This window comes from Delphinapterus leucas, chromosome 1 (genome assembly GCF_059928025.1).
Source record: "Delphinapterus leucas isolate spDelLeu-1000000601 "Yukka" chromosome 1, BTC_Dleu_Yukka2, whole genome shotgun sequence".
Taxonomy (NCBI): domain Eukaryota; kingdom Metazoa; phylum Chordata; class Mammalia; order Artiodactyla; family Monodontidae; genus Delphinapterus; species Delphinapterus leucas.
Genome location: NC_143129.1, coordinates 122397991 through 122542169, shown reverse-complemented (window position 1 = coordinate 122542169; position 144179 = coordinate 122397991). Strand labels below are relative to the sequence as shown.

Below are 144179 nucleotides of genomic sequence, written 5' to 3'. Positions count from 1 at the left end.
GAATGATAGTAAAGATGACCCCAAATCTTGGAAATAGAATGGAGAAAATACAAGAAACGTTTAACAAGCACCTAGAAGAACTAAAGCTCAAACAAACAATGATGAACAACACAATAAATGAAATTAAAAATTCTCCAGAAGGAATCAAGAGCAGAATAACTGAGGCAGAAGAACAGATAAGTGACCTGGAAGATAAAATAGTGGAAATAACTACTGCAGAGCAGAATAAAGAAAAAAAGATTGAAAAGAATTGAGGACAGTCTCAGAGACCTCTGGGACAACATTAAACGCACCATCATTCGAATTATAGGGGTCCGAGAAGAAGAAGAGAAAAAGAAAGGGACTGAGAAAATATTTATAGAGATTATAGTTGAAAACTTCCCTAATATGGGAAAGGAAATAATCAATCAAATCCAGGAAGCATAGAGAGTCCCATACAAGATAAATCCAAGGAGAAACATGCCAAGACACATATTAATCAAAGTACCAAAAATTAAATATAAAGAAAAAATATTAAAAGCAGCAAGGGAAAAACAACAAATAATATACAAGGTAATCCCCATCAGGTTAACAGCTGATCTTTCAGCAGAAACTCTGCAAGCTAGAAGGGAGAGGCAGGACATATTTCAAGTGATGAAAGGAAAAAACCTACATCCAAGATTACTCTACCCAGCAAGGATCTCATTCAGATTCGACAGAGAAATTAAAACCTTTACAGAGAAGCAAAAGCTAAGAGAATTCAGCACCACCACCATACCAGCTTTACAACAAATGCTAAAGGAACTTCTCTAGGCAAGAAACACAAGAGAAGGAAAAGACCTACAATAACAAACAATTAAGAAAATGGTAATAGGAACATACATATTGATAACTACCTTAAATGCAAATGGATTAAATGCTCCAACCAAAAGACATAGACTGGCTGAATGGATACAAAAACAAGACCCATATATATGCTGTCTACAAGAGACCCATTTCAAACCTAGGGACACATACAGACTGAAAGTGAGGGGATGGAAAAAGATATTCCATGCAAATGGAAATCAAAAGAAAGCTGGAGTAGCAATTCTCATATCAGAAAAAATAAACTTTAAAATAAAGACTATTACAAGAGATAGTAAAGGACATTACATAATGATCAAGGGACCAATCCAAGAAGAAGATATAACAATTGTAAATATTTATTCACGCAACATAGGAGCACCTCAATACATAAGGCAAAGGCTAACAGCCATAAAACGGGAAATCGACAGTAACACAATCATAGTAGGGGACTTTAACACCCCACTTTCACCAATGGACAGATTATCCAAAATGAAAATAAACAAGGAAACACAAGCTTTAAATGATACATTAAACAAGATGGACTTAATTGATAATTATAGGACATTCCATCCAAAAACAACAGAAAACACTTCCTTCTCAAGTGCTCATGGAACATTCTCCAGGATAGGTCATATCTTGGGTCACAAATCAAGCCTTGATAAATTTAAGAAATTGAAATCATATCAAGTATCTATTCCAACCACAACACTATGAGACTAGGTATCAGTTACAGGAAAAAATCTGTAAAAAATACAGACACATGGAGGCTAAACAATACACTAATTAATAACCAAGAGATCACTGTAGAAATCAAAGAGGAAATAAAAAAATACCTAGAAACAAATGAAAACATAATGACCCAAAACCTATGGGATGCAGCAAAAGCAGTTCTAAGAGAGAAGTTTATAGCAATACAATCCTACCCTATGAAACAAGAAACATCTCAAATAAATAACCCAACCTTACGCCTAAAGCAATTAGAGAAAGAAGAAAAAACCCCAAAAGTAAGCAGAAGGAAAGGTATCATGAAGATCAGATCAGAAATAAATGAGAAACAAATGAAGAAAATGATGCAAAGATCAACAAAACTAAAAGCTGGTTCTTTGAGGAGATAAACAAAATTGATAAACCATTAGCCAGACTCATCAAGATAAAAAGGGAGAAGACTCAAATCAATAGAATTAGAAATGTAAAAAGAGAAATAACAACTGACACTGCAGAAATACAAAGGATCATGAGAGATTACTACAAGCAACTATATGCGAGTAAAATGGACAACCTGGAAGAAATGGACAAATTCTTAGAAAAGCACAACCTTCCAAGACTGAACCAGGAAGAAATAGAAAATATAAACAGACCAATCAAAAGCACTGAAATTGAAACTGTGATTAAAACTCTTCCAACAAACAAAAGCCCAGGACCAGATGGCTTCACAGGCAAATTCTACCAAACATTTAGAGAAGAGATAACACGTATCTTTCTCAAACTCTTCCAAAATATAGCAGAGGGAGGAACACTCCCAAACTCATTCTATGAGGCCGCTATTACACTGCTACCAAAACCAGGCAAATATGTCACAAAGAAAGAAAACTACAAGCCAATATCACTGATGAACATAGATGCAAAACTCAACAAAATACTAGCAAACAGAATCCAACAGCACATTAAAAGGATCATACACCATGCATGATCAAGTGAGGTTTATCCCAGGAATGCAAGGATTCTTCAATATACGCAAATCAATCAATGTGATACACTATACTAACAAACTGAAGAATAAAAACCATCTCAATAGATGCAGGAAAAGCTTTCAACAAAATTCAACACCCATTTAGGATAAAAACGATCCAGAAAGTAGGCATAGAGAGAACTTACCTTAACATAATAAAGGCCATGTATGACACACCCACAGCCAACATCATTCTCAGTGGTGAAAAGCTGAAACCATTTCCTCTAAGATCAGAAACAAGACAAGGTTATCCACTCTCACCACTATTATTCAACATAGTTTTGGAAGTGGTAGCCACAGCAATCAGAGAAGAAAAAGAAATAAAGGGAATCCAAATCAGAAAAGAAGAAATAAAACTGTCACTGTTTGCAGATGGCATGATACTCTACATAGAGAATCCTAAACATGCTACCAGAAAACTACTGGAGCTGATCAATGAATTTGGCAAAGTAGCAGGATACAAAGTTAACCACAGAAATCTTTTGCATTCCTATACACTAATGATGAAAAATCTGAAAGAGAAATTAAGGAAACACTCCCATTTACCACTGGAACAGAAAGAATAAAATACCTAAGAATAAACCTACCTAAGTAGACAAAAGACCTGTATGCAGAAAACTATATGACACTGATGAAAGAAATTAAAGATGATACAAACAGATGGAGAGATATACCATGTTCCTGGACTGGAAGAATCAACACTGTGAAAATGACTATACTACCCAAAGCAATCTACAGATTCAGTGCAATACCTATCAAACTACCAATGGCATTTGTCACAGAAGTAGAACAAAAAATTTCACAGTTTGTATGGACGCACAAAAGAGCCTGAATAGACAAAGCAATCTTGAGAATGAAAAACGGAGCTGGAGGAATGAGGCTCCCTGACTTCAGACTATACTACAAAGCTACAGTAATCAAGACAGTATGGTACTGGCACAAAAACAGAAATATGAATCAATGGAACAGGATAGAAAGCCCAGAGATAAACCCACGCATGTATGGTCACGTTATTTTTGATAAAGGATGCAAGAATATACAATGGAGAAAAGACAGCCTCTTCAATAAGTGGTACTGGGAAAACTGGACAGCTACATGTAAAAGAATGAAATTAGAACACTCCCTAACACCATAAACAAAAATAAACTCAAAATGGATTAAAGATCTACGTTTAAGGCCAGACGCTATAAAACTCTTAGAGGAAAACATAGGCAGAACACTCTATGACATAAATCACAGCAAGATCCTTTTTGACCCACCTCCTAGAGAAATGGAAATAAAAACAAAAATAAACAAATGGGACCTAATGAAACTTAAAAGCTTTTGCACAGCAAAGGAAAACATAAAGGTGAAAGACAACGTTCATAATGGGAGAAAATATTTGCAAATGAAGCAACTGACAAAGGATTAATTTCCAAAATATACAAGCAGCTCATGCAGTTCAATATCAAAAAAACAAACAACCCAATCCAAAAATGGGCAGAAGAACTAAATAGACATTTCTCCGAAGAAGATATATGGATAGTCAACAAACACATGAAAGGATGATCAACATCACTTATCATTAGAGAAATGCAAATCAAAACCACAATGAGGTATCACCTCACACCAGTCAGAATGACCATCATGAAAAAATCTACAAACAATAAATGCTGGAGAGGGTGTGGAGAAAAGGAAACCCTCCTGCACTGTTGGTGGGAATGTAAATTGTTACAGCCACTATGGAGAACACTATGGAAGTTCCTTAAAAAACTTAAAATAGGGGGCTTCCCTGGTGGCGCAGTGGTTGAGAGTCCGCCTGCCGATGCAGGGAACGCGGGTTTGTGCCCCGGTCTGGGAAGATCCCACATGCCGCGGAGCGGCTGGGCCCGTGAGCCATGGCCGCTGAGCCTGGGCGTCCGGAGCCTGTGCTCCGCAACGGGAGAGGCCACAACAGTGAGAGGCCCGCGTACAGCAAAAAAAAAAAAAAAGAAGAAACAGGGGACACAGAATGGCTTTAAAAAGAAAAAAAAAAAGAAAAAAAAAAAAAACCTTAAAATAGAACTAACATATGACCCAGCAATCCCACTACATGGCATAAAACCTGAGAAAACCAAAATTCAAAAAGCGTCATGTACCACAATGTTCCTTGCAGCTCTATTTGCAATAGCCAGGACATGGAAGTGACCTAAGTGTCCATTGACAGATGAATGGATAAAGAAGATGTGGCACATATATACAATGGGATATTACTCAGCCATAAAAAGAAACGAAATTGAGTTATTTGTAGTGAGGTGGATGGACCTAGAGTTTGTCATACAGAGTGAAGCATGTCAGAAAGATAGAAACAAAAGCCGTATGCTAACACATATATATGGAATCTAAAACAGAAAAAAAAAGGTCTGAAGAACCTAGGGGCAGGACAGGAATAAAGATGCAGATGTAGAGAATGGACTTGAGGACACAGGGAGGGGGAAGTGTAAGTTGGGACAAAGTGAGAGAGTGGCATGGACATATATACACTACCAAATGTAGAATAGATAGCTAGTGGGAAGCAGCCACATAGCACAGGGAGATCAGCTCGGTGTTTTGCGACCACCTAGAGGGGTGAGATAGTGAGGGTGGGTGGGAGACTCAAGAGGGAGAAGATATGGGGATATATGTATATGTATATCTGATCCACTTTGTTTTAAAGGAGAAACTAACACACCATTGTAAAGCAATTATACTCCAATAAAGATGTCCAAAAAAAAACGTTTTAAAGAACCTGAGTATATTATTGTAAAAACAATTTATTTCATATTCTTTTTTTCAACCTTTCTATACCAAATTGGCCTTTTATTATATTATTTCCCCCATTAAATCTTTTCAAATATTTTTGTTCTGCTGAACAGATTGTATTTATTAATAATTTTTAATGTATCAAACATAATACAGCTGCTGGTCACCTACTGATAAACAGGAGGTAAACAAATAGAAGCAAAAACTTGATTTTTAAAAATTATCCTCAGTTACCTGTTTGAGGATATGTGAGTCCCATTACGTGATCTGGGATATCAAAAGTAACTTAATTTATTCCTATTACTTCCACTGTAATTTCCTTGGACCCTAGAGACCTGAGATTAGGAGTCATCAGCCTTTGTCTTTGATTGTAATTTTGGTGACTGCTGTTAGATGACAATGACGTTAGATGAGGTCTATCCTCCCACAGATGAAACTGCCTTGAGTGATTGTACCATAAATTTAATTCACTAGTATGTATTTTTTTAGAAATCATTGTCCAAAAGCTCATTTGTATGGTTAACAGCTTTGGAAGGTCCTGCAATTTCTTAAAAAAAAAAAAAAAAAGGAACAAATAGTGTTAGGTTATAAAAAAAATAATGTATGGTCTTCACAATTATAACAAATCATACTAAATGATGCCTGCAATTTAAATTAGGTAATGTTACTATTTAATAGCACTTTGAAATTTAAACTATTTAATAGAAATAATATGGTTTTGAAATATTGGTATCGGAACAATGTTAGAAAATCAGTTTTTCTACCTTTCTTGATTATTCTTCACATAACCCCCAATTTTTCCCTCAAAGGTGTTACTAGAGATAATTAAAGTCAGAGAAGCTTAGAAATTTTACAATATCTGTATATATATATATATATATGAAGCTTGTTAAAGTTCATTGTCAAATATCAACCCACTTCATAGTACAATAAAAAGTTAATAAACAACAAAAATTTCATAATTTTGAGTACAACTGCACTGTAATTTAATAGAAATAAAAATTCTTAAATATTAGTCTATTTTCTAAAGCTATGTAATGCGTAGCAGTGTTTTGTTTTGTTATGTTTTTTACTCTTTGCCAGTAAGAATACATTTTGCAATTGCTTACATTTGTGCATGAATATTTTAGTTTGAACCCTAAGAAATTACAGATATTCAACTTTTTTTTTAAAGAAATACTCTTTAAAAAAAATAAATTTTATTTATTTATTTTTGGCTGCATTGGGTCTTTGTTGCTGTGTGCGGGCTTTCTCTAGTTGCAGCCAGCAGGGGCTACTCTTCGTTGGGGAGCATGGGCTCTAGGCCCACAGGCTTCAGTAGTTGTGGCTCACAGGCTCTAGAGCGCAGGCTCATCAGTTGTGGTGCACGGGCTTAATTGCTTCATGGCGTGTGGGATCTTCCTGGACCAGGCCTCAAACCTGTGTCCCTTGCATTGGCAGGCAGATTCTTAACCACTGTACCACCAGGGAAGCCCTCAACTTTTTTGACGTATAAAAATAGCAATAAGAAATTACCTGATTTTTTGCCCTATGAAAATAATCTCATATATGTATATTTATATGAAATGAAAGTTTCATAAAATATCAAAGACCCAGAGATTTTCTATTTTACTCTAATTACTTTTTTTCTGATGATATCCCACTACATTTCTTTTATGATTTACATTTGTGGAATAGCTCTACAATTTGAAAAACACTCCTAGATATTCTTTTTCTTCTTTTTTTTGGCCACACAGTGGGGCATGTAGGATCTTCCCCAACCAGGGATCGACCTGTGTCCCCAGCAGTGGGAGCTAGGGGTCTTAACCACTGGACCACCAGGGAAGTCCCAAGGTATTCTTGTAATGACATAAAAGTAGTAATTGACAAAAATTAAAACTTAACTGTTGTTTAAATTCACTTTTAAGCTATTGATTGGAAGATTTTAACTCATTATTTAATTGTTGGAACAGCAATAGATATAGCTTTTTCTTGGTCATGAGACAACTTCTAATAAAAGACCATATTTCCAGTTAATTTATAGACGGTGTTCATTCCTCTCCCTCCCCCAGAACTTAAGGTAATTATAGATAAGAAAGTAAATTTGTATTAAATATACCCACATAAAGGCTCATAACTGTGACAATAACATTAAGATTTCCTTCAAATTCTGTTTATACATTATTTTAGCAAACCAATTAGTGACATTTTTAAAAATTAAATTTATGCACCAAAAACTTTATGAAGATCCTACATAAAGAGATGGTGTTTTAGTAAGAAACAGAAATGTCTTAAATTTCTCATTAGATTTATTGTATTTGGAATATTTGGAATGGACTTGAGTGAGCTTAATTCTGATGTGTTGTTTTATCCCAACTGAGGGAAGATGATTTTTTTAAAAAATTTTATTTATTTATTATTTTTATTTATTTATTTATTTTTGGCTACATTGGGTCTTCGTTGCTGCATGCGGACTTTCTCTAGTTATGGCGAGCGGGGACTATTCTTCATTGCAGTGCCTGGGCTTCTCATTGCAGTGGCTTCTCTTGTTGCAGAGCACAGGCTCTAGGCGCACGGGCTTCAGTAGTTGTGGCTTCCAGGCTCTAGAGCACAAGCTCAGTATTTGTGGCACATGGGCTTAGTTGCTCTGCAGAATGTGGGATCTTCCCGGACAGGGATCGAACACATGTCCCCTGCACTGGCAGCTGGATTATTAACGACTGTGCCACCAGGGAAATCCCAGGAAGATAATTTTTAAAATAGCAAATTTTTACTTAAATTTTTACAATTTACTTTAAATTTTAAAGTAAATATTTAAAATTTACTTTAAAAATTTCATTCTGTTTGTTAGCATCACAATAATTTATCTCAGGATTACATGAGAAAACAAAATAGCATTAAAAGTGTCTGATTAAATTCTATTTTCACATTATTTTAAAATTTTTTGGTTGTCATTAGTGACCACAAAAATAGTGTAGGAAAAAGTATGTTTCCCAAGTTGTTATATTCAGTGGTTTTCATTTGTAAGCATTAAGTGTAATCTTGATGTTTTAAGAGACTATACATAAAACTTATGTGTAGCCTGTTGGAATTCATAGACCTTCACGTAAGTGTCCTCTTTTTTTTTTTTTTGTTAGTTTCTGCATTATAACAAAGTGAATCAGTTATACATATACAAATGTTCCCATATCTCTTCCCTCTTGCATTTCCCTCCCTCCAACCCTCCCTATCCCACCCCTCCAGGCGGTCACAAAGCACCGAGCTGATCTCCCTGTGCTATGCGGCTGCTTCCCACTAGCTATCTAACTTACGTTTGGTAGTGTATATATATGTCCATGCCTCTCTCTCACTTTGTCACATCTTACCCTTCCCCCTCCCCATATCCTCAAGTCCATTCTCTAGTAAGTCTGTGTCTTTATTCCTGTCTTACCCCTAGGTTCTTCATGACATTTTTTTTCTTAAATTCCATATATATGTGTTAGCATATGGTATTTGTCTTTCTCTTTCTGACTTGCTTCACTCTGTATGACAGACTCTAGGTCTATCCACCTCATTACAAATAGCTCATTTTCGTTTCTTTATATGGCTGAGTAACATTCCATTGTATATATGTGCCACATCTTCTTTATCCATTCATCTGATGATGGACACTTACGTTGTTTCCATCTCCGGGTTATTGTAAATAGAGCTGTAATGAACATTTTGGTACATGACTCTTTGAATTATGGTTTTCTCAGGGTATATGTCAAGTAGTGGGATTGCTGGATCATATGGTAGTTCTATTTGTAGCTTTTTAAGGAACCTCCATACTGTTCTCCACAGTGGCTGTATCAACTTACATTCCCACCAGCAGTGCAAGAGTGTTCCCTTTTCTCCACACCCTCTCCAGCATTTATTGTTTGTAGATTTTTTGATGATGGCCATTCTGACAGGTGTGAGATGATATCTCACTGTAGTTTTGATTTGCATTTCTCTAATGATTAATGATGTTGAGCATTCTTTCATGTGTTTGTTGGCATTCTGTATATCTTCTTTGGAGAAATGTCTATTTAGGTCTTCTGTCCATTTTTGGATTGGGTTGTTTGTTTTTTTGTTATTAAGCTGCAAGAGCTGCTTATAAAGTTTGGAGATTAATCCTTTGTCAGTTGCTTCATTTGCAAACATTTTCTCCCATTCTGAGGGTTGTCTTTTGGTCTTGTTTATGGTTTCCTTTGCTGTGCAAAAGCTTTTAAGTTTTATTAGGTCCTATTTGTTTATTTTTGTTTTTATTTCCATTTCTCTAGGAGGTGGGTCAAAAAGGATCTTGCTGTGATTTACGTCGTAGAGTGTTCTGCCTATGTTTTCCTCTAAGAGTTTGATAGTTTCTGGCCTTACATTTAGGTCTTTAATCCATTTTGAGCTTATTTTTGTGTATGGTGTTAGGGAGTGATCTACCTGTCCAGTTTTCCCAGCACCACTTATTGAAGAGGCTGTCCTTTCTCCACTGCACATTACTGCCTCCTTTATCAAAGATAAGGTGACCATATGTGCATGGGTTTATCTCTGAGCTTTCTATCCTGTTCCATTGATCTATCTTTCTGTTTTTGTGCCAGTACCTTACTGTCTTGATTACTGTAGCTTTGTAGTATAGTCTGAAGTCAGGGAGCCTGATTCCTCCAGCTCTGTTTTTCATTCTCAAGATTGTTTTGGTTATCCGGGGCCTTTTGTGTTTCCATACAAATTATGAGATTTTTGGTTCTAGTTCTGTGAAAAATGCCAGTGGTAGCTTGATAGGGATTGCATTGAATCTGTAGATTGCTTTGGGTAGTAGAGTCATTTTCACAATGTTGATTCTTCCCATCCAAGTACATGGTATATCTCTCCATCTATTTGTATCATCTTTAATTTCTTTCATCAGTGTCTTATAATTTTCTGCATCAGGTCTTTCGTCTCCTTAGGTAGGTTTATTCCTAGATATTTTATTCTTTTTGTTGCAATGGTAAATGGGAGTGTTTTCTTGATTTCACTTTCAGATTTTTCATCATTAGTGTATAGGAATGCCAGAGATTTCCGTGCATTAATTTTGTATCCTGCTACTTTACCAAATTCATTGATTAGCTCTAGTAGTTTTCTGGTAGCATGTTTAGGATTCTCTATGTATAGTATCATGTCATCTGCAAACAGTGACAACTTTACTTCTTATTTTCCGATTTGGATTCCTTTTATTTCCTTTTCTTCTCTGATTGCTGTGGCTAAAACTTCCAAAACTATGTTGAATAAGAGTGGTGAGAGTGGGCAACCTTGTCTTGTTTCCTGATCTTAGTGGAAATGCTTTCAGGTTTTCACCATTGGAGATGATGTTGGCTGTGGGTTTGTCATATATGGCCTTTATTATGTTGAGGAAAATTCCCTCTATGCCTACTTTCTGCAGGGTTTTTATAATAAATGGGTGTTGAATTTTGTCGCAAGCTTTCTCTGCATCTATTGAGATGATCATATAGTTTTTCTCCTTCAGTTGGTTAATATGGTGTATCACGTTGATTGATTTGCGTATATTGAAGAATCCTTGCATTCCTGGAATAAACCCCACTTGATCATGGTGTATGATTCATTTAATGTGCTGTTGGATTCTGTTTGCTAGTATTTTGTTGAGGATTTTTGCATCCATGTTCATCAGTGATATTGGCCTGTAGTTTTCTTTCTTTGTGACATCCTTGTCTGGTTTTGGTATCAGGGTGATGGTGGCCTCGTAGAATGAGTTTGGGAGTGTTCCTCCCTCTGCTATGTTTTGGAAGAGTTTGAGAAGGATAGGTGTTAGCTCTTCTCTAAATTTTGATAGAATTTGCCTGTGAAGCCATCTGGTCCTGGGCTTTTGTTTGTTGGAAGAGTTTTAATCACAGTTTCAATTTCAGTGCTTTTGGTTGGTCTGTTCATATATTCTATTTCTTCATGATTCAGTCTTGGCAGGTTGTGCATTTTTAAGAATTTGTCCATTTCTTCCAGGTTGTCCATTTTACAGGCATATAGTTGCTTGTAGTAAACTCTCATGATCCTTTGTATTTCTGCAGTGTCAGTTGTTACTTCTCCTTTTTCATTTCCAATTCTATTGATTTGAGTCTTCTCCGTTTTTTTTTTTGATGAGTCTGGTGAATGGTTTATCAATTTTGTGTATCTTCTCAAAGGAAAAGCTTTAAGTTTTATTGATCTTTTCTATCATTTCCTTCATTTCTTTTTCATTTGTTTTTGATCTGATTTTTATGATTTCTTTCCTTCTGCTAACTTTGGCGTTTTTTTTTCTTCTTTCTCTAATTGCTTTAGGTGCAAGTTTAGGTTGTTTATTTGAGATGTTTCTTGTTACTTAAGGTAGGATTGTATTGCTATAAACTTCCCTCTTAGAACTGCTTTTGCTGCATCCCATAGATTTTGGTTTGTTGTGTCTCCATTGTTATTTGTTTCTAGGTATTTTTTATTTCCTCTTTGATTTCTTCAGTGGTCACTTCGTTATTAAGTAGTGTATTGTTTAGCCTCCATGTGTTTGTATTTTTTACAGATCTTTTCCTGTAATTGATATCTAGTCTCATAGCATTGTGGTCGGAGAAGATATTTGATACAATTTCAATTTTCTTAAATTTACCAAGGCTTGATTTGTGACCCAAGATATGATCTATCCTGGAGAATGTTCCATGAGCACTTGAGAAAAATGTGTATTTTGTTGTTTTTCGATGTAATGTCCTATAAATATCAATTAAGTCCATCTTGTTTAATGTATTATTTAAAGCTTGTGTTTCCTTATTTATTTTCATTTTGGATGATCTGTCCATTGGTGAAAGTGGGGTGTTAAAGTTCCCTACTATGAATGTGTTACTGTCAATTTCCCCTTTTATGGCTGTTAGTATTTGCCTTATGTATTGAGGTGCTCCTATGTTGGGTGCATAAATATTTACAATTGTTATATCTTCTTCTTGGATCGATCCCTTGATCATTATGCAGTGTCCTTCTTTGACCCTTGTAATAGTCTTTGTTTTAAAGTCTATTTTGGCTGATATGAGAATTGCTACTCCAGCTTTCTTTTGATTTCCATTTGCATGAAGTATCTTTTTCCATCCCCTTACTTTCAGTCTGTATGTGTCTCTAGGTCTGAAGTGGGTCTCTTGTAGACAGCAAATATATGGGTCTTGTTTTTGTATCCATTCAGCCAATCTGTGTCTTTTAATTTTATTTATTTATTTATTTATTTTGCGGTATGTGGGCTTCTCACCGTTGTGGCCTCTCCCGTTGCGGAGCACAGGCTCTGGACGTGCAGGCTCAGCGGCCATGGCTCACGGGCCCAGCCGCTCCACGGCATTTGGGATCTTCTTGGACCAGGGTATGAACCCACATCCCCTGCATCAGCAGGTGGATTCTCAACCACTGAGCCACCAGGGATGCCCCAATCTGTGTCTTTTGGTGGGAGCATTTAGTCCATTTACATTTAAGGTAATTATCGATATGTATGTTCCTATTCCCATTTTCTTAATTGTTTTGGGTTCGTTATTGTAGGTCTTTTCCTTCTCTTGTGTTTCTTGCTTAGAGAAGTTCCTTTAGCCGTTGTTGTAAAGCTTTTATGGTGGTGCTGAACTCTCTCAGCTTTTGCTTGTCTGTAAAGGTTTTAATTTCTCCATCAAATCTGAATGAGATCCTTGCTGGGTAGAGTAATCTTGGTAGTAGGTTTTTCTCCTTCATCACTTTAAATATGTCCTGCCAGTCCCTTCTGGCTTGCAGAGTTTCTGCTGAAAGATCAGCTGTTAACCTTATGGGGATTACCTTGTGTATTATTTCTTGGTTTTCCCTTGCTGTTTTTAATATGTTTTCTTTGTATTTAATTTTTGACAATTTGATTAATATGTGGCTTGGCGTATTTCTCCTTGGATTTATCTTGTATGGGACTCTCTGTGCTTCCTGGACTTGATTATTTCCTTTCCCATATTGGGGAAGTTTTCAACTATAATCACTTCAAATATTTTCTCAGTCCCTTTCTTTTTCTCTTCTTCTTCTGGAACCCCTATAATTCAAATGTTGGTGTGTTTAATGTTGTCCAAGAGGTCTCTGAGACTGTCCTCAGTTCTTTTCATTCTTTTTTCTTTATTCTGCTCTGCAGTAGTTATTTCCACTATTTTGTCTTCCAGGTAACCTACCCATTCTTTTGCCTCAGTTATTCTGCTATTGATCCCATCTAGAGTATTTTTAATTTCATTTATTGTGTTTTTCATCATTGTTGGTTTCATCTTTAGTTCTTCTAGGCCCTTGTTAAATGTTTCTTGCATTTTTTCTATTCTATTTCCAGGATTTTGGATCATCTTTACTGTCATTATTCTGAATTCTTTTTCAGGTAGACTGCCTATTTCCTCTTCATTTTTTAGGTCTGGTGGGTTTTTGTCTTGCTCCTTCATCTGCTGTGCATTTTGCTGTCCTCTTTTTTGCTTACGTTACTGTGTTTGGGGTCTCCTTTTTGCAGGCTGCAGGTTCGTAGTTCCCATTGTTTTTGGTGTGTGTTCCCAGTGGCTAAGGTTGGTTCAGTGGGTTGTGTAGGCTTCCTGGTGGAGGGGACTAGTGCTTGTGTTCTGGTGGATGAGGCTGGATCTTGTCTTTCTGGTGGGCAGGTCCACGTCTGGTGGTGTGTTTTGGGGTGTGTGTGGACTTATGATTTTAGGCAGCCCCTCTGCTAATGGGTGGGGTTGTGTTCCTGTCTTGCTAGTTGTTTGGCATAGGATGTCCAGCACTGTATCTTCCTGCTCGTTGAGTGAAGCTGGGTGCTAGTGTTGGGATGGAGATCTCTGGGAGATTTTTGCTGTTTGATATTACGTGGAGCTGGGAGGTCTCTTGTGGACCAGTGTCCTGAAGTTGGCTTTCCCACCTCAGAGACACAGCACTGACTCCTGGCTGCAGCACCAAGAGCCTTTTGTCCACATGGCTCAGAATAAAAGGGAGAAAAAGTAGAAAGAAAGAATTAGTAGAAGTAGAAAGAAAGAAAGAAAGGAGGGAGGGAGGGAGGAAGGAAGGAATGAGGGAAGGAAGGAAGGAAAAAACGAAAGAAGATAAGGTAAAATAAAGTATGATAAAATATAATAAAGTTATTAAAATAAAAAAATAATTATTAAGAGGAAAAAAAAACAAAATAAAAAAAAAAAAACGGATGGATAGCACCCTAGGACAAATGGTGGAAGCAAAGGTATACAGACAAAATCTCACAGAGAAGCATACACATACACACTCACAAAAAGAGGAAAAGGGGAAAAAATCATAAATCTTGCTCTTAAAGTCCACCTCCTTAATATGGGATGATTCATTGTCTATTCAGGTATTCCACAGATGCAGGGTACATCAAGTTGATTGTGGAGCTTTAATCCGCTGCTTCTGAGGCTGCTGGGAGAGATTTCCCTTTCTCTTCTTTGTTCTCACAGCTCCCAGGGGCTCAGCTTTGGATTTGGCCCTGCCTCTGCATTTAGGTCGCCGGATGGTGCCTGTTCTTCGCTCAGACAGGACAGGGTTAAAGGAGCCGCCGATTCAGGGGCTCTGGCTCACTCAGGCCGGGGGGAGGGAGGAGCACGGAGTGCGGGGCGGGCCTGCAGCGGCAGAGGCCAGCGTGACGTTGCACCAACCCGAGGCGCACCGTGTGTTCTCCCAGGGGAGTTGTCCCTGGATCCCGGGACCCTGGCAGTGGCGGGCTGCACAGGCTCCCCGTAAGGGGGGTGTGGATAGTTACCTGTGCTCGCACACAGGCTTCTTGGTGGCGGCAGCAGCAGCCTTAGCATCTCATGCCCGTCTCTGGGGTCCGCGCTTTTAGCCGCGGCTCGCACCCGTCTCTGGAGCTCCTTTAAGCAGCGCTCTTAATCCCTTCTCCTCGGGCACCAGGAAACAAAGAGGGCAGAAAAACTCTCTTGCCTCTTCGGCAGGTCCAGACTTTTCCCTGGGCTCCGTCCCGGCTAGCTGTGTTCCCACACACAAACCCCCTGCAGGCTGTGTTCGCGCTGCCAACCCCAGTCCTCTCCCGGCACTCCGACTGAAGCCCGTACCTCGGCTCCCAGCCCTGCCCACCCCGGTGGGTGAGCCGACAAGCCTCTCGGGCTGGCGAGTGCCGGTTGGCCCTGATCCTCTGTGCGGGAATCTCTCCGCTTTGCCCTCCGCACCCCTGTTGCTGCGCTCTCCTCCGCAGCCCCGAAGCTTTCCCCCTCCACCACCCACAGTCTTCGCCCGCGAAGGGGCTTCCTAGTGTGTGGAAACCTTTCCTTCTTCACAGCTCCCTCCCACTGGTGCAGGTCCCGTCCCTATCCTTTTGTCTCTGTTTATTGTTTTTTCTTTTGCCCTACCCAGGTACGTGGGGGGGTTTCTTGCCTTTTGTGAGGTCTGAGATCTTCTGCCAGCGTTCAGTAGGTGTTCTGTAGGAGTTGTTCCACGTGTAGATGTATTTCTGGGGTGTCTGTGGGGAGGAAGGTGATCTCTGTGTGTTACTCTTCAGCCATCTTCCTGGAAGCCTCCACACTTATGTTTGTAAGTGTCCTCTTCATTACCACTATTTCAGTATAAGATATGCTTCTGGGATAACAATAAATGGGCCACATACATATATCTCTAAGGCAGCAGCCAAAAAATTGTCTATAATAACTGTTCTTATAAAAAGTTGGAAATTAGGGGCTTCCCTGGTGGCGCAGTGGTTGAGAGTCCGCCTGCTGATGCAGGGGACACGGGTTCGTGGCCCGGTCTGGGAGGATCCCACGTGCCACGGAGCAGCTAGGCCTGTAAGCTATGGCCGCTGAGCCTGCGCGTCCGGAGACTGTGCTCTGCAACGGGAGAGGCCGCAACAGTGGGAGGCCCACGTACCACAAAAAAAAAAAGGAAACTATTAGAAAATTTATTTGCATTAGGTGCTTTGTGTATATGCATAATTTACAAATTTAGGGACTTCCGTCGTTGTCCAGTGGGTAAGACTCCACGCTCCTAATGCAGGCGGCCTGGGTTCGATCTCTGATCAGGGAACTAGATCCCGTATCCATGCTACAAGCTCGAGACCACATGCCTCAACTAAGAAGTCTGCAGGCTGCAACTAAGAGACTGAGTGCCGCAACCAGGAACCTGAGTGTCGCAACTAAGACCAGGTGCAGCCAAAATAAATAAATAATAAATAAATAAATATATAATATATAATAAATAAATAAATAAATAATATATAATAAAACAAACAAACAAACAAAAAGACAAAAAAAACACATGAAAATACATTTTCAGAAAAACTAAACCTTCTTTTTCCTAGGAAAAAAAATCAAAGTACTAATTGACTAAATTTATTTGGACGATATTAGCTATATTAGGTAAATCATAATGCCTAGTGTATGAGTTAGGATTCTCCAGAGAAACAGAACCAATAGGATATATATCTGTATTAGTGTATATATATATATATATATATATATATATATATATATATATATATATATGAGGAGATTTATTGTAGGAACTGGCTCATGCAGTTATGGAGACTGAGAAGTCCCACAGTCTGCCATAGGCAAGCTTGAGAATTAGGAAAGCCAGTGGTATAATTCAGTCCAAGTCCAAAAGCCTGAGAATCAGGGGCCCCTGGAGTAGTCCAGAGTATGAAGGCCCTCGAATGAGGAGCTCCAACGTCCCAGGGTAGGAAAAGATGGATGTGTCAGCCCAAGAAGAGAGAGTGTGATTTGCCCTTTCTTCCCCTTTTAGTTCCCTTGTTGCCCTCAATGATTGGTTAAGATTGGATATGGATAATGCTTGCCCACATTGGTGAGGGCAGATCTCTTTACTCAGTCTACTGAATCAAATGCTAATGTCTTCCAGAAATTCCCTTACAGACACACCCAGGAATAATGTTTTATCAGCTATCTTGGCATCCCTTAGCCCAGTCAAGTGGACACAAAGTTAACCATCACACATAATGAACATTTAAGTTATACGTTATTATTGTAAAAAAGTATAGCCCATGGGGGATTGGTTCCAGGATCCCCATGGATACCAAAATCTGGGGATGCTCAAGTCCCTTATATAAAATGGTGTAGTGTTTGCATATAACCTAAGCATATCCTCCGCTATGCTTTAAATCATATCTAGATTATTTTTAATACCTAATACAATGTAAATGCTATGCAAATAGTTGTAAATACAATGTAAATGCTATGTAAATAGTTGCCAGAGCTTAGCAAATTCAAGTTGTGATCTTTGGAACTTTCTGGAATTTTTTTTTTAATATTTTCCATTCGTGGGTGTGGAACCTGTGGGTGCAGAAGGCTTACTGTATGCTTCTTTTTCTTAGTTCCCTCTCAGAACACAAAAGGAAATCATAGTTGTTTCATCTATTACATGCATTACTTCATTAAAGAAATAAACACCTATAATCATGTTTGGCTCAATAATAAATATTAGTTATTATTAATCATAGCATATTTTCAACTGGAAATGAACTTAGAATTCTAGTTTCAGGCCTTAGTGCCAGGGTTTATTCATTCAATAGTAATTAAACATTTAAGAGCAAACTATATGCCAGGTATAGCATTCATGAGAATTTGAGAGTTTCTAGTTCCTGGCTAAGATAGGATAACAGCAGGACCTGCAAGCTCCCTCTCTGATAATCAACCCTAGAGAAACTATAGAACTAGGTGAAAATAAGAGGAACCCTATAGAGTTTGAACTGTCTTGAACTAGGTTGTCAGGATTGACGGGTGGCAGGCTGGTGAGGCAGCAGTGAAAAGACTAGTTGGAGGAAAGCTTAAGTCTGCACTTATCTTTCTCCTGCATTACCTTGTAATAGATATTACTTGCAGCTTCACTTTTTTTTTTTAATACATTTATTTATTTATTTATTTTTGGGCTGCGTTGGGTCTTTGTTGCTGTGAGTGGGCTTTCTCTAGTTGCGGCTAGCTGGGACTACTCTTCATTGCGGTGTGTGGGCTTCGCATTGCAGTGGCTTCTCTTGTTGCGAGCACAGGCTCTAGGCGTGCGGGCTGCAGTAGTTGTGGCACTGGGGCTCAGTAGTTGTGGCTCATGGGTTTAGTTGCTCCGCAGCACGTGGGATCTTCCCAGACCTGGCTCAAACCCGTGTCCCCTGCATTGGCAGGTGGATTCTTTTTTTTTTTTTTTTAATAAATTTATTTATTATATTTCATGTTTTGTCCACGTTGAGTCTTCGTTGCTGCACACGGGCTTTCTCTAGTTGCGGCGAGCGGGGGCTACTCTTCATTGTGGTGCGCGGGCTTCTCATTGCGGTGGCTCCTCTTGTTGCGGAGCACGGGCTCTAGGTTCTCAGGCTTCAGTAGTTACAGCATGCTGGCTCAGTAGTTGTGGTTCACGGGCTCTAGAACGCAGGCTCAGTAGTTGTGGCACACAGGCTTAGTTGCTCCGTGGCATGTGGGATCTTCCTGGACCAGGGCTCGAACCCGTGTCCCCTGCATTGACAGGCAGATTCTCAACCACCGCACCACCAGGGAAGCCCCAGCAGGCGGATTCTTAACTACTGCGCCACCATGGAAGTCCCAGCTTCACTTCTGAAAATGGATGCAACAGTCCAGGTTGCAGATGCTGATAACTGTAGAGTATTACCAGTGCGATGCAAAGCCTCGTTGTTGAGGTGGTGATGAAAATGAATGTAGACTGACTGGTAGGCCTTGGATATTTATTCCTCCTCCACCTTTCCTTTAAAATACTTGTACTATTGAATTACTTCTCCCAGTGTGCTTCTCACTAAGGACTTACAGGTAATACTCTGATAAAGAAGTTGCTTAATGGATAAGCAGCAAACCAGAATGATCAATAGTGCTTAGGCAGTGCCTGGAGTTCTGTGCCCTTGGGCTCCTCACATGACTTTAAACTCACCCATTCCCTTTGTTAATTTACATATCAGCTAGAGTACCTGGGGGAATGTGGCCAAAGTAAATAGATACCAGGGCATTTTTCTTTCCATGCAAAGTGGATCATCAAGTGAACAGCCCAAAGTTCTGCATATTGGGGGGATTTCCCTTCACCATGTGTTTCAGGCCCACCCCAAGTGGATGTCCTGCAATATCTTTCCATTTCTGGCTGGTGCCAGCAATACTGTGCAGATCCAGGCCTGTGTTTTTTTCCCCCTTTCTAAGTGGTCTTTACTTGTCCCCAGTGTTGCCATATCATTTCTATTTAATGGAATGCATTATTCTATTATTTCCATTAATAATGGAGTGCATGTTTCAACTGTATGATTTGGTTGACCAAGTAACATTCACTTCATGAGGAGCAGCTCAGCTTGTGTAATCACTTTGTGTCCCTCCATCAGGTGATGAGTCTCTACCAGCACCCGTCAGCAAGTCAGGAGCTGCTTATCAAAGGGAGAATGGTTGTTGGCATTAGAAAGTATGCCCTTACTGCAAAATCCTAGGGCTTTGCATTCTAATTCTCTTATTGGGACTTATCAGAGGTTCCATATAATATCTATATCTGCTACAATACTTCAGATGCCCTTCAGCAGAATTTTGAAAAGTGAGCAGGGGGCTATCAGGCTGCCATGTTGGGAAAATGCTTTCCAGGAGTACAGTGAGCAAAAGGAAGTATAATAGTATTTAAGGAATGGCCAGATAAAATAATGGCAAGGCTAAAGTGTAGGGTGTGATTTGGGAGAGAGGCCGGGGAATACATGAGGAACTGGTGCTGGATGTATCCTAACCTAAGGTACTTTTATTTTATCCTACAAGCCAGTTATTCCCAAACTTAGGGTACATCAGAGTCGCCTGGAGAGCTTGTTAAAACATGGACCATAGGTTTGGAGTGGGACCTGAGAACCTGCACTTACAAGAAGTTTGTGAGTGATTCTTATGGTGCTGGTCTGGAGACCACACTTTGAGAACTACTTCTGTAAGCAATTTTAAACAGGGAAGCAACACAATTAGATTTAAGTTTTCTAAGATCACTCACAGAAGTATGGCAAATGTAGGAAAGATACAGCACAAGACAAATGAGACCAATTGCAAGATGATCAAAATGATTGTGTTAAGAAATTTTGAGGTCTTGAGTTAAAGTTAACAATAGAAATAGGAAGGAAAGAGAAAATAATTTCACAGGTATTTATTAAATGACAGATACTGTGCCTAAATATTTTGCCTGGAATTTTTATGGCAGTCTGTATTTTTTCAAAGCATTTGAGATCCTGGCAGAGAAGAAAGTGCTATAATGGCAGAAGATGAGATAAACTTTCTTTGGGGGAATTTATTTTATTTATGTATTTATGTCTTCATTTATTTAATTGAAGTATAGTTGATGTACAATGTTGTGTTAGTTTCAAGTGTACAGCAAAGTGATTGTTTTATATATATATATATATATATATATATATATATATATATATATATATATTAAGCTTCTCTTCCCTTGTAGGTTACTACAAAATATTGAGTATAGTTCCCTGTGCTAGAATATATTTTATTTAATTTCCAGAAAGAAAATATTTATTTGTTATAGATTTAGAACCATATTTCAGTAAAATTGAATCATCATTTAACAACCATGAGGATATGATTTAAATTTTTCTATGTTCTATTTAAATAGGAATAATCCATCTTCAGCTTGTAAATTATACAGAATGATAAAAAGTTAAAGTAGTCCCATAGTTTTATATTGAATCATAGAATTATATTACTTTTTTATTTTGGCCATGCCTCACTGCTAATGGGATTTCAATTCCCCAACCAGTGGCCCAGTTTTGGACCCCATCAGTGAAAGCGCCAAATCCTAACCACTAGACCACCAGGGAACTCACCAGAATTACATTACTTTTGTATTTAAAGGAGTCTTAGATGATTCAGTTCAACTCTCAGTTTTGTTTTTTAAAATGCAAGTGAGGAAACTGATGCCCAGAGTTGATGAATGACGTGCACGTGAGCTAAGTGGCAGTAGAGCTTGGACCAGGTGTCCTTATTGCTGGTCTGGTGTTCTGCATTAATCACATCATTGGTTATCATCAATTGCTTACAAAATAAAATTCAAACTTCTTCCTAGTATTCAAGATCATTTATCATCTAGTATTGACCTGCTTTTTCAGTTTTATATATTTATTCCAAACTTAGGCACATATATAACATAAGCCATTCACATCTAATATTTGGCCTGTGCAGAAAGAAATCCCCTCAAGTTTTCTCCTCATGTCGTTCTTATACCATTCTAATCCCATCTTCTGTCAAAATCGAGATCTACCTAAAATGTGAGATATTCCTGATCTCTTTGATCAGAATCAATCTTTCCCTCATTCTGCTTATTTCCTTGTAGAGCTCATTAAAATCTGCCTTGTATAATTCACAATTATGTAACTCGTCCTCACTAGACTGGGTCTTCCTGAAAATAGACTTTTCTTTCCCAACATTTAGGTCAGGCCTTATACAAAACAATTTCTCAATACATGTTGGACTGAATTTATGCTGAATAATTTAAATAGATATCTTGCGGAATTTATTTGTTAATATTTTTATTTAAGAAAAATGTCTAAGGAGGGAGATAATGCAACATGTCTTTGAAACACAATAAATTGAAATAATTTAGAAATAGACTATTCTGAATTAAAGAAATATTAAATACAATGAATCATGAAGACAGATCGTTTAATTTTCCAGTTTATTTTATAACTCGCAATACTCATTTGCCAAATAAATGTACTTCAGGATTTGATTTAATGAGCAGATAAACATGTAATAATAAGCATAATTAAACTGTTGAAATTTCCTATTATATTTTAAAATGATAGGATTGAAAGTGTTTTCTCTTAAGATTTCTCTTATAATTTATATTCACTATTTAAACCAACTTTTATTCATCCAAAATTTTTGGAATAAACTAGTCTGATTCATTATTTTGAATAATTAAATATATACCATGTTCAGATAGCCTATTATCGAACTTTGAGTACAATGAAATACTCCGTATGAAAGCTTATCATAGAACACATACTTGATTCAGCATGTCATTAATTTTCGTTTTGATTATCTATTATGCAATAAGGAACAACTAATATTCCTTAATCACTTACTATGTGCTAGGTGTTATGCCACCTGATCTACGTGTTATTTCATATAATCTTCACAGTATCCATAAGAAGTAAATATCTTCAGGGAATTCCCTGGCAGTCCAGTGGTTAAGACTCCTTGCTTCCAATGCAGAGAGAACGGGTGTGGCGGAACTAAGATCCTGTATGCTGCGAGGCCAAAAAAAAAAAAAAAGTATATATCTTCAAGTATGAAAAATTAGCCAAGCGATTAAAAGATTTGTTCCAAATCATAGTCAATTACTATTATATAATGTCTTGATGACTTGAATCAGGTCACTTAATCCAATACTCATGTACTTAATCAGTATCCTGAACAGTTTCCCTGATTTATAACAGTTGTGGGAAGTATGGAAAATAATACCATCGCTGTGTAACATTCCCTTATGGCTGATTTTTTTCCTTTTTTAAAATATATAAACTCATAATTTCTATTTGTTTACTTGACTCTTGAAAGTGGAAAGCAGGATGCCCACTTAAAAATTCCATTTGGGGGCTTCCCTGGTGGCGCAGTGGTTGAGAGTCCACCTGCCGATGCAGGGGACACGGGCTCATGCCCCGGTCCGGGAAGATCCCACGTGCCGCGGAGCGGCTGGGACCGTGAGCCATGGCCGCTGAGCCTGCGCATCCGGAGCCTGTGCTCCGCAACGGGAGAGGCCACAACAGTGAGAGGCCCGCGTATTGCAAAAAAAAAAAAAAAAAATTCCATTTGGATTTTGAATTTATATGTATGTCATGTAAAACAACATTCTCTGCATTCTGCTTGGCAGATAAAAACTTCAGCCCTGTCTCTGCTAAAATTACAGCAAAACCTGAAATATGTTACGTTAAATGACGGAGGTTATATTATACTGATTAGTTTTCAGATCAAATTCTTAGTTTTAAAACTTTCTGGGTAGGTTCAGTATTCTAATTTTAATTATCAAATGTGGCAAAATATTTCTGGATAACAGTTACTGTATAATTTTTCCAATAAAACCGAGGAACAAAATGAAAAATATTTGGCCCTGTTTCAGAACCTATTATTTGCATGTATTTGAAATTAAAAATGGAACAGTTGGAGACAATTATCTCATCACCACTAATGACTATCAGGTGCTGACAATCTGTCACCCTTTTCTCCCAGCAAATGGAAGCAACCCCAGATTTCATATTTTTGATATGTAATATAATTGCTCCACTATTTCTACTCTTATGTGAGATATTTTTCCTTAGAGAAATTACATTTTTTAGCCTTTGCTGTATCCTGACCTCCAAATCACTATAATGGTTATCTTCAAAGGTTACTTAGTTATCGATTTCATTGAGAATATTTGTTTTACTCTAAATACTGTTTTGGATTCTATATAAAGGAAATTATTTGCCCAACTCTGAAGAGTCATCAAGGGCTTATATGCCAACTAATTACTATTTTCAGTTCTGAATACAGTTCTCGAATGATTAAAATATGTGACTTTTGAATGAGACTACTTTCTAAATCCCATGCAGCTTTTTCATATTTGTATTATTATAGAAGGACTTATGTTAAATTAGTTTACTGTTCACATCTATTATTGTTTCTTTACTGTTTTATTTACCATAACCTTAGAGATGCAGAGTAAGTTGGATTCCAAGCCGGAGGGTTTCCTCCAAGTATCAATGAATGAGACAATGCATGTAACATAGTGAACACTATGCCAGACACACAGTAGGTGCTCAGCGAACAGCTACATATTATTATCTTATTCTTCCTACTATATCACTTCACCTCCTTTTCCTCTTCCCATTTTCCAGTTCTTAATTTCCATTATTCCTAAAAGGATTTATCTGAATTTCAGCTAAATAAGGGTTATTTCCTTGCCTACTTGTCATCTTCAGTTGTTCATTGTTTCCATGCAACTATAAAACATGCTATCTTTAGCTCCAGGGAAAACTGCCTATGGTTTAACAAATCCTGTGTTTATTTTCTCCCAAGTATTTGCTTACTGGATACATACATAACTGGTGTGGGGGAGGGAAAGTGTGTTGAGTGGGGTGGGCGGTGTGTGTTTCTTCAGAACTACTAATGTTACATGTATATTTGCTGGGAAAAACAAGTTAGTAAATTTGTCTTATGATTCATTTGATTACTACATGTTTTCTTACAAACAAGGTAATATTATTGCTTTTGGCAGGCATATAAAGTTATATTAATTTAATCCTAGAATTTCTTTTTTATGACTCAACTCATACTTGATTTTATAGTTGATACTTTTAGGCTGTAGCAACACAAAATGCTACTGAGTGGAAGTACTGTGGATTGATAACTGGGTTGAACTCTACGCCTAGACGTAAAGCAAAGACAATATATATATTTTTAAAATTATTTATTTATTTATATATGGCTGCCTTGGGTCTTCATTGCTGTGTGCGGGCTTTCTCTGGTTGTGGCGAGCGGGGGCTACTCTTCATTGTGGTGTGAGGGGCTTCTCATTGTGGTGGCTTCTCTTGTTGTGGAGCACAGGCTCTAGGCACGCGGGCTTCAGTAGTTGTGGCTCGCAGGCTCTAGAGCGCAGGTTCAGTAGTTGTGGCACACGGGCTTAGTTGCTCCATGGCATGTGGGATCTTCCTGGACCAGGGCTCGAACCCATGTCCCCTGCATTGGCAGGTGGATTCTGAACCACTGCACCACCAGGGAAGCCCCAGACAATATTTTTGATTAATTGTAGTTAATTCATTTGTCTTAGGTAGGAACAAAGATCGGTTTATTTTATCCAATGATATTTACTGATATATATTACATATATAACACTACTTGAGAATCTGGAGAGGGTACCAAAGAGGAATATGAAACATGTTCTCTAACTTCAAGGAACTGTGTGGTTGGGTAGACAATTTACCATATGTGAAAAAAGTCAGCATATATGCAAATTCAGAATTCTGTTGCAGAGAAATATTTCTGGTACAATAGATGGGATTAGGTGGGCTGGTATGCCAGCCTCTCTAGACCCAAACTTCATGTTTTCCAATTTTTCCTGGAGACATCTGCAGCCTGGACAATGTCAACAGACAGTCTCTTCCCTCTGACATCTGGTTTGGTTCAAGGTTGCATTTGGGCAGGTGACCTGGGGAGGAGAATGAAGTCAGGGTAGGCACATGGGTGAGATGCGGGGCAAGAGTACACATGGAGGCCCAATTACCATATCTTAACTACTGAAAACTAATTGCTTAGAAACAAACTGTCAAATAATATATGTTCTAGCCTCCTATTTTGACCAATATATTTTAATAATGATCTGAAAGGCCAGGTTCAAAATTTGAGGTCTACAGATCATTAGAGTTACACAGAGGAATGTAGGTTCATGGGGAGAAACAGGTCTCTGCCTGAAGCCTACCTCATTCTTTTCCTACCCAGCTCTGCTCTGTGCTCCCCGCCACTTCCCTCACCTCTTACTGTGGCAAAGAGCTGCTCCTGGGCCACCCCCCAGGCATACGGTTGTGCACATCAGGTGCTGACCTGCCTTGACCCTGGGAAAGCCTATGCAGTTTTTGGGACCAGACTTGGGGCCACTTGAGCAGGGAAACCCAGAATCCTGTGTATCCAGAGCATGGTCTAGAAGGGAGGGCATGAGTTCTGGGTGACCATGCCCCTTGACCCTGTGGACTCCATATCTTATAGGATTTTGTGCAGCTGAAGGAGGGCTGGAGTAGGTGCTCCCTTTGCTCAGGTCTAAGGGTAATATTAGGTTAGGCTATTCATTTCCCTAGCTTCTTTCCTTCTAGATTGCCTTTGGCTACCTGTTTCCTTCAAGCAAATGTCACAGCTCCTCATAAGGTGATTCTCTCTACAGAATTTCCTAATTCCTCATTTCTTTGGACTTGGGAATAGAAAGGGCCCTGGGGTATTATGCTATATGTTATGAGTATACCCTGACTGCTACCTGTCCATTCCTTTTATTAAACCATCACCATATATTCTTAATTTGAGTGTACCATCTATTTCCTTCTGTTTCTATGGCTGATACAGCTGGTCCCTCAAGTGAGATTTTCTTTTCTTCCAGTTTTATTGAGATATAATTGACATATAGCACCCTTAAGTGAGATTTTACAGTAAAGGTGAACTTGATGTAGACCTTAAGGGAAACTTCCACTCTCTAGGCAAAGAAAAATAAAGGGAATTGAAAGGCTATAGAGGGCTTCCCTGGTGGCACAGTGGTTAAGAATCTGCCTGCCAATGCAGGGGACACGGGTCCAATCCCTGGTCCGGGAAGATCCCACATGCTGTGGAGTAGCTAAGCCTGTGTGCTACTGAAGCTGCGTGCTTAGTGCCCGTGTTCCGCAACAAGAAAAGCCACCGCAATAAGAAGCCTGTGCACCGCAACAAAGAGTAGCCCCCGCTTGCCACAACTAGAGAAAGCCCACGTGCAGCAACGAAGACTCAATGTAGCCAAAACTAAATGATAATAAAAAACATAAATATAAAAAAAAGAAAGAAGGGCTATAGAATTCAAACTTCCCACCTTATGCCAATAGTTTTACCTGTTTATTTGATATTTTATTTGATACAGCTTAAAGGGATTCTTATCTTTGAAGTTTTTCTTAACTTCAAACCCTATTGTGTTCCCTTGTACTAACCCCTCATACATCACATGTAGATATTGATAATGTATCTGCCGTATACCCTACGATGACTCACTTCTCTTCTTACTTTTCTTTAATCAAATTTCAGTAAGCTTTTTACTCAGGCAATATATTGTGATATTATTTCACTTGATGGGAATGCATTATTTATAGTACTTACTAGGTTTTCTCTAATCTTTTCTCATTAGCTCAAGACAAGGTAAAGCTATTTGGTGCTATAACAACCATAAGTACAAAGGTAAATTCAAGCCTTGAGATCCTGTAGCAATATTCCATTTTGAGGGAGTATGAACCAGACTATGAATCATAATATGTTTATATTAATTTCTTAAGTTATAGAAATATAAACACAAAAAATGTTAAGTTATCCTAAGGAATTAATAGACTCTCTTTGTCTCCCCCTGTAATTCTGCTAACCTTAATTAGGAAAACATGGATTTTCAGCACCGAATTGATATGAGAGGTGAAGGAAAATAAAAAAGCTTGGTATGAAAAAAATAAAAAAAAATAAAAAAAAAAAGCTTGGTATGATGACTCAACTATGTCTGGTCTGGGCCACTGAGTACACGATCCTGTTTACTGAAATCAGGAGAAAAAAAAAGATATTTTTCAGGAGAAAGGATGAACTTGTACAATCTCAATTTTAGTTTCCTACAGTACATTCCCTTTCTGGTAGATGGAGCTGTAGATACAAATTTGGAGATCAACAACATCTGCTGAAACGAGAAGAATAGATGTGGTCATTCAGGGAGAGCATGTAGGGTTAGAAGACAAGATGGCCAAGGAAAAATGCTTTCCTTGCAGAACAAAGTTCCTGCAGAGTAACAGTTAGCAAAGGTGGGGAGAGGTAAGGAAGTGCCAACTAATGAAGGTTGATCGCCATTCGGCTCTACAAGGATTGAGTTATTAGCGGCTGCAGCTGCTGAACTTTAGCATCCTGAAAGGAGGCCAGGGGAGAGATCAGGAGTGAGGTACTCTGTGCTCTGGGAAAACTGGCAGAATACGCTTTCAGATAGTTAGATATTTTCAGGAGAATTTTCTATGAACCTGGATTCTTGCATCTTCCCATAGTTGGAAAAGTACCAAAACCATTAATGAAGATAACTGTTCCTCATGACTAGCAGCAACCTTCTACTGAGATGTGTGCTTAGTTGCATGTACCCCCTTTGCCAAAATCACATAGATACTGACCTTCCCCCTTACCTTTTCTGAGCAGTTACTCAGAGCTTTCCAAGAGGCTGTCTCCTGGGCTGTAGTCCTCAGTAAGTCCCCCAGTAAAACTGAAGCTCAGAGCTCTCATTTTGTGTGTTTTTATTTCTGTTGACAGTTTTGGTGACCACTAAGGGACTCAGAGCAGGCTTCTCTCCTTTGCCTGAACTTTATGTGGATCTGGATCCTTGGTACCAGAAGGGCCCCTTGTGCTTGTCTACCTCCTTGGTGAGCCCAGACGAATTTGAGTAAGCCTCTTCTGGTTCTTGGCTCTCCCAATTGTTGGTTGATGAGCCTAAGTTTTGTTTAGTGGTATATAACAGGTACCTGGCTCTCCAGTTGAAAGATACAGGGATTTGCTCAGTTGAAAGACACTGAGTAGTCTGGACTGGGTGATTAGGAGGGAGGCTGGCCTAACACCATGACTAAAAGAGGGGCATTAGAAAGCCAGCCTCCAGCCAAAGCAATCTTGAGGGAAAAAAACGGAGCTGGAGGAATCAGACTCCCTGACTTCAGACTATACTACAAAGCTACAGTAACCAAGACAATATGGTACTGGCACAAAAAACAGAAATATAGATCAATGGAACAGGATAGAAAGCCCAGAGATAAACCCATGCACCTATGGTCAACTAATCTATGACAAAGGAGGCAAGGATATGGAGAAAAGACAGTCTCTTCAATAAGTGGTGCTGGGAAAACTGGACAGCTGTATGTAAAAGAATGAAATTAGAACATTCCCTAGCACCATAATAAACTCAAAATGGATTACAGACCTAAATGTAAGATCAGACACTATAAAACTCTTAGAGGAAAAAACATAGGAAGAACACTCTTTGACATAAATCACAGCAAGATCTTTTTTGACCCACCTCCTAGAGAAATGGAAATAAAAACAAAAATAAACAAATGGGACCTAATGAAACTTAAAACTTTTGCACAGCAAAGAAAACAATAAACAAAACAAAAAGGCAGCCCTCAGAATGGGGGAAAATATTTGCTAACGAATCAACGGACAAAGGATTAATCTCCAAAATATATAAACAGCTCATGGAGCTCAATATTAAAAAAACAAACAACCCAATCAAAAAATGGACAGAAGACCTAAATAGACATTTCTCCAAAGAAGATGTACAGATGGCCAAGAGGCACATGAAAAGCTGCTCAACATCACTAATTATTAGAGAAATGCAAATCAAGACTACAATCAGGTATCACCTCACACTCGTTGGAATGGACATCATCAGAAAATCTACAAACAACAAATGCTAGAGAGGGTGTGGAGAAAAGGGAACCTTCTTGCACTGTTGGTGGGAATGTAAATTGGTACAGCCACTATGGAGAACAGTATGGAGGCTCCTTAAAAAAACTAAAAATAGAATTACCATAAGACCCAGCAATCCCACTACTGGGCATATACCCTGAGAAAACCATAATTCAAGAAGACACATGCACTCCAATATTCATTGCAGCACTATTTACTATAGCCAGGTCATGGAAGCAACCTAAATGCCCATCGACAGACGAATGGATAAAGAAGATGTGGTACATATATACAATGGAATATTACTCAGCCTTAAAAAGGAACAAAATTGGGTCATTTGCAGAGACGTGGATGGACCTAGAGACTGTCATACAGAGTGAAGTAAGTCAGAAAGAGAAAAACAAATATCATATATTAAGGCATATATGTGGAATCTAGAAAAATGGTACAGATGAACAGGTTTGCAAGGCAGAAATAGAGACCCAGATGTAGAGAACAAACCTATGGACACCGAGAGGGGAAAGCAGGGGCAGGGGTGGTGGTGGTGGGATGAACTGGGAAATTGGGATTGACATATATATACTAATATGTATAAAATAGATAACTAAGAAGAACCTGCTGTATAAAAAATAATAATAAAATTAAATTAAAAAAAATAAAGAAAGAAAGCCAGCCTCCAACTAACACCCGAGCCAGGTTATGTACATACAAAACTTATACTTACAAGCACCAATTTAATTGGGAATTAAAGGAAATCTTCCTTCCAAAATGGCCAAGATGGGGCTCTTTCATTTCATATGCAGTTAAGTTCAAGAAAGCCAACTTGATAAAATATCCTTTCAGAATTCTGATCCTAAGGGAAAGTCCTTCTAGGAGAAGCTTGCATTTCTCTCTCTGTGTCTTGAGATGTAAATGTTCTACTAGGGCTCTTAGAAATTCATGTCTTATCTAGACCATCTTCAATTCCTGAGACTGAGAATAAAGTGTGGGGGGGGAGGCCTTTTTAAGCTCAAACGAGTAAACAACTTATTCCAATTGTTACTTATGAACTAGTGAGTTTTATATTGTAACACATGATTCATGACTAAGTTTTAAAATCCAACTGTGAGATCTCTCTGTGTCTATACGGATATATGTATGGCTGTGTGTATGTTAGAGATGTGATATGTCTCTACCTCCAGATGGTATTACCAAAATTAATTTGCAAATGAGTTCTATTTAATTGACTTAAAGGAAATTAAGTTGCTTATTTAAATTCTCAGAAATATAAAAGAAGCTAACCCAAATGAATTTCAGGTTCAGGTGAACTGGGAAATATTCAGTATTAAATTAATATTTGGTATTAAATTTAGTTTAATCAATACAGACATGTCTTTAGAGTCATCAACATTAAGTATAATAGTATGATTGTACCTAGGTTTACTAGAAGTCAAATAAGATCTTACTATATCTGGTGCAAAGTTTGTCAGCTTTACCAAAGTTTGTCAGCTTTTTTATTTACCAAGAAAAATAACTTGGTATGATGAAGTTTTTAATAAGTAAATTAAATGTAAATGAGATAAGAACCTTAAGGTAAACTCTTTAGGAATAATTATGTTTTAGGAATGTCTACCTAAAAATAGTCTCTCCAGATTTTGCTAACTTGAAACTTTACAGTTTTGCTAAATTAAGTTAAATGATGGAAGTTTATTGACTATCTAGGTCATTTCCAAATAAAGTAAGATACTGAAACATTAATTACTGAACACTGGCTTTCTTTTACAGAGAAACTAAAGATATTTACGGACGATTAATAAATATGTTTGGTGCCACACTGAGACATTTTCTATAAGAAAGCATGTTTTTAGACATTATAAATAGTGTTTACAAGTTTGCCAATCTATAGAATGGTAATGTAAAATTTCCTAAGTGCTTACTTCTTTGTTTTCACTAGAAATTAAGATTTTTTAAGAGTTGAGAATTCTAATTAAAATATGTACTTAAAGCTAATAGAAATAATAAGGGAAACATTTCACTATGCAAGGAAAGTAAGAGTTGTGTTTTCAGTAAAAGAAGATATGAGGAATGGAAATGCATTTTGTTAAGGGAAAATAAAGTAATTTTGTCTTAAAGCTGGTTATTTCTGAATAAGAAAGAAAATAAGGGACAAATTAATATGGATATAGCGAGTTGTGGAAGGTTCCTGGGGAAGAAATTAAAAAAGAATCCTTAGAAAGGAATCCTATGTATGGTCAGGACTGACTTAGATTAGAATGAATTTAATTGAGTAGATACATTTTAAGATTAAAGGTAAAGTGGTGCAAAACTTGAATTTGGTTTTCTCTCTCTGTGAAGAAAACAAAGTTCTCTTAGAAAGTCGATCTGCTTTCGGTAACAGATTGTAAAGTTTCTTTCCTTTTTAATTAATTAATTAATTAATTAATTTTTGGCTGCATTGGACCTTTGTTGCTGAGCATGGGCTTTCTCTAGTTGCAGCGAGTGGAGGCTACTCTTTGTTGCGGTGCACGGTCTTCTCATTGTGGTGGCTTCTCTTGTCGTGGAGCACAAGCTCTAGGTGCACGGGCTTCAGTAGTTGCAGCACATGGGCTCAGTAGGTGCAGCGCATGGGCTCAGTAGTTGTGGCTCATGGGCTGTAGAGCGCAGGCTCAGTAGTTGTGGCGCACGGGCTTAGTTGCTCTGCAGCATGTGGGATCTTCCTGGACCAGGGCTCGAACCTGTGTCCCCTGCTTTGGCAGGCAGATTCTTAACCACTGTGCCACCAGGGAAGTCCCTCTTTACCTTTTAAGTGATATATCATAACTTTCTGAATTTGCCTTTGAAATCTTTCTTTCTTTCTTTAATTTCAATTTATTAATTAATTAATTTTTTTGGCTGCGCTGCATGGCATGCGGGATCTTAGGGATTGAACCCATGCCCTCTGCAGTGGAAGTGCAGAGGCTTACTGGACTGCCAGGGAAGGTCTGCCCTTTTTAAAAAATAATTTTATTTAATTAATTAATTAATTAATCTTTTGGCCTCGCCACGCAACATGTGGTATCTTAGTTCCCCGACCAGGGATTGAACCCGTGCCCCCTGCATTGACACTGCAGTGTCTTAACCACTGGACCGCCATGGAACTCCAAAAAGAGGTATTAAATTAATTAGGTTTATTTGGTATGTTAAATTACGTGGGAAGCATCGTTAAATGAGTGATAAAACTTCCTATGTTATATTGGGGTAAATATTATTAATACAGGTATTCTAGAAATTATATGGAATTCCTAAAAATCTGGTATGTCCTGGCAAAATGTTATCAGTCATAATTCTACTTATTTTAAAATGTTGTATGTCACAGCAGTAACCAAGCTTCTTTGTCAATTGCATTGAAATAAGATCTTTAACTATGCCTTTTAAAATCTTTTGTCATTTATAGACAGTTATTGTTGTATTGATGTTTTTGCAAAAAAATAAAGCTTCATCTTCAAGATTCATAGAAAGGACTGTTTGACAAGTACAGGTTTCTGATAAATTTCAGATCATACAGCTGAACTGGGTAAGGAATTAAAGAATTTTAATGGAAACCCTGATGGCTTCATAAAACTGTTAACAAGAGATCAAGGATTAGTTACATAGGACTGAGTGAACTACTGAATATGGTTATAATTTTTATGTTTTTAAAAATTTTTTGTCTGAAATGTTACTGGCTTTTACTCTGTGTTTTCCAGATATAAGGAAACATTTCCCCTTAAGCTAATTATGGCTTACAGCAATTTGGTAAATTATATCCTTGTAAGCAGAATTGAAACTTTTATCTTTTCTCTCTACCTCATCCCTCCAGAAATTGGAAACTCTTAGGTTCCCAGCAGACTTATCAGGTGAATAATGAAGGCCACCTCCTGACAAGTGCAGGAATCTCAAGATATCTTGGAAGCTTCAAGAAGAGAGGAATTCATTCAAATTTGTTGATATCACAAGTGGATATCAGCCACTGCAGCTGCTGACCTTTAACACACCCTGAAAGGAGTTCAGGACAGAGATTAGGAATAAGACTCTGGGAAAACTGGTAGAACAAAGCTTCAAATAGTTAAATATTTTCAGAAGAAATTTTTTATAAACCTGGATTCTTGTGCCTTCCCATACTTAGAAAAGCACTAAAACCATTTATGAAGATATCTGTTCCTCATGTCTGGCAGCAAACTTCTACTGAGATGTGTGCTTGGGTGCATGTACCCCCTTTGCCAAAAGCACATAGATACTGACCTCCCTCTTACCTCTTCTGAGCAGTTCCTCAGAGCTATCTGAGATGCTGTTTCTTGGGCTATAGTCCTCAGTAAATCTCCAAATAAAACTGAAACTCAGAACTCTCATGTTGTATGTTTTTATTTCAGTAGAAGCCAAAACAGAGCTGTGATTTAAGAATAAGATGGTCAATGCAGTCAGATATTCCAAAAGGTGAAGTAAGACTGAAAACTATTAATCATATCTGATGATTAAGTGCTGACCATAGTAAGAGCAATTTCAGTGAAGAGTGAGGGCAAAATCTGATCACAGTGAGTCTAAGAGCAAAGGGGGAATTGAGGAAATGCAGCTAATTCAAGACTGTTTTGCTTTGCTGTGAAAATGCAGAGGTGACTGCAGGGGCGGAGGGGTGGAGGACTTGAAAACAATGTAAAAGATTTGGGCTTTTGACCATCAGTGGATGGTACCAGGTGGGGAGATGAAAGACGAGAGTCAACAGGTAGCTTAAACATAGAGATCCTCAAGGATTGAAAAGATCAGCTCAAGGGTCAAATAAAAGAAGAGATTTCTTCAGAGTTTGGAGAAGGGAGGTTGGTGGAATTACAGACAAAGGGTGGGGAATTGAGGGAGTTCAGGAGTCACACTGAGTGGCCTCAATTTCCTCTGTAGAATAAGAGACAGGGTTTTCTAGAGACCAAGGAGGGCGGAGGTGGAGTAAATCACCTTGGGAGAGTGCTGAATGTTTGGGAGAGAAAGATGCCCAGGAAGAAGTAAAAAGGATTACTGAGAGTTGCTGAGGGCTTGGCTGAGGGTGTTTAACTATGAATTCAATGTGGCACTAATCTCAAAACTTCTTCCAATTCTGCCTTGCAGGGTGTAAGGTACAGAGAAGAAAGATGGAGATTGACTTCCACTTAAATTCCTATTCCCAATGGCCCAGACATAAAGTTACGAAGGCATGTGGCCCAGTCGTGTGTGAGTGCCGACCACACGTTTATGACCATCACCAGAAGGGCCAGCATGTTTGTATTCTAAGAGGTGTTGTTCTGTACAATCGGAATCCTAAGGCTTTTATAGAAATTGAGTCATTTAAAAACAAAATTTATTTATTTATTATTTATTTTTGGCTGTATTGGGTCTTCATTGCTGTGCGCGGGCTTCCTCTAGTTGAGGCGAGTGCGGGCCACTCTTCATTGCAGTGCAAAGGCCTCTCACTGCGGTGGCTTCTCTTGTTGTGGAGCATGGCTCCAGGTGTGCGGGCTTCAGTAGTCGTGGCACGTGGGCTCAGTAGTTGTGGCCTGCGAGCTCTAGAGTGCAGGCTCAGCTGTTGTGGCGCATGGACTTAGTTGCTACAGGGCATGTGGGATCCTCTCAGACCAGGGCTAGAACCTGAGTACCCCGCATTGGCAGGCGGATTCCTAACCACCGCACCACCAGGGAAATCCCTAGAAATTGAACCATTTTTAAAGGAGGGGAAAGAAGCCAGGAGATGAGAGGAGGGAATGGGCTATCGACTGAAGAACCTGCACAACCTAAACGTTTTGAGTTAAGTTTCATTCGGGGACCTTACTGAGCACTATAGCGGAGGAGAGCCTCTCAGATAGCTCTGAGGAACTGCTCAGAAGAGGTAAGGGAGGAGCCAGGATATATGGGTGTTTTTGTTGGATAAAAACGTGTTATGGAACATGAAAAGATTACTGCTAATCACAAAGGACAGACGTCTCAAGTTAATGATTGTAGTGCTTTCCTATGTAGGGGAAGATGCAAGAGTCTGAGTTCACTGAAATGATTCCTTAGATGTGCATCTTAACTATCTAGGGCCAGTATCCAAATAACAGAATGCTTCCTTGTTTTCTCCATTCTGAATTCCCCTCAGGGCACACCATCCGGGGCAGCTGCGATGGTTGGTGGCTTGATCCTTGTAGAACTGGAATGGTAGGCAACATTCTCCTCCTCAGGGTCCAACTTTTCTTCTCCCTGATCCATCCGGGGGGCAGGTGGCTGCTCGGCGGGTTGCAGGTGCAGCTCCTCTCAGTGGAGGAGGGCCCTGAGCAGGCGGAGCCTGGCGGGAGCGCCTCTGCCATTGGCCCAGCCCAGGCTGCACCTGCCCGGAGCCGGCAGGCCCATAGCACAAAGTCCGCGGGCCCAGGCCAAGGAGGCAGCAGTCCGTGGCAGTGCAGGTGGGTCCCCGCCCTCGGCCAGGCAAGATGCCCCTGCGGCTGCGGAGAAAAAAGAAATTCAATACCAAGGAGACCTCCCGGCTGGTGGAGGGCGAGCAGACTAATGCGGCTGGCGGCAGCCTACCCAGGCTCCCGGCGCCCACCTGCAGGCTGGTTTTCCACACGCAGCTGGCCCACGGCAGCGCCACGGGCAGAGTGGAGAACTTCTCCAGCATCCAGGAGCTCTACGCCAAGATCGCGAGCGTGTTTGAGATTTCGCCGTCGGAGGTAAGCGCCGGGGGCTGGGGCTCAGCCTCTCGCTCCCTCTCGCCGCTTCTCCCACCGCCCCGCGCAGGTTTAAATTGGCTCCGGCTGGTTGAGCTGCGCTTCCCGGATCCCGAAGTCGGAAGCGGGGTGGGGTCCGCGGCTGCGAGCGCCCCAGGGGGAGCGAGAGGGCCTTACAGGGAAGGGAAGAGGTAAGTCCCAGGACTGCAGAAAGTCACATTCTCCAGTCTCTATCTGGCCTCTGGGAAACCCGGGACGACCTTTCTTCCTCATGCAAATGAGCATGCTCTAGTAACCCGAGATTCAGCAGCTTCGGCGCCTTCCCAGCGTCGAGATCTGGCTCGGCAAATTAACACCCTTCACTTTGTCTGGACTTTGCCCTCCTGCTTCCTCTGCAGGGGTGAGCGGGCCACGCTGAGCATCTCCGGGATTGGCGGGCTAGGGGGTGCCTTCCGGGTGATACCAAACCGAGCCCCATTTTGACCCGCATATATCATGTCACATGTCATCAACGCTTTGGTATTTCCGGGAAGCTTATTATTCCAAGGGTGGATAACTAAGAGAGTTATACTAAACTATGCGGGACTAGTTGACAAAAATTTCAGAGGGAAAAGCCCCTCTAAATTTTACCCCATGTCCTTGAAAAGGGACTGAAATTTGCTTTTATTAGATCGATAGCATGTGTGCCAGGAACTGGAGTTTGTTATAGGGTGATTTCCAAAGCCCTAGTCTAGGCGGACATTTATGTGAACACTTTTATTTATACTTACCCAAGCTAACTGCAAATGCAGGTGTGAGAAGTCAGTCCAAGAAAATATTTTGTCCATATTTCAAGGAAAAGCACAAGACCTTGTTGCCCTGGACTCCTGAGAGTGCAGAGAGCTGCCTTTGGGTGGCACAGAGCAGCATTTAGCTATCTATTCTTTAATGTTTATCAGGTCAGTTCAAGCGAAATTGAGGTCAAGACAAAATTCCAAGAGGAGATGAAAGAGATCTTGAAGCTAACCTTTTGTTCTTTCAGGGTTCCCAGGCACTGAGGGGGCAAATCACAGACCCATTCTATGAATTATTTAGATTGATATAGAGTATTAACGATAATACTTCACGTTTGTATAGGACGTTTCAATTCAAAAAGCACTCTTGCAGGAAAAATGTTATTTGATCTTCTCTAAGAGAGTTAGGTGGTAGAGAGTTCATTGGGTAGTTAAGGACAGGATTTGGAGACTGACAAACCCCACTGTGGATCCAGGCTCTACCACTTACTAGCTGGGTGGCCTTGAACAAGTTTAACTTCTCTCAATTTCAGCCATTTGTAAAATAGAGATAAGGATATCTACCTTGAAGGGTTATTGTAAAGACTGGAGTGCATGTGTAAACCTATCAGATTGCATTGGTGTATGTTCAGTGCTTTACAAATTGTAACTAATATTAATACCTAATATCATTAATACCTAACAGTTAAATGAGTGGGCTGAGGTACAATGTGTCTGGCCTTTGGCCAAGGTCACATAGCTAGCAACAAAAAAGCTGGGCCGTTATTTTAAACTAGTTCTTCTTGTTTCTAAGCTAAGTGAGCTAGTTAGCATTCTTAACTGACAACTTTAAATATCTGTCCTGTAACCAGGGACTCCAGATTTATTTACTTTGCATTAAGTCTTCGTCATCATAATGGGATACTATTTTGAGTTCTAGATGCATGACTTTACTCAATCCACTTAATCCCTGAGAAGTATTATTATTATCCCTACTTCACAGATAGGAAACTAATGCTTTGAGGTTCAGAAAATTTTCAAAATTACATATAGTAAGTGGCAGATCCTGTGTTTATTTAATTAATTTATTTATTTGGCCATGCTGTGCGGCATGTGATATCTTAGTTCCCCGACCAGGGATCAAACCCATGCCCCCTGCATTGGAAGTGCAGAGTCTTAACCACTGGACTACTAGGGAAGTCCCAGAGCCTGGGTTTAAACCCAGGTTTTTTTTCTGGCTCCAAATTCCATGAAGTTATATTGCTTCCCAAGTTTTCCAGGGTGTCTCAGCAATAACTTGGCAACCACGTTCAGCATTTTAAGTTTACAATGTGCTGACTTGTATTAAAATTTCAAGATAAACGTTAGGTATTTTGATGTGCTTTAGCAAATTTCATAAATTTTTATAACCCTAGATATATATATTAGTATGTTTATGCATATAATCAACATTAATGCAGGTTTTCCATCTAGACTAAAAAGAGTTAAGTATATTCAAGGTAAAGTATTGATCATCATAGTATATGTCAAAGTATCTAAATAGTTACTTTTTTAATGAATGATTGAATTTATTTTTTGGCTGCGTTTGGTCTTCACTGCTGCATGCGGGCTTTCTCTAGTTGTGGCGAGCGGGGGCTACTCTTTGTTGCAGGACGCAGGCTTCTCATTGCAGTGGCTTCTCTTGTTGCAGAGCACGAGCTCTAGGCGCGTGGGCTTCAGTAGTTGTGGCACGCGCGCTCAGTAGTTGTGGCTCGCGGGCTCTATAGCGCAGGCTCAGTATTTGTGGCGCACGGGCTTAGTTGCTCTGCTGCATGTGGGATCTTCCCGGACCAGGGATTGAACCTGTGTCCCCTGCATTGGCAGGTGGATTCTTAACCACTGTGCCACCATGGAAGTCCTCAATAGTTACTTTTGAGATGAGTAATTTATTAAAATAAAATGTACACTAGTGAGATCCCATTTCTCATCCCATTCCCCCAGCAAGAGGAATAGTGGTATAAACTTTTGAGATGTCAGTGGGGAAGAAACAAAAAATTTTCCCCCTTTATATGACTATATCAGAAGTCCTGCCTTTTCTCTAGAGAGGTGGCTATAAGGATACAAATGGCACTGTATGAAGAGCTGTACTCTCTCTGCTAAGGAAAAGAGGGAAGGAGTTGGCCTGACCTGATGGCAGGGAGTCTGTAATGTGCCCCTGGCTGTGCGAGGCGTTTAAGGCTACAGGGTGGTCATTCCATCCTCACCATAGCACTGAGGCAAGGAGTCTTCTCATTTTGCAGTTGAGCTACATGAGGCTCTGAGAAGTCAAGTAGCTTGCCCAGAGTCACTGGACTCATGTGTGGCGGAGTCGGGATTCGAATCAAGGTTTCCTGGTTCCAAGTTCATTGCATAGCAGCTGTGGGATTCTTGGTAACTATATTCAGATTCCAAATACAAACCGGCAAAACTTCTTTTTTAAACAAATGATCTTTTCAAGTAAACCCTCAGACTCAACCACCAAAATACTTACTACCTCAAAAAGATGCTGTAGTGAAACTGATAATTATGGATTTCACCTATTACCTGGTTTCTGAAGGAAGAAGTTAACGAAACCTATGAATCACTTGCAGGGTGCAGTCTGTAATCATTACCTTGAAACAGATGGCCAATTATGCAAAAATCCCTCACAGCTGATATCATTTTTCTAAACAGCTAAATGAGCAATTCAGCAAAAAGAAAAAAAGTAAATCTCCTCTAAAAGAACAGTTAAGTCATAAATGCTGGGACAGTTTTACAAAACATTTGATACCATCTTTTAAAATATTCAGGATTCAGGGACTTCCCTGGCAGTCCGGTAGTTAGCACACCGCGCTTCCACTGCAGGGGGCATGGGTTGGATCCCTGGTCAGGGAACTAAACTCCCGCATGCCGTGCACAGCCAAAAAAAAAAAAGGAAAAATTTCAGGATTCATGTACGAGTTGATTACTAAACTCTTGAGCTATAGTCATAAAATTTGTTGAAGGGGCCTTTTGAATATTTTACTACTGTAATTGTTTGACAAGTAGTTTGTGTCATGACATATTTTCTTAATTCTCTATTATGTGGAAAGATTGTGGGGAAAGAGTGAATTTGAAAGAGTTTATTAAGAAATCACTTTTATAGCTAGATACTTGTCCAGAAGCTGAAAACTATAGATTTCAGAAATTATTAACTTTGATTTGGTTACATTAGTTTGTATATGTTGTGATACTAAGTAATTCATTGAATGAGTGGATCAAGCAAGTACAGCCCCTTCTCTCTCAATACATAGAGCAGTCAAATAAAGCAGTGCACTGGGGAAGCAGAAGAGTCAAGAATTGTGATTTTAATTTCAAGCCAGACGTTCAACATGCAATTATGCTCTTTGTCTTAAAAACAACAACAACAAACCTTCTCTTGTCACCTACCCCCATCTCTTATGCTATTACCCCATTTCTCCTTTATAGCAAAACTCAAAAGTTTCTGTCTCCAATGAGATATATTCTGCATCTCATCTCTCTGCTCAAGACCGATATCTCCTCAGCTCACTTAGAGTAAAAGCCAAAATCCAATGATGCTTACAGGCCCTGTGGCCTCTCTAACATGCTCCAGCTAGTCTGGCCTCCAGGCTGTTCCTTGAACTCTGGAGCCTTAGAGCTTTTGCACTGGCTGTCTTCTGTACCAGAACCTCTCCTTGGCAAAATGATCTTTTTTTTTTTTGGTTACGCCTTGTGGCTTTCAGGATCCTAGTTCCATGACCAGGTATTGAGCCTGAGCCCTCAGCAGTGAAAGCGCGAGTCCTAACCACTGGATGGCCAGGGAATTCCCAGAATGCTCTTCCTGAAGTTTGGTCTAATGTCATCTTCTCAGTGAGGCTGGTACTGATCATCCCATTTAAAATTACAGCACCCCCTAAAAACAAAACAAACAAACAAAAAACGAAAAGAAAAAACAAAACCCTCCAAATTATAGCACTCCCTATTCCCTTTTTATAAAAAATAAATTTATTTATTTATTTATTTTTGGCTGTATTGGGTCTTCGTTGCTGCGTGTGGGCTTTTCTCTAGTTGCAGTGAGCCGGGGCTACTCTTTGTTGCGGAGCATGGGCTCTAGGCACACGGGCTCAGTAGTTGTGGCTCGCGGGCTCTAGAGCTCAGGCTCAGTAGCTGTGGTGCACGGGCTTAGTTGCTTCATGGCATGTGGGATCTTCCTGGCCCAGGGCTCGAACCCGTGTCCCCTGCATTGGCAGGCAGATTCTTAACCACTGTGTCACTGGGGAAGTTCTTATCCCCCTGTCTTGACTGATATAAATGACTGCTGCTCATTTTACCACCCACAGTTTTAGCTTTGACAGTTTTCCCCACCTTGTAGATAGTTTTATTAAGATACTGAGTCATAGACTTGTCCCCAGTTCCTGACAGCAAACCTATGCTGTCCTAACATCACCTAACACAAGCCCAAATCTTTTCTAATGCCCTCTTACTCAGACTCTCCCCCACGGTTCTCCACGGTGTGCTGCCTCCTTGTTGCAAGGAACAGTAAACTAGAAATGAGAATTCCTGGTGGTTTTTGGCTGGAAGGCATTGACGGTTGTCACTGCTGGATTTCTACAATGCAGGTTCTAAATGGTACCCTGAATATGGTTTCCCTGATTCCACCCATCCTCTATTTTTAAAAAAAGTAATTAATTAATTTATTTTTGGCTCTGTTGGGTCTTCATTGCCGCGTGCAGGCTTTCTCTAGTTGTGGCGAGCAGGGGCTACTCTTTGTTGTGGTGCATGGCCTTTTCATTGCAGTGGCTTCTTTTGTTGTAGAGCATGGGCTCTAGGCATGCAGGCTTTAGTAATTGTGGCACGCAGGCTCAGTAGTTATGGCTCGTGGGCTCTAGAGCGTAGACTCAGTAGTTGTGGCTCACGGGCTTAGTTGTTCCGCAGCACGTGGGATCTTCCCGAACCAGGGCTCGAACCTGTGTTCTCCGCATAGGCAGGTGGATTCTTAACCACTGCGCTGCCAGGGAAGTCTCGCATCCTCTATTTTAATATTGATTCTCATCATACCAATCTCAAAAACCTACAAGGCTCCCTGTTACTTACTGTTATATTCCTTTTGGGCTGCTATTAAAAAAATACCACCGGGGCTTCCCTGGTGGCGCAGTGGTTGAGAGTCCGCCTGCCGATGCAGGGGATACGGGTTCGTGCCCCGGTCCGGGAAGATCCCACATGCCGCGGAGCGGCTGGGCCCGTGAGCTATGGCCGCTGAGCCTGCGCGTCTGGAGCCTGTGCTCCGCAACGGGAGAGGCCACAACAGTGATAGGCCCGCGTACTGCAAAAAAAAAAAAAAAAAAAAAATACCACCAACTTGGTAGTTTATAAACAAGAAAAATGTATTACTCACAGTTCTGGAGGCTGGGAAGTCCAAGATCAATGTGCCAGCATGGTTACCTCTGGTGAAGGCTCATTTCCTAGTCCATAGCTGGCACTTCTTTCTCTGTCCTCATCTGGTGGAAGGGGCTAATGGTCTTTCTGGAGCCTCTATGATAATGCACCAATCCCATTTATGAGGTGTCCACCCTCATAATTTGAGCAATTCCCAAAGGCCCCACCCATTAACACTAGGATTTCAACTATTTGAATTTTGGGGGAGGAGACATGAACATTCAGACCATAGCACTTACAAATAACCCCCACCAGCCAGACAACGTCTCCTAGTCCTGCCTGCCTCTTTAGTCCTGCCCCGTGCCTACTGCTCCAGTCTCATCTCCTAACAATCCCCTTTTTATTCCAGAATGTTTAACTGTTTCATTCCTCTATGCCTTTTCTCATGATGTTCTCACTTCCTTGTTCTGGTAGCTCCTACCCACCTCTCCAGTCTCAACTGTCACCTCCTCCAAGAAGCCTTCCTTGTGAATCTGCCAATCTAGATATGTTTTTTTTTTTTTCTGTACGCGGGCCTCTCACTGCCGTGGCCTCTCCCGTTGCGGAGCACAGGCTCCGGACACGCAGGCTCACTGGCCCTGGCTCACGGGCCCAGCCGCTCCGCGGCACGTGGGATCTTCCCGGACCGGGGCACGAACCCGTGTCCCCCGCATCGGCAGGCGGACTCTCAACCACTGCGCCACCAGGGAAGCCCTGGATATGTTTAATACCCAGTACTGCATGATTTTAACATAGCATCAGCACTGAATTGAATTTAGTTACTTATCTCTTACTGAGGGCTGGGAGAGTTTTTTTCCCTTAAAAATCTCATTTCCAGAGTTGCTAGATGGCTTAGTTGCACCATAAAAGTTTAATAAATAAAAGTAGATGGTGGATCCAGTAGGAGATGAAGCTGAAGATGGAAGCAGTAGTGAGGCTACAAGTGTCCTTGAAGCTATATGGGTTCTATGCTGTAGGCAGTAAGAGTAAGCCAAGTATTTTTCAGCAGGGGAATGACCCCTGACTGGTGTTTTATAAAGTTGAAACACAATCGACCATCCCTTTGCTATGCTTCCTTTATAAAGTTTAGTTTAAGTTAAATAGGATGGTATTTTCTGGAATTGCACAGTACCATCTGAGAAGTTCTAAATATACTACGATCATTATGTATGCTTACTATCCCTCATGAGCATCAGCCTCTGTTTTCTATGAAAAGCTCAAGTAAAAAACAAAACACCAAAAAAATTCCCCCTAGAACCGTGACTCATTTTGAGAAGTGGGAGGATAGTCTCACCAGCTGCCTTATAGACCTCATTGCTCTCAGGAAGATAAGAAATGGGTAAGACTGTTGATTTGTGTGCTGGAGATCCCCCCCAAGTAGGTGTGTGAACAACTCTAGAATCAAGTCTGAACCCCTCCCCAAGCCTCTGCTACCTCATAGACAGATGGCGTCCCCTTTGCCGTCCCTCACCTACTCCCACCCTTCCAGCCATCCTGAGTGGACATGGGAGGCTCTTGCAGGTTGTAAGAGATGGAGACACTCAGGTTACCTTGGACAAACGTGTATGTATGTATTTGTTAGGATGTATGGGGAGGTGAGGAAGCCCAGGATCGTCTCTGTAGCTGGGCGGTCAGGTTCCGTGGACAGCTGGAACATCACTCATGCTGTCTGGGTGAAAGCAGTAACTTCAGACTCTGGAGAACCAAAAGCAAGTCCAGTTGCTCTTCCCCTTCCCTCTCTACCTGTCTCCCTACTTCTTACTGTGTTCTTGACTGATTCCCTCTTTTTATCCTTTGACTTTGCTCCTTTAAGGCCCCTATTGCCTCCTCTCTGTCTTTTAGTCCTTTGCTTCTGTACTTTCTGTGCGCCCACTCTGTCTCAAACTTGAACTCCCGGAGAGTGAGTCTCTGTTGTTGAGTCAGGGTACAGGACAGGTGGGGCAGGCCCCTTTGGCTTGTGGGTCAGGGCTCGTCTCTGGTCCAGTGTGTAGGTGGTACTAAGGTGGATGAACAGTGGATAAGGAGTCCTGTTGGAGAGGACAGTGGGCAGGACAGATCGTCTGAGACTTCTTGAATTAGGGATGCGGCAGACATCTTCCACGGCCTGTAGAGAGCATGAAACTATTCTTGGTTCTCTGACATTTATCTGTTGTTCTTCTGTTTACCTGGAAATCTTTCCCCTGTTCTTTCCCTGTTAATTCTTTTAAAGGATAAACTGAGGCATATTTAAATTGAGTATATTTGAGCAAAAATCGATTTGGGCAGTGGCAAACCAGAAGGGGTTAGGAGTGCTCAGCAGACAGGAGTTAGGGGCAAGGTTTTTCTAGAGGAGATGTGGAGGCAAAGTGAGGAAGTTATTTGATTGGCTCTAGCTTAAGTGGTTGCCTTATTTGGGAAAACCTACTTGGCTGTTTGTGATTGGTTGTCCTTTAGGTTTCTTAACTTTGAGGCATTTGCTGGCCTAGGTTTTGGTTTGCTTACCTAGGCTGCCAAGTTCATTAGAACCCTCTCAGTCTAATGGCCTCCTTTTAAAATTAACAACTCCTACTTATGCTCAGGCTTGTGAGTCAGTACTCCAAGAATGCAGGTTTCTGGGCCCTGCTTCTACAGATTTGGGCTAGGGCCTGAAAAATGTGGTAATTTAACTTTTTCCTGGTGTCCCTAGGCAGTTGGTCTATCATCTGTTGGCAGATATGTTTTTGGGAACCACTGGATTAAATGAGAAGATCCAAGGTCTTTTCCAGTATGAACGGTCTTCCAGAGCTTGTGCACTCAATTAAAAATATTGGAGTGTCATTTTTACGTAAAAAGTATTGAAATGCATACAAATGTTACCAACTGCCTATCTCATGGAGCTTACAATGTATAGGAGTTGTGGTAAGAGTAAACTAAGGCATTTGAGTTAACAAGTATGTATATGCTGATAATACAAGGTGGAATATGAAGGATGCTGCCAGAGATACCAAATATGCAGGTAGGGATATGGTAGGCAGAGATCAAAGAAGAGTGAGATGGAATTTGATTGAGAAAATTGTGGCAGAGCCCCAAAAGTATTGAGCCGTGTGTACCTTTACTGCTCAGTGTACATACCTAGCATGTAATTTTGATTCCACAAATGCAAAACTGTAACTATACAGGAAAGTGTGGTAACAAACTAGAATAAAGAGAATGACTTCAAATCAAAGACTGTTTTTTTAAAAAAATTATTTATAAATATTTATTTGGTTGCGCCGGGTCTCTGTTGTGGCAGACGGACTCCTTAGTTGTGGCTCGAGGGCTCCTTAGTTGTGGCATGCATGTGGGATCTAGTTCCCTGACCAGAAATCGAACCCCGGCCCCCTGTATTGGGAGCGTGGAGTCCTAACCACTGTGCCACCAGGGAAGTCCCATATATATATATTTTTTAATATTAATATTTATTTATTTATGTGCCTGTACTGGGTCTTAGTTGCGGCACACGGGATCTTCATTGCCATGTGTGGGATCTTTAGTTGCAGCATGCGGGATCTTTAGCATGTGGGATCTAGTTCCCTGACCAGGGATCGAACCTGGGCCCCTGCATAGGGAGTGTGGAGTCTTAGTCAGTGGACCACCAGGGAAGTCCCCTCCTCAGTGTTATTAATTGTAACCTTCCTCTCAGGTCCTCCTCTTTCTTTCCACCTGTTGGCTCTCAGTTAGTGAGCATATCCATGATGTTTGACCAAAGACCACCAAGGGAAAATGGCTTTTGTGGTTGTGTTTTATTCATTCACTAAATTTCCTAGCAGAAATTACTCTCTGTGAAGCAGAAGTCCACAGAGCAGCTACATAGTAAATGTTATTTAAAACCAATTTTTATTTTATTTTAATTTTTTTAGAAATTGGTGTCTTTATTTTTATTTATTTTTTTTGGCCATGTGGTGCAGCATGTGGGATCTTAGTTCCCTGACCAGGGATTGAACCTGGACCCCCTGCACTGGGAGCATGGAGTCTTAACCACTGGACTGCCAGGGAAATCCACCAATTTTTATTTTAATTGAAAAAATAATATATGTACATAGTAAAAAATTTTAAAAAATGGATAACCACTTTTTTGTGTGTGGGGAAAAAAGTGTGAACCACGGTTCCCTAGTCCTCTTTCCCCAGAAGCATCTGCTTAGGCCACTTTCTTGACCATCATTACAGAAAAATAAAATTTGTGAATTTATGAGTGTGTGTTTGTGTGAAAGTAAATGCATATCTGTGTAAGTGTAAACCTCCCTTCTACTTTTAACAGATTAGGAGCATACCATGTATCTGTTCTGTACAGTTGGTAGTAGCAGAAGCAAAGTGGACCTAAGAAAAAAACATTGAAGCCTGGGGATGACAGAGTCACTGGGGTCCTTTCAGGGTCACAGAGGGCCATCAGAATGTCCTTCATGCTAGGAGAGCTGACACTGTGTCTTTAATGGCAATGAGCCAATTTTTAGTAATTTCTAAGAAGTCTGTCTTCTGAGAAGGTTTCCTGTGTTTCTTTTGTTTCCCTGTGTTTCCTTATAATCCCCATTACCTAAGGTAACCAAAGGTGTTCATTTTTTTATTGAAGTATAGTTGATGTACAGTATTAAGTTTCAGGTGTATAACATAGTGATGCACAATTTTTAAGTTATATTCCACTTATAGTTATTGTAAAATATTGGCTATATTCCTGATGTTGTACAATGTATCCTTGTAGATTATTTATTTTATATATAGTAGTTTGTACCTCTTACTTCCCTATCCCACTCTTCCCCTCCCTCTTTCCCTCTCTCTACTGGTAACCACTAGTTCTTTCTCTATACCTGTGAGTCCATTCATTTTTGTTATATTAACTAGTTTGTTGTACTTTTTTAAGAGTCCACATATAAGTGATATCATACAGTATTTGTCTTTTTCTGTCTGACTTATTTCACTTAGCTTAATACCCTCCAGGTCCATCCAGGTTGCTATAAGTGGCAAAATTTCATTTTTTATGGCTGAGTAGTATTCCATTGTGTGAATATACCACATCTTCCTTATCCATTCACCAGTTAAAGGACACTTAGGTTGTTTCCACTTCTTGGCAGTTATAAATAATGCTGCTGTGAACATTGGGGTGCATCTAAAGCTGTTTCTTGAAACTATGTATTCAGATAAAGTAACTAACAAATACCTTTGGGCTAGATACTTGCTGAGATAAAGAAAAGAGGAAGCCAACAAAGAGTGGATGACTGTCACTGTTTCTCTGGATTGGGATCTAAAAACTGCTTTTTTCTCACTGTCTTAGAAACTCTAGCCTTTCTGTTTGGGGTATGCTGAGTATTTTGAAATTTTGGTGATTAAAATGTGGAGTATGAAGTTGAAGCTTGGACATGACTAATACCAGGGAGGTCCTATGGCTTCTACAGATAAGCGAAAGGGAAGAAGGGACCTTAGACCTTGTCAGTGATAGAATATTTGCCTTTTAGGAACATATCTGACCCCCAGTTAGTAGTGGCTAAACAGGCCCAAGATCCAGCATTCAGAAAGTGTATTTGCTATTGTATAAAAATCTCCCTGGAGATAATCAAACTACGTGTAGAGGAAGAGTTCCAACTTAAAAAAAAAAAAGAAAGGCTAAAATCCAGATCTACATCTCAACCTCTACAGGTTCTTAAGTTACAGTGTTAACTTTAAGTGGTCTTAAAGGGACAGTAACAAGTAACACAGTAACAAGGTTGAGGAAATGATAATTCTGTACCCATTCCTGGAACAATTTACATATCCATATATTGCATTAAGTAGTAGTGTTTGTAGTAGTGTTTGTGTGATTGATTGGCATTAACAACATGTTCTTCATGATCCAGGGCCAGAATGTAACTTGAACCTCCTGAACCTTTTCACATTTGATACTAACAGTGTGTTCTGGGTGTAGTTAGGTATTAGGTACAGATCATGATTTGTTACTCCCTTTCTTCTTCTGTATTCTTTTTAAAAAATTCATTTACTTTTGGCTGTGCCAGGTCTTCATTGTGGCATATGGGATCTTTAGTTGCGGCATGAGAACTCTTAGTTGCTGCATGCATGTGGGATCTCGTTCCCTGACCAGGGATCAAACCCGGGCCCCTTGCACTGGGAGTGTGGAGCCTTACCCACTGGACCACCAGGGAAGTCCCTCCTTCTGTATTCTTTATACTTCCTCCTTCCTATCTTAATTTTCCTGCCTTCTGTAAAGGTAAGTGGGGGAGGGAAGCATAGCTTGAGCATTGAGAAGGGAATTATTGTTGAATACCTATCATTACCACTTAACCTGTGCTACCTTGTTTGAAATAGCAATTCTTAACAGAGCCCCCAGAAATGGCTGTGATTGATAGATGAGGCAATTGGAGCTCAGAACAAAAATAAACTACTCTGGCTTTCCTGGTGGTGCAGTGGTTAAGAATCTGCCTGCCAATGTAGGGGACACAGGTTCGAGCCCTGGCCCAGGAAGATCCCACATGCTGCGGAGCAACTAAGCCAGTGTGCCACAACTACTGAGCCTGTGAGCTACAACTGCTGAGCCCGGGCACCACAACTACTGAAGCCCGCATGCCTAGAGCCCGTGCTCTGCAACAAGAGAAGCCACCGCAATGAGAATCCTATGCACCGCAATGAAGAGTAGCTCCCGCTCGCCACAACTAGAGAAAGCCCATGCGTAGCAATGAAGACCCAATGCAGCCAAAAGTAAATAAAATAAAATAAATTAATTAAAAAAAAAAAGTAAACTACTCAAGGGACTTCCCTAGCGGTCCAGTGGTTAAGGCTTCGCCTTCCAATGCGCAGGGGTTGTGGGTTTGATCCCTGCTCGGGGAACTAAGATCCCACATGCCTTGGGGCCAAAAAACCAAAACAAAAAATAGAAGCAATATTGTAACAAGTTCCATAAAGACTTAAAAAAAAAAGTAAAGTACGCAAATCATGCAGTCCAAAGAGACGTCTTCTGTCTTAGGTTTGTCTGACTCCAAAGCCCATGTTCTTTCCTTTACACAAGTGGTTCTTAACCTTATTGGACCCAAAGTTCCCCTGTAATAACAAATATTTTGTGGCACCACTTTTACTTATCCTGAAATAAAAATTTAAACAATAATACCTACCTATACACATAATTTTTAAAACTATTAGGAACAAACATGGATTTCAGTGCAAATACTTGGGAAAACTATCTCAGAAGACATAATGAAGCAGTCAGTTGCTTGTATTTACCTACTTACAGGAATACGGTTGGATTTAAAAAGAATAAGGAAACGAAGAAAAAAAATAAGACAATAGTCACTTGATTGTTGTTGACTCCTTTCTGTTACCTTTCGTTATCTAAATATTTGTAGGTATTCATAGAACTATATAATGTAACAATAATAGGAGCAAATGATATAAATGTTTCATGTTAAATTCAAATAACATGGACAACAGTGCTGTCAGTGACTTGATTTTCTGAAATGATGAACAACTCTTGATAAGGTTCTACACAAACAAGAGAATATATATATTCTCTTCCCAACATGAATCTCTAGTAGGACATTTGAAAATCATCAGAATTAGGCTCACCAGGCTGAGCCTTTCTGAGCACTAGAGTTCATAGTCTATCCCTGCCTCATCCCCTATCTCTGCCAGCGCCAGTGGTGTACATAATCATTGTAACAACTAAAAAAGCTCCCACAAGATTTCAAAATTTTCCAGTATCACCCTACATGCTGGCAACATTGCTTTATGCCAGTTTTCTTGAGGTTAAGCACTTGCTCTAAGCTGTGAAGTTAGGATGTAAAGGGGGGCAAAATGGGAAAGCAACAAGAAGGGAAAAGCAGTAGAAAGACCTCTTGTTTTATACTTACAGTTTTAGGATCAGTGTTATAGGATTGTAATTATACAAAGTGAAACATGGCTGGTTAATTTAGTGAGATTCCAAGCTTTTGCAATATCTCAAAGCCACACATGTTGCTGTGGCTATTTTCACAGGCTTATAGGGTCCTATGATAGATAGAGAGTCAGGGTGGCATGACAGCAATGCTTTAGGTCAATCTGATGGGGAGCTGGGTTTCAGAGTAGCGTGGTGTGCCCTGAGTTTGATGCTTGGAGGTGTCACCGAGTGGCTTCAATTTTCTCACCTGGAAAATTGAACAATGGAATTGAACCTGGAAAATGTACAAATAATACCTGCCTTAGGAGTGTCGCAAGAACTGAATGAAATAGCATATTAGCTATCTAGAACAATGGTTCAATAAATGTTAGTTCTCGTTCCCTCTTTTCCTCAAAAAAGATGATTTTTAGGCAATTTTTGGGTAATTTTTTCTTTTTAGTTTTTCTATTCTAGACCTGTACAATTTCAGTCTCCTACTTTTTGCCTAATCCCAGAAAATAAGGAAAGCAAATTTAAAAGTTTATCTCTATACATGATCCTCAAACTAAGCTATCTCAGTGTGGAATTCTGTGTTACAGTAACTAACGTGGACTCTTCTGACTAGGGCTTCTTCAATAAAGTTTAGTATAAACCTAATAAACTATTTCAGTCAACACAGTCAAAGATCTCAAACTTGAAATATTAAATATACAAATTTATTCAGAATTATTTTGCATTGCATTTGTCAATGCTTATTTCTCTTGAACTCTTATTCAAAAGAGTTATTTCAAAAATAACTCTTTAGGAATACCCATGTTTCTTTGTGTCATATCTCTAGACATACCTGTGACAGAATTTTTCTTAGCATGGAATTGTATTATTCTACTCCATTCTCCCACTGAACATTTAGAGCTCATTTTCAACTCTCCCCACACTTGTTAAATCTCCTAGAATCTTTTTTTTAAAGTTAGTTGGAGATTTAAAAAAAATTTTTATTTTTAAATTTTTTATTTTTTAAATGTCTTTATTAGTATTATTATTTTTACAGTAAGTCCTTGTTGGTTATTTATTTTAAATATATCACTGTGTACGTGAGTCTCCTAGATTCTTTTTTTTTTATAATGAAGTATTTTTTTTTTTTTTAATTTAAATTTATTTATTTATTTATTTTTGGCTGTGTTGTGTCTTCATTGCTGCACCCTGGCTTTCTCTAGTTGCAGTGAGCGGGGGCTACTCCTCATTGCGGTGCATAGGCTTCTCATTGTGGTAGCCTGTCTCGTGGTGGAGCACAGGCTCCAGGCATGCGGGCTTCAGTAGTTGTGGCTTATGGGCTCCAGAGCACAGGCTCAGTAGTTGTGGCGCACGGGCTTAGTTGCTCCGCAGCATGTGGAATCCTCCCGGACCAGGGCTCGAACCCGTGTCTCCTGCACAGGCAGGCAGATTCCCAACCACTGCGCCACGAGGGAAGTCCCTCCTAGATTCTTAATTGTGCTCAAGTCGCGGACACTGACTTCCAAGAAGCTTCTGGGGAAGATTACTTACATGCTAAGGGATAGAGGAAGAACTCTACCACTGCCTTTCCTCAACATGCAAATCATGTTTTTCCTTTTATCCCATGTTGTCTAGTCTTATCATCCTGAAAAGGGAACGTGCTTATTTGATCTGCTTAGTAGAAGAAGCATTATAAATAGATGGCCATGTAACTTATATTTCCTACCCAGACGCTTCACAGAGTGAGAAGGAAGGTTGTAATAATTACTCTGGGACAGCAGCGGTGAACTAGGATCCAGAGTCCCTCTAATTATAGAAAAGGAGAAAAAAAAATGCGATGTGAGAAAGTTTATCATACATTTGCTAATTAAGCACGCACCACACACAAGCCAGTTTCCTAGGCAGTAAGGAAGGTTTCGAATGGTAGGCATTTAGGGAGGGGGTGGGGAGAGGAGGGTGTGGGCATAAAAATAGAAGCAGGTAGTGAAGTCACAGTGTCAGCTCTAAGCTTGGAGCCAGGAGATGCTGGTACTCCTCGTCCTGGCTCTGGCTTGGTGACACATTCTTGGGAGTGAGGATGGAGCCCTGCCAGCTTCTTCGGGAAGCTTCCTGACACTGCTGGGTCCTCCTCCCCTCTTCTCTAACTGCTCTGTCTGCTCCAGTCGCAGGAGTCCTACAGGCAGGGAGCGCAGGAATGTTGGCAAGCAGAGGGTGGGAAGAAGCTGCTTGGGAGAGTGGGGAGCCCGAGCTGGTCATAAACCACTGGGAGCAAAGGTGAGAGGCTCTCAGCCAGGGCTGTGACTAAGTGTCTCCGATTCTGTGACAGGATTCTATTCCTGGCAGCTCCTCTCCGTGTCTTCCTGGTCTCTGTTCTTGGAGCTGTCTACCCCTGGGGTGGGAGGTGGCTTGAAATTGAGCAACCTGAACCTAGAAGAATCTTCACAGTCTCCAGACTCTCGGCTAACCTCCCTTGCGTCACACCAGCCCCACCCATGGGTGAACTTTTCTATGCTTCTCAGGCTTTCTAATCAATAAGGGTCTAAGGCGGTCACTGAGTTTGCCTCCACTCCCTCACCCCAACCCTTTGTCACCTCTCATCTAGGGAACCCTATAGTACATTTTCCTTTGTCCCCTTTTGCCCTGTCACTCTGCACTATGTTTTTCTAACGTCTTTCAGGTGTCCTAGTTTAGAATAAAAATCAATTGCAATCTTTCACTCCCTCAAGTTGTTGAGAGTTTCTTGCATGACCCATTTTCTTCATAAAGTGCTCATCTCTTTCTGTCAGAATTTCTGTTCTGGGGAATAGGAAGGAATAGACCACCCCCCTGCATCACTCCCGTCTTGACCCCTGAGTGGCTCCCCATGCTTGCTTTCCAATTTTTCATGATTTATTTGGGTAGCTTTTATTTAGTTAGTTATTGAAATATAATTCATTTACAATGTTGTGCCATTTGGGTGGATTTTAAATATCACATACCTTGTAGACATTTCATTGTAAGAGTTATAATAAGTCTGCTTCCTGGTTAATATGAACAGGGTGCTTGCTACATGAGCACTCTGCCAAACAAGTTTTAAAATTTTGTTTAAGGACCCTTTGGGGATCTAATGGCTTTTTAAAAAATAATATAATTTATATTTGTATATTTGGTAAACTGGAAAGTTTAATCACAGGTCTCTTTACTAATAATAATTTATAATGTTATGTCTCACAAACCATTCTACTGCATTCTCGGATGTAAAACGTCTCCTGTTATATCGAGTTTCTCCTTCCCTTTTGAGGTTCTCTTCCATCTTAAGTGTCAAACAAGAGGATGCTTTTAAGAAGATAAGTGGTTTAAAAAAAAAAAAAAGAAGATACGTGGTTTAGAAACCTGGAAAATTTGGGACAGCACCTGACAAGGGGAACAGCAGTGATTTATGATGTCTTTCAAATTGGCATGTGACCTTGCAGCATTATTAGACCAGGCTAAAGCTCAGATATCTCCTCTGACCTGAATTATAGTTTGGAAGAGGATGGATATATATAGCTACACACATTTGATTTATCTTACTCCTCGGGTTAGTGTCGGTGTAATGTCCACAAAAGCAAGACTAAAACCTATCTCTATTCTTTTAACCTTTTCCTGTTTCAAGAATTGCTTTGAGATTGCCTTTCTTTGTTATGTGGTTGCTTTGATTAGATTTCATTAACAAAGGAAAACGTTCTTTCTGTTACTCTGGGAAGTCATTTGGTAGATTAAAAAATGTGATTTGATTTTGGAGGAGGGAATAAAATTATTTTTGTCACATTATTTTGCCCATTGAAAACACTGGGAAAAAATGTGGTTGTACCAGAGAAGGAACAGTACAAAGGATGATTCACCTTTTATTTAAGACTTGCCACTGCTGACCCAGGACAGCTAATTTAGAAGTGAATCATTTATAGAAAGTTCTACATAGTTCCGAGGCAGGGCTTTGTATAATATCCTCATGAAGGTCTAAATAGAGCATACAGTATCAGGTTTCTAAATATCTGTCTTGTTGCCAATTTTATATCTTTTCCAAACTGAAACTTTTTTTCTAGATGACTGTAGCCATTGACAAGGTGAAGGCAAAGGCACTGGATTTATAAAATAATGTATATTTAAAAAAACAAATCTTAGAAATTTGTTACATGTGTTATACTGGGAAGATAATAGGCATGAGATCTTAAACGTCTGTGTTTTGTTACATTCATTTCTTTGGGTTATGGTCAGTTTTAAAATTAACTGGAAGAAATCATTTAAAATTACTTATTTACAGTAAATCAAATTAAGCAATGTGTTAATATTTTGATATTTACTAATCACCTAATACATTTGACTTTAAAAAAATTTTTATTTTAAATTTATTTATTTATTTAATTTGTGGCCACGTTGGGTCTTTGTTGCTGTGCGCGGGCTTTCTCTAGTTGCAGCGAGCGGGAGCTACTCTTTGTTGTGCAGGCTTCTCATTGCGGTGGCTTCTCTAGGCGTGTGGGCTTCAGTAGTTGTGGTGCACGGGCTCAGTAGTTGTGGCTCGCGGGCTCTAGAGCTCAGGCTCAGTAGTTGTGGTGCACGGGCTTAGTTGCTCTGTGGCATGTGGGATCTTCCCGGACCAGGGATCAAACCCGTGTCCCCTGCGTTGGCAGGCGAATTCTTAACCCCTGCAACCATTGCACCACCAGAGAAGTCTTACATCTGACTTTTCAAGTCCAATTACAAATAGCTCCTTTTTGTAAGCTGTCTTCACTCCTTTTAAGAAGTGGGTGGTTTAATAAATAAACAGTGTATTTGGCTCCATATAGAGCAAAAACTTTGTAGTCTCTGCCTTCTAGGAGTTTTAAGTTTAAAGCCAAATTTATATTTACATCACAGCTATGGTATCATGGGGTTAGAGAAAGCACAAAAGTTTGAATTCCAGGTTTGTCTCTGTCATTCACTAGCTATGTGACCTTAGACAAATCATGTAAGGGGGTTTGAGCTGGTTTTCTCTTCTACACAGCAAGTAGTGATGCTTGTCCTTATGACCTGATGCACATGGATTAGCTGAGCTAATGCTTTAGGAAGTGATCAGTAACTTGGATGTCTCTATGTAGATATTAGGTGTCAGAGAGGCAACGTTGTAGGGGAAAGAGCATGGAACTGGACAAGCAGGGTTGGAGTTATATTAGCACCAAATACTACTTAATCACAAACTATTTTATCTCTTTAAATCTTTATGTTCTAATCTGTATAGTATATGGGTATAGTAATAAATGTCACATAGAATTGTTGTAGGATTAAATGAGGTAGTATGTGAAAATACCTGGTACACATAAGCCATCAATTAATGTTTATGAAACCTTAATTTTTATTTTATTTTTGTTTTCCCAGACCTTTATCTCCCCAGTTCCTTCACTTAGTGCTCTAATAGAAGTGGGACCCAGTCTCCAAACTGTGTAGAGCTGAGAGGGCTGAGCAGGTGTCTCATTCCATGAATGTCATTGAAGAATTGTTTGAGTTCTAGAATTTCCTTTATACAACACATCTACCATATATTTGGGGGAATCATGTAGGATGAGACTCTCAGCTTTTGGGAAGAGTTTTGAGTAATATAATTCTGTCACTCTGGCTTGCCTAGAGTTACTTCCTTCTGTTCAAGCACACAGGGTAAGTGGGTGATCTTTTCTCCTCAATAATTATTCTTAGTTTCAGGTTGTTCTTAATTCCTGCTATTTTAAGGGCAATTAACTAAACGGAAGTAAAATCTTTTTTCTCTTTTTGAGAAACAGTCTGTGAGGCTTAGATAATAAGAATAACCCAGATAGGGCCTTGGTCATTAACGAAGAAAACATAATCCAAGTGGTATTCTTGTGTATAAAGATGGTGGTATTAACTCCTGATGAAAGTATGGTTTAGTTAATTACTATGTTTATTATTATCCACTTTCTCTTTATTTTCTATAATGACATTGATATTTCTATAATGCTTATTTTAGAAAAATATAAAGAGTTAGCAAGGTTCTTGGTAGATTGAGATGTAGGAAAGTAGTTGTATTAAAATATTTAGCAACACTGTTATTTTAAAATTTATTTATTTATTTTTGGCTGTGTTGGGTCTTCGCTTTTGTGCGAGGGCTTTCTCCAGTTGCGGCGAGTGGGGGCCACTCTTCATCGCGGTGCACAGGCCTCTCACTGTCACGGCCTCTCCCGTTGTGGAGCACAGGCTCCAGACGCGCAGGCTCAGTAGTTGTGGCTCACGGGCTTAGTTGCTCCGCGGCATGTGGGATCTTCCCAGACCAGGGCTCGAACCCGTGTCCCCTGCATTGGCAGGCAGATTCTTAACAACTGCGCCACCAGGGAAGCCCAATAACACTGTTATTTTAGATAACCACAGGAGATAACTATTCTAGTGGCTTATATTTATTTTTAAAAATTAATTAATTAATTAATGTTTGGCTGCGTTGGGTCTTTGTTGCTGCATGTGGGCTTTCTGTAGTTGCGGCGAGCTGGGGCTACTCTTTGATGTGGTGCGCGGGCTTCTCATTGTGGTGGCTTCTCTTGTTGTGGAGCACGGGCTCGAGGCACGTGGGCTTCAGTAGTTGTGGCACGCGAGCTCAGTGGTTGTGGCTCGTGGGCTCTAGAGTGCAGGCTCAGTAGTTGTGGCGCATGGGCTTAGTTGCTCCGAGGCATGTGGGATCTTCCTGGACCAGGGCTCGAACCCGTGTCACCTGCATTGGTAGGTGGATTCTTAACCACTGCACCACCAGGGAAGTCCTTAGTTGCTTATATTTAAAATCACATTCCAAATACTGTAATGCAAGCCACACAAGCCCATAATTTCTTCCAGAGATCTTTGGAACATGTGGAATCTTGGGCCAACTCAGTTCCTGTTTAAGGAAAGCATTAAACAAAAGGTTGGAAGTGGACTTCCTGGAGTTTTAAAAATGAATTTGATGTGTTTTTGGAGAGATTTGCAACCTGTTTGTGGGCTAGAATATCTTTTGAAGCACTAATGACAAATGATTTATTTAACCCTATTCACCTAGCACGCTCGTGGAATATATAATGGTGCCATCAGAGAAAAAGTAATATTAATTTATATTAATGGCTCTATACAGTAGTTCAGAGTCTTATCATCCTAGCCATATTGAGTTTCTGGGGTGAATAATCATAACCGTGTGATGAGAACTGAAAAATAGCTATTGAAATATAAGTGCAGGGTAAGAATACTGTCATGAGTTAATCTCAACAAAAAAAGTTGAAGGATAATGTAATTTATGGGGGAACATGAAATCCATCCTGGTTATGACATTAAAAAGGAGCAAAATCTAATTTTCAGGAAAAGTAATGCAATTTAAGCTGTCAAGCATAGGTGTAAATATTATTCGAGAAGCACCTGTATTCCAGGAATAATACTAATAATAACCTTTAGAGCTTTTTAGTTTAAAAAGCACTTTTATGTATAGTCTCTTAGAGTTTTAGTAACAGCTGTGTGATGTAGGCCAAGCTTTACTAATGCCAGGATGTACATGAAGACCAAGGAGGTCAAATGACTGAGCTTACTGAGAGCACAGAGTGGGGACTAGATCCAGGTCCCTTACCTCTTAACCCATTGTTTCCTTCTTTCCTTTACTACTATTTTTCTTTCTTTCTCACAACCATTACAAGTATAACATAGCTCCTCTCTAGATATCCATTTTGCTGGTACTGGAAGTAAGGGGAGCTTTACTTTATGCTTGAAATTTTTTTTTTTTTTTTTGCGGTATGCGGGCCTCTCACTGTTGTGGCCTCTCCCGCTGCGGAGCACAGGCTCCGGACGCGCAGGCCCAGCGGCCACGGGTCACCGGCCCAGCCGCTCCGCGGCATGTGGGATCTTCCCGGACCGGGGCACGCAGGAGGAACTCTCAACCACTGCACCACCAGGGAAGCCCAATGCTTGAAATTTTTGATAGGATATGAAATTAGGATAAGAATGCATATCACTTCAGTGCATTAAAGGAAACATGATTCACCATAGACCTCAGAGTTGTCTTTTTTTTTTTTTAAGGATAAAATGAGACAGTAGGTAGAAAGAACTTTTAAACTGTGAATTATGGGGAGTTCCCTGGTGGTCTGGTGGTTAGGATTTGGTGCTTTCACTGCCGTGGCCTGGGTTTAGTCCCTGGTCCAGGAACTGAGGTCCCACAAGCTGTGGAGTGTGGCCAAAAACAAAACAACCCCCCCCTCCCATGAATTATGAAGATACAAAGGATAATGATTCTATCAGTTAGAAATCTGTTAGTTGAAAGCAACAGAAAATTCAACCCACAGTGGGTTGGTGAAATTATTGGCTTGTGTAACTAAACATTCTGGGATAGGGCTGTGTATCAGATAGGATGTTTTCAGCTGCAAGTAGCACAGAGCTAGTTCAACTGCCTAAGACAAATAACTTTCTATTTTACATAAAAGAGACATAGTGGGTTCCAGAGCTGGCTAACAGAGCAACTCACCAACGTCAAGGACCTAGGTTCACTTGAAATCTTTGCGTTCTTGGCGTTGATCTCTTCCTGCGTTGGTAGTAAGGTGGTGGTGGAAGTTTCTAGATCACATACAGGTAAGGGAACATCCAGGGGAAGAGGGGATTGTCTTTTACTGTGTTTGTTTCTTAGGAATGAAAAAATACTTCCCTGAGGCTTCCTGGACATCTTCCTCCCATGTCTTGTTGGCCAGGACCGGGCCACATGCTTACTCCTAAAATCACCACTTCTACCAGTCTAAGCCTTATGCCTGTAACACAGGAGGTGAATCATTTTCCTCCAAAGCACACACGAAGTATAGCTACCTGATATCGGAAGATTGTCTTAGGAGGTGAAAGGGGTGGACAACTTCCAGTGTCCATTACTGACTGTCTTTAGGTGAGGCTGGATCTAGAGGCGCTGCCCTTCTCCATGTGCCAGCTTTGTCCCCAGGGTCAGTCTTCTAATGTTGAAGTGACAGCTGCAGTAGTTAGACTTCACATCAGAGGGACAGAGACACCTCTCTAGGAGCTTCTGTGGAAAAGAAGATTCCTTCCCCAGAAACCCCAACAAATTCTTTCTTGTATGTTATTGGCCTAAGTTGGATTATGAATTAGTCACTAACTGATTTAAACCTAACTACGATTCATTTCTGATGGAACTGAGGATGGGTTACTCCTACCCAAGCTACCATATGGCTTAAAATGAGGAATGAAACTTGAGGGGGAAGGGGAATGGGTACTGTAGATATTGATGTCCAGCACAACAACAAATCTGGCCCCAAAGGGCAATAGCTTTCTCCTTTCATTAAACCACATCTCCTATAAATCATGGTGACAGGCACGCAATAAGACAAATATGACAATAAGTTGAATCCTTACCTGCTAAAAGTTTACAAAGCAGCACATGGTAAGTTCCACAACAAATGTATGAAATTTAATAGGTATATAGAAGGTGAAGGAATAACAGTAGCTTAGGGTGTTACTAGAAAATGTGGTTTAGCTAGACTTTATTGGATGCGGAAGATTTTGACAGATATGACTGGGTTTAGAAGTTGAGTTTAAGCTATGGCATTTTTGGCCGAGGGAATGACATGTATAGTTATATGGAGATGGGAAAAATACAAAGTATAAAATTGTTAAAGACATGGGATTCTAGAACAGAGCTGCCTAATATGGTAGCTGCTAGCCAAATACAGATATTGAGCACTTTAAGTGTCGCTAGTCCAAATTGAGATAAAATGCAAGGGTAAATATACACCAGATCTTAAAAACAACAACAAATGCTGGAGAGGGTGTGGAGATAAGGGAACCCTCTTGCACTGTTGGTGGGAATGTAAACTGATACAGCCACTATGGAGAACAGTATGGAGGTTCCTTAAAAACCTAAAAATAGAACTACCATACGACCCAGCAATCCCACTACTGGGCATATACCCAGAGAAAACCATAATTCAAAAAGACACATGCACCCCAATGTTCATTGCAGCACTGTTTACAATAGCCAGGTCATGGAAGCAACCTAAATGCCCATCGACAGACGAATGGATAAAGAAGATGTGGTACATATATATAATGGAATATTACTCAGCCATAAAAAGGCATGAAATTGGGTCATTTGTAGAGACATGGATGGATCTAGAGACTGTCATACAGAGTGAAGTAAGTCAGAAAAAGAAAAACAAATATCGTATATTAATGCATATATGTGGAACCTAGAAAAACGGTACAGATGAACCGGTTTGCAGGACAGAAATTGAGACACAGATGTAGAGAACAAATGTATGGACACCAAGGGGGGAAAGCGGTGGTGGTGGTGGTGGTGTGCTGAATGGGGCAATTGGGAAAAAAAAGACTTAATAAAAATGCAAACTCTCAATTTCCTTTTAAAAATGATTATATGTTGAAATGATATTTTGGATATATGGGATTATATGAGGAAATTAGATTAGTTTCACCTATATCTTTTGTTAATGTGATTTTTAGAAAATTTAAAATTATGTAGCTTGTGTTACATTTATATTGAGTAGTACTGCTCTAGAAAGTGGAATAGTCATGAGAACTCCATCAATCTTATGAAAATTAACAATGATGGTGGTAAAGCATCAAATATAGATACCCCAGAAGATGTTAAGTATTTCATTTTACAATGAAAAAACATCAGAAAGGTATATCTAATGGATGGATAATTTTCCTTATATGCTACCTTACCCTGAGTTTACTTTCTTTTGATTTAGTTTGTGCACCAGAGTATAAAAAAATGACATTAAGTACTATGTCGTACTACTTTTATCTAGTATATCTTTTCTCTAGTATATCTCTGTAACCAAGTATTTGTTAGAGGAACATTGATTATATAGCCACTTCAGTGTTTCTTTTCTTGTATTGTTTTTTCTTTCTTTTAACACTAAACATTTATTAGCTGTGATAATTGGATGAAGTCATAATTTTCTCATCCACAAAATGAGGTTAATAAAACCTAGTACACAGGTAGGTTTTATTAAACGAGGTAAGTGAATGTGCAGTGACATTCGGATAAAAACTGAGCAGCGCGCTGTGTTAGACATCGTAGGAGAAAGATGACTGAGATCTCGCCTCTCTGAGTGAGGATGACAAATACGTGTTACACCAATTGGAGTTGAAGGCAAGGTGACTCAGACACTCGAATGAGGTGCTAGATTTAAACGTTGTGAGTGAAGTGGAAAGAGTGATTCCACCGGGCAGTCACATTCCTGCAGAGTCTCAATAGACAAGAGCATGGGGGTAGAGTTGGGGGTGGGCGGGCAGGCCTTTTAGGTTTTGGATTGAAGAAAATGTATGAATGGAGGTCGGAAGCTTCATGATATGTATCTGCGGTTCCCTTTTGGTTTAAATATCCAGGACTGTTATATTACAATTGGGTTATGTTGCCCTACTGTACCTCAGTGGAGCGTCTACCATCCTGGGAGTTCCTTGTGTATGAGGACTGGTCCTAGTCATCTTTGTACATCCAGCGTGCAGCACAGAACCTGACAAAAAGCACGTGTTCAATAGATGATTGTGAGTAGATGAATGAGCACGAACTTTGCAGCATTTAGAAAGAAAGCATTTCTTATTTTTCAGTTCAAAATGCAGTATCTACGAGGAGTATTTGAATCTCTAGACTTTATGACATACAGATGTATTTGCTGATGGCTGGGCATTGAGATCGTGTGAGTGATAGGTTTTTATCCTCCCTTGAGGAACTGATCTGAAGTCTCGGAGCTTTAGTTACCTGCTGCTACAGAGGGCTCTTACTCCACCTCCCAGGGACCATTACATTTCTGCCGGTTTTCAACACAACTTTCTGTGGAGCTCTATTCCATGGCTCTACTCCTTCCAGGAAAGAAACCCTGATGCCTTGGCTGCCAACTTCTGGCTGCCCGGAGTGGAACGTTACTCTGCAGGGGAGGAAGCACAGTGGGAAAGGGTTATATCTACAGGAAATCTTACATTTGTTCTGTAGTGAAGCATGTGAAAAGGTTGAAAGAAAGGAAGTAGCTTAGTAGCTAGAAGTTCAGTTTGTGTGGGATTTCCTGTTTGGGGCTTTTTCCCCTACCCTGTTTTATCATCATTATGTTTTAATGTTTTATTTCCTGTCTACTTGGTAAGTTGCTTTTTTATAAATTAATTTTTATTGGAGTATAATTGCTTTACAATGTTGTGTTAGTTTCTACTGTACAGCAAAGTGAATCGGTTATACGTATACATATATATCCCCTCTTTTTTGGATTTCCTTCCCATTTAGGTCACCACAGAGCATTGAGTAGAGTTCCCTGTGCTATACAGTAGGTTCTCATTAGTTATCTATTTTGTACATAGTATCAGTAGTGTATATATGTCAATCCCAGTCTCCCAATTCATCCTCCCCCGCCGCCTTCCCCGTTGGTATCTAAACGTTTGATCTCTACGTCTGTGTCTCTATTTCTGCTTTGCAAATAAGATCATAGGTCTACTTGGTAAGTTGCTTATTAGTGGTGGTTGGGATCCACTATGAGCATCATTAACAGATTTTCACGGGAAAAAACGACAAGGAGAAAACTGTTCTACTCACTTTCCATCTTTTTGAGAAAGGAAGCCAGAAAAGCTGTTTTCTATGCATATACCTCTCCCTGACTAACCATGATTAATGATTTTTGTTAGTGGACTAATTATACCACTGACTTCACAACTGGAATAAGAAATAGGAGCCATTATTGGCTTAAATGACTCGCCGCCCCCCGTGAATAATAAAAATTTAACACCAGTGAGTATTTGCAAAGAGTAACTATAAAGCCGAATATATTATGTCTTCACCGGGATACAAAGGTTAACAACCCTTTGTGTTAAAGGCCCACCAGTTAGAACAGCTCACTACAGACCTGGGTGTAAAGAGGAAAGGGCAGCGGCAGTAGTTCTTCCCTGTAGGCGTTAATTCTTCTGTACCCTTTGGCCTCTTCCTTGTCTTTATCACTAGTACCTTTCATATACCTCTGGGATTTGATAAGGGATTTGCCAACCATGCTGGACCTCTAACTGTAGAGCAGGGAGAGCTGTTCCAATTCAGACTTTTTTTTTTTTTCCTTGCGGTACGCTGGCCTCTCACTATTGTGGCCTCTCCCGTTGTGGAGCACAGGCTCTGGACGCGCAGGCTCAGCGGCCATGGCTCACGGGCCCAGGCGCTCTGCGGCATGTGGGATCTTCCCGGACCGGGGCACGAACCCGTGTCCCCTGCATCGGCAGGCGGACTCTCAACCACTGCACCACCAGGGAAGCCCCAGACATATTTTGATAGGGCTTAAAAAGCCATTTAACAAATAGTAATTGCACAGTTTCTGGGCTTCCAGAGGCTTATGGATGCATTAAAGCTCAAGGTTCCAGGGGAATCAGGAATGGTGTGAAACTCAGGGAGGTTGGGAGAGGGTTGGAAGTGAGGGCTGAAGCAAGTCTCAGGGATGGAGGAAAGGCTGACTATATCTTTGGTAAATGTTACTTGATAACAAAAGGTAAAAATTTTCATTTAGCCATTTTGATATAAAAAACCTGTATTAGGGATTTACCTGGCGGTCCAGTGGTTAGGACTCTGTGCATTCACTGCCGAGGGCCCCTACCACTAAAAGAAAGAAAGTTTTGTTTGGTATGTAGAAGGTACTCAATAAATATTTATTTATTGAACTTAGTCTTTTTTTTTTTAAGATTTAATTTTATTTATTTTTGGCTGCATTGGGTCTTCGTTTCTGCATGCAGGCTTTCTCTAGTTGCGGTGAGCGGGGGCTACTCTTCGTTGCAGTGCGCAGGCTGCTCCTTGCGGTGGCTTCTCTTGTTGAGGAGCACGGGCTCTAGGTGCATGGGCTTCAGTAGTTGTGGCACTCGGGTTTAGTAGTTGTGGCGCACGGGCTTAGTTGCTCTGCGACATGTGAGATCTTCCCGGACCAGGGCTTGAACCCGTGTCCCCTGCATTGGCAGGCGGATTCCTATCCACTGTGCCACCCAGGAAGTCCCGAACTTAATCTTGAAACCAATGGCATGTTCTTAACCCTCCTTCTCCTCTTCCATTTTTTATCTGGGCCTCACAAATTACCCAAATTACAGTTGGCAAACTTAAGAGTAGCATTGCAGATTTTAGTAAAATGAATTGTATTTTTGAAGGAAAATGAGGTCAAATAAAGACTGGGTAAACGTAAGAAGTCCCTTTAAAACCTCCACACAACTTCTTGCCATTTCAATCTTTCTGTTTCTATCATTAAGTGAATTTGATCAAGTTGCATTAGCCTCTCCAGACCTCAGTTCCCCCTTTCTTAAAGCCAAGGGATTGGGACTTCCCTGGTGGCGCAGTGGTTAAGAATCTGCCTGCCAACGCAGGGGACATGGGTTCGAGCCCTGATCCGGGAAGATGCCACATGCCGGGGAGCAACTAAGCCTGTGTGCCCCAGCTACTGAGCCTGTGCTCTAGAGCCTGTGAGCCATGGCTACTGAGCCCACGTGCCACAACTACTGAAGCATGTGTGCCTAGAGCCCATGCTCCGCAACAAGAAGCCACTGCAGTGAGAAGCCCGAGCACCACAACAAAGAGTAGCCCCCACTCGCTGCAACTAGAGAAAGCCCATGTGCAGCAGCGAAGACCCAATGCAGCCAAAAATGAATAAATAGATTTATTTTTTTTAAAAAAAGCCAAGGGATTGGACTAGTCAAGGTCCGTTTTAGACATTTTTGTTTTACTACCTCATTCATTAATTACTTTCTTTTTTTTTTTTTTTTTTTGCGGTACGCGGGCCTCTCACTGCTGTGGCCTCTCCCGTTGTGGAGCACAGGCTCCGGACGCGCAGGCTCAGCGGCCATGGCTCACAGGCCCAGCCGCTCCGCGGCATGTGGGATCTTCCCGGACCAGGGCACGAACCCGTGTCCCATGCATCGGCAGGCGGACTCTCAACCACTGCGCCACCAGGGAAACCCATTAATTACTTTCTTAAGCACAAAAATGCAAAATAAATAAAAACTTCCTCATTTAAAAAAGCAAATTTTCCAAAATAGTCTTGCCTATGTTTTCATTGTGGTGTACATATCATGACCCCACCTTTGGGAACACAACCTTCGATGTCAGCATTGTAAATGGCAAGTAACATAGGAGTGTAAGCCGCTACGAAGTTGGTGAGACCTGAGCTTGAATCCTGGCTCTGACAAGTAATATCTTTGTGACCTTAGACAAATTGCTTACTCTCATTAAGTCTCGATTTTCTTATTGGTAATATAGAGATGATAACGTATTTATAAAGCTATTGTGAGGATTAAATATGATAAGGGATATAAATTGCTTAACACAGAGCTTGGCCTATAGGAAACAGTTCATATCACCTAACGTTAATGATATAACTGCTTACATCATAAATTGAGGACTATTTCACTCAAGTATTAAATAAACTAATGATCAGAATGTTTTCCTGGTGAAAACTGACCTAAAATATTTCTTTCTCTTTGCAGATCTTATATTGCACTTTAAATACACCTAAAGTTGACATGGGAAAACTCTTAGGAGCACAGATAGGTCTTGAAGATTTCATATTTGCCCATGTGAAAGGGATCAAAAAAGAAGTGAATGTGTATAAGTCTGAGGATTCACTTGGTCTCACCATTACAGATAATGGTGCTGGCTATGCTTTTATAAAGGTAAGTCTTAAAAAATAACTGTGTGACTTAACTGAGGGTAACATATAATCTATATTATATGAAAATCTACCAGGTCAAAGAAAGTTTGAAATGATCTTTGGAGTGAGAGCTGACTCGACAGCGATGGATGGATTGGTAATGTTTCCTTTAAAAAATGTTTCAAAGGCACTATTCTTTTTTTTTAAATTAATTTATTTTATTTAATTCATTTTTGCTGGGTTGGGTCTTCTTTGCTGCACGTGGGCTTTCTGTGTTGCAGCGAGCAGGGGCTACTCTTTGCTGCATTGCACGGACCTCTCATTGTGGTGGCTTCTCTGTTGCGGCGAGCGGGGGCTTCAGGAGTTGCCATTTGCAGGCTTAGTTGCTCTGCGGCATGTGGGATCTTCCCGGACCAGGGCTCGAACTGCGTCACCTGCATTGGCAGGCGGATTCTTAACCACTGCACCACCAGGGAAGTCCCAACACCATTCTTTTGTTTACTCTTTCCTTGATTTTTTTTTCCTTCAGATTAAACTTCCTCTAGAATTTAGCATTTACTGAAAGGGAAAGCCTGGCCCTGGTGCCTACTTATCCTCATGGGATCTTGTAGGTCTGTTGCTCGTCAGCATGTGACTTCCATGCTGATTGCCACTGATTTTGTGTTATTTCCAAGAGCACATATTTTTGGCCACCTTATTTTCTTTAAAAAAATGCTCTTCAGTGGGCTTTCCTGGTGGTGCAGTGGTTGAGAGTCTGCCTGCCGATGCAGGGGACACGGGTTCGTGCCCCGGTCTGGGAAGATCCCACATGCCGTGGAGCGGCTAGGTTCGTGAGCCATGGCCGCTAAGCCTGCGTGTCCGGAGCCTGTGCTCTGCAACAGGAGAGGCCACAACAGTGAGAGGCCCGCGTCCTGCAAAAAAAAAAAAAAAAAAATGCTCTTCAAAAATATCTGAACATATACAGTTGACTCTTTAACCACACAGGTTTGAACTGTGTGGGTCCACTCAGATTTTTTTCAATAGTAAATATTACAGTGTAATGCAGTCCAGGGTTGGTTGAATCTATGGATGCGGAATTGTGAATATGGGGAACTGTTCACATGGTGGGATTTTTTTTTTTAATGCTCACAACAGTTCCATTTGGTATCATGTTTTCTTTTTAATTACTTTTTTGTTGAGATGTAACAGATGTACACCTTTAACGAATGTTTACAGATCTGTGTAAACACCACCCAGAGTAAGGGAAATTTCATTTCCCTCACCCAGAAGGCTCCCTTGTGCTCCTTCTCGGTCAGTACCCTTCCCCCTCAAAGGTAGCCACTATTTTGACCTCTATCACCATAGTTTTGCTTGTTCTTGAACTTTATGCAAGTGGAATCACATATTATGTACTCTGCTGTTTCTGGCTTTTGCTCAACATGTCTGTGAGGTTCATCTCTGGGTAGGCACTATTATCAACTGTTACAGATGTAGAAACAGGTTTGGGAGGGTTAAACAGCTTGCCCAGAGTTAATGCAGCTGGACAAATTCAGGATTTGAATCCAAGCGATCTGACTCCAGAGCTGGCAATCCTACCCACTGAGCTTAGAATTAATGGTAAAGTTTCATGCCTTTTTTTGGTCCAGATCCTTGATTTGCTGATGCTTTGTCATCATTGAAAAAAATAGTCTTAGGGAAGTTATCTTCTTAACTGTAAATAGTACTTTAATTAACTTCCCACTTGATAGAATGGCTATTTTTAGCTCTGCAAAAGATATGACTCTGCTGAAGGTTGAGTGGGTGACCAAATGGAAAATCCGTGAGTTGGGAAAGTCATGTGGGATTATCTGGGGAAAGCTCAGGACATGAGGTACATGGAGCAATGCCATTCTAATGTCAGCAGGGAAGGGCTTGGAAGTTTTGCAAGGGAAGGGCTTGGAAGTTTTGCAAACACGCATGGATTTTTTAGATCTTAGCCTCTGATGTCCAGAGCTTGTGTTTCTATTTTTTTATGCCCCTTCAGACATGTGTCTGCCTCAGATTACTAGTCACTAGCCCTGTGGGGACAGAGAACATGGTGTCAAAGAGAAAGTGGAGCCTAAGCCAAACCTCCAACTTACAGTTCAACTTAGAAAAGAAATGAATATCATACTGTGTACAAGGTTGATATGATTTTTTAAAAATTGTGGAGGGCGTGATTTCAGACTTATTGAAAGAGTGTAATAACAAAGAACTCACACGATACCCTTTACTCAAAAAAGTTTTACCATTTGCCACATTTGCTTTATTCTCTTAAACACACATATACATATATGTAATTTTTCCTGAGCCATTGGAAAAAGTGGAGTGCATGTATTATGTCTCTTTATCCAGTAATACTTCAGAATATAGTTTCTAAGAACAAAGATATTCTCTTTAGTATACCTACAGTACAATTATGAAATTCAGAAAACCTAACAGCGATACAATACTGTCAAACTAATCTAATGTCCATATTGCAATTTTATCAGTTGTCCTAGTAATGCATTTTTTTCCTGGAATAAGTCCAATACAGGATCATGTATTTCATTTAGTTATCATGTCTTTTTAGTCATCTTTACTCTTGAATAGTTCCTCAGCCTTTTATAGAATATCCCTCAATTTGGACTTTTCTGATGTCTCTTTATGTTGTGATACCGGTTATTATGCATTTTTGGCAGGAAAATTAGATAAGTGATGTTGTGTCCTTCTCAGTGTATTACCTCAGAAGATGCATTTTATTGGTTTGTCTCACTATTCATGATGTTAATTTTTTCCCTTGTGTAAGGTAGTGGCTGCCAGTCTTATTCACTGCAAAGTTATATTTTCCTTTGTAATTAATAATTTGTGGAGAGATACTTTGAGATTATGTATATATCTTGTTCTCTTAGTTGCACCCCACACACTTAGCATCTATTGATGAGTCTTGCCTGACTCGGTCTTTAATGGTTGCAAAATGGCGGTCTTTCTAATTCCATCATTTCCTATATATATTTTTAAAACGTTCTATTATAATAAAGCACTCCACTTATTTATTATCTATTAGCAATGGACACATGATTTTTAAATTAATTTTTTTTGGAGTATAGTTGATTATACAATGTTGTGTTAGTTTCTGCTGTACAGAAAAATGAATCAGTTATACATATACATAAATCTACTCTCTTTTAGATTCTTTTCCCATGTAGGTCATTACAGAGTATTGAGTAGAGTTCCCTGTGCTATACAGTAGGTCCTTATTAGTTGTCAATTTCTTATTCAGTGGGTCCATTACCATCATTTATTTTGATACTCCAGTTTCCTGAGGTTTGTCCAGCAGGAGTCCTTTTCAGCTGGCTCCTGTATCCTTTTGACCAGCCTCCCATTATTTTATTGAGCAATTCCTTCCTTTCTGGTACAACAAGATGTTCTACGATCATCTTTTATCTTCTTTTCCCCAGGCTTGGAATCAACCATTCTTCAAGGAGCTCTCTTTTTTAGTGAGGATGGGTATTTCAGAATCAAGATCTGAAGCTGGTCGCATGCATTCATTGCTACCTGAGTGTCAGGTCCTTTCAGTTACCACAGAAAGGGTTAGAAAACATGTATTTTAGGAATTATGATTTCATAATTATGCCTCCAATTCTAATCCTGCCCCACAAGGTTCTACCTTGGCTTCCCCACTAAAATATTTGCTCTCAAGATTATTGAAATATTTACTTATTTCCTTAGTTCTACAATATACATAAAATAGTTTCAGAATTGCTGTATTTGTACTCTGAAAAATATATTAAGAGTTCAAGATTTCTATGCATTTTTGTCTTTAAATGTATGTACACAAAGTATTCTCTTCAGGAGTTAACTTGGAATAGGTTCTCACTTGCCCCCCCTTCCCCCACCCCATGATTTTTTTTTGGCGGTATGCGGGCCTCTCACTGTTGTGACTTCTCCCGTTGCGGAGCACAGGCTCCGGACGCGCAGGCTCAACGGCCATGACTCATGGGCCCAGCCGCTCCGCGGCATGTGGGATCTTCCCAGACCCGGGTGCGAGCCCGTGTCCCCTACATCGGCAGGCAGACTCTCAACCGCTGCGCCACCAGGGAAAACCCCCCAACCCCAAGATTTTTATTCATTTGAAATACTGTTGAATCCATTTGCTTCTCTTCAAATTGAGTTTGAGTTTTTCCTCTCATGTTGGTTTAATTTTCTGAGTATGTAAAATGGTTTCAAAAGTTAAAACTACAATAAAAGATGTATTCAGAGATGTCACACCTTCTGTGATCCCCATTTACTCATTTTCCCCACTCCTTAAAGTAATCAATTTTGTTAATTTCTGGCTCACTCTTCCAGTGTTTTTTGCCAAGATAAGCAGAAAAAGTGTAATGTTCCAAGAGTTCGCATGTCATCCTTGTTTGGGGACAATGCTAATCTTCTCTGTATGGTTCCAATTTTAGTGTATGTGCTGCTGAAATGAGTACTTGATATGCTTTTAGCAGTGGCTGCAAGTCAGTGAAGGTTGATGTAAGAGGACAGTGTAGTGGGGATTCAGACAAGGGTGAGGAGGAAGGAGTCCATGATTAGGAAGGCAGTGCAGTGTGGTGTATAGGACCACGGGCTTTAGAATCAGGCCTGCTTTTGGTCTTGCTTCAACCATTTATTTACTTGCTGTGTGACCTTGGACAAGTCATTAAAGTCATTTCTGTGCCTTCTCTCAAATGAAATATTAGCACCTACTTTATAGGATTATTTGGGTATAAACTGATGACACCTCTGAAATGTTTGATAGTACTTATAATTGATAGTTAATACCTTAATAATAGCAACAACAACAAATCATCACATAATTAGGAGATGAGATCGATTGCAGAGAAATGTATTTGCTAGTACCGCATGGTTCTCACCGATAAGCCTCTTCAAGTGGAAAGACAGCAGACTTAAACATTTATAACTTTTGTACCCAAGTCTTAACATTTCCCAGGAAAATGTATATAAATAACTTAATCAGAAAAATCAGAGTATACTTACAACAAACTCTACAAATTCCTAAAATAGTTCAAGACCAGAGTTGGCATACATTTTCTATAAAGGGCCAGGTAGTGAATATTTTAAGCTTCATTAAATTTTAGGATCATACAGTCTTTGTTGCAACTATTCAACTCAACGTTGTAGCACAGAAGTTATATACAATACTTAAACTATGAGCATAGATGTCTTTTAGTAAAATCTTATTTATGGACACTGTAATTTGAATTTTGTATAATTTTCACATGTCACAGATATTCTTTTACCTTTAAAAAAGGTAAAACCGTTCATAACTCATGGGTCGTATAAAAACAAGTGGTAGGCCAGATTTGACCTCCGAACTGTTGTTTCCTTTTCCCTTTAACAGAAGAGAATACTTTTAGATTCAAAATAAAAATAAGGGCTTATACTATGCAATTAAGAAATGAAAACCTAAGTTGATTTAGAATTGAAGTAACTTATAAATAACCACAGAACTGTCATTTTCAGAATATCTTCTTATAGAAATCTGTATAATTTGGGATACTTTTACTTTACTAGAACTAAATGACATTTGAGCATGATCCTTTGAGAAATATGGTACTCGTATATTTCTAATATTTTGATTATTTATCCAGAACTAATAATTGTACAAGATCAAGGGACTCGGGGGGCGGGGGCGGGGGCAGTTCTGGGATGGAAGCTAGGATCTCTGAGAAGAGGCATGTAAAGCAAGAATAGAAGTGGTGATCTGAGAAAAGAGGTAATATTTGAGATCTGGAGGCCATGATATAGATGAAGAACAGCTTTAGTAGAGGTAAGAAAAAGTAAAGTAGGAGGGTGGCGTTTGTAAAAAAAAAAAAAAAAGTTCAAAGGTGATAGGTCACCTTTTTCCAGCTTTATTGAGGTATAGTTGACATATAACATGGTGTAAATTTAAGGTGTACAATGTATTGATTTGATACACTTACGTATCGTAAAATGATTATCAAGGTGATAGATCATCTTGGATAACTACAACCCCAAACTCTGGTCTTGAGTCAGAAGATCTTGAATTATTCATGTGACTTTCTTTCTTTCTTAACCAGACATTTGGGTTAGTTAGATCTGTTTGATTGGGAGTGTTTTGAGGAAAGAGCATGATGTCTCATAATTATACCACCTCTCTTTGAAAACCAGTTTTCTTATTTATTAGCTGTGTTATTTTGGTTAAGCCATGTCATCACTGTGCTTTGATTTCCTCATTCACTAAAGGAATATTAAATATTTCCCCTCCCAGGCTTGTTAGGACTAAATGAAATAGCTATTTACAATTGTTATCTGCATGTTTATTATTATGAACAAGGTTTGAGGACAGTGTTTGGAGGGTCAGCAGCAGAGACTCAGAGTTGCTGACCATGTGGGCAGCGTCGGCTCAAACAACCTCGAGTCAATGCTTAAGACTTTGAGGATGGTGGGATGCTACCCTAGAGTTCTGCTGATTTGTGATGAGAAGATAGAATTTTGTAACTATATGGGATGAATTAATAGAAGTTAATATAATAACAGTCTGAAATATTTGGGAACCTCTAAGTTCAATAATATTGTAAATCCTACCTTCCCAAAAATATTTAATGTTGTCTTCACATTTTGCAGCATCAAGCTCCAAAGCCAGATGAGAGAAAGTTCTAAGTATTTAAGAGAATGATATTAAGTAACTCAGTAAATATAAATATAGAATTAATGCCTCTTTTTTCTTCCTGGTCCTTTGTGCCTGAGTAGCACTTTTAGCAATATTATTAATCTATATCAAGTTATGGTATGATTATTAAAGTATATTAAATTGCAGAAACTTGTTTCAGTTGCTACCTCATTCTTCTATCTATTTAGGAAGCTAAGGCTCAGGTCACCCACAAAATATATCATCAGTGTCTCCCACTTTGCTTCTATATCTGGTTCACCTATGGTGCCTTTCTCCAAGCTTCTTATATTGATTTTCCTCTCTCTTCATCCCAGATTCTTATCCACTGGCCCTGATGATTACATATGCTTTGACTTTTCTCTTGCCCACCTGGATTCTCACCTTGCTACCTGCTGACTTCTGGTAATTGCCTTTTCTCCCTCTCTCTGGGCACCTTTCTTGTGACCTGTGGCTACTCATAGGCTCTGGTGACCCTAGATTTCTGTTACTCTGCCATTTAATTTACTGGTAAGATTCATACATGTCTTTAAAGTCTTTCATTTAGTTTTATATAGTGCTTATTTTTAATAAAATTACAACAGTAAGTCTTAAACTAAAAATATGTGGAACTGAAATTTGTATGGTATAGTTGATCACAGGAAAAAATAGGTTCAGAATGTATCAAGAAACACCTTAGAATAAAAATTAAGAAAGTCAGAGTTATAGATTTTCATATTCTCTAGTGACTTAAGAAAGGTTAGATGACAGAATATTAAGTTTTTTTGCTTTGTTTCTTTAAACTCTAGTCTTTTGTTTAATCTCACTTATGTTTCTATGATAGTTTGGAAACTCCAGTTGTACTGAGTGGTTTGTTACCACTCAGTACAGTGTTTGTTACCCTTGTTTGTTTCTCTAGTTTTTGTGTCAAATATGGACTTACTAAAAAAACATTGTCACTTAGATTATGAAATTTCTGGGTTTTTTCCTTTAAAATTAACTACCTGTAATGACAATAATCTCTGTGTGAATAAGCATTATTGTGTCATTTGCATAAAGCCTGTTAACAGTTATTACAATGAACATATCAGTGTTCTTAAAATTGGGGGGGTAAAAAAGAAACCCACTGTAAGTTTTGGTATATTGTAATACAATTTAAAAATTAAAAATGCCCAACCTTTCTAGGTTAGTCTTCTACAACTTGTTTTTTCTTATGACAGTATTATGGAGATGTTGGGGTACTTGAGATTGGTTTGTCTCTCAACTCGTGGACGCAGTAATCAATCCCCTGCTGCCTCAGAAGATGTTGTTACTCCACCTGGCAAGAGTGGGGAATATACACACTTCCGTTACACAATAGCAGCAGCCCCTAATATTTCCAGCCTGTCATTCTCACAAAGGATTTGTGATGCCCGAGGCAGACTGTGGCCTGCATTTTGCCGTGTTCCTCACCACTGTTGAAGAATTTGTACATCCTCTGTGGGGCTGTTACCTGTGCAGAGTTTTCTAGAGCTTCTGTCCCTAAAATCTTTTCAGAAATTCTTAGGATTATGTTAGGGAGTCTTACACCTCATCTTGAAACTCTGAGCTACTGATATATTGTACATACCTATGATAGAGTTAGGAAAGACCAATTTGATGTTTCTCCTTGGGTCCTAAGTTCTCCTCACCTAAAATATATGAATGAAAAGTGATGGTATAACATCCTTCTCATTGGCTCCACAACTGGTAACCACACCTGTCTCTTAAGTATCAATATTCTTTTTTTTTTTTTTTTGCGGTATGCGGGCCTCTCACTGTTGTGGCCTCTCCCGTTGTGGAGCAGAGGCTCCGGACGCGCAGGCTCAGTGGCCATGGCTCACCGGCCCAGCCACTCCGCAGCATGTGGGATCTTCCCGGACCGGGGCACGAACCCGTGTCCCCTGCATTGGCAGGCGGACTCTCAACCACTGCGCCACCAGGGAAGCCCAAGTATCAATATTCTTAACTACCAATTCTTGTCTTGCATTTGTAACTAAGGTTTAAAAAACTGTAGCTGGTAGAAAAAGCTCAAGCTTTATTCTGATGTAATGGGCCTCATGTTGAAATGATTCAACAATCATTTATGGAGGGGCTTTTCTGTGCAGATGTTGTGCTAGGCACAGGGCAGTGGTGAAGAAGACCATCTCTGTCCCCAAGGATATTACAGTTCAGTAGTGGAGACTGAGAGGTAAATGAACAATTGCAGTATGGTTTGTTGAACTTGGCAAATTCCTTGATCTTCTGATCGAGACATGAGACTCTCATAAAGTTTGTTAAAATTAATTGAGATGGCGAATGTAAAGTATCTAGCTTAGAGCTCAACTTATGTAGCAGAAAGTACTACATGAGAGTGGCACCTTACCTAGTCTTGGAGTGGGCTGGGAGGTGTCAGGAAAAGCTACTCAGAGGAGGTGGTGACTGTGATGGAAGCTGAATTCTGAATGATAAAGGAGAATGGTTGGGAGTAGGATGGTTGTCTTTGTTGTTTGGGCTTCTGTCTTTAACTGAACACTAAACTGCCTTGTTGATGTGTCAGTATATTGTATGTAATGTCTCAAGAGCATGATAAGTAATGTTACACAGTGCTATTTTATATTAAGTATTACCCTTCATTTTCTTTCAGAGAATTAAAGATGGCAGCATAGTTGACTCAGTTAAAACAATCTGTGTGGGGGATCACATTGAAGCCATCAATGGAGAAACTATCCTTGGGTGGCGTCACTTTGATGTTGCTAAGAAGTTAAAGGAATTAAAAAAAGAGGAACTCTTTACCTTGAAGTTAATAGAACCTAAGAAGGCCTTTGGTAAGTCGGTTTGGTGTATCTTTCTCAGGGAAATGAGTACTGTGATATGGTGTCATGTGCTTTTGTATATCAGTTAAGAACATAGGAAGTGATAGATAAGCTCTACTTATAAGGAAAACAACCATTGAAGGAGAAAAAGATTACCTAGAAGGACGTTTTCTTAAAAAGACATTTTGGAGTTATAAAGTGTCATGTATAGTGACTCAATTTGCTCCAAGCTCGAAGAACAGCACCTTGTATTGCGTTCATCTTGCCGAGCTGGGAGATTTTTGACTGAGCTCTCTAAACAGTGGTATCTGTCACTCATGGACCTCAACAGCAAAAATTTTAGTTACACACAGAATTGGTATTTAAAGTAGTTATTTGGTCTGTTTTAAAGACTTCCTTCAATACTTTTCCTCCATTGGCATTTTAAACTTGGCAGCGTGGAATGGTATGAAATTGCTTCTACTTTGGTGTGACATCTGTACTTGCTTGGTTTTAGCCATGGCAGCTGTGTTCCAACTGCTGTTCAAACCCCTAGGGCTATCTCATCTACAGGAAAATGTGCCAGCTTCTCTCTCACTACCCAGAACTATTTTAATAAGCCAAATGATGGCCTAGTGTTCATCAGTGTTAAAATGCCTTCAGCAGAATCATTCTCAGCCAGCCCTTGCTCATCTGTGACTCCACCACCTTATGTTCTTTCCTTTGCTCACATAACATAAATATTCCTTATAGTTTGTCTCTAATGGCTTTTCTCAGGGCAGTTAATGACAATGATGAGTGAATGCAGTGGGTCTGGGCAATTACATTTCCCCACCCTAAGCAAGTAAGGGGCAGATCCTAGCCATACGAAATTGAAACACTTTCTCTGCTTCCGAGCGATTCTGTGCCATTTAATAGAAATGCAGTGTAGGTGGTATTGCTTGTGGGTGACAGAGTTCCAAGAAGATGTAAGAAAAGGATGCCTTATGCCAGTAGTGCTCCTGGAGGGACCATTCTAGGAACCACTGCCGCAGATACCGTGGTTCTGCATGGTACATCACAGCATCTGAGCTCACTTCCCACAGAGGAAGGTGGGCCATCACGCAGAGTTCTATCCAGCAGCCCCTTTTGAAATGGCTTTATTTGGTAACCAACTTCCCAGGTATCACAGCATATAAACTGATAGGGTGTAGGCAGTTTGAGATAAACAGTATCTGATTTAGACTCTTTGTAAATCAAAATTATTCTCTTAGTACAGCTCAAGAAATATAATTTCTTTCTACATTTACTTCTACCATAGAATCTGTTTTCCAGAGTCGATCTCTTCCTGTTTTTCCTTGTCTGCATATAAATTGTGTGGTCCCTGTGATTTTTTGTAGAAAGTTGCTGGTACACCTTAACTTGGATGTTAGGTTGGTAATAGTCTTGGATGTTACAGAGGTCATTGTATTTATCTATTATTGCTCCATGATTAGATTGTTTTCCTTCAATATTTGAGATACATGTACGGACGGTTGGTGTACTTCACTGCCTTATGTGTCTGTGATGGCTGAACCTGCTCTTTTGCTTCATATGAATTCCATGGACAAATTTGAAAAGGATTTTCCTAATGGGGGTATATTATTTCAGGCAGCTCACATTCTGGTGGTATGAGTTAGGATACCTGGAGATTGATTTTGGGGCAGTGACAAGTTTTTATTTTCCATGGTTTCAATGGCAGCTTAACTCAATGTAACACCTGCTGGTCTATATGCATTTTTCACTCTGTAGATCAAGGTTTGCCTCTGGGCCCTAGCCCGGGGATTTCTCTTAGAAGTAGGCCTTGCTTCTCTTCCCACCCTTCAGCCCTTAATTTTGGTGCCTATCTTTTTGACTCTAGGATAAAGGCAATGCTAGCTTGTTCCTTACCCTGCGGCCTTATTCCAGCACTTAGCTCTTTTGCCAGGGAGGGAATATATATCAGGAGGTACTTGGGGGACCGGTCTTGGCCCCATTCTCTCCATCCCAATCTTATCTTTTGCTATGTTTCCTTCCTTCCTGTGTTTTTCTAGCATTTTCATTGATTCATTGATTCAAATTTAAAGTCCTTCATGATCTGACTCTGTCATCATGGATTCCTACCAGGAGAAAGGGCCAGTCTACATGAGGCAGAATTCTCTTCTTTGCATTCAGATAGCTTCAGCCAAGATAGCCTAAGTCATTTCTTGGACTTAACCAAAAGCTGTCAGAAGTAGCCACACACTCCAGTATCTTGAGATTTTCCTATCAGCTTCCCAAAGATTTAGCCTGGGGAGGCATGTGGACTGTGTCCCAAAATATAGGAGGGAATAATGTAGTTGGCTGCTTTGTGCTGGCATAGCAGGTATGATGAACACAACTTCTTAACCACTGATGAGGGAATCCATACTGCCTGTTTTATTTCCATATTTTACATCCACCACTATCCACACTCCACTTCTAGGGGCCACTATATGTGTCAAGATTCTTTGAGAGCTACAGAATAAGCACTATCTAATTTAAGGAAAAGACATTTTTGGGAAAGACTATCAAGTAGGTCTCAGAAACAAAGAAAGTTCAATCAAGTCTTGGAAAGGTAGGAACTGAGGCTGTTTCAGGGATGTGTGAACAAGGAACTCTTCATGGTACTGGCTTAATTGACTCCCTCCAGTTATTTCCTGTCTTCATGTTACCCCACTTAGGATTCAAATTCCTGGGAGGGGGGTACTTATTAGGTCGTGTGTCTGTCTTGATAGTGGGGAAGGCAGACTACGTAATTGACAGGCCCACCAAAATCACACAGAACAGTGAAGGGGAGGAAGTTTCCTTTTGGGTAGGAAAAGGCAGATGTCCATTTAACCATTTCTCTAAGCTTTTACATCTTGTTCTTTAGGTAGAGAAGTGTTTGTTTTCTCTTGACTTTGAATCTGACTCTATCCATGCATGATGCTGTCAGTCTGGTGTATCAGAATGAGTCTGGAGGGAGGAGGGTATTGTCAACTGGCTTTGGGTGTCTAGTCTTAAGGATTTTATTATTCTACTAAGTTTTGGGTGCTATATAGATGGCTGTTTGGCAGTGGGCTATCTGGAGACCATGACAGTATCTAACTTTCTTTCAGGGAAAGGCTAAAGCCATATTCTTCTTGGTGCTGGCTGCCAAATTTGGAAGGGATCTCACTCCATAGATTGGGACTACACTCCTTGAAGGTCCTTCATTTATGTATCCCACAAATAATCTGAGAATTTGCTGTGTTCCAGGTACTCTGCTATGCCTAGCAGATACTAAGAAAAAAAGACTAAGTTATATCTCCTGCCTCTTGAGAAGCTCACAGTCTAGTAGGAAGCTGTTATGGACTGAATTGTGTCCCCCTAAAATTTGTATGTTGAAGTCCTAATCTCCAGTACCTCAACATGTGACAATATTTGGAGATAGGATCTTCAAAGAGGTAACTAAGTTAAAATGAGGTCATTAGGGTGGCCCCCTGGTCCAATATGACTGATGTATTTACAAGAAGAGAAAAATTGGACATGGAGACATGTAGAAGGCGAATGCCTTGTGAACATGAAGACAGCCAACTGCAAGCCAAGGAGAGAGGCCTCAGAAGAAAGTAACCCTGGTAACAGACGTCTAGCCCCCATAGCTGTAGGAAAATAAGTTTTTGTTGTTTAAGGCATGTGGTCCTTTGTTATGGCAGCCCCAGGAAACTAATACAGAGGCCAAGAAGCAAAAAAAGAAAATATAGTGCAAGTTCTTTGACTATGGCAGTAGATCTTGGACTTCCTGACAATATAGAAGGTATAGGTTGGGTGTCTTAGCAGTCCTTTGGCCTTGGGCAGATGGCAAGAACTTACCAATATGTTTTCATTCAATGAATATTTGAGTAATTAGTATATACTGGTCTTAGGGTGCTAGTTGCTGGGATAAGAGTCACTGTTCACCAAGAAACTACTGTGTCCCATCACCATACTACATACTTGGTATTCCATAAATAAGATCCAGTTCTTGCCTTCAAGAACTGCATGTCTAGGGACTTCCCTGGTGGCACAGTGGTTAAGAGTCCGCCTGCCAGTGCAGGGGACACGGGTTCAATCCCTGGTCCGGGAAGATCCCACATGCCGCGGAGCAACTAAGCCTGTGTGCCACAACTACTGAGCTTGCCCTCTAGAGCCTGCAAGCCACAACTACTGAAGCCCGCGTGCCACAACTACTGAGGCCCATGCTCTGCAGCAAGAGAAGCCACCACAATGAGAAGCCTGCACACCGCAACGAAGAGTAGCCCCCGCTCGCTGCAACTAGAGAAAGCCCGCGCAGCAACAAAGACCCAACACAGCCAAAAAAAAAAAAAAAGAAGAAAAGAAAAAAAAACAAAACTCATGTCTAGTGAGAAGAGATGGATATGAAAAAATTTCAATAAAGGGTGTTAGAGGTGATAGAATGTACTGGAGGTCTAAAAGTGGGATACATCAAACCAACCAAGGAGTTTAGGAAAAGCTTCCTGGAGAAGGAGTTTGAGCTGAATCCTAAGAGGCTTACTCAAGGAACGAATCAGGGAAGGTTGTCCTAGGGAGTAGGAATAAAATAAAGGTGCAGAAGCATGAAGCAGTATCATATATCTTAGAATATGATGTATGTGGGTGTGATTGGAATAGAGGTTATAGGTTGTGGTGTGGCAAGAGACAAAGCCCAAGAGTCAGTGGGCACCAAATTATCAAGGGCCTTATGTATATAGATAAAGAGTGGACAGTGGAGAACCACTGAAGGGGTTTAGGCAGGGGAGAAGCATAATGAGACCTGGATTTTAGAGAGGTATTTTGGAGACCATGTCAGAGAGGTAGGGTATGAGTAAAAGGTCAGGAAGTCAATAAAGACTCTATTGTGTTGAGGAGAAGCAAGATGAAATCCGGAGACAGTGCCAGTAGGCACGGAGATAAGAAATGGTTCTGAGGATTAGATGGTGGTGTGCTGGAGCCATTAGTGCCCATCTCTTTTCAATTCCATGTTCAGTGGCATCAAGTCGGTTGCTTGAAATTGGCTCTGGTGTGGTATTTGCGTCACAGAAATAGAGAAGTGCTGCAAGTCAGGGCTTTTTTTTTTTTTTTTTAACCTGGAAAGGTGACTGTTAAACATTTACCTGCATACCACTGAATGTTAAGAAGGTAAAACTGGTAACGCATTGGATGTTGAGGTGTAGGAAAAGAAGTTGCAAATGATGATCCACAGATTTGTGGATTGTGTGTGGTGCTATTCCTTGAGAAGAGGAAAACTGGAAAAGAAAGATTTGGGTGAGGAGACAGGGAAGAGAGATTGTACTTACAGTACAATTTTGGGCCTTAAGAGTTTGAGATCTGTGGGACAGTTCAGTTGGAAATACGTTAGATGTAGATGGGCATTTAGAATTGGGGCCTAGGGAATGGGATTTCTGAGTAACTTGAAGCCATGGAAGTAGATCAAGTCACTCAGAGTAATAAGAGAAAAAGGCCAAAAACAGAGCCCTGGGAGAACCCCAGCATTCAAGGGATAGAAAGAGAAGGAGTCCGCACAGTGAGGAATGGTTGGACTTGGAAGAGCCAGCTTCTGGGTGGCCTTTACCCAAGCACTCAAGGAACAAGTCACTTGTCCCAAGAGCAGATGCGCCATCGCAGCTTTCCTAAGTTGGCTACGGGACTCTGAGGGAGGAATAAACGCTATTATAAAACATACCCTCAGAATCTCCTCTGCTGGTTTAAATGGCTGTTTTTCAGCCAGTAGGTCTCAACTAGTGTGTTTGGAGCACAAAGTAGAATAGAACTGAAAATTTCATAGTGCTTTGTGCCTAGTAAGGGTAAGCATTGTTTCAGTTTCAATGTTTCCGTGTATGCATATGGGTGTCTCAGATATATAATATATGTCATGATATAATGTATTATATATATTTATCACTGTGTCACAGCAAAAAAAACACAGAAAACAAAAACCAGAAACATTTGAAAGCGACTGGTTTAAATGACCCCCTTGTTGAAAACTTGTAATTTAATGGGAAATCTTATTCATACCTAACATGGTTTCTCCTGGTCAGCTGCATTCCAATCCGAATTTTCCATCTTCTAGCCATGAGTTGATGGCAGCCTTCCCAGTTCTTATCAAGTATCGGCTGGAATGTCTCTAGTGGTGATTTTTTTAGGGCATGGCTCACTTCCTTTTCTCTTTAGCCAGTGAAAAGGAACATGTCTCCACAATGAGCTCAACCCTTCAGAGTTTGCCCTGTAAACCTAGATTTTCCCAGGGCTGTGAAAATTCATTCTTCCATTTAACTGGCTGAAGGATCAGACTAGTTCAACTGGTTTGTTTTCTTACGAGGCCTTTTAATTATTAAATGTTATGAGGCCTTGATTCAGTTTTGTTTAGATGAGTCTCTACTTAACTTATCCTGGAGAATTTCTTTAATTTGTAATTGTTCCACTTTATGGAAAGAGGTTTGTGGAAGGAGGTATGAAATGTATCAGTAAAGTGTTTTGAAAACAGAAAGGGAGTTGAAAGAATGTTGGCCTCCTAAAGCATCGATAGTCTTTGTTTTGGGGTTAGATTTTGTTACAGATCTCTGGGCTATGTCTTCTTTTAGAGACCTCATTTCTGTGCTATGTGCCCATCAGAATAGGATGTTCAGTATGTGAAGTACGTCCGATTCCCTTGAGTCATTCACAGCTGGAAAACTTGTACCTCATCTTCGTGATTCAGCTTAACTGATGTGCTCATTTTCAAAGACTAAGTCTATTTGCTATTAAGAGAAACTTTGGCTTTTAAGTATTATGACTTCTTAGATAGACACTTCAAACATTTAAAAAATACTCTCTACTATTCATGCTATTTCGAGTGAACATTTTTCAAGCAACAGTGCTTTTGGTACTTTTTTTTTGTTTCTTAATTAATTAATTAATTATTTTTGGCTGCGTTGGGTCTTCGTTACTGCGCCTGGGCTTTCTCTAGTTGCGGCGAGCGGGGGCTACTCTTTGTTGCGGTGCACGGGCTTCTCATTGCGGTGGCTTCCCTTGTTGTGGAGCATGGGCTCTAGGCTCTTGGGCTTCAATAGTTGTGGCGCACAGGCTCTAGAGCACAGGCTCAATAGCTGTGGCGCACGGGCTTAGTTGCTCCGCGGCATGTGGGATCTTCGCGGACCAGGGTTTGAACTCGTGTCCCCTGCATTGGCAGGTGGATTCTTAACCACTGTGCCACCAGGGAAGTCCGGTACTTTTATATATACTGAATTCTACTAAATATCCTGTGGAATATGAAAAAAGTTACAAAAGGGACAACAAAGTGTTAAGTAGTTAAGTATGTAGACTCTGCCACATATGGGCTGTGTGTTAATGTGACATTGGGTGAATTAACCTTTCTGTGCTTTGGTTTCCTCACACAAAAAGTAAAGATAATAATATCGACCACATTGGGCCGTTGTGAGGATTAAATGATTAAACACAAAAACAATCAGAACAGTCCCTGGTGCATATAAGTCTACGGTGGAATTTAGCTGCTATTATTACTACTGATACTATCTTGAAGGTGTAGCCCTTTCTTTAAGGAGTAATTTTAGAAACAGGATGAACCCCACATGAAGCAAGACAAACAATGTGGGTGAGTTGGTGATTAGCAAATATTTGTTGAGAACTCTGGCACTCTTCCGGATCCTGGAAAGACAGATGGTAAATCACATCTCATATCAAATAATGAACTATATCAGTATGTCATTGTCACAGCTGCCGTTCACCTTTCTAAGTACTTTCTAAGTCGGAAATAATTTAATCCTTACAGCCATTCTAAAAGTTAAGCAATCTGTCCAAGATTTTAGAGTTAGCTAGTGACCGCGGGAGGTAGGCTTCTAACCCCTGCAGTGAGCCTCCAGAGCCAGCCCCTAACAGCTGTTATGGATGAGTCAGCGTGTTTACTGTCCTCAAGGAGCTTGCAATTTACATAAGGAGGCAGATATATTAAGAATCAGGTAGTTTGGGCTTCCCTGGTGGCGCAGTGGTTGACAGTTCACCTGCCGATGCAGGGGACACGGGTTCGTGCCCCGGTCCGGGAAGATCCCACGGCCTAGCCGCTGAGCCTGTGCATCTGGAGCCTGTGCTCCGCAACGGGAGAGGCCACAACAGTGAGAGGCCCGCGAACCCACCGCCCCCCCCCACCAAAAAAAAGAATCAGGTAGTTTATCAATAGCCGTAATAGCTACCATTTAAAGCAATTGCTTATTAGAAGCAATATGGTATAATGGTTAAAGGCATAGATTCTGGGCCACACTGCTTGGGTTGAATTCCTACCTCTGCTGCTTACTTCCTATGTGATCTTGGACTACTTACTTACTCCCTTCTATGCCTGTTTACTTATCCATAAAGTGTTGTGGGGATTGAATGTGTTAATATAGGTAAAGCACTTAGAATAGTGCTTGGCACACAGTGCTGCATAAATGTAAGTCATTGCTACTAAGACTTCTATTCTGGCCTGATTCAATCCTTGTGTCATTCCTATGAAGGTTTTCTAGATAAGTAAACTGAGGCTTTGGGCAGTTGAATACCTCCCTGAGGTCATAGTACTCCATTCCTGTTTGCTCCTGAGGCTTCTGCGCTTAACAGTATGTGTTACTGCCTCTTAGACTATAATGCAAACCATATGATATGTGCTGTAATGCAGATTTAAACGAAGGGCAGTTCAGCTGAGAGCTGATTTGTCCATGACGGAGAAGGGTCCTGAAGCTGAGAGGGAGGGAGGCTGGGAGCAGTGGTAAGACTGCGAAGGAATTTTCCCAAAGTGATAAGCCATGGGACAGATGGCTTATATAGCATGTCCGTCGGCTACTCTTTGTTGCGGTGCTCGGGCTTCTCATTGGGTGGCTTCTCTTGTTGTGAAGCACGGACTCTAGGCGCGTGGGCTTCAGTAGTTGTGGCACTCGGGCTCAGTAGTTGTGGCTCACGGGCTCTAGAGCACAGGCTGAGTAGTTGTGGCGCACGGGCTTAGTTGCTCCGCGGCATGTGGGATCTTCCCTGAGCAGGGCTCGAACCCTTGTCTCCTGCATTGGCAGGCGGATTCTTAACCACTGTGCCACCAGGGAAGCCTGGCAGGATTGTTTTTGTAACTACTAAACTTTTTAAAAGGTGGAGGAAAAATATGTGTAATAAGCCATGAATAAAAGTGAACAATTTTTGATTTTTGAATTCCCATAAAATCATACTATGGAATAAAATAAGTATAAAAGGATAAAAATACTTTAGCCATCCTTTTAACTTCCTCGTGTTAGAGTCCCGAGGTTTGTAATATTTTTGGTGACACAGTCCCCTCTGGAGTAAAATTATCCCAGAGATGCACATTAACTTTTGCCTGTAATTTCAGGGAGTTATGAAAATAGGGTTGAGTTTTTCTCAAATGACACCTTACCTAGAGAACAAGATGATTTTGGGCATAGTTATTTCCCTTCTGACACTTGTCTTACACTGTTCAGTCTCATTAAAGGAACAGTTAAGAGCAACTTTGTGTAGCCTTTTTTTTTTTTTTTGGGTGGATTGGGTCATGTGTTGCCAGCCCTTTTGATCCGATAGCCACCTTGTGTATGTGGCATCCACTTATCTCCTTTTCCTTCGTATCCGCCCCAGCACCCTAGCAGCTCGATCAAAACAAAAAAAACAGCATAGCTATTCTGAAGAAGTCTGAAGAATGTTGGAGAGAGGAAGGAGACATAGAAAAAGGGAATGAATAAAGTTTTAAATTCTGGGGCAAAGCTAGGTCTTATGTCAGCTACTCTGAGAGAGGGGTGGGGGGAGAGAGAGAGAGAGGGAGGGAGGGAGGGAGGGAGGGAGTGTTGGGGGTCGAGGTAGGGAAGTGAGCACACCAGCTGTTTATGGACAGTGTCATTTATGTATGTCCAAGCATTGGAAGGTCTCTTTAGAAGGGTTGCTTCATTGCTCAGACACAGTTCTGTATCTGTGAGGTATCTTTCACTTGGAAACAGTGGAAAATCTTATGACCCTGGCTAATGCAGAAAAGGGAAGCTTATAAATCAACCGTCCATGAGTGATGCCGGCATTAGCAAAGCTCTATGTAGGGCCCGTACAATGTGATCAGGACCCCGTTTCTTGCCCTTCCTTTCTGCTCTGCTGCCTGAGGCATCAGCTTCATCACCCATATATCCTTAACGTATCCCAAGATGGTGATCAGCAATGGCTGGGACCATGTGCCTCCTTATTTACATAGAACAGAAAAAGAGAGTGTCCTTGCCTCAGAATTTCTAGCAAAAGTCCTTAGATTTTTTTCTGACTTACCTTTGTTCCCATGTCCACCTCTGAAACAATCACTGTGATGAAGGGGATCAGTTAGCTTGGCCCATTTGTGTGTCCCATCCCTGAAGCTGGGAGCAATCAGCTTCCCCTGAACCACAGTGATCCTCATGACCACTGGGTACTGAGAAGACAGCCAACTAATGTCTGTTACCAATGGCAACTCATAATCTTTAATAGAATATAAAATCAGGCAGTGGCTCTGGGGTAGCCCAGCTCTACCACTTACCAGTTGTCTATGACCTTGATGAAATCATCTTACTTCTCCAAGCCTCAACTGTAAGTTTAGTTGTAAAATTAGAGTAATACCTACCTTGTAATAGTGTTGTGAAGATTAAATAAAAGAACTTATCAAGAATTTCTAGTACCTGGGACATATTAAATGATCAGTTAAAAAAGTTACCTTTAATTTTCCCAGATGATCTATGTTTTTGCCCCTAGATGAATTATAGTGTAGATGTATGTGTGTATATTTATTCCTTTGAAATAAGACTGCAGTCTAAGAATAACACTAGTATATGAAACAGCATATAACGCTTTATAGCCACATGTAGTGAGAAATTCTATACCTTGAGAGATTGTCTGAAAATGAGGGCAGAGAGCTGCAAACCCCAAAGTAAAGTTGTCGACCCTTATTATTACTGTTTTGTAGGCATGCGTCAGCCTCCAAGAGAAACTTAAAATTTGAATTTTGATGAGAAATCACCCAACTTTTAAAAGTTGGCAACTAATTTAAAAAATCTGAAAACGTTGCACACTTCACAAACATGTCTGTGGACCACATGTCACTGAACTACCTGTTTGCAGCCTTGGACTGTGAGAGTTATCCTTTGTGCCCAAGTCCTTTTCTCTGGTATCATCCATGCACACTAAACTTCTCAGGTACCCAATGGGAAGAAAGTTTCAAGTGAATTATTCCCAAGAGGGGTAGAGGCGTGGTAAACTGAGAGTCACCCAGTTGGGAGGGACTCTAAAACATCAGCTCTCCACTCCTTGCTTTTGGAGTCTTGGAACTCATGGTCTGGAGCATGATCCCTTCCCCTTTTCCCACGTAGCCTTGCTGTCTTAGACCTTCATGGCTGGGTCTCTGCTTGGACATTTTCCCCAGGAGGTTTTGGGTTCATGAGAATGAAGCATGGGAGCCCACTTGGACCTTTGATACCATCCCTCCCTATGATTAATACATTGATGTATGACGTCTGTTCTTGTGAATTTGGTTAGTGTGAGTCAATCCCTAAGACTCAGGTCAGTTCTGGAAACACTGGAAGAAAGCATTTCTGGGCCTGCAGTGCTGAAAGTCATTGGTATACACATCCTGCAAAGTCCTGCCTGAGTTGCCATATGGCCACCATTTTTTTTTTTACGTGGGCCTCTCACTGTTGTGGCCCCTCCCGTTGCGGAGCACAGGCTCCAGACGCGCAGGCTCAGCGGCCATGGCTCACGGGCCCAGCCGCTCTGCGGCATGGGGGATCTTCCCGGACCGGGGCACGAACCCGTGTCCCCTGCATCGGCAGGCGGACTCTCAACCACTGCGCCACCAGGGAAGCCCTGGCCACCATTTTTGAGGCTATCTAACTCCAGAGGTGGAAATTATAGAAATGGATTAGTGAATTTGGTGAAGTAGCTTAGTTCACCTACATGGGTAGTTAGGGGAGGGGACTCTAAGTTTCCAGGTTGGAGTGTTGATGTGTCTGCCCTCTTGCCCACACGGTGTCATGTAACTCTAACAGGACGTTTTGAATGGGGGTCAGAGGTGCAATGAGATGGACACTGGAGGGCCCCCACTGCTGAGTGCCCCCGCCCCCCCGAGGAGCTGGGCTTAAACTCAGCCACTTTGGCGAATCTGAGTAAGGTAATGGGTCATCTGTTGTTTCTACTCCCCTGTAAATGGAAGGGGGAAAAAAATCACAGTTCTATAGAAGATAGGATAAAAAGGAGACCTTTGTATTTGAAGTGATAGTTTTCTGAACATTTGAAGAGAGACTTCTGCATGTTTCTCATCCTGGGAAAACCAGTGCAAATGGTTTTGTTGGGGAGAGCATGGGACGAGCAGATGGCTGTCTGTCCAGTGTGGACCGTGTCAGCAGAAGCAAGTCCAACAGCAGTAGCAGCTCTCTGTGTATGAGCCAGACCACGGGGCAAAGCACCTTTCATACGGCAGCCATTTGAATGCTTAAGACAACATCCTATATAGGTAGTGTTACCGAGAGATCGGCCTCTCTGTACACGGGTGCCGAATCAAATCTTGGAGACAGAGTTCTGGGTGAAGTAGAAAAGGATAGCTTTATTACTTTGCCAGGCAAAGGGAGACACACTGGGCTTCTGCCTTGAAAAACTATGTGTCCCAACCCGGGAGGATTTGATGAGGGTTTTATAACAGTGGTTCAAAGGTGAGGGTCTGTGACAAGATTAGGGTTGAGCAGGGCCTGCACGCCCTTAATCTCAGCTCAGGTGGTCGGCTAATCTTGATGAGCTTCTCTGGTCCCTTTAATCTGGCCTCAGGTGGTTTCATGGCTGCTTCTCCCTTGATTAACAACTGGTGGAATCTGCCCTTTGGAACTCAGGGAAGGTCATAGAGGCTGGAGCCTTGCCCACAAGAAACGGGACAAAAGAGCCTCTGTGCTTGGGAGTCCCACAGGGCCTCACTTGGTTTCAGTAGTGTTCTTGTACAGATAAGAACTTATTCCTTAAGTTCTCACAATTTGTAAATGGTGAAGCTGGGTTTTAACTCAAGTTCTCTGATTCTGAAGCCTATCTCTTGCTGGGCACAGAGGTGTCCATATGTGCCCCCCTCTCGTGGAAATCATGGCTCTGCCCCTGCTATGAATTGTACTCCAGGCCAACTCAGGCCCTTGTGGGACCAGAACAAGATCTTGTTCTGCGCAGAAGCAGGAGAATGCCTACCCTTCTCACTGTCACCCTGTGTCCATTGGGGATCTAAACCATTTGCATGTGTTCCACCTGAAGATAGGGCCTTGGCCGCTGTCAGTGCTCTTCTTCCCCTGGGGCTCAGGGTGGGACTAGAGACAGACATCTTGCTGTCTTCTCCATTTCCCCATCTCTCCCCTGACCTTCATGTTGCAGCAGGGGCTGGGGGTTGGTCTGTTTATTGAAAATGCCAGTTAAAATGGTATCATAAAGAATGACACAAGTGGATATAAACATTTTATTTTAAAACATATAAATATGCGTTCTTTTACAACTCTTTAGATGTAAAAAGCTCTTTGAGTAGAGGACACAAATTGGAGTTCTATGAAGTCTTGCTTTAGTAATCAGAACCTGAACGCACATCTATGGTTTCTGTTTGATATCTAAAAGCCAGATATGTGAAATGCTGGATGGTTAAAGATATTTTTCCTAATCTCCTAGCATCATTTTGCCCACACCTTTTTTTTTTTTTTTTTTGCAACTCGCCCTTATGGAGTCTTTCCAAAGCAGTTAACCTAGTTTTCCTAGCAATAATAACTCCGTGTTTCACACTTATTTCATCAGCTCACATAGTTTTAAATTCAATTATGTAATTAGAGTAACAGATACAGTTGCCACAAAAGGGTTTGGAACTAAGGCGACTGCTTCTTGGTGACATCCCACTCAGCTGTGGGAGCAGCTGTGTACCCCTGAGCTCTGAGTGTCCTGTGCCCTAAGTGACACAGGAGGGGAGCCCTGAGTCTAGTGAATCCTTCGAGCTGCAGGCCGATTACCAGCATCTCCTGTGTGAACTGCATCCCTCTCATCATTCAGCCCCAAGAGAGGCCTCATGAAAACCTGTTCATGAGAAGTGAAGTGACTGATGTAGGGCTTGGCCTGGTTGGTTCGACAAGCTTAGACCGGCCAGCACCCTAAAAGTAGGCCAGACTAGCAACCTTTGCAAACATTAAAAAAGCAAAACATTTTTTTCCCTCTGAGGCTGAACAGGGCCATCCTGCCTGTTTTCATGTATAAACCGGTTGATTTACTTCCCTGAATCAGGATTGTGGAGAAACATGGCTTCTATTTCTTTAGCCACAAGAACTGCCTTTCTGGAGGCTGGTCTAAGCCAGAAGTGAAATTTTAACTTTTGTTTTGGTGCCACCAAGTGGTTAGTTTTGAGATAACACTTTCGAGGAGAAGATGACAAACATGTAATGATTAAAAAAAAAATCTGGGGTGCACAAGCAGAGCACAGAGGATTTTTAGGGCAGTGAAACTACTCTGAATGATACTCTGATGGTGGATACATGTCATTATTCATTCTTCCAAACCCACAGAATGTACAACACCAGGAGTGAACCCTAACATAACTATGAACTTTATGTGATATGATGTGTTCATGTAGGTTCATTGATTATAACGAATGTAGCCCTGTGGTGAGGGGTATTGATCATGGGGGAGGTGATGCATATGTGGAGGCAAGAGGTGTATGGGAGAGCTCTGTCTTCTCAATTTGTTATGAACTTAAAACTGCTTAAAAAAGTAAAGCCTAGGGGCTTCCCTGGTGGCGCAGTGGTTAAGAATCCACCTGCCAATGCAGGGGACACGGGTTCGAGCTCTGGTCCAGGAAGATCCCACATGCCGCGGAGCAACTAAGCCCCTGCACCACAACTACTGAGCCTGTGCTCTAGAGCCCACACACCACAACTACTGAAGCCTGCGTGCCTAGAGCCCGTGCTCCACAACAAGAGAAGCCACCACGATGAGAAGCATGCACACCGCAACTAGAGAAAGACTGTGTGCAGCAACGAAGACCCAACGCAGCCAAAAATAAATTAATTAACGAATTAAAAATATAAATGAATTAAAAATTAAAAAAAAAACCAAGTAAAAAAACTTCTGTTCTACATTTCATTTTCCCTTTTAGCTACTGGTATTGCAGGTAAGAGCCAGGTAAGCACAGACATCATCTAGGGCGGCTGGCCGACTTCTCAAGCCTGGATGACATTCCCTCCGTGAAGTTCCCACGTTCCAGAGTCTGGGTCCTCAGCTTCGTACATCCCAGGAACCTTTAATTTCTTCAGTGTATCCAGAACTTGTGCAATTTTCCAGGGTTACGTCTTGCTTACCAAACTTACAAAAGACTCATTGTTAAGTCAGAATGCCAGTGTATTACTTTACAGTTAGAAATGTATATGTAGTTGTAAACCAAAGACATGTGTTAGCTGAGTGCTTCATTTGCCACCCTGTAGAAAATTTATATTGGAAGACAAATTATACAGAGCAGGTTGCTTGGTGAAATCGCGGTGGGTAGAGTGTGTGATAGGGGGAGTGCGGGTGTAAGGTTGTTTATCTTGGAGGTTAGCATCATTAAGGTGAGGCTGTCTTGACCACTGTAGGTCTGTACATGACTCCAAACTGGGTAGTATAGAATCCTGGACAGTGCTGGTGACAGACTGGCCTCATCTTTTTCGTTGGGCATTCTTTTGGAAACCCTGTGCTGAGTGAGCATCTCCTGTTAATCTGTTCTTCCCTCGGACGGGACACAGTGTGACTGGCAAGGCAAATGCTGCAGACGTGCTGACACAGCTCTGGTCTCCTGAGCATCTCTCTGGTCAACGTGGTCAACATGAGCACTGTCAGCCACCATTTAGAGGTTTTGGCTTAGGGGAACTACCCTATTTATTGCATGATTATTTTGAATGATTTCACTCTCAGAGGAAGACTTATGTGTTTTATGTTTTGGTGGCTCTGTCCTCAAATGCAGGTTAAAATTAACATGTAAAATCCTTAGTCACCTTGGAATAGATCCCCAATAGTGAAACAGGACTTGCTGAAGATGGGAATTATCCTAGATTCTAAGGAAGGATGTGTTTGTGCAGGCCACTTGATGTCCATGTTTTGAGAGCTTTGTATGGACCTCACCGCCTGCTCGTACACTACGGCCTGCCCTGTGACTCTGCATTGGGGCTCACTTATCTCCCAGGCTTGGTGCTGCGTCTCCTCACATCGACCTCCATCCGTGCCCCAGACTGCTGCCAGAGTCCTCAGTCAAGGGGACTCGGGATACCTGCAGAAGTTATAAATCAGTGGCCTATGATTAGAATCTGATCCACAAATTTTTTATTTTTGCCATTACGTTGTTTTTATCTTTATTATTAATTTATTTTGGCTGTGTTTGGTCATCCTCGCTGTGCCCGGGCTTTCTCTAGTTGCGGCGAGCAGGGGCTACTCTTCGTTGCGGCACGCAGTCTTCTCATTGTGGTGGCTTCTCTTGTTGCAGAGCACATTATGTCGTTTTTAAAAGTTTGATTTAGTTGCCAAAAGTTAAAAATCAGGAGGTTGACACAAAACTGAGTGTTCATCTTCTCTGCAAACCAGTAGAAGATCTGGCTGTGCAGGGCCTACCTTCTCACAGAGCAGTCAGTTACTGGAGTGGCCTGGATAGGGTACGTCCTGGGAGTTATCCTCAGTTCCCACCCTACCCTTCCACTCATTTATGTTACTGGGAGTGGGGGTGACTCTTGGTATGCTGGAAAACCAAAACCAAACCAAAACACACACGTAGAAAACCAGCATAGGGAAGGAGTGGCTTCTCGTGGACTCTTACTCTCTGTTGTCGTCTGCCTTGCGAGGGAAACTCCTTCCTTGGAACCTGTTCCCAGCCTCTTGAGGTCTGTTACCTCTGAATTTATCCCTTGTGCTTCCAAGAGGTGTGGTGGTGAAGTGTTGTTGAGACTTTGGGGTCACAAGGCCTGGATTTGAATACCAGCTCTGATCCTTACTGAGTTCAGTTTCCTTTTCTGTAAAATGACGGCTCTAACTTGCCTCATAGGTTGGCCCAAGAATTAAATGGGATTTTGTATTGAAAGCATCCAGCAGAAGGTAGGTCCTCCAATAATAGTGCCTCCATCTCTGTCTTCTATCAAGACATGACTCCTTCCCTTCTTTACGACCTTAATGAAGTCCAGCTACACACCTACCTCTGCTTTCCTGCCACATATACCTCTTTACTCTTACAATAAAACCAACTTTTATTTTTTATTCCTTATAACTTCCAGTCTTTCCGATCAGCACATTTCACGTATTCCCTTTCCTTGTTGTAGGCAGACCTCATAGAGGCTCTCATATGAGAATAATGGATGACAGGTGAATTTATTTTGTTTTGGGAAATTTTATCAGAAGGCATAGCTTTTATCAAATCTCTTCAATAACTGTACAGAAATTTGTGATGGAAACTCATTAGCTTTTATAGCAACTGGTTGGAATTCTTAATATACGTATGTTTCCCCATCCATTGTATGTTTATAGACATGGAGCCTAGGTCAAAAGCTGGAAAGTCATCAACAGGAAGGATTGGTACTGGAAGGGAGACACTTCGCCTGAGATCAAAAGGTCCTGCCACTGTGGAAGAAGTGGTATGTTATGTTCATGTAATCCCTATATGTCTTGGAAATGGATGGACACTCGTGTTTGTCAGAGCTGGAAATAAAGGCCCTCTTTCCCTCTGCTTACTCAGCAGCCAGAGTTATCCTTTAGAAACTCAAATGAGATGGAACAATCTGTTCAAAACCCTCCAGTGGCTTCCCACGTCACTCGGAGTAAAAGCTAAAGTCCTCAGAGTGACCAACACGATCTGACTCTGCGTCTCTTCTCTGCTCTCATCTCCACCCCTCTCCTCCTGGCTCCCTCTGCTTCAGCTACTTGAGTCTCCTCTCTGTCCGCAAGCACTCCAGATACATCCCTGCCTCAGGACCTTTGTATGAGCTGTTACCTCTAGCTGGATGCGCTGCCCATTTACGGGCACTGATCACTCCCTTGCCGCCTTGAGTTTCTGTCCACATCCTACACTGTTTAACCTCTGAGCAGCTGCTATAATAGCAGGTCCCGCCACCCTGCCCCCTGCCCAATCTTCCTTGCCCTTCATTTTTTTTAAGGCACTGAACCCAGTGGGACTTATATCCTTGTCTCCTTTCAGTCCCATGTCTTGTTCTCACATGTCCTGTTCACAGCTGTATCCCCAGCACCTAGAACAGTGCCTGACACTTCAGAGGAGCTCAGATCTTTGAATTTAATGAATTAGTGATTCACTTACGATTGACTGGAGGAAGGGTTTTGCTGATTGACTGTGTCTATGTAAAGGTCAGTATTTGAGTGAAAAACATGAGGAGAAGAGACACATGGAGGGAAGGAGGGTGGAAGAAGAGGGTGGCAGTGGTAAGGATTCAAAGTTACAAGTGGCAGGTCCGCTCACAGCAGGAAGACAGCGGTGATGAAGCCCTCCTTTGGGGAGGTCAGGCAGACCTCTGAGGCTCCGGAGCTCCTTGGCGTGGGGTGGGGGGGCTGGGTCGGGGGGAAGGCATGTCTGTGTGTACCTACCGTCCTAGGGCTCCCAGCTGTTTGAAGAGCAAGAGAGTGAGACAGATGAATGGTTAGGAGGCTGTTTTCATAGGATCCAGAGCTTTTGGGGGACGATGTCAGGGTCAGTCACGGGTGTGGTTTGTCGGAGCAGACCCTCAAGGAACCACGAGGCCAGGGTTGTCCTCTTGAATGTTTGAGTCACCCAGGATGTTGTCTGTTTTGGAGAATCTAGAGGAAGACTCCGAGTCGAGTGCCTTGGTCCTGGGTGAATGAAAAGATTGATCTGGAGGCAAGTGACAATGGAGAGGCCTGGGAGAGCTGAAAGCATTTTGAAAGTGAGATATGACAAGATTTGTGAAAAAACCCAGGGCAGTGACATCTGGTTGTTCTGAGTCTTTGCTTTTCCAATGCCCAGCACACTGCCAGACATATTGCTGAAGTCCAGTAAATGTTTATTGTTGAACAAATGAACAAACCTCAGTGGAAGAAAGGAATCTGTAAGAGGATGGAAGGACAGTGGGAAGGAGCTAGGGGATGCCAAGTGTGCTTTAAAGTGGAGGAGAAAAGGACAGACCTTCAAACTGTTTGCAAAGGAAGTGGGGTCGGCAGGAAAAACTCCATGTCACTTCAGGAGGAGCGCCCTCTTCTAACAGTTAAAATGGGTAATACATATCTGTTTATTTATGAGCAGCTGCTATATAGAAGGTGCTGGAATGAAAAAGAATAACTGCAGATCTGCCTGAGGAGGTGGGAAAGATTCATTCCAAGAAAAACATCTAAAACTCCCTTCCTATTTGCATAGCCTGCTTCATTAAATAGGGCAATTAAAATAGCTCGTAATAAAGGGGAAAAAAAAACTAGTTTGGTGCTAATATTAAATTTGATACAAATGACCTACCATTTAATTTCAAACACCAAAGGATTTACAGATTTGAAGCAAATCAGCCCCTCATTATCTAGCACAATTTCTGAAAATGGAACTATACTCCACCTGCATACCTCACAATTTATTCACTATGTGTTTGTTGAGACAGGTACAGTGCAGGTGCTGGTGATACAAAGATGGATAAAGACGTTGTTTTTCCTTTAAAAGGAGAGAGGCAGGAAAGAAGCTATTACAAATCAGAAGGGCAAGGTTAATGTCATAAAGGAGGGGCTGGCTGATCAGCTGCAGTCAGGGATTGGGAAAGGGAAATCAGGGAGAGTTCCCTCCAGAAGAAATGGTTGAGTTGGTCAAAGATGGGGAGAAGAGTGTTCTAGGCATGAAATGGAAATCTCCACGGGACTGGAGTGTGCTGCAAGTACCTGGTGGGGGGTGATGAGGCTGGAGGTAGAGGCCTGGGTCAGGGCGTGAAGGACCTGTGGATAATGGAGCGGGGGGTGCTATTTAAAAATTGCAAGGGGAACAGCAAATCAGTTTTGTGTTTTAGAAAAACCCCTTGGTTCTGGGGGATGGGATATTGAGCAGGGTGGATTTGAGAGTGTGAAGATTTTTCTTTTTAATTTTAATTTTATTTTTGGCTGCATTGGGTCTTCATTGCTGTGCGCGGGCTTTCTCTAGTTGCGGCGAGCAGGGGCTGCTTTTCATTGCGGTGCGCAGGCTTCTCACTGTGGTGGCTTCTCTTGCTGTGGAGCACAGGCTCTAGGTGCACGGGCTTCAGTAGTTGTGGCGCGTGGGCTCTAGGGCTCAGGCTCAGTAGTTGTGGTGCACGGGCTTAGTTGCTCTGCGACATGTGAGATCTTCCCGGACCAGGGCTTGAGCCCGTGTCCCCTGCATTGGCAGGCGGATTCTTAACCACTGTGCCATCAGGGAAGTCCCGAGCCTGAAGATTTCAGGCAGGGAGACCAATTAGGAGACTTCTGCAAATAAGAAAAGATGAGGGGAGTATTATTCAGCCATGAAAAAGAAGAAAATCCTGCCATTTGTAACAACATGGATGGACCTTGAGGGTATTAAGCTAAGTGAAATAAGTCGGACAGAGAAAGACAAATATTGGATGACCTCAGTTATATACTCCTCTCACCTCCCCCCCCTCCCAAAATCCCCCACCTCATACAGAAATGGAGCAGATTGGTTGTTGCCAAAGGCAGCGGGTTGGGGGTGGGTGGGTGAAATGGGTGAAGAGGGTCAAGGTACAAACTTCCACTTATAAACAAGTCCTGAGGATAGACTGCACAGCATGGTGACTATAGTTTATAATACTCTATTATATATTTGAAAGTTGCTAAGAGACTAGATCTTAAAAGTTCTCATCACAAGGAAAAAATAACTATGTGTGGTTATGGATGTTAACTAGACTTACTGTGGTGATGATTTTACAGTATATACGCATATCAAATCTTTATGTTGTATACCTGAAACTAAGATAATGTTATATGTCAATTATATCTCAATTAAAAAAAGTCAGGACTGAACACAGGCAATCAGAACATGAATGGAAGAGGGGGTGATGAGATCAAGAGCTATTTAGGATAGTAAGATCTTGGTGGCCATTGTTTTTTTTTTGTGGTACGCTGGGCCTCCCACCACTGGGGCCTCTCCCATCGCGGAGCACAGGCTCCGGACGCGCAGGCCCAGCGGCCACGGCTCACCGGCTCAGCCGCTCTGCGGCTTGTGAGATCTTCCTGGACCGGTGCACGAACCCGTGTCCCCTGCATCGGCAGGCGGACTCTCAACCACTGCACCACCAGGGAAGCCCTGCAGTGTAGTCTTGAATTCAACATTTGTACCCGTAGTTGAGTGTTTAACATCTTTGGGCAAATTTTATTTCAGCTATGAAGCCATTTAAAACCAAGTATTGAAATAAACTGAACAGAACCAGACTTCACCAAATATTAAACCAAGATTTTAAAAGAATAATAAAATATGTCCAATCATGTTTTTCACAGAAACTTGTAGGAAGAACAAAAATATTTTGGTACCATTAATACATAAAACAATTATTTAAAAATATTATTTCACCATCTTATAAAATTTCTATTTTTATAACATACTCAATACATCAATGTGGTAGCACATGTGTGTAATTGATAAAAATTGCATACAGTAGTCCCCTCTTATCCACAGTGGACACTTTCCAAAACCCCCAGTGGATGTGTGAAACTGTGTATAGTACTGAAACTTATATATACTATGTTTTTTCCTATACATACATACCTATGATAAAGTTTAACTTATAAGTTGGGCACAGTAAAAGATGATAATAACTAATAGTAAAATAGAACTATTATAAAATACACAGTAATAAAAGTTGTGTGAACGTGATCTCTCCAAATGTCTTACTTTACTGTACTCGCCCTTCTTGTGATGATGTGGCATGATAAAATGCCAGTGTGATGGGATGGAGTGAGGTAAATGACATAGGCATTGTGACATAGTGTTAGGCTACCACTGACCTTCTGACTCTAAGTCAGAAGGAGGGTCATCTGCTTGGGTGATCCTGGATCATCTGGCCGTGATGATGGTGAAGGTTGGATCTCAGGAGCAGGTGATGTCTGTGGTTGGGAATTCTGGGATGGAGCAGGAGGTGTGAGATTTTATCATACTACTCAGAGTGGTACACAATGTAAAACTTGTGAACTGTTTATTTCTGGAATTTGCCATATAATATTTTTGGACCTCAATTGACTGAGGTAACTGAAACTGAGGAGAGCAAGACCACAGTGAGGGGGGGGGACTTCTGTTCAATAAAATTAATAAAAAATAAATAATAGGGGTATGTGTTCAGAGTGTTTTACTCTTGGGGTGAGCTGTTAATGCATATGGCCTGCATGATAAAGACCAAAGCCCTATTCAAGGCATACAGGACTCCTTAAGATCTAGTCATATCTGGCGCTATGATTCCCATCACATGGGACTTCTTGCAGTCCTTTAACCCACTGTACGCTTTTATCAGACTCTGCAACCTCACATAGACTTTGTGTATATATTGCCTTCTACTTTTGGTGCCTGCTCCTGCTTATCTGACGCCAGTTCATTTTGAAACACAGTTCTTAAGTCACCTTTCTGAAGTCTTCCTGGACACTTAGAGATTTAAATTTACTTCCCCTGTGATGCCTCTTTGACATCCTTTAGAAATTGTCCTTATTATTGTTAAATAGCTATTTCTTTTCACATCTGTCTCCCTTCTAGACTGCTAGCTGCTTGGAGACTGTTCTTGTTTTCTTCTTTGAATCTATAATACTTAACACAAACACCAAAAATATTTACTATATTCATTTGTATTGAGTTGCAGTGCACATTCTAGATATATTTCCATTCAAATTAGCTGAAGTACACAACCAGGAACTGGCTCCACATCAGATTTCCCCCTATGTATGGCTTGACATTTAAGAGATTATACATAAAAATATGATTTTATTTCTCTTTTCTTTGATAAAGCCCTCTGAAACCAAAACAAAGGCGATTGGAAAGGTTGATGATCTTCTTGAATTGTACATGGGAATTCGAGATATCGATTTAGGTAAGATCATACTATTTTAAAAATTCTTATGTCTTAATTTGATGGAACTTAATGCTTATTTGTGTCTTGCTTGCATGTATTGTCACTTATATTTTTCAAGATAAACAGTATCTATGTAGTGATGAAAAGCATAATGAAAATAAAGATAAATAAAAATGAAAAGAACACCTGGCCCTTACCCCTTATTAGTTGTGAGGCCTCAAAGCCAAGTCAACTTTCCTAAACTTCAGGGTTTTTTTTTTTTTTGGGAAAATGTTCATTTTATCTATTTTTTAAAATTGAAGTATAGTTGATTTACAATATTGTGTTAGTTTCAGGTGTACAGCAAAGTGATTCAGTTATATATATATATATTTTTTTTTCTTAGATTCTTTTCCATTATAAGTTATTATAAGATATTAAATATAGTTCCTGTGCTATATAGTAAATCCTTGTTGTTTATCTATTTTATGTATAGTAGTGTGTATCTATTAATCCCAAACTCCTACTTTATCCCTCCCCCCCTTTTTCCCTTTGGTAACTGTAAGTTTGTTTTCCATGTCTGTGAGTCTGTTTCTGTTCTGTAAATTAGTTCATTTGTATTATTTTTTAGATTCTACATATAAGTGATATCATATTTTTCTTTATCTTACTTCCACCCATGTTGTTGCAAATGGCAATATTTCATTCTTTTTTTATGGCTGAGTAGTAATATATCTATATCTATCACATCTTCTTTATCCATTCATCTGCCAATGGACACTTACATTGCTTCCGTGTCTTGGCTATTGTAAATAGTGCTGCTACGAACATTGCTGTGCATGTATCTTTTTGAATTAGATTGTTCAGCTTTTCCAGTGTATGCCCAGTAGTGGGATTGCAGGATCATATGGTAGCTCTATATTTAGTTTTTTAAGGAACCTCCATACTGTTTTCCAAGTGGCTGCACCAATTTACATTCCCACCAACAATGTAGGAGTGTTCCTTTTTCTCCACACCCTCTCCAGCACTTATTATTTGTAGACTTTTTTTTTGGCTGTGCTGTGCAGCATGCGGAATCTTAGTTTTCTGACCAGGGATTGAAACCATGCCCCTTGCACTGGGAGCACAGAGTCTTAACCACTGGACTTCCAGGGAAGTCCCCTATTATTTGTAGACTTTTTTGATGGCCATTCTGACTGATGTGAGGTGATAACTCATTGTAATTTTGATTTGCATTTCTCTAATAATTAGTGATGTTGAGCATCTCTTCATGTGCCTGTTGACCATCTGTATGTCTTCTTTGGAGAAATGCCTATTTAGGTTTTCTGCCCAGTTTTTGATTGGGTTGTTTGTTTTTTTGGTATTGAGTTGTAGAGGCTGTTTTAAACTTCAGTTTTTAACCTATAAATAATATTTCCTACATAAGCAGTTTTATGGATTTAAAAAATATATATGATGATAGATGTTAACTAGACTTACTCTGGTGATGATTTCATAATATATACATATATTAAAATATATATGAAAAAATTTTGTAAATGATACATATGGAAAGTATTTAATACATCAGATTTAATGGACAAATTGTGTATTTGTTACAGTATTAAAGTTGTGCCCCATTTAATAAGATTACTGAAACCTTGTGAACAATGAATCAAATATGAAGAAAGCAGACACACTTGGCATGTGACGAACAAGGGCATTTGAGCAGTTGAATTTCTGTGTATTTCTTTATTTTATTTTTTAAAAATTTTATTTATTTTATTTTTGGCTGCGATGGGTCTTCGTTGCTGCATACGGGCTTTCTCTAGTTGCAGTGAGCAGGGCTACTCTTCCTTGCAGTGTGCAGGTGTCTCATTGCGGTGGCTTCTCTTGTTGTGGAGCATGGGCTCTAGGCATGCGGGCTTCAGTAGTTGTGGTTCACGGGCTCTAGAGCACAGGCTCAGTAGTTGTGGCGCATGGGCTTAGTTGCTCCACAGCATGTGGGATCTTCCCGGACCAGGGCTCGAACCCATGTCCCCTGCATTAGCAGGCGGATTCTTAACCACTGTGCCACCAGGGAAGCCCTCTGTGTATTTCTTATGTCATCATTAGGATGTCAGTATCTTGATCTCTCAGTTAAGACTCTATCAATTGCAAATAACAAATGAAACAAAACAAAACTCAACAAATCTAATTCCAACTGGCTTAAGGGAATGTTAAGCCAGGGAAATGTTCTGGTTCTTATAGCTGAAAATTCCAGAGGTAGATCTTGGCTTCAAAAATGGTTAGAACTGGAATTCTCATGCTGTCATCAGGATGTGGTTTCTCTTCTCTCAATTCTGGCTTCATTTCAGATCCCCATGGTATCCCCTGGCAGCTTCAGGCCCTCCCTCATAGAGCCCAAATGACAGCCATGGCTCCACCCTCTACATCTTCTTGGTGGCAAGCACAGTGGGAGAGAGGGAGGGCCTTTTCCAAGTCATTCAAACAAAATGCTCAGGATCGTCTCTGATTGTCTCAAGTGAATTAGTCACAGAGGCCAGGGAGGTGGTTAGGTCTGGGTCAAATGCTCTACCTATGCAACAGAGAGTGACTCTGAAATACAAGGGCTGAGATTGTGCAGGGCCTGGTCCCTCCAGTGTAGAAGCAAATGATAAATGTTCCCTTAAGAAGGGCAGGTGGATGCTGGATGGGGAAAGAGTGAATGAGCATGCTGGTGGTGGGGTGTGTGCCTGCATGCATCTGTGTGTGTGGGCATGGGTGAATTTGTATCAGGTACTTAATAAATTTTTTAAAGTCAAAGACTGGGACTATTTTATTTACTTGCTACCAGGGAAAGTATTTTACTTTACATTAGCTAGAAGTATTTAAAACTCATTCTTCCTTTTCTACTTCTACTCATTTTCCTTTTTCCTTACAGAGTTTCTCCTTAAGTTTTTCTAGCCTCTCTGAACTTTAAAAATAAAATGTTTATGTTGGCTGTGCAGATGATGTCTGTAATTGAAAAAAGTGATACTCTTGCTCCTTTAAGAGAAATATAAAATTTGCATATAATAGATCCTTGCTACACGAGACACGAAGTTAAAGCTGAGATGATCCTACAGAAAGCAAGTGTTTTAAAATGTTTCTCACAACCTGTTTGTATTTGGAAAAATAAAGAGATTTGCATAAATGATGTGTGCCTGTGGCAGTTATGCAAATGAACTTGCAAATGAGAGTAAAGGGGATTCAGAGATGGTAGTGCTCTTAAACTCAGGTAGTATTTGTTAGGAAAGTAATATGAAATATCTCTATTCAATTGAGAAGTTTTAAAATTGTATACTGTATAAATATTATAAGATTCAGGAACTAGGGTATCAGTTGCTGGATCTTGAGCTTTAGGAGAATCATACTTTTCAAAGGTGAGAACTTAAAGCAGTGCTTAACTTTAGAACTTAATTTTGGGCATAGGTCTTATAGCTACTTAAGTATAAATAGGGCATAATTAAATAAATCATATTTAATAATAAATCTTTTGTTATTAAAATATACAGATATACAGGGAAGAGTGCTGGGCAATGGTACAAGTAATTATAAATGAATTAAGAGAGTTCTTCTTTTATAGATTTATTTAATTAAATTTTTGGCTGTGTTGGGTCTTCGTTGCTGCGCGCAGGTTTTTTCTAGTTGTGGCGAGTGGGGGGGTTACTCTTCATTGCGGTGCACAGGCTTCTCATTGTGATGGCTTCTCTCGTTGCTGGGCACAGGCTCTAGGCGTGCAGGCTTCAGTAGTTGTGGCACGCGGGCTTCAATAGTTGTGGCTCGTGGGCTCTAGAGCGCAGACTCAGTAGTTGTGGCACATGGACTTAGTTGCTTCACGGCATGTGGGATCTTCCTGGACCAGGACTCGAACCCGTGTGCCCTGCATTGGCAGGCAGATTCTTAACCACTGCGACACCAGGGAAGCCCAATAAAGTTCTTTAAAGATCAATTTTCTTTCACTCTGACAAATTCAGAGCACTAAAGATTCCTCACAAATTCCTTGTAAATTAACTAGTAATCCCTTTATAAAGTTAATTAATCAAATTCCTCCAATGGCATAAAAATCATTATTATTATACATGATTAGCAACGTGATTAGTCACCTAGGGAGGTAAAGTTTAAGGAAAGTAGTTATTTTGAGAATATGAACCATTGTTGATTTAGGAATTTCTCTCATTATTCAGATCTGATTAGCATGAAATATGACTCACAAATATGACACTGATTCAACAGACAAATGAATATATTTACTTGTTTGTATTCCAAGCATTTCTTAGCTTTCAGAAATGTTGTCTTAATGCAAATTACATTGATATCACGTTATATTCGAGTTAATATGTTTTTGTTAGAAAACTTAAAAAGTAATATGGCAATAAAATGACTAAAACCCAAAACACTATCCTCAAAAAAGGATTGGGATGTATTTACCATTTGAAAATGGAAAACAATTCAAATGGGTTTATGTAGAAGTAACCCTGAAGGGGATCGTGCTTCATTTGGTTGTAAAGTTGTGAACTATTTCACAACCAACCCAATGCCAGCCAACGTGGCTTTCCTTGGAATGTTACCCAATGGGGAAAATGGTTTCTGGAAGATTTTGAGTCCTGTAAGACTCTAGATGGGATTGACCTAACTTAAAGGAAAGTTGTGTCATATAAGTTTCTTCATGAATATTTAAGGCCATTGTGTAAATTGTATATGGAACTACACTATTTTCTGATGATACCAACTTAGGAGTTTGGAGATCATCCCAGCAACTTCAGAATTTTAGGATTTCTAATTTATAAAGAGACCCAGAGGTGGGGGGGGGGAACCTTCAAGATGGCAGAGGAGTAACACTTGGAGATCATCTTCCTCCCCCAAAATACATCAAAAATACATCTACATGTGGAACAACTCCTCAAGAGCACTTACTGAATGCTGGCAGAAGACTTCAGACTTCCCAAAAGGCAAGAAACTCCCCACGTACCTGAGTAGGGCAAAAGAAAAAAGAAAAAACAGAGGCAAAAGAATAAGGATGGGACCTGCAGCTCTGGGAGGGAGATGTGAAGGAGGAAAGGTTTCCACACACTAGGAAGACCCTTCACTGGTGGAGACGGGGGGGTGGTGGGTGGGGGGTAAGATTCGGAGCCACAGAGGAGAGCACAGCAACAGGGGTGCGGAGGGCAAAGCAGAGAGATTCCTGCACAGAGGATCAGTGCTGACCAGCACTCACCAGCCCGAGAGGCTTGTCTGCTTACACACTGGGGCAGGTGGGGGCTGGGAGCTGAGGCTTGGGCTCTGGAGGTCAGATCCCAGGGAGAGGACTGGGGTTGACTGTGTGAACACAGGCTGAAGGGGGCTAGTGCGCCATAGCTAGCAGGAAGGGAGTCTGGGAAAAAGTCTGGACCTGCCTAAGAGGCAAGAGACCGTTGTTTCAGGGTGTGCGAGAAGGGGATTCCTTCCCTGTCTGCCCACAGAAGGCAGAGAACTGCCTAAACAAGCTCCAGAGATGCGTGCGAGCCGCAGCTATCAGCGCGGACCCCAGAGACGGGCATGAAACGCTAAGGCTGCTGCTGCCGCCACCAAGAAGCCTGTGTGCAAATACAGGTCACTATCCACACCGCCTCAGGAGCCTGTGCAGCCTGCCACTGCCAGGGTCCCGTGATCCAGGGACAACTTCCCTGGGAGAACACACAGTGCACCTCAGGCTGTTGCAACATCATGGTGGCCTCTGCCACCACAGGCTCGCCCTGCATTCCAATTATAGCTACTGTACCCCTCCGTCCCCCTGGCCTGAGTGAACCAGAGACCCCTAATCAGCCGCTTCTTTAACCCCGTCCTGTATGGGTGGAAACAGAAGCCTGAGGGCGACCTACACGCAGAGGTGGGGCCAAAACCAAAGCTGAACCCTAGGAGCTGTGCGAACAAAGAAGAGAAAGGGAAATTTCTCTGTGCAGCATCAGGAGCAGCGGATTAAATCTCCACAGTCAACTTGATGTACCCTGCATCTGTGGAATACCTGAATAGACAACGAATCAATCCAGGACTGAAGCGGTGGACTTTGGGAGCAGCTGTAGACTTGGGGTTTGCTGCCTGCGACTGACTTGTTTCTGATTTTTATGTTTATCTTAGTATAGGTTTTGGCACTTGTTATCATTGGTGGATTTGTTTGGTTGCTCTCTTCTTTTTCTAATTACTTTTTAATTTTAATTTTTAAATTTTAATTATTTTATTTTCTTTCTTTATTTCTCCCTTTTCTTCTGAGCCATGTGGCTGACAGGGTTTTGGTGCTCTGGCCTGGTGTCAGGCCTGAGCTTGTGAGGTGGGAGAGCCGAGTTGAGGACATTGGACCACCAGAACCCTTCCGGCCTCACGTAATATCAGTCGGCGAGAGCTCTCCCAGAGATCTCCTTCTCAACACTAAGACCTAATTCCACCAACGGCCAGCAAGCTCCAGTGCTGGATGCCCCATGCCAAACAACTAGCAAGACAGAAACACAACCCCACCCATTGGCAGAGAGGCTACCTAAAATCATACTAAGTCAAGACACCCAAAACTGGATGCAACCCTGCCCAAAAGAAAGACAAGATCCAGCCCCACCCACCAGAATATGGGCACCAGTGCCTCCATCAGGAAGCCTACACAAGCCACTGAACCAACCTTACCCACTGGGGGCAGACAGCAAAAATAATGAGAACTACGAACATGCAGCCTGTGAAAAGGAGACCTCAAACACAGTAAGTTAAGCAAAATGAGAAGAGAGAGAAATATGCAGCAGATGAAGGAGCAAGGTAAAAAACCCACCAAACCAAACAAATGAAGAGGAAATAGGCAGTCTACCTGAAAAAGAATTCAGAGTAATGATAGTAAAGATGATCCAAAATCTTGGAAATAGAATGGAGAAAATACAAGAAACGTTTAACAAGGACTTAGAAGAACTAAAGAGCAAGCAAACAGTGATGAACAACACAATAAATGAAATTAAAAATTCACTAGAAGGAATCAGTAACAGAATAACTGTGGCAGAAGAATGGATAAGCGACCTGGAAGATAAAATAGTGGAAATAACTACTGCAGAGCAGAATAAAGAAAAAAGAATGAAAAGAATTGAGGACAGTCTCAGAGACTTGTGGGAAAACATTAAATGCACCAACATTCGAATTATAGGGGTCCCAGAAGAAGAAGAGGAAAAGAAAGGATCTGAGAAAATATTTGTAGAGATCATAGTTGAAAACTTCCCTAACATGGGAAAGGAAATAGTCAATCAAGTCCAGGAAGTTCAGAGAGTCCCATACAGAATAAATCCAAGGAGAAACACGCCAAGACACATATTAATCAAACTATCAAAAATTAAATACAAAGAAAAATATTAAAAGCAGCAAGGGAAAAGCAGCAAATAACATACAAGGGAGTTCCCATAAGGTTAACAGTTGATCTTTCAGCAGAAACTCTGCAAGCCAGAAGGAAGTAGCAAGACATATTTAAAGTGATGAAAGGGAAAAACCTACACCCAAGATTACTCTACCCAGCAAGGATCTCATTCAGATTCAACGGAGAAATTAAAACCTTTACAGAGAAGCAAAAGCTAAGAGAATTCAGCACCAAGAAACCAGCTGTACAACAAATGCTAAAGAGACTTCTCTAGGCAGGAAACACAAGAAAAGGAAATGACCTACAAAAACAAACTCAAAACAATGAACAAAAGGGTAATGGGAACATACATATTGATAATTACCTTAAATGTGAATTGATTAAATGCTCCAGCCAAAAGATATAGACTGGCTGAGGGATACAAAAACAAGACCCGTATATATGCTGTCTATATGTATGCTGTCTATATGCTGTCTATATGTATGCTGTCTATATATATGTAAGAGATCCACTTCAGACCCAGGGACACATACAGACTGAAAGTGAGGGGATGGAAAAAATATTCCATGCAAATGGAAATCAAAAGAAAGCTGGAGTAGCAATTCTCATATCAGACAAAATAGACTTTAAAACAAAGACTATTACAAGAGACAAAGAAGGACACTACATAATGATCAAGGGATCAATCCAAGAAGAAGATATAATAGTTGTAAATATTTATGTACCCAACATAGGAGCACCTGAATACATAAGACGAATGCTAACAGCCATAAAACGGGAAATTGACAGTAACATAATCATAGTAGGGTACTTTAACACCCCACTTTCACCAATGGACAGATTATCCAAAAGGAAAATAAATAAGGAAACACAAGCTTTAAATGACACATTAAAGAAGATGGACTTAATTGATATTTGTAGGACATTCCATCCAAAAACAACAGAATACACTTTCTTCTCAAGGACTCATGGAACATTCTCCAGGATAGATCATATCTTAGGTCACAAATCAATCCTTGATAAATTTAAGAAAATTGAAATAGTATCAAGTATCTTTTCTGAACACAACGCTATGAGACTAGATATCAATTACAGGAAAAAACTGTAGAAAATACAAGCACATGGAGGCTAACAGTATGCTACTAAATAACCAAAAGGTCACTGAAGATATCAAAGAGGAAATAAAAAAATACCTGAAAAAATTACAATGAAAACACAATGACCCAAAACCTATGGGATGTAACAAAAGCAGTTCTAAAAGGGAAGTTTATAGCAATACAATCCTACCTCAAGAAATATCTCAAATAAACAACCTAACCTTACACCTAAAGCAATTAGAGAAAGAAGAACAAAAATACCCCAAAGTTAGCAGAAGGAAAGGAATCATAAAGATCAGAAGTAAATGAAAAAGAAATGAGGGAAACAATATCAAAGATCAGTAAAGCTAAAAGCTGGTTCTTTGAGAAGATAAACAAAATTGATAAACCATTAGCCAGACTCATCAAGAAAAAAAGGGAGAAGACTCAAATCGACAGAATTAGAAATAAAAAAGGAGAAGTAACAACTGACACTGCTGAAATACAAAGAATCATGAGGGATTACTACAAGCAACTATATGCCAATAAAATGGGCAACCTGGAAGAAATGGACAAATTTTTAGAAAAGCACAACCTCTGAGACTGAACCAGGAAGAAATAGAAAACATAAACAGACCAGTCACAAGCACTGAAATTGAAACTGTGATTAAAAATCTTCCAACATACAAAAGGCCAGGACCAGATGGCTTCACAGGTGAATCCTTTCAAATATTTAGAGAAGAGCTAACACCTATCTTTCTCAAACTCTTCCAAAATATAGCAGAGGGAGGAACACTCCCAAACTCATTCTACAAGGCCACCATCACGCTGATACCAAAACCAGACAAATATGTCACAAAGAAAGAAAACTACAGGCCAATATCACTGATGAACATAGATGCAAAAATCCTCAACAAAATACTAGCAAACAGAGTCCAACAGCACATTAAAAGGATAATAACACCATGATCAAGTGGGGTGTATCCCAGGAATGCAAGGATTCTTCAATATACCCAAATCAATCAATGTGATATACCATATTAAAAAACTGAAGGATAAAAACCCTATTATCATCTCAATAGATGCAGAAAAAGCTTTCAACAAAATTCAACAGCCATTTATGATAAAAACCCTCCAGAAAGTAGACATAGAGGGAACTTACCTCAACATAATAAAGACCATATGTGAGAAACCCACAGCCAACATTGTTCTCAGTGGTGAAAACCTGAAACCATTTCCTCTAAAATCAAGAACAAGACAAGTTTGCCCACTCTCACCACTATTATTCAACATAGTTTTGGAAGTTTTAGCCACAGCAATCAGAAAAGAAAAAGAAATAAAAGGAATTCAAATTGCAAAAGAATTAAAGCTGTCAGTGTTTGAAGATGACATGATACTATACATAGAGAATCCTAAAGACGCTACCAGAAAACTACTAGAGCTAATCAATGAATTTGGTAAAGTAGCAGGATACACAATTAATGCACAGAAATCTTATGCATTCCTATACACTAATGATGAAAAATCTGAAAGAGAAATTAAGAAAACACTCCCATTTGCCATTGCAACAAAAAGAGTAAAATACCTAGCAATAAACCTACCTAAGGAGACAAAAGAACAGTATGCAGAAAACTATAAGACAGTGATGAAAGAAATTAAAGATGATACAAACAGATGGAGTGATATACCGTGTTCTTGGATTGGAAGAATCAACATTGTGGAAATGACTATGCTACTCAAAGCAGTCTGGAGACTCAATGCAATCCCTATCAAACGACCAGTGGCATTTTTCACAGAACTAGAACAAAAAATTTCACAATTTGTATGGAAACACAAAAGACCCCAAATAGCCAAAGCAATCTTGAGAAAGAAAAACGGAGCTGGAGGAATCAGGCTTTTGGACTTCAGACTATACTACAAAGCTACAGTAATCAAGACAGTATGGTACTTGCACAGAAACAGAAATATAGATCAATGGAATAGGATAGAAAGCCCAGAGATAAACCCACCCACATATGGTCACCTTATTTTTGATAAAGGAGGCAAGAATATACAGTGGAGAAAAGACAGCCTCTTCAATAAGTGGTGCTGGGAAAACTGGACAGGTACATGTAAAAGAATGAGATTAGGGCTTCCCTGATGGTGCAGTGGTTGGGAGTCCACCTGCCAATGCAGGGGATACGGGTTCGTGCCCCGGTCTGGGAAGATCCCACATGCTGCGGAGCGGCTGGGCCCGTGAACCATGGCCGCTGAGCCTGTGCGTCCAGAGCTTGCGTGTCCGGAGCCTGTGCTCTGCAACGGGAGAGGCTGCAACAGTGAGAGGCCTGCGTACTGCAAAAAAAAAAAAAGTGAGATTAGAACCCTCCCTAACACCATACACAAATATAAACTCAAAATGGTTTAAAGACCTAAATGTAAGGCCAGACACTATAAAACTCTTAGGAAAACGTAGACAGAATGCTGTATGACATAAGTCACAGCAAGATCCTTTTTGACCCACCTCCTAGAGAAATGGAAATAAAAACAGAAATAAACAAATGGGACCTAATGAAACTTAAAGGCTTTTGCACAGCAAAGGAAACCATAAGCAAGATGAAAAAACAACCCTCAGAATGGGAGTAAATACTTGCAAATGAAGCAACTGACAAAGGATTAATCTCCAAAATATACAAGCATTACATGCGGCTCAATATCAAAAAAACAAAGAAACCAATCCGAAAATGGGCAGAAGACGTAAATAGACATTTCTCCAAAGAAGATATACGGATTGCCAACAAACACAGGAAAGGATGGTCAACATCACTAATCATTAGAGAAACGCAAGTCAAAACTACAATTGAGGGATCACCTCACACCAGTCAGAATTGCCATCATGAAAAAATCTACAAACAATAACTGCTGGAGAGGGCGTGGAGAAAAGGGAACCCTCTTGCACTGTTGGTGGGAATGTAAATTGATACAGTCACTATGGAGAACGGTATGGAGATTCCTTAAAAAACTAAAAATATAACTACTATATGACCCAGCAATCCCACTACTGGGCATATACCCTGAGAAAACCATAATTCAAAAAGAGTCATGTACCACAGTGTTCACTGCAGCACTATTTAGAATAGGTGGTACATGGAGGCAACCTAAGTGTTCGTCAACAGATAAATGGATAAAGAAGATGTGGCACATATATACAATGGAATATTACTCAGCCATAAAAAGAAATGAAATTGAGTTATTTGTAGTGAGGTGGACGGACCTAGAGTCTGTCATACAGAGTGAAGTTAAGCCAGAAAGAGAAAATACTATATGCTAACACATATATATGGAGTCTAAAAAAAAAGAAAAAGGGGGGCTTCCCTGGTGGCGCAGTGGTTGACAATCAGCCTGCCGATGCAGGGGACACGGGTTCGTGCCCCGGTCCGGGAGGCTCCCATGTGCCGCGGAGCGGCTGCACCCGTGAGCCATGGCCGCTGAGTCTGCGCGTCCGGAGCCTGTGCTCTGCAACGGGAGAGGCCACAACAGTGAGAGGCCCGCGTACAGCAAAAAAAAAAAAAAAAAAAAAAAAAAGAAAGAAAAAGGTTCTGAAGAACCTAGGGGCAGGACAGTAATAAAGACGCAGACATAGAGAATGGACCTGAGGGCATGGGGAGGGGGAAGGGTAAGCTGGGGCAAAGAGAGATAGTAGCATTGACATATACACTACCAAATGTAAAATTGATAGCTAGTGGGAAGCAGCTACATAGCACGGGGAGATCAGCTCGGTGCTTTGTGACCACCTAGAGGGGTGGGATAGGGAGGGAGGGAGACGCAAGAGGGAGGAGATATGGGGATATATATACATATAGCTGATTCACTTTGTTATACAGCAGAAACTAACACAACATTGTAAAGCAATTATACTCCAATAAAGATGTTAAAAAATTAATGTTATTGCTAATGAAGTTTATCATTTTAAAAGTAGGAATGAAAATCCTTAAAAAAAAAAGAGATCCAGAAATATGTGGAAAGGAAATTTGAATGATAGTTTCTCAGTAGAGTTTTCCTGTAAAATCTTTTATAGGTCTTTTAAACGTATATGATAATTTTATTTAGAGGTTATTACATTTTTTCCTAGGACGATTTCTTTTTTCACTGAATTCAAAACAGTGAAAGTCATCCTTCTCAGATAAAGCCAATGAAATTTTGGAAATAGATTTTTCTTAAACATTCTGTATTGCCTGTATTTTTTGATGTTTGACTAATGTGTGAGTTGCTTGAAATGGGTCGACATTTATGAAAAGTCTTAGGGAAAATAGGTGTTAAAGACTTTACGTAGAAAGAGGTACAGTTACAGATTTAATGGTTAAATTAACTATGGAAGTCACTAACCTTTATCTAAACCCTGCTATGTGCCATTTTATAGATTTGAGAACAAACAGATTCAGAGATGTTTGGTAACTTGCCCAGTCAGCTAACAAGGACTGAGATTTAATTCTGGGACTTTGATACCAAGATTTTTCACCTTCCGTAGTACCTTATAGCTAAAAGTTATGTTTAAGTATTTAAAAACTTAGTGGAAAATACAGATTGACCTGTATAACCAATATAAGTTTGTCATTAATAATGATGTGAAAGTTGTTTAGTAGTGGTAATAATATAAAGATATTCTCAGTATGGCCACTAGATGTCAGCACTTAGCTGCTACATGTGGTGTAAATTCTACATTTTAGTGGAATATTTTTTGCCAGGTTGTATTCAGGTGCTGAATATTATTGCGGCATACTGCAGATCTATTATAGTTAACATATTAAAAGCATTTTAGTAGCTGTCACTATGTTAATGTAATAAAACTTTTTAAGAAGTATTTCATTTTGCTAAAGTTTCTTTTGCTTTTCTCTTCTTTTTCATAAATTTATTTATTTACTTATTTTTGGCTGCGTTGGGTCTTTGTTGCTGCGCACAGGCTTTCTCTAGTTGCGGTGAGCAGGGGCTACTCTTCCTTGCGGTCCGCAGGCTTCTCATTGCCGTGGCTTCTCTTGTTGCGGAGCACGGGCTCTGAGCGCGCAGGTTTCAGTAGCTGTGGCACGTGGGCTCAGTAGTTGTGGCTCGTGGGCTCTAGAGCGCAGGCTCAGTAGTTGTGGTGCACGGGCTTAGTTGCTCTGCGGCATGTGGGACCTTCCCAGACCAGGGCTTGAACCCGTGTCCCCTGCATTGGCAGGTGGATTCTTAACCACTGAGCCACCAGGGAAGCCCTCTTTTGCTTTTGTCTTAAATCAGAGATTCAATCTTTTACCAAAACGGATACAATAATACCATTTATTTCTCCTGTAAAAAATATTTAAAATCTATGTTTATACTTTATGAGTTAGCAATTCATAACATGTTCAGAGCATGCTCCATTCTTAATTTCTTTTAAAATACATAAGCAAATTATGGATTTTGGAAAGATCTCTGGAGCACTGTATTACATACAGTATTTCCAGCATAACTATGAAGCTGCCTAATTGGTACTTTTGTTGCTTCTACAAGACCCGTGTTTCCTTGAAGGGTGATAACTTACACAGTTTTTAATCTCAGCTCCTACCACAGTGCCTCTCCCAGAGTAAATCCTTGGTAAATGTTTATTGACCGTATGTCTGTTAAGAGGCACAAAAATAGTGAATTCACAGGGAGTATGGAGTCCTAATATCATTTTTGAAGCTTTAGCCCTTGGGCAAATTATTTAACTTTGAATCATAATTTCTGTATCTTTGTAAAAGGGTATGATAAAAAACAACCTTACTGGGTTGGCAAGGCATTAAATTAAATATATATAAAGTTTCTATCACATCATAAATAATAGGTATAGCTATTATCATTCTTAGCAATGATTACTAACAATTATTGCCAGTAATAATGGTAGTGTTGTAGTAGAGGTAGAAACATATAGGAGGTCTGAGCAGTTCTGGGGCTGTGTTTAGTGTATGGGAGGTTTTCTTCTCTGTTGTGCCAGCATGAGTGAGATTATATAGTTTGGACTGTAAGGTTATTGTCTGGGCATCTTAAGCCCTCATTTTTCTCATTTTGTGACTAAGGAACCCAAACCAGAGATTGCGAGTCAGAGTCGGCCAGGTCCAGGATATGTTGTTCCTGGGCTCAGGGCGCTAGCTAGTACTGCTGACTTCCTGAGGTGCCAAAAAACATGCACCAAGTTGTTTCTTTCGGCCGATGTGTGTGTGTGTGTGTGTGTGAGAGAGAGAGAGAGTGAGAGAGAGTGAGAGAGAGAGAGAGTGAGAGAGAGTGAGAGAGAGAGAGAGAGAGGGAGGGAGGGAGGGAGGGAGGGAGGGAGGGAGGGAGGTTGTTTGATTCAGTGTCCATTAGTGAACATCTGATCCTGGTCATCGTTTCCTCCAGCATTTAAGAGCATCAGTCACCTGCACTGTTAATTTCTGCTTCTGAATGGTCTGTAGATTTTCTTATATGTTTTATTTGTGTGCATCTTATTTCTTCCTCAAAGAGATTGTATATCACCCTCATGTCAGTATGATCTTTAGGTAACTGTCTCAGTAAATGCTGTCTGTAGGCCCTATGAGAACTATTTAGAATTGTAGTCTAAGCAAAATTCTGAACTTGAGTCCTACTTTTGCAAAAGTTTTGGCTGCTCTTCTTTCACATCCTGGCTATAGGATCAGAGTTCTGGGCTTCATTTTCTTAAGCGCATGCTAACTGTGCGGGTACAAAAATTATTTAAGTGTAATTCCAAGGACTCTTTCTGGACCTACCCAGCTACCAGCATTTACTGTACATAAGACACTGAACTAGTTTTCCCTGGGCATAAAAGACTAAGTAAGCTATTCAAGATCTGTTGGGAGTTTATTCTCTGATAGAGGCAATATGTAGATGAAAATAATGACAACACAGAATAATGTTAAATGTGCACCGTAAGGCCTTATGCCTCAGAGTGTGGTCTGGGGACTGGCATTACCTGGGGGTCGTTGGAAATGCAGAATCTCAGGCTTTGCTGCAGAGCTACTGGACCAGAATCTGCACTTTGCCGAGATCTCAGCCAATATGTTTGCATACTCAAGTATGAAGAGCACTGGTAGAAGGCTTTAGGGAATGCAGATGTCACTTCCAGTTGGGGACACAGGATTTCATGGAGGAAGGAACCTTGAAGGAGAGAAAGGATTTTTTTTTTTTTTTTTTTATGGTACGTGGGCCTCTCACTGTTGTGGCCTCTCCTGTTGTGGAGCACAGGCTCTGGACGCGCAGGCTCAGCAGCCATGGCTCACGGGCCTAGCCATTCCGCGGCATGTGGGATCTTCCCGGACCGGGGCACGAACCCGTGTCCCCTGCATCGGCAGGCGGACTCTCAACCACTGCGCCATCAGGGAAGCCCGAGAAAGGATTTTGATGGTGGAGCTGGTGATTTGGAGCAGGCTATCTTGGGCAAAGGTAGGAAGGAGGAAAGACGGCCTTTTGAGTTGTCAGATTTCTAAGGGTACAGCGTTAGTGCAGGAGTAAGCCACGTGGGAACCAGGAGTACTTCGGATCAGAATGACAGACAGGGTTTAGAGTTTTTAAGATATGCGTTGGAGATCAAAGGAATATTTTCATATATGCGAGTGACACAGACAATCTCAGAGGTGGAAAGGAGCTTCCTGGTCCTTTTGTCTTATTACCTAATAGGATCAGAGCTGTGCTTTAGGAAGAGAAATCTAATGTACCTATGGGAGATGGTTCGCTGACTAGACTTGGAGGTTAAGGAAATAGCATGGTGGCAGTGCGAGTGAAATGAAGGCTGGAGAGGTTGCAGGGGTAGAATCAAGGGGAGGCAGTGTTTGGTACACAGGCAAGAAGAGAAAGTAACAGGGACAATAATTGCACTACTAATGACAGTGGTGGCAACGGGAAGAGGAGTAGTGGTTTTTTCGGAAGGGGACATGATGTTTGGTTTCTGGACATGCTGGTTGAGATGCTAACAGAATACAAGCTGGGAGACTTGTGCACCCCTTATTCAGAAAGAGGTATTTGGAACTCGTGAGAGAAGTCAGGGATGGAAGTGAAGGTTTGGGACTTCTCTGCAGCAAGCCATGGTTAAGCTGGGCTTGTGGCTAAGACCTCCAAGGCAAGACCACCTCAGGAGAGGAGGGACACAGAACATCAGTAGAGTCCCATTTCCTGAACAGTTGGTTTCTTATCTCACTGTGTGGAAATGCGCTTTGAGGGCCGCTTTCCTCCTTTCTTGACTATGATACTATGGCTGTTGAAAGAGAAGCATTACTTATAGACATTAGAGTGTTTCTCAGTGGCTTAGGAAATAATTTCCAAAATATAGCTGGTACCCACGAGGGCACAGAGTTTGTTAAGTCAGCCATAGTTTTATTGCATTGAACAGGCCCTAGCTAAAAAAACCAAAACAAAAACTTTCTCTCCAATTTGAATGTATCTACTGTATTTAAAACTTTCTTTCGGGCTTCCCTGGTGGCGCAGTGGTTGAGAATCTGCCTGCTAATGCAGGGGACACGGATTCGAGCCCTGGTCTGGGAGGACCCCACATGCCTCGGAGCAACTAGTCCTGTGAGCCACAACTACTGAGCCTGTGCGTCTGGAGCCTGTGCTCCACAACAAGAGAGGCCGCGAGAGTGAGAGGCCCGTGCACCGCGATGAAGAGTGGCCCCCGCTTGCCACGACTAGAGAAAGCCCTCACACAGAAGCGAAGACCCAACACAGCAAAAATAAATAAATAATTTAATAAACTCCTACTCCCAACATCTTCTTAAAAAAAAAATTTTTTTTTTCTTTCGTTGTCTGTGTAGAAGTTTCTCTCTCTAATATTTTATTACAGTGATTTTCAAACATACAGTATGGTTGAAAGACTTTTTAGTACTTCATACCTGTCACCTAGATTCTACCGTTAATATTTGATTATAATTGCTTTAACATACACTTCTCCCTTTACCCATCCTATGTAGAGATTTTTGTAAAAAACATAGTGTGATTGTAATATAAAATTTATGTACTGCTTTTTCAGTAAATATTAAAAAGATTTTCTCAGGTTATTACAAAGTTATAAACATTGTTTAAAATTACTTCAAAATATTTCATCAAATATATTTCATCATACTAGAGGTGACTTAATGATCCTGTATCTTATTAAATAAAAAACATGATCCTGCATCTTAGGTTTTTTTAAAATAAAAATGTTCTCCTAAATTCTTTTCTGTTTTTAAGATTTAAAAAAAAAAGTGTAGATTCTTTTGTGTGAAGGAAAGAAGACACTATGTTGAAGAGATATCTGCACCCCTGTGTTCATAGCAGCATATTCGCAATAGCCTAAGAAAATAGACTTAGGAAATAACCTAAGTATCTACTGGCAGATGAATGAATACAGAAGTTGAGATATATATACAATAGAATATTATTCAGCCATAGAAAGGAAATCCTGCCATTTGTGACAACATGGATGAGACTTGAGGGCATTATGCTAAGTGAAATAAGTCTGAGAAAGACAAATATGGTATAATCACACTTATATGTAGAATCTAAGAACAGAACACCAAAAAACCAAACTCAGAAAAAGATCAGATTTGTGGTTACCAGAAGTAGGGGGTGAGAGGGAGGGGAATTGGATTAGGGTGGTCAAAAGATACAAACTTTCAGTTATAAGATAAATAAGTACTAGGGATGTAATGTACACATGATGACTCTAGCTAACACTGCTGTATGGTGTATATGAAAGTTAAGAGAGTCAATTCGAAGAGCTCATTACAAGGCAAAAAAAAATTTTGGTGTCTATGTGAGATGCTGGTTGTTCACTAAACTTATTGTGGTAATCATTTCATGATATATATAAGTCAAATCATTATGCTGTGTACCTTAAATCTATGCAGTGATGTATATCAATTTTATCTTAATAAAGCTGGGAGAAAAAAATGTATAGATTCACAGAAGTGGAAATATTAGTAGATCAAAGGATGTGAACATTTTTAAAGATTGGTACTTGTTGCCAAATTGTTTTTCAAAAGCCAAATTTACAAAGTCCACACCAGTATATTTGAGTGTTTGCTTCACTATATCCTGGCCAGCCTTAGCATATCATTAAAAAAAAAAAAATATATATATATATATATATATATATAAATGTTTTAGTAAACTTGGCAGGCCCTTGGGCTGGAGAAGAAGGTCCAGCTGCGGCTGGACCTTCCTCCCTTTTGAAGTGTTTGCTTCTAGGTTAATGGTAAATCAAGGAGCTTTTGGGTCATGGCTGAAGCCTGGGGCAACGTGAGAGACAGCGAGATGATAATGAAGAGATTCAATTTTCCTCACTTTTTACCGCGTAAAATATTTTTTTTAGGCAATCTCTAACTTAGAGAAAAGTTATACAGTATAAAATTTTTTCCTCTTGAACCATTTGAGAATAAATTAATGATATACAATTGCCCCCAAATACTTTAGTGCGTATTCCCTATAAACAAAGGTATTCTCTTGTGTAACAAGAGGTATTAAACAGAGGTATTCTCTTGTGTAACCCTAATATAACCGTCCAAATCATGAAATCAACATTGATACATTACTAACATCTAATCATATCCTGTTTTTGTTTCACCAAGTGCCTTAATATCCATTACAGCAAAAGAGCATGTTCAAAATCATGTGTTACTTTTACTTGTCTCAATTTGGAGCGTTTTCCACTCCTGATTTTCATGACCTTGACACTTTTGGAGGGTACAAACCAGTTTTTTTGCAGAATGTTCCTCATTTTTGGATTATTTTTCCATAATAACATTCAAGTTACACCTCTGGCAGGGATATCACAAATGTGGTGCTGTGTTCTTTTCATTACATCTTACCTGGAGGCACGGGATTTTGATTTGTTCTGTTTATGATATTGTTTATGTTGATGACTTGTTTAGGTGATATTTACTAAGCTTCTCCACTGTCAAGTTATTCTCTTCATAATAAGTATTTGGTGAGGAGATATTTTGAAGCTATGTAAATATCCTGTTCCTCATGAATCAACCAACCAACCTTTCATCCATCTATTTGTCAGTCAACCAATCATTTCATTATGGATTCATGGTTTGCTGTTTTGTTCAATAGGATTATAATCTATGACCATCACTACTTATTCTGATGCTCAAATTGTCCCTCATTTTGGTCAGTGGGCATTATTCCACTCTGACTTCTATGTCTTTTCACATGTTCCTACCTTTTTTTTTTGAGACTTTCTTACTTTCTGGCAGAAGTTATTCTTAGTTCATATTGTACTTTTCCTGCTCCAGCCCTGGAATCAGCCATTTCTCTGAGGAACTCTGATTCTTTTTAGTGGAAAATGGTATTTGGGAAACAAGATCTGGGTGTTTTGTGTGCTCATTGCTATTGGGGTGTCACTGCTCCCAGCTCCCCACAGTGGATTGAGGAATGTGTGTATTCATGTCTTTTTATTTTATTTTATTTTATTATTTATTTTTGGCTGCGTTGGGTCTTCGTTGCTGCATGAGGGCTTTCTCTAGTTGTGACGAGTGGGGGCTACTCCTCATTGTGGTGTGCGGGCTTCTCATTGTGGTGGCTTCTCTTGTTGTGGAGCACGGGCCCTAGGCTCGTGGGCTTCAGTAGTTGCAGCTCAGTACGCAGGCTTAGTAGTTGTGGTGCACGGGCTCAGTTGCTCCGCAGCATGTGGGATCTTCCTGGACCAGGGCTTGAACCTGTGTCCCCTGCATTGGCAGGTGGATTCTTAACCACTGTACCACCACGGAAGCCCTGTGTTCATGTCTTTACCTCTATAGTTTTTAATCTCTCTTTTGAAAAAAAAAATATTTCACTGATCTCTACAATTCTAATTTAGCAGCAATCATTCTAGTTTTCTCCCTTTTCCTATTTGTCTTTCTCTGACAGTGACAAAACGTGGTTCCCATTATTTGGTGTATATACATGTATGTGATGCATGCCCTTGTATGTAACCAATCTCTCATCAGTGTGCCTGCTGTCCTCTTCTCCCCTGCCCCCATGCCCTCCTTACCACACCTGGACTCTCCACCCTACACCAACCTGTCCAGCTATGTGGAAGCCCTCCTCACCTTAACTAGGGCTTTGACCCCTGCCCCAGGTCACCCCATCCACTTCTGCTCTGATTGTGGTGCCCTTCTATTGGCTACATCTCCTGCCTTCCCCCTTGCCTACCTGTGTTAGTACTGAGCTGTTCGAGGTGAGGAACAGTTCTTAAATGCTCTCCAGAGCCCTAGTGGATTTTAGCTGGAAAGACCAGACCTCTTGGCTCATTCAGAGAAATCATACAACCTTTGATTTGTTTAACCTTAACTTGGGAGGGAAAAAGAGGCTGGGCTTTGGTGTTTCCCTTTTACCTGGGTTTTTTTCACCCAAGTCCCAAATCACACCCACACTGTCTCTTCCTGGTAGCTAGTGCTTATAGGGGGCTGAGAAAAAAAACAGCTGAGCCTTATGGGCTCCCAGCCAGGAGGGACAAGTCCCAGGGGAATGTGTACTCCTGAAGATGCTGGTTCCCCAGACATAAAATATGGGATCCAGGCAACTTATTAGAAAAACAGAACAAGGGCACCATCTTTGCTTTCTATCCCAAACTGGAAAGGGGCTCAAAAAAAGTTTCCTTGATTCCACGAAGAGACAGATTTCCTCCCCTTCTCCCTAGCTTGATTGCCCCGTTGCAAGCTGTTATCCTTTGTCTTTTTTATAGTTGGGAGTGGGGAGTGGAAGAGGGGACGGAGAAAGCTAGTGACTAAGGGGGGTGGGGAGCGGATGTACTCTGGGTCTCCCATCAGGCTTAGCCACAGGAGCCCTTGCTCCACCCATAGGGACACCAGAGGCTCCACCTGATGAGCTCCAAGATGGAGAAGAAGACAGGGGTAGAAGATGCAAACCAGGGTGCCGAAGACAGAATGTTTAAAACATCTTTGCTACCTTGATGTGTAATGATAGAGAGTAACTTATTTTAATTTGTACTAGAAGTATGTATCTATGCATGTTCCTTTTATTAAAAATTTTTTTGAACGAATGAATGACTTATTATTTAAACTCTTTAATGCTAAATACACATGCATACAGAAAAATGAACAAGTTATAAGTATACAACACAAAATTCTCACAGTATGAACACTTATTTAACCGCCACTCATGTCAAGAAATAAAACTCTGCCAGTACTCAAAAGCCCTCTTTATGCTTTCTCCCAATTATTGCCTGTTCCCTCCTCTCCAAAAGTAACCACTTTCCCAACTTAGCCATAAATTTGTTTTGCCAGTTTTTTTTATCTTTATGTAAATGGAATAATATAGTATGATTCCTTTGTGTCTGGCTTCTTTTGCTTAATGTCACATTTGGGAGATTTGAGAATGTTCTGGTATATTAGCTGTGGTTTGTTCACTTTCATTGCTGTGTATAAGTTCATTGTATGATTATATTATGTTTATTTAGTTTCCTACTGATAGATACCTGGGGTCTTCCTGGGTTGGGGCTGTTGTGAATAATACTGCCTATGAACCTTATTGCCCATGGATTTTGGTGCACATAGACATGCATCTCCTTCTACAATATCTATGGGAATAGACTTATGCATGTTACTTTTAGAAAGTATTTTGCCTTGGTGTCATTTTTCTCAGTCTTCTGATGCTAATTAATCTTTAAAAATTATTTTTGATAGCTACTACAATGTTTGAAGCTGGAAAGGACAAAGGTAATCCGGATGAATTTGCTGTGGCACTTGATGAAACCCTTGGAGACTTTGCGTTCCCAGATGAGTTTGTCTTTGATGTTTGGGGAGTCATTGGTGATGCCAAATGAGGGTGATTATGATGTGAATCATTGTCTCTGGAGGAATAAAAAAAAAAAAGTTAAAATCTGCTTTTAGACACTGTTATGGACTCTGGCTTGTTTTATGTGTATGAATACATTCTTTTGAAATATAGTTTTGATTTCTGGGCACTTTTTAATGCAGTTGCATATGTGGTATACTTAAGATAAATTACCTAAAACGTGATCAATTTTAATACTCATTTAAAAGCTTTTTAAAGTTAGTTTTAGAGAGTATTTCTAGATAGGTTATTTTGGTCGCCATTGACAGCCATGTTTTGTTTTCCATGTATAAGTAGTTGATTGAAATCGCTTTGTAGTTCTTTTGCAAAATCTTAATGCAGTGAAGACGAGGATTGGAGTATAATTTGCCTCATAGCATCTTCATTTTGTTATACTAGCTTGAACAGGATATGTTCAGGACATGAAATACGAATTATGCCTACTAGAGGTCTAGAAACATTATTTTTTAAATCCACTGAATAAGGAGAGGAAGATTCCTATAGCCTGTTGATGTCTATGGCTTACTTACTCTCTTTGTAAAACAAGGATTGATTGACTTATTTTTTGCTTCTTTGTAATTGCTTCCTTGCTTCTTAAACTTGTTGAAATCTATTGTGTTGTGTATGTATTTGCACATGTAGAAGAAGGTGAAAGAGAGGCAGATACGGTAGAAACCACTTATATTTGATTTTTCTGTAGCAGTTCTTACAACACTATTTCTTTTCCATCCATACCTACTGTTATGTTACCCTTTAGAAGCATTCCAGGGAAAGTTTTTATAGTCTTTGCAGAACTTTTCTTTTGAAAGATGTTTACTCAGAAAATAACTATGTTTGAGAACATTTTTGGGGGTTAAAGAGCAAAACTTTTTTTTTTTTTGGAAGAGCAACACTTTTAAGCCTCCTGAACTTAAAAGGAGATACTATCAGCAGTAGATTTCCCCCTAGTGAAAATGCAGGAGGAAGGGAAAATTGAGAAAATATATTAGCTTATTATTTTAGAGTTCTAATGCACTCTCTCTGAAACCTTACATTATTGAGAAAATTGAGGGTAAATGACTGTTTTATCACTCTTAACTTGACATTTTACACATGTAAGAGAAATGGAAATGAATGGTTTCCACATAGATCATTTAATAAGGCAGAGCATGGTGTGACCAAGTGTTCTTCTAAAATGTTAGATGGAAAATGCTGCATGCTGCCGTGGTAATCAGAAATAATAACCTGTGAGGGGTGTATTCTAGGAAATCAGAAGTAGTTCCCTTTTCATGCTGGGTTGATGCTTAGATAACTCTTGTTTTCTGGTGCAACTTCACTTTTACTGCGTTCTGCTCTCTTTTTCACATAAATTTAATTCTATGAATCTTGGTATTCTTTGTCTCATTAATCTGAAACCTGCACAGAAACTGTTGCAGTCATTAACATGTAACAAAAGCAGTTTATGGAATGTGGATTGTCTTATTGCCCTTGCCCATCATTTGGAAATAGCATTCAGCCCAGGCTGTGGTAATTTGTTGCTACTTGTTTAGTGAATTTCTTTCAGAGGTCCCCAAATACATACTAATTCTTTTTTTTTTTTTTTTTTGCGGTACGCGGTCCTCTCACTGTTGTGGCCTCTCCCGTTACGGAGCACAGGCTCCGGACGCGCAGGCTCAGCGGCCATGGCTCATGGGCCCAGCCGCTCCGCGGCATGTGGGATCCTCCTGGACCGGGGCACGAACCCGTGTCCCCTGCATCGGCAGGCGGACTCTCAACCACTGCGCCACCAGGGAAGCCCCCATACTAATTCTTAATATCACTTCTCATAGGATAGGAAAGTTATTGGATGACTTAAGAGGCCCACAGAAATATTTCGGTTTAAGCAAAAAATAAAATTTTTGGCACTAGATGTTAGATTTGAAATGATGAGTCATTGTTTATTATTGATGGCTGTCTGATCCTCCTTTCCTTTTGGATATGGATGAACACTGACACTTGGTGCAAATTCCCTGTGATTTGTGGAATCTCATATTCACAAAGTGGTTACCATGATCTTTCTAGAATTTTGATGTGTAAGGTACTGACGCCATGTACAGCTGCAACTGTAACTTGCTTGTTAGCATCAAATGAGCATAAAGGGTGTCAGCTGGGCACAGGTGTTCTACTACTAACAGTTTTTTTTTCTTGAAATGTCTTTCTCTGTTACCTCTACTGATAAACTGATAACAAAGTAAGTTTCTTCACTCTGTTCTCTTACCTGAAAATATATCTCTTTGTGAACTTTGTGCCTTTTGGTAAAACTCTCAGTGCACAAAAGGAACAGGGTTTCTTTTTGGATGTCACAGTCTACAAGTGGGAGCTACCCTTCTACTGCTACAATGAGATGAAGTCTTTTTTTTTTTAACTGTGCCATTTTATTGGCAACACTAAACGTTTTCAGAAGGCCTCTGTTGTTTTCTCTTGTTCTCTAAGAACTTTTTTTCCCCCAAGTGGAGGATGATTGTTTCATTCTTTTTAAGATTTTGATTATTTTATTCTTGATTTCCTTTCATGCAAAACAGCATCTTTCAGTGGCCACTAAGAGCACACTCTGTTTTCTTTGTGGAAAGAATGCAAAGGATGAGTGAACGTTGGGTTCAATGGGGTCTTGAACACAGCTTGGCTCCCAGCAGGTCTACACATTCTGATGACTACAAATGGGTACATTTTGGGTTTCTGTGATGTTTCAAAAATACAATTATATAATTATATGATGTGAAACTCTTTAAGAATTCAACTAATAGGGCTTCCCTGGTGGTGCCGTGGTTAAGAATCCACCTGCCAATGCAGGGGACACGGGTTTGAGCCCTGGTCCAGGAAGATCCCACATGCTGCGGAGCAACTAAGCCTGTGCACCACGACTACTGAGCCTGCATGACTAGAGCCCGTGCTCCACAAGAGAAGCCACTGCAATGGGAAGCTCACATACTGCAACAAAGAGTAGCCCCCACTCACCGCAACTAGAGAAAGCCCGCACGCAGCAACGAAGACCCAACACAGCCAAAAATAAATAAATAATTTAAAGAAAGAATTCAACTATAAAAGCTGTAATCAGTTAACCTCTGCTTGGGGCTGCTGTAGCCAATAGTATAATGTGACAGATAATTAGCTAAATAGAGATAATTTGTCCACATGATGTTTAATTTGCAGTATTTCCCCCCATAGCTTTAACAAATAGACATTTTCCAAGTAAAGCGCACTTTATTTGGGTCCATGTCGCTAGACCTCCGTCAAGTCTAGAGAGCGCCTTCCTGGTTCCTTCAGTTATCATTGCCTTCCTAGCATAGTAGCAAAATGAATTTCACCTGCAAATGGTGTTTTTTTTCAAAGTAATGATTTTTCTAAATAGAGTACAGTTATCTTCCAGAGATGTAAAAGAGTGACCATATAATTACCATTTCACTCTGTGATACGTCTAAAACATGGATACCAATAGCGTGCTGTTACTCTGGAGGAAGTAATAGGTTAGAAAGACAGTTGAGTGTTTACTCAAGCTGTGAGTGAATAGAGAGAGATAGGAGATGCTATTCAACTCACAGTCCCACGCATTAGTGCTCTGTGTAAGATGCACATTTATTATCTTATTGGCACAGACTGAAAGAGATATCAGAGTAATGTATCATGGTTATAAAATATTTCTAAGATTGAGAAGTGTACCACTGGCACAGCCTGTCCCTACCTATTACCTGAAAACCCAGTTCTAAGAAATGATTCATGGTTATTATCTGCTAGGAGGGCGAACAAAAGTTGAGTATGACATCTTTATTTCATCGGAGACATTACATCTCTATGAGACTTATGTATAGCCCTAGATATTTTCAAGCTGTAGGAAGAAAAAGAAATTTAAAAAAAATTTCTGAAAGATAGTTTTAAGTAAACGTTTTGTATTTTGAACTGTTTGTGCCATGCATATAGCATTGACTATATACAGGTAAAATATTCTACTTTTTCATAAAGAAAAGTTTTTTCCTCTTTTATAAAAATCATAGCTTATACTTTAAAATGTATTTTTGAGATTGAATTTGGAAATTTATTAATATGTGAAATTACAAATTATATTTTGATACATTGTTTAAAAATGTAATATTTACTGTATTTCTACTTATAATGTATACATCTTCATGTATTGATCAAAATAAATTATTTGTAAAGCTATCATAACTTTATCTTTCTTATATTTAAAATAGAACTCCTCAAATAAAAAATCGTTTTCATGGAAAAAAAGTGATGAATGTTTTTATCGTGAAAACAATAAAAATTTGGGGTTTTAAATGTCAGACTTTTTAGTTTTGTCTAAATAAATAATGGGAATAACACATGTGATTGTCCAGACCTTTGTGTTTTTAACATACCTTGGTATATCTTTTTCTCAACATATTTTGTAACAAGGTATAACCTCAAGGTCTTTTAGTTTTAAAATCCCCAAATCATTTGCTTTGATTCAGTAAAAATACACGAGTTAGGCACTGCTACGATACTCTTAAGACAAAACAGTCAGAAGCTGTTCCTGTTATAAGATGGAGGTTTACCCAGGGTGACACTTTCTCCTTTATTCAACCAATTTTTATGGCAGTAATTTACAAACAATAGTGTAAGTAAAAGACATATCAGCCCCTAGCTCTTCGGTAGTTATGCCTTTTGGGTTCATTATCTCCTTGATAGTTTGAAGGCCCTATCAGAGCTGTTAGAAATCCTTACAAATGTGCTAATTCCATGTACTGGTGGTGGGGCCCAGGAATCTGCATTTTGACACCTCCTCCAAATGGTTCTAAATGGAAATGAATCAGGGACCTTTACTGTGAGCTCTCTGAAGGTGCTGGCCTAGTCTAGGGTGGAACAATAGATACACTCGAACACTCAGGATCTACCAAGGTAAACAGAGGTATAAAAGAGATCTCTAATGCAATCAGATAAGTGCTCAAATGCACGTGATGTAGTATGCGAAAAAGCGTAAATGACAATAGGCATTTTGTTAAGTGGGCAATTTTCTAAACGTTACTTGGCATGCTAGAAGAATTTGTTATCTTAGAGAAATAGACTCCCCAAGTGGCACACTATTGGTTAACCCATGTGATGGTTTTGCCTCAGTTTACATGCAGTGTTTGATGCTTACTGTTGATACAAGTAAATATTGGCTATTTATCTTACCCTTATTAGGTTTTTTATCCTCTTCTAGTTTTGTAGATAAAGATCCTCTGAAACAATGTTTTCTAAACATTTTCGCTTTTAGGAGAATGGAATTGACATGTGTGATAAGAAGACTGACCTCTCTCAATTAGAGTAAGTTCAGTTGATGCTGTGGTTTTGATTATGGAAAAGCTAATCTTGTAAAAATGCTGCTTGAATTCTCCTTGTATAGATTTTTCTCTTATTTACATCGCTTTATGCAGAGGGTAGAATGCAGAACGTAATTCATGCTTCCTTATCTTATGTGTCATCTAAAAATAAGTGAGAAATAATATTTATGATTAAAAAAGTTATACATCCAATGAATTAATTTAGCTTTGAAAAAGTATTTTCTCTAGAAGTTAGAATTTCTACCCCCTTGTTCAGATAAGTTCTTGTAAAAATAATTTGATTCGTTTATTTAAAAATTTTTATTTATATTGCATATATATAATATACAATACTTGTTATATATATTTATAGTGTATATATATATATATATATATATAAAACAAAATTTACTATTTTAACCATTTTTAAGTGTACAGTTTTGCGGCATTAGGTACATTCACAATGTTGTGCAATCATTACCTCTATCTATTTCCAGAACTTTTTTTTTTTTTTTTTTTCGCTGTACGCGGGCCACTCACTGTTGTGGCCTCTCCCATTGCGGAGCACAGACTCCGGACGCGCAGGCTCAGCGGCCATGGCTCACGGGCCCAGCCGCTCCACGGCATGTGGGATCCTCCCGGACTGGGGCACGAACCCGTGTCCCCTGCATCGGCAGGCGGACTCTCAACCACTGTGCCACCAGGGAAGCCCTATTTCCAGAACTTGTTCATCATCCAAGCAGAAGCTCTATATCCATTAAACAACAGCTCCGCATTCCCCTCTCTGCCCAGCCCCTGGAAACTTCTACTTTCTGTCTCTATGAATTTGCCTGCTCTAGGTATCTCATATAAATGGAGTTATACAATATTTATCCTTTTATGTCTGGGTTATCTCAGGAAAATGCTTTCAAGATTCAACCATGTTGTAACACATATCAGAATTTCATCTTATTTTAACAGAAAAGTAAACAAATATAAAAATGAGATAAACCAAAGATTTTCTTCCTCATAAAACAAGAGGAAAACTTCATCTTTTGCAATGGTGCTAGAGAAAAATGAAGAAATAAAATCTTACAAACTTAAGGAATGGAGTCAAAACCATGGGAAGCTTTAAGATAACAGGATAATGGGAACACTGTAGTCATCTTCCTGCAATGTCCTTCCCTCTTCACACCTTCCATTCCTTGCTCTTTCTTCTCTACCTAACCTCCATCCATGGTGTTTCTCAGGCCTCAGGCCTGGGTTCCTATCCCTTATTCTACCCTCTTCTTAGGAGACTCATCTGATCCTGTATCTTTAAACATCTTTATATTTTCAACCCCAAAATCTATATCATCAGTTTGGGCCTCTCTTCCGAGCTCTGTACTCAGATACTCAACTGCTTCCTTGACATCTCCACTTGGTGTGTCAAAACCTTAACATGTCTAGCATGAAACATTAGATTTTTCTCAGAAGTCTCATTTTCCTCAATTTCTGTGACAGGGAGTGGCTCATAATTCACCTCACTGCTCTTTTACCTACTGTGTCTAATTCAGCAGCAAGTCCTTTTTGTTGTATTTCCTAAAATGCCTCCTGAATACATCCACTTCTTTCCAGTTTCACTGTCACCTATTTCATCCACGTGCCATTTCTCCTGTGGCTGCTCCAACAGGCTCTGTGCTGCCCGGTAACAAGAGTACCCTGAAAACGTTTACTGCAGGGCATGAGTGTTCAGCATCCTTTAAAATGAAAGTGTCAGCGCCTCATTTTTTCTTCTCTGGCAGTGTTTGACATTAAGCTCTTTTCTGTCTTTGAGGGAAGGGACACTACTTTTTGGATGATTCAGCTTCTACTAAAGGGCCCACAGAGTCTACTGTGAAAGAAATAAGAGGAAGGAGGCAAAATGAAGAAATCTCTTAGGTGTAGACTAAAGGCTGTGAAGGCTAAACTCTGTGTGTGTGTAGGAAGGGCACAGAGAGAGAGAGAAATGTCTTTAAAGGCCCAAACAGAGGAGATTGGTACCTTGTTTTCCTGCAGGCACATCATGGTTAGATGGAGTGTTTAGACCAACAGGAACAAAAGTCTTCAAAAGATTCCTGATCTTTCATCATGGCACAGAGGGAGTAAGGCCCATAGTGAGGGGTGGCGTTTGAACACCCAAGACCTGTGAGGAAGCTTGAGTCGTTGACCAGAGAGCACTAGCCTTCATAGAACAGCTCTTCCCATCCCCTATTTATTTCTGTCATCAGTGTTCGGTGAGGATATTGTTTGTCAGCAGTCTTGCCTGTTGTTGTCTAGTAGGAATGTCACCCTATCTGCTAGAACCTCTGGCTTATTCTTGTGGCTGCCCTATTCCCAGGCATTGTATTTTATTTTATTTTTTTCATTTCATTTCATGCCATACCACGTGGCATGCTGGATATTAGTTCTCCAACCAGGGATCAAACCCATGCCCCCTTCAGTGGAAGTGTGGATTCTTAACCACTGGACTGCCAGGGAAGTCCCCCCAGGCTCTTTTTTAAAAAGGACACATAAGCTTTAGAAAAGAGAGATGGTCTCTTGAACACCTGGTGATGTGTGGGGGAATCCCTGCTTCTGTACTTGGGAGGCTGACCTGAACTAGCATGTGACCCCTGGCTGGGACACTGGCAAATTACATGTTAATGGGATCACATCACTCCCTTTCAAGCTCCATACAGTGGCCCCCTAAGCCCTGCCCACCCCATTGCCATACTCCTCCTAGTTCTGTGCTCTGGTTACATTAAACTTTCTTTTGACTTCCAAGCTCTTACCTTTCTCAGATCTTTTTCGCTTGCTATTTTCTCTGCCTTGAACACCCTTCCTCCTATTTGCATGGCTATGTCCTTGTCATCTTTCTGTTGTTTGTTTAAATGCCACTTCTTTGGAAAAGGCTTTTTTGACCTTCTCCCTCCCCTTATTCTCCGTATTCTTGATCTCAGCCCTTGTTTGTTTCCATCACAACACATCATTATTTGTGATTATTTTATTAGGTTGTTTTTATTCTATGTTCCCCACCTTAATGTCAGCTTCTTGGGGGTGGGATTGTTAACGTCTCTCTCATAGTTGTATCCCCAGCACTTATCATGGAGCCGCGTATATATCAAGCACTAAAGTAATTATTAATGAGGAATTTCAACAAATGTGTGTTGAGTGCCTACTGTGTGTCCAGCCGCAGGAAATGGATCACCTCACCTAATTCTCAGCAGCCCCGCAAGGTAGGTAAAGATTAGCCCCATTTTAAAGATGAAGAAACAGGTCTAAAGCAATTAAATAACTTGCTCTAGGACATATATTTGGTTAGTGACAGGATTTGAACCTAGTTTTGAGTTTAAGTCCTGAGCTCTCTGTAAAATTGATCCTGTTAATACTTTACCAGAGCAATGTTCTGAGTCACTCAACTGAAGAAAGATGTAGAGGGGATCAAAACTTGGGGAACAAGGTTATAGATCCAGTTAACTGCTCTCGTCAGCCTGAGTAAGGGTGCAGCTATGCAGAGGTCAGGCTAAGAAGTAGACTTAAATGTCTAAGTGACAGACTTTTAGGTTAGAAACCATATGCTGAAGGATTTTAATGGTTCTTTAGGTTAAAAATTATAATTAGTAATAAGTCTGGATTTTTTTATAGTCACTGGCATAATAATCACTTGCTAGTTTGACTGAAAAAAAAAAATTAAGGAAAGAAAGGTCCTGACCATTTTTTTGGAGAATAAGGACTTGCCTTAGAAATCCTTCAAAGCTTCTTCTAGTTCAAGTGATTTCATGGTTTAGTTGTTTTGACTTGGGCTGTGGGTATTTTTGCTTCTGGAGTCATTATTGTTTATGTTTCAGTAAACTATTAAGGGGTGATTGCTGTGTTCTTCAAGCTTGTTTTTAATAGGATGAAACAAATTAAAAAAAAAAGTAGCAGCTTGTTATCAAATGCTCTGCATGCCACTTACTGTTTGAAAATGTCATTAGCATTTGAGGTTTCATGGAGCATGGAATCTTATCATTAACCATTTTTAAGACTCAAAGATACTTCAGTTCTGAGAAATGAATTGGTAAGTTATATTGCTTCAGAAGGCTTATTTCTGGACTAAAACTCAATTTATATGCCAAAGGGGTGAGTTTATACAGATGACTATAAATTCCCTGAACATATTCCCTACTCAATTCTTTTCTATACATGAGTGGTCAATTTCAACATATTAACTTATGAGTTGATGAGTAGGGAATATCTGTGAGGCTTCCCTCAATACTAAACTGAAAGTAAGACTATTTGTAACTGTGGTGATTTAAAAAATTAAATCAATCATGTTCCTTCCAGGGGATTACATATTCATGTGTAATTTAGATATGTTTATTGAATTTTTATTGAAATGAGATCCAAGGAAATTCTGAAGTGGGAAGGTATACTGACTGAAATAGAGACAGGTGGCATTTTCAAGAGTGATTATTCTGAAATTCCAAGGAGTATGTCTGTGGCTATCCTTTTTGATTTTCTTGATAAACATTGTTAATAACCTTGGCTTAATCTTTAAATATAAATTTATTAGCTTCCAGAAAGATTCCTCCAGGTAATCTAATGCTTATTTCACTGATGAAAACTCCCACTGTCTCCTTGTCCTATATGGCAGAATTCACTAGGCAACTTAAAAATTTTATCTTGGCTGTCCAGTATGTGGCATTGCCTGCCTTAGTTGCTACCTTGAGCCTATCTTCCTCTTATGTGAACCTGAATAGCAAATCAGGTATTTGTTATATTTTTGTTGTATCCATTCTGACTTGTCCACCGTCTGATTTTTGAGCTCGTCTGTGATCCAAATAAGCATAGCCCCTTGACAGCTAAAGTGTCTTTGATAGCCAGATAGCTTCTCCTCTGACTCTTGGGGATTATATCATGTGGTTTCAGAGAATATTCAGAGTGAATGACTAATTCTACAAAACCAACCAATGGTCCTCTAGACCTGAGAGGCAAAGAAATGACTGAGCACTGCAGCACTGAGCTGCAGAGGTAATTATGGTTAATATCCTGTGAAAATTATAGATGGCTTCATACCAAGCATAAAATTAAATAGGTACATTAAAAACTTTAAAAACCTCATTCATGCTTCAAAACTTTTAAATAAGTTTCAAGCAAACAGTTAATTGTGAATTTATTTGTTCTTTGCATGAATAAATAAAACAAGTTGAGCTTCTTTGGACTTAGTACTTAATATCATGTGGATGATTCACATCACTGAAAACCTTGTTTCCATTGAGATAGAATTCTGGCTAGACATTGATCCATATGTTACTGTTTCAACAGCTATCACTTGAACTAACTTTTCTTCTCTCTGATTTTTTCACATTTAAATAATTTACCAATACTTTTGAGGTAAATCAAGTCCTTTGGTCTTATCATAGAATATTTCCTTATTATATATTAGCTCTATTATCACCTGATATTCTTGAAAGACTCATTAACTATAGTTAAATGACATTTGTTAGAAACAAGAGTTTTTAAAGTTGGAATTGAAATAGTTTCCTATCATTATGATAATATAGAATTGCTTTCTTATCAGTCATACATGTCAATTCAGGTCCAGGGTATATATGAATGATTTCCTTCTGCTGTATGTGGTAGAGTTGCCCGTGAGAGAAGCAGCTGAATCACAAATCAACACCCTCAATTCAAATTGTTTTCTCTGGGCTTTATAACTGGTCATGGTATAACAGAGGCTCACAGGGAATAGCAGAGATATAAAAGCAAATGGGAAGTTGAAAGAAATCAGGGGCTTCTAGAAAATTTCCCTTTACTAGACCTACTGAAAAGCCCTGCTGTAAGCATTGATCTTATTTTAAATGTCCAAATTCTTTTTTAAAAATTTATTTTATTTTTGGCTGCGTTGGGTCTTCGTTGTGGTGCGCGGGCTTCTCATTGCGGTGGCTTCTCTTGTTGCAGAGCACAGGTTCCAGACACGCAGGCTCAGTAGTTGTGGCACACGGGCTTAGTTGCTCTGTGGCATGTGGGATCTTCCTGGACCAGGGATGGAACCCATGTCCCCTGCATTGGCAGACGGATTCTTAACCACTGAGCCACCAGGGAAGTCCCCTAAATGTCCAAATTCTTCATGTTGTTTTGATAATAAGGATTTCATAATCTCTAGAGATTAGTAATTGGTTCCAGGAATAGCATGGATGCTTAATTAGGTGGTAAATGATGGACAATAAACTATTGTTAGATTCCTTAACATAGCTGATTTGTGGCTTATTTTTGCATCACTGTTTGTTTTCTGTGTTCACAGTGTTTTATTAGGTATGGCATGTTCCTCCTTGTTGGAACCAAATACCCCAACCAAATGCTGGACTTGAATTTCAGTAGCCTGTGAGAGACCATGTCTCCTGTTTGACAGTCACAGGAGTCAGCATCCTGTGCCTCATTTTCTGCAATCAGGGGGATTATGGCTCATCCCTTCGAGGACATAAACAATCTCCATTTCGAGCATCAGTCTCAATTGTTCCAGAGGGAATATGCCTCTCCTCTCCGATGTAGGCAGAGCCGACATCGAAGGATCAAAAAGCGACGTCGCTATGAACGCTTGGCCGCCACAAGCCAGTTATCCCTGTGGTAACTTTTCTGACACCTCCTGCTTAAAACCCCAAAGGTCAGAAGGATCGTGGGGCCCCGCTTTCACGGTCTGTATTCGTACTGAAAATCAAGATCAAGCGAGCTTTTGCCCTTCTGCTCCACGAGAGGTTTCTGTCCTCCCTGAGCTCGCCTTAGGACACCTGCGTTACCGTTTGACAGGTGTACCGCCCCAATCAAACTCCCCACCCGGCACTGTCCCCGGATCGTGTCGTGCCCAGCCGGCGCGCGGCCGGGCGCTTGGCGCAAGAAGCGAGAGCCCCTCGGGGCTCGCCCCCCCCCCGCCTCACCGGGTCAGTGAAAAAATCCTAATATCCTATTAGGATTCAGTTATAGAGAACAGACTCTGATGTATCTGCTTTAAGCAGAAAGGGATTATTATAGATTATTAAACAGGCCCCAGAATTGTTAGAAGATTGGAGAGAAGACTCTGAGCTGAGTAGGCAGACACTAGGATAAATTCCCAAAGCCTTGCTGACCAATTGGTTTGCTAAAGGAGCTGCTGCCATGGCCAGAAAGCTACTTCTGATAAAATAGTACCAACACTGGGGCCATACCATTTCTGCTATATCTGCATTGGCACAAATGATGCCGCCTGCCTTGCCTCTCTCACAATTAACTTGGTTCTGAATTCAAGTCTGAAGTGCCTGCGATTGGCAGAACTTAAATCATATCCAGAACCTGTAGCCTCTAGGGAACTTGGGGAAAATAAAAGCTTTTTGGCTAATGCAGTATCAGAAGGATAACACAAGGTTATTGGAATAGATGTTGTGCATGCCAATCCAAAATATTTGCCACCACCAATAAACTATTTAAGTCAGGTCAGCCCAACCTACTTCCCTAATTGGTAAAAATCTGTCCAGCCTTTTTTGGCATGATGCATATTGAGCAGATAGCCAGAATGTATTTACATAGCTTGGTAAACTGCTTTTCCTTTATCTATGTTGCAATGCTTCTGCTTTTAAATAAAATCAGTAGTTTAGTGAATAAGAAATAGTTAACATCTTTTGTAGAGGTTTACATGAAAGTTGGTGAAATATTGGACACAGGATAAAAGAGTACCATCCAAGCACATTCCATTGCCTTAAGACAAAATCATCTACATTAGAGGGTTTAGTTTTGAAGATATGAAGCAAAAGTGAGCTTCACAGATTAATTGTTGAGGTGTGTGGTAGAAGGCAGCTTACTGGTATACTCCTTTTTCTGCATTTCTCTTTGGTGATATGAGACATATCAGGGCCGTTTTTAGTTTGGGACTCAGTGAGTGGGCAGCCATCCACTGTGTTTTTGTTTCAATTGTATTTTACTTGTTGGGTGATTGAAATGTTCCAATTTTCTTAAAAAAATATCCTTTGTTCCTATATAAAAGGTGGACTTTTATTAGGCTTACTTCATTATTATAGAGGATCTCAGTGCAAAGGATATAGACAAATCATATTAAGAAACTAATAGGTTCCTAATTCACCTAATGAGCAGATGGCTTTCTTGCCTCCCTGTTGTTCATGCTAAAGCATCTTCTCTATGAATTATATTTACTTTCCAAATTGGATTTTACAAGCAATGCTAAATGCTAGTGATATTTCCCTTGATTTGTGCTAAGAACGGATCTAAATGAATACTTATTCTCTTTTAATTATTTTAGTCACTGACTCTTAGTTAGTATAATTCCATCCCTGATTGCTTGATTGTTGAGGTACTAGTCCAGCCATTCTCATAATAGGTATTTTGACTTTTGCTTTAAAAAATTGTAGATAATTAATGTTTTAAATGTCCCATACACTGAGAAATTCATGCTGCTGCAAATCTCTTGGCTCCAAGATATAAAGGTGAGTGATAATATCATTGCTATATAATTTAATGTACTACAGAACAAGCATTGCCCTTAGAATTCCGTTTTTTTTTTTTTTTTTTTTTTTTTTGTGGTACGCGGGCCTCTCACCGCTGTGGCCTCTCCCGTTGCGGAGCACAGGCTCCGGATGCGCAGGCTCAGCGGCCATGGCTCACGGGCCCAGCCGCTCCGCGGCATGCGGGATCTTCCCGGATTGCGGCACGAACCCGTGTCCCCTGCATCGGCAGGTGGACTCTCAACCACTGCGCCACCAGGGAAGCCCTAGAATTCCGTTTTGCAGGCGGAGTCAAGATGGCATACTAGGAAGACGGGGAATTCGTGTCCCCGCACAACTAGGGCACCTACCAGGCACTGGTGGGGGGACCATGGACACCTAAGGGGATGGGAGGAACCCTCAGCAACAGGGTAGGATGTGGGGTGGGGGGGAGTGCAGGGGAAGGAGAAGTGGAGGTGGGACGGCACTGGTGCCCCTGAGGGGCCACTGGGGGAGGGGAAGGGTTCCCACCCATGAAGGGGGGAATTGGAGGACCACTGGGAGGGCAGAGGATCAAAAGGGGGCATGGCCAGGTTTCCCCTGCCCACTTGGGCCCCCAGGAACCTACTGAGATCCCAGGCCTGATCCTCTGCCCACAGAGGCCCCCTCCAGCCTCATGGGTTCTGAGGGAGTGGGAGGGAGGGAAGGGGGAGCAAAAGTAAAGGCCAGACCTCCAGGACCGGCACCCCTGAGGGTGGGGGGGAGGAGTTCCTACACCCAGTGGTACCCACCCACGGTTAGGGGTCCAGTGGGGATGGGAGACCCTGGAGGAGATGGTGGGGGAGGGGCATGAAGGAATGAACAGAATGCGGCCAGTGCTTTCCCTGTCCACTTAGGCACCAGGGAGCCGGTTGGGCTCCTAGGCCTAATCCTCTGCCCTCGGAGCCTCCCTCCTGACGTGCAGAGCCCAAGCCCCACCCCTACACCCCCACCCAGGGCCCCACCTCTACACTCGGAGACCCCCTCCAATGCCCTGGGCCTAAACTCCACCCACACGCCCTCCCTCAGGGCCTTATCTCCAAACTCCAGAACCCTACACTCCAGAGACCCTCCTTTCCACGTGCTGCCTCTCCCCTTGGGCACAGGTCCTAAGTAGAGGCTCCGCCCCACGCTTGAACGTTGCCCTGCCCTGGTCTCACCCCCAGGGAATTTTCGGGCTCTGTGGGTCCTGAGCCTAGGCCCCGACCCACGCTCAAACGTCACCCCTACACCCGCCTAGGTCCCACCCCACCCTAAACCACTCCCCTGCCTGAGTTCCACCCCCAGCTAAACTCCGTCCCCATAGCCAAGGTTTTTTTATTTTGTTTTCCTCTTTTAGATTGGGGCTCAGTTTTACCTTGTTGATTCATTGTTGTTGATTCTTTTATATTTTTATTTTTCCTAATAAATCTTTATTTTTCTAATTTTCTTTTATTCTTTATACTTTGTTATTTTTCTCTCCTTTGGCTTGTTCTCCCCCGCACCCCCCTTTTTATTTTCTTTTTTCTGTTGCGGTTTTATTTTACCTTGTTGCAATTGTTCCAATTATAGTTTTATTTTTCCTAATATATTTTTTATCTTTCTAATTTTATTTTGTGTTTTATTCTTTGATATTGTACTGCTCCTTTTTTTCTTTCTTTCTTCTTCTTCTTTTTTTTTTTAACTGCACCACAAAGCTTGCGGGATCTTGTTTCCCAGGCTGGAGGTCAGGCTTGAGCTCCTGTGGTAGGAGCTCCGAGTCCAAACCACTGGACTAACAGAGAACCTCAGACCCCAGGGAATATTAATCAGAGTGAGGTCTCCCAGAGGTCCTTACCTCAGCACCAAGACCTGTCTCTATCCAGCTGCCTGCAAACTCCAGGGCTGGATGTCTCAGGCTAAACAACCAGTAAGACAGGAATACAGCACCACCCATCAAAAAAAAAAAAAAAAAGAAAGGACAAAAAAATATGTTACAGACAAAGGAGCAAGGTAAAAACCTACAAGGCCAAATAAATGAAGACAAAATAGGCAACCTACCTGAAAAAGAATTCAGAGAAATGATAGTAAAGATGATCCAAAATCTCAGAAACAGAATGCAGAATGGAGAAAATAAAAGAAACATTTAACAAGGATCTACAAGAATTAAAGAGCAAACAAACAGTGATGAACAACACAATTACTGAAATTAAAAATACTCTAGAAGGAATCAATAGCAGAATAACTGAGGCAGAAGAACGGATAAGTGACCTGGAAGATAAAATGGTGGAAATAACTGCCAGGGGGCAGAATAAAGAAAAAAGAATGAAAAGAATTGAGGACAGTCTCAGAGACCACTGGGACAACATTAAAGGCACCAACCTTCGAATTATAGGGGTCCTAGAAGAAGAAGAGAAAAAGAAAGGGACTGTGAAAATATTTGAAGAGATTATAATTGAATACTTCCCTAACATGGGAAAGGAAATAGTCAAGTCCAGGAAGCACAGAGTACCTTACAGGATAAACCCAAGAAAAAACACACCAAGATGCATATTAATCAAACTATGAAAAATTAAATACAAGAAAAAATATTAAAATCAGCAAGGGAAAAGCAACAAATAACATACAAGGGAATCCCCATAAGGTTAACAGCTGCTGTTTCAGCAGAAACTCTGCAAACCAGAAAGGAGTGGAAGGACATATTTAAAGTGATGAAAGGGAAAAACCTACAACCAAGATTACTTGCAAGGTGTAACGAAGATGCTTGCAAGGATGTCATGCAAAGACAATGGAGAAATTAAAACATTTACAGACAAGCAAAAGCTAAGAGAATTCAGCACCACCAAACCAGGTTTACAACAAATGCTAAAGGAACTTCTCCAGGCAAGACACACAAGAAAAGGAAAAGACCTACAAAAACAAACCCAAAACAATGAAGAAAATGGTAATAGGAACATACATATCGATAATTACCTTAAATGTGAATGGATTAACTGCTCCAAACAAAAGACATACACTGGCTGAATGCTGAATGGATACAAAAACAGCATCCATATATATGCTGTCTACAAGAGACCCACTTCAGACCCAGGGTCACATACAGACTGAAAGTGAGGGGATGGAAAAAGATATTCCATGCAAATGGAAATCAGAAGAAAGCTGGAGTAGCAATTCTCATATCAGACAAAATAGACTAAAATAAAGACTGTTACAAGAGACAAAGAAGGACACTACATAATGATCAAGGGATCAATCCAAGAAGAAGATATAACAATTGTAAATATTTATGCACCTGACATAGGAGCACCTCAGTACATAAGGCAAATGTTAACAGCCATAATAGGGGAAATCTACAGTAATACAATCATGGTAGGGGACTTTAACACCCCACTTTCACCAATGGACAGATCATCCAAAATGAAAATAAATAAGGAACCACAAGTTTTAAATGACAAATTAAACAAAATCGTCTTAATTTATATTTATAGGACCTTCCATTCAAAACAAGAGATTACACTTTCTTCTCAAGTGATCATGGAACATTCTCCAGGATAGACCATATCTTGGGTCACAAATCAAGCCTTGGTAAATTTAAGAAAATTGAAATTGTATCAAGTATCTTTTCTCACCACAACACTATGAGACTACATATCAATTACAGGAAAAAAACTGTAAAAAATACAAACACATGGAGGCTAAACAATATGCTACTAAATAACCAAGAGGTCACTGAAGAAATCAAAGAGGAAATAAAAAATTACCTAAAAAAATTGACAATGAAAACACAATGGCCCAAAACTTAGGGGATATAGGAAAAGCAGTTCTAAGAGGGAAGTTTATAGAAATACAAGCCTACCTCAAACAACAAGAAAAATCTCAAATAAACAACATAACCTTACACCTAAAGCAATTAGAGAAAGAAGAAGAAGAACAACAAAACCCCCCAAAGTTAGCAGAAGGAAAGAAATCATAAAGATCAGGTCAGAAATAAATGAAAAATAAATGAAGGAAACAATAGCAAAGATCAATAAAACTAAAAGCTGGTTCTTTGAGAAGATAAACAAAATAGTTAAACCATTAGCCTGACTCATCAAGAAAAAAAGGGAGAAGACTCAAATCAACAAAATTAGAAATGAAAATGGAGAAGTAACAACTGACACTGCAGAAATACAAAGGATCATGAGAGAAAACTACAAGTAACGATATGCCAATAAAATGGACAACATGGGAGAAATGGACAAATTCTTAGGAAAGCACAACCTTCCGAGACTGAATCAGGAAGAAATAGAAAATATAAACAGACCAATCACAGCACTGAAATTGAGACTGTGATTAAAAATCTTCCAACAAACAAAAGCCCAGGATCAGATGGCTTCACAGGCAAATTCTTTCAAACATTTAGAAAAGAGGTAACACCTACCTTCTCAAACTTTTCCAAAATATAGCAGAGGGAGGAACACTCCCAAACTCATACCACAAGGCCACCATCACCTTGATACCAAACCCAGACAAAGATGTCACAAAAAAAGAAAACTACAAGCCAATATCACTGATGAACATAGACGCAAAAATCCTCAACAAAATACTAGCAAACAGAATCCAACAGCACATTAAAAGGATCATACACCATGATCAAGTGGGATTTATCCCAGGAATGCAAGGATTCTTCAATATATGCAAATCAAGCAATGTGATACACCATATTAAGAAGTTGAAGGAGAAACCACATGATCATCTCAATAGACGCAGAAAAAGCTTTTGACAAAATTCGACACAAATTTATGATAAAAACTCTCCAGAAAGTAGGCATAGAGGGAACCTACCTCAACATAATAAAGACCATATACAACAAACCCACAGCCAACATTGTTCTCAATGGTGAAACACTGAAACCATGTCCTCTAAGATCAGGAGCAAGACAAGTTGTCCACCCTCACCCCTATTATTCAACATAGTTTTGGAAGTTTTAGCCACAGCAGTCAGAAAAGAAAAAGAAATAAAAGAATCCAAATCAGAAAAGAAGTAAAGCTTTCACTGTTTGCAGATGACGTGATACTATACATAGAGAATCCTAAAGATGCTACCAGAAAACTACTAGACCTAATCAGTGAATTTGGTAGAGTAGCAGGATAAAAAATTAATGCACAGAAATCTCTTGCATTCCTATACACTAATGATGAAAAATCTGAAAGAGAAATTAAGGAAATACTCACATTTACCACTGCAACAAAAAGAATAAAATACCTAGGAATAAACCTACCTAAGGAGACAGAAAACCTGTATGCAGTAAAGTATAAGACACTGATGAAAAAATTAAAGATGATACAAACAGATGGAGAGATATACCATGTTCTTGGATTGGAAGAATCAACATTGTGAAAATGACTATACTACCCAAAACAATCTACAGACTCAATGCAATCCCTATCAAGCTACCAATGGCATTTTTCACAGAACTAGAAGAAAAAAATTCACAATTTGTATGGAAACACAAAAGACCCCACAAGCCAAAGCAATCTTGAGATAGAAAAACGGAGCTGGAGGAATCAGGCTCCCTGACTTCAGACTATACTACAAAGCTACAGTAATCAAGACAGTATGGACAGCACAGAAACAGAAATATAGATCAATGGAATAGGATAGAAAGCCCAGAGATAAACCCATGCACATATGGTCACCTTTTCTTTGATAAAGGCAGCAGGAATATACAATGGAGAAAAGACAGTCTCTTCCATAAGTGGTGCTGGGAAAACTGGGCAGGTACATGTAAGAGAATGAAATTGGAACACTTCCTAACACCATACAAAAAAATAAACTCAAAATGGATTAAAGACCTAAATATAAGGCCAGACACTATAAAACTCTTAGAGGAAAACATAGACAGAACACTCTAGGACATAAATCACAGCAAGATCCTCTTTGACCTACCTCCTAGAGAAATGGAAATGAAAGCAAAAATAAAGAAATGAGACCTAATGAAACTTCAAAGCTTTTGCACAGCAAAGGAAACTATAAACAAGATGAAAAGACAACCCTCAGAATGGGAGAAAATATTTGCAAATGAAGCAACTGACAAAGGATTAGTCTCCAAAATTTATAAGCACCTCATGCAGCTCAATATCAAAAAAACAAATAATCCAATCCAAAAATGAGCAGAAGACCTAAATAGACATTTCTCCAAAGAAGATATACAGATTGCCAACAAACACATGAAAGGATCATCAGCATCACTAATCATTAGAGAAATGCAAATCAAAACTATAATTGAGGTATCACCTCACACCAGTCATAATGGCCATCATGAAAAAATCCACAAACAATAACTGCTGGAGAGGGTGTGGAGAAAAGGGAACCCTCCTGCACTGTTGGTGGGAATATTAACTGATACAGTCACTATGGAGGACGGTATGGAGATTCCTTAAAAAACTAAAAATATAACTACCATATGACCCAGCAATCCCACTACTGGATATATACCCTAAGAAAGCCATAATTCAAAAAGAGTCATGTACCACAATGTTCATTGCAGCAGTATTTAGAATAGCCAGGACATGGAAGCAACCTAAGTGTTCATCAACAGATGAATGGATAAAGATGTAGCACATATATACAATGGAATATTACTCAGCCATAAAAAGAAACATAATTGAGTTATTTGTAGTGAGGTGGATGGACCTAGAGTCTGTCATACAAAGTGAAGTAAGTCAGTAAGAGAAAAACAAATACCATATGCTAACACATACATATGGAATCTAAAAAAAAAAAAATTGTTCTGCTGAAGCTAGGGGCAGGACAGGCATAAAGACGCAGATGTAGAGAATGCACTTGAGGACATGGGGAGCGGGAAGGGGAAGCTGGGACAAAATGAGAGTGGCTTGGACATATATACACTACGAAATGTAAGATAGATAGCTAGTGGCAAGCAGCTGCATGGCACAATGAGATCAGCTTGGTGCTTTGTGACGACCTAGAGGGGTGGGATAAGGGATAAGCTGGCACAATGAGATCAGCTTGGTGCTTGTGACGACACAAGAGAGTGGGGATATGGGGATATATGTATACGTATAGCTGATTCACTTTGTTATGCAGCAGAAACTAACACAGCATTGTAAAGCAACTATACGCCAATAAAGATGTTAAAAAAAAAAGAAAAGAAATGAGCTATCAATCCATGAAAAGACATAGAGGAATCTGAACTATATATTGCTAAATGAGAGAAGCCAGGCTACATACTATGTGACTCTAACTATATGACATTCTGTAAAAGGCAAAACTATGTAGACAGTAAAAAAAGATCAGTGGTTGCCAGGGGTTAGGAGGAGGGATGTATGTATGGGCAGAACACAAAGGATTTTTAGGGCAGTGAGACTGCTCTGTATGATATTATAGTAGTGTATTCGTCATTATATAAATGTCAAAATCCATAAACTGTACAACCCAGTGTATAACACAAATTTGGACCTTCATGTAAACTATAGACTTTAATTAATAAAAATATATTAATATTGGTTCATTCACTGTAACCACACTAAAAGAAGATGTTAATAATAGTAGAAACTGTGTGAAGGGCTAGAGGGGTGGGGGGATGGGTGTATGGAACTCTATGTACTATCTGCCCAATTATTCTGTTAATCTAAAACTGTACTAAAATATAGTCTGTTAATAATTAAAACAAAATAGGAATCATAGGTACCATAATGATGTCAACATAATGAGGTTACCATAATAAAGAGAAAATATTTGCAAAAAAAATCTGTTTTGGCAAGAAAATATTTTAGAATGTATAAATTTTCAATTTTTGGAAAAGTCTGGGATTTTCTATGCCTATCCCTCTTATCACATGGTGGTAAAATCTTTTATATCTAATAGCATTAAATTCCTTTTCCTTGTTTTTCAGTTAGATTCTTTCATCTGCAGTGGGTGAGAGAAATAGTTAATATGTGTAAACATATCAAAATAAGTAATACATTAATGAACAATAGAGAAAAATGGCTCCCAATGGGAGAGAATATTGCAAAATCGTTAAGGAAATGAATTGGAGTCACATAGACTTGAGTGCTAGACTAGTTCCACCACCTAGAGATTAGATAAATTACTTCTCCAATAGTCCATTTCCTTAAATGGGAATAATAATACCTACTTGTCAGGTTGTTGTAAGGATTAGATTAGATTATATACCTAAAGCACTTAGCATATGGAACATAGTAATATTTAGTAAATTTATGTATTATTATTGTTGATAAATTTCCAGGCAGACATTGAGTTTTTTAAAAAAATTATTGAAGTATAGTTGATTTACAATGTTGTATTGATTTCTGCTGGACAGCAAAGTGATTCAGTTGTACATATATATATTCTTTTCCATTATAGTTTATTACAGGAATTTAAAAAAATAAATTTATTTATTTAATTTATTTATTATTTTTGGCTCCATTGGGTGTTTGTTGCTGCGTGTGGGCTTTTTCTCATTGCGGCGAGCTGGAGCTACTCTTCCTTGCGGTGTGTGGGCTTCTCATTGCAGTGGCTTTTCTTGTTGTGGAGCATGGGCTCTAGGCACGTGGGCTTCAGTAGTTGTGGCACGTGGGCTTCAGTAGTTGTGGCGCATGGGCTTCAGTAGTTATGGCACGTGAGCTTCAGTAGTTGTGGCTCGTGGGCTTCAGCAGTTGTGGCTTGCGGACTCTAGAGCACAGGCTCAGTAGTTGTGGCGAATGGGCTTAGTTGCTCCATTGCATTTGGGATCTTCCTGGACCAGGGCTCGAACCCGTGTCCCCTGCATTGGCAGGCAGATTCTTAACCACTGCCCCACCAGGGAAGACCAAGGTGAGTTTTTTAAGTTTTGTAAAAAGAAAATTCCTATTTTATAGAAACTGTTGCAGAGCATAAAGACATCATGCTAACATTTTATCAATGAATTTACAAGAGTAGCATTATATTGATATAAAACGTGATAAAATTTTTGAATACTTGAACAGAGCATTGGATACAAAGATGATCACCATGATGGAATGTCATTAAAATACTTTATTCAGAGACATTTAATATCATGACAAAATGTATAATGTTCAGTGAAAAGAAAAGACACATTATATTCAGGATCCATTTTGGTAGCAAAAAATATGAAAGAAAGGTGATAATATAAATATTAACAATGGTAAAATCTGGGTAGAACAATTGTGGGTGACTTCTGTTTTCTTCCCTGTGCCTTTGTCAATTGTCCAAATTCTCTACAATGGTTATATATTATTTCTATACTTAGAAAAGGAATGTTATTATAAAAGAAGACTGACTACATAAAAATACAGTCATGTAGGATATAATAAAATTGATAATGTTTATGAAAGAATATTTGTTAGATACTTTCACATGACCAACTTTGTCCTTGGAAAGCTTTGGGAGATTTCTCCTTTAATTTTTCTTTTCTTCATTTTCTATTTTGCCCCTTAAAAATTAAAAAAAAAATTTTTAAACAGATGAATTTTATCTGCCAGAATCTTTGGAGGATCCTAATTTGGAATATAGCAGTATTCTCTAGGTGATGTTTTAATGTTGAGGGGCTTTCTCTTTTAATTTTTTTTTCTGCTTTCCATAATGTGACAAAAATGAAAAAAGGCTGTTTTACCGAAAATTCAATAGCAAATAACTTTTATCAAAAGTTTGTTTTACAGGGCTTCCCTGGTGGCGCAGTGGTTGAGAGTCCGCCTGCTGATGCAGGGGACACGGGTTCGTGCCCCGGTCCGGGAGGATCCCACAGGCCGTGGGGCGGCTGGGCCCGTGAGCCATGGCCTCTGAGCCTGCGCGTCCGGAGCCTGTGCTCCGCAACGGGAGAGGCCGCAATAGTGAGAGGCCCGCGTACCGAAAGAAAAAAAAAGTTTGTTTTACAGATAAATTAATTAGAAAATACTGTTAGATACATAAAAATGATTTAGTATAGCAAACAAGAAAATTTATATGCTAACTTGGATTTTATGTTTCCAAACTAATTGAATTTAAAGCCATAGAAGTATCTCCCTGCACATAATAGATTCTCAAATAGAACATGAAAAAAAAATTTCCTTGAAAACTTAATTATACTCCACTCATCTCATTCTCCAAAGAGATTTTATCTGGAAGGATCCTAGAGTATTCATTCTGCCTCTTGTTTTTAGTCTTAACATCATATTCTCTTACT

General features: G+C 40.3%; 1 protein-coding gene and 1 non-coding gene across 2 annotated transcripts; one reads left to right on the top strand and one right to left on the bottom strand.

Moving 5' to 3' along the window:
- Window positions 1-33705: 33705 nt before the first annotated feature.
- Window positions 33706-124465, top strand: GIPC2 (GIPC PDZ domain containing family member 2). The gene is made up of 6 exons (XM_022581005.2): window positions 33706-36068; window positions 65499-65684; window positions 74941-75121; window positions 92606-92712; window positions 98037-98118; window positions 120141-124465. The coding sequence occupies exons 1-6, from the start codon at window positions 35829-35831 to the stop codon at window positions 120278-120280; spliced, it is 936 nt and encodes a 311-aa protein (XP_022436713.1). The 5' UTR covers window positions 33706-35828; the 3' UTR covers window positions 120281-124465.
- Window positions 70010-70116, bottom strand: LOC115801896 (U6 spliceosomal RNA). The gene has a single exon (XR_004022254.1). It is a non-coding gene; the product is annotated as a U6 spliceosomal RNA (small nuclear RNA).
- Window positions 124466-144179: the final 19714 nt, after the last annotated feature.

What these genes read in the sequence shown, in the direction of transcription:
- GIPC2 (XM_022581005.2), top strand. Translation starts at nt 35,829, where the DNA reads ATGCCCCTGCGGCTGCGGAGAAAAAAGAAATTCAATACCAAGGAGACC. An exon ending in AGAACCTAAGAAGGCCTTTG is followed by an intron (nt 75,122 to 92,605) that starts GTAAGTCGGTTT and finishes GTATGTTTATAG; the next exon opens with ACATGGAGCCTAGGTCAAAA. An exon ending in AATTCGAGATATCGATTTAG is followed by an intron (nt 98,119 to 120,140) that starts GTAAGATCATAC and finishes TATTTTTGATAG; the next exon opens with CTACTACAATGTTTGAAGCT.